We start from the raw sequence: 121006 nt of genomic DNA, 5'->3' as shown, positions 1-121006 counted from the left end.
TTTCAGCCCCCACCTGCCCCTCAGCACAAACTGTCCAATCCCCGAGGTCTCACCTCCCAGGTCCCCGGAGGCTGAGGGACATTTTGAGATCTCAAAAAGGAAGTATCCTTTGGGTGACAGATGGGACTGTTTGCTTTACTCTGGAGCAAGGAGTCAGGAGTTGCTGTGCTACTGCAGGCAAGTCCCTTTCCCTCTCTGAGCCTCCGTTTTTTTCAAAATGGGAGGAGTTATCCAACGTTCTAATGAATTTCCCTGGGCTTCATCCTAAATGGTCTAAAAGGGGCCATCTAGGGGAGAAGGATAAATTGGAAGATTGGGACTGACATATACACACTACTATATATAAAACAGATAACTAACAAGGACCTACTGTATAGCACAGGGAACCCTACTCAATACTCTGTCATGGCCTATATGGGAAAAGAATCTAAAAAAGAGTGGATATATGTATATGTATAACTGAATCACTTTCCTGTACACCTGAAACTAACACAGCGTTGTAAATCAACTATACTCCAGTAAAAATTAAAAAAAAAAGGGGGGGTCACTTAAGCCAGAACCTAAGGGAACCAAGAGATAAAGAGAAAGAGGTTGTTCAGACTAATGATTAAGAGTGTAAATCCCAGCACTGCCCCTCGCTAGCTGTGTGTCTCTGGGCAAATAACCTCACCTCTCTGTGCATCAGTGACCTCACTGATCAAATGGGAATGAGGAACTTGCCTACCTCGAGGAGGTGCTGTGGGAGCTAAATGAGTCCGTGCGTCTGAATGGTCAGCACTGTGCCTGGCATGTGTAAGGCTCCACGGCACCAGCTATGAGTGCCCCCAACTACCCCCGGCTCTAAGGGACCCTATGGGGGAAGCAGGCCAGGCACCTGCAGGGACAGACACACTGGATGTCTAGACCTGCTGAGCCAGACCTGGGTGGTTGGACAGGCTGTGGGCAGGTGACCAGGGCTGAAGTCCAGGTCACACTCAGCTCACCCGGGCTCAGTGGTGTGAGGTTGCTTCCACGGTCAGCCCATCACACTTAGCGCCCCGGCATGGCATCTGCCCAAAGCAGAGACCCTTTCTAATGTGTTCAGAGGCCACCAGCCCCCTGCCTGCTGAGCCCTCCTGAGAGGTATCCCTCGATACCTGTGGGATCTGGGTCACCTGCCCAAACTCCCGGAGAGCAACATCCTCTTCGGAGATACCGTTGGTCCAGGCCTGTCCTACCCGAGGCCCTGCTGGACCCGGCGCTTCCTGTCACCACTGACGGCCAAGACTATCTCTCCCCAAGCTCTTGGTCATTTCCAGCCAGCTGTCCCCACGCATCCAGGACTCTGGTCTGTGTCATTTTCTGCTCTATGTCTTGCGCCCAGAAGACCGCCTGAAGAAGTGCAAGAGGTGTTCATTGAATGAGGGGTGAGTAGGCCTCTATAGGCCCTGGATCTGCAGTGCTGGGCCCCCTGTCCCTGGGGCACCATCTTTCACCTTGCCTTGTGACAGGTCCTCTGGGGCCAGTGCAAGGCCACCTGGAGCTGCCGCCCAGGTGGACACACGTGCCAGGGCCAGCCGGGCGCTCAGCCCTGAGGCTCCAAGGTGGGTAGCTGCCCAGCATCCTCAAAGCGCCTTTGCCTCCCAGCATTCTGTTCACCTCTCCAGGCCCAGCTCTCAACGTCGCTGCCTCCAGGAAGGAGTCCCTGATCTCAGGCTGGTCAGCTGTCCCTCTGGGCCCCCGTGGACGCACGGCACTCTGCCCCTGATCAATCAGGTTTGCAGAGACTTGAATAAAGAAGAAAAATAAAACCACATAACACATGCTTCTCTTCCTGCCTGACCCAGGGCCGGGGCCTGCTACAGAACTGCAGAATGAAAATGGGAGTTGGGGGTAGGTGAGGGGGGCAGGTGCTCATTGTTCAACAAGCAAGAAAAATGTGTCCTTAAAGGTACTAAAATATAAAACTTTCCCTTTCTTCCGCAGTATCTCTTTCGACTTATCATGGTGTTTTGAAAAATTTGCTACTTTTTTTTAGAATTTATTTATTTATCTTTAAAATTAATTAATTAATTTATTTATTTTTGCTGTGTTGGGTCTTCTTGCTGCGTGTGGGCTTTCTCTAGTTGCAGCGAGCTACTCTTCGTTGTGGTGCGTGGGCTTCTCATCACAGTAGCTTCTCTTGTTGCGGAGCACAGGCTCTAGGCACGTGGGCTTCAGTAGTTATGGCACGCAGGCTCAGTAGTTGTGGCTCACAGGCTCTAGAGTGCAGGCTCAGTAGTTGTGGCGCACGGGCTTAGTTGCTCCGCGGCATGTGGGATCTTCCTGGACCAGGGCTTGAACCTGTGTCCCCTGCATTGGCAGGCGGATTCTTAACCACTGTGCTACCAGGGAAGCCCCAAAATTTACTATTTAATGTCATTCTAAGTAAAGAAAAATTCAAATGTAAAGTGATTAGCATTGTGCCATTTCATCTTCACCATTCATCTTTATATTCTTCAGGGCCAGTTTTTTTTTTTTTTTTTTGCGGTATGCGGGCCTCTCACTGCTGTGGCCTCTCCCGTTGCGGAGCACAGGCTCCAGACGCGCAGGCTCAGCGGCCATGGCTCACGGGCCCAGCCGCTCCGCGGCACGTGGGATCTTCCCGGCCCGGGGCACAAACCCGTGTCCCCTGCATCAGCAGGCGGACTCTCAACCACTGCGCCACCAGGGAAGCCCAGGGCCAGTTTTAAATGCAGCTATAAGAGCATTTAACTCATATGTGGAACCCCCGAGTTTACGCAGTTTATATCATGCCTTGTACACGCCTGTGTATGTCATTCTTACTCCAACAGGTGGAAACACGGCACAAAACTAACTCAACTGTTTTAATTTCACTTTACCATACACATGCGTTCAACCAACTCCCTCTACCTCTGGCTTATGATGTGTACGAAAGGACCAAAAGGAAAAGAAACTCTGAGTTGCCCTACTTATTCTTTTCCTTCTGCGTCATCATTTTCGGCAAGGGTGGTTGGCTAATGCAGGGAAGTAACGGATAAGGAAGTGTATGGTGGGGTCCTTGGTCCTTTGTGATTCTTAGAAGTCATTGCCTTCTTTTCTGCACTCGAAGCAAGTCGTGGTTTGAACAGAGAGCAGGGCTTCTCGAGGTTGTCAGCAGCCCCCTGGTATGACACACTCACCTTGTACTTGCTTCGAGTCTCCTGCTCTGGACGGGTCCACTGGAATTTCACGCCTGACGGGCATCGCCTCCACTGTGGACCATGGTGGCACAGAGCACGGATACGAACCGGGTACCTCCTCTGTTCCCACGCATGTTCATCATCCTGTTGGAATTCGCTTACAAAACACACATTCAGTGACAGAATTATTAAGAATTTTGAGATGGCCACAGCAGAGCTTTTAACTGAGCGTGGAGCCCTTCTGAGCGCAGGGCCCTGTGTGGCCCAGGAGGTGGGCCCTGTCAAGGGAGCACGGTTTGCTCATCTGCCTGTTTATACGTCATCAGTGCACACCTGCAGCGCTCGTTCTTTTTGGTGACAAAGGGCGTGCGCAGCCCTAGGGGCTTTCCTGGGGCCCCACCCTAAGGCCAGTCAAAGGCATCAACCCCCGCCTGGTCCTCCTCAGGGGCCCAGACTTTTGTTTCAGGAGCCCATTTCCCAGCTTGTCTTCCTTCCCAGAAACCAGAGACCTGTCTCCCGACCTCTGCTGCCCGTGAGCTGTGCAGCGTTGGCTAGGGTACCTCTCCTCTCTGGGTCTCATCTTCCCTGGGGTGAGAGCCATGGTGCTGCGGCTGCCTGACCAGCTTTGTGAACTTGCCATCAGCCAGGCCGGCAGGAGGGAGGTGTCCTTCTCTCTTGCCCACCTCTATGTCACGCTCGGGTATGGTATAAGGAACTGTCGGTGTTCACGGTCACGCAGGCTGGCCGCCTTTCTGGGGTGGGGGTGGGGGGTGTTCATCCCCAAGTGCATTGGTTTCCTACCAGTTGGAGTTTCTGCTGACACAGCCGTATTTTCAGTGCTGGCATTGTGCTTGTATTTAGGTCAGGCCTATTTTAATTCCACTGGGATGAGTGCTGGGCTGAGACCGCCTTCTGGGGCTGACACAGAGGAGTACTGGGTTGGTTCAGACGGGCTAGGTTCCTGAGGCTTCTGGGAGGTGGCAGAGGGAGGAGGTGGGGAGGTGGGGAGGGTGGTGGGACAGGGCAGGTGGCCTTGGCCCCAAACCCTGGCCCACCTGAGGCCCCTCCACCCTATTCCTTCTTGGTGGGAACCCCCAACACGCATACTTAACTGCTGAGGAGGAGAGAGACCCCTGGACTGAGCACCCAGGGACATGGTTTCCATGCCACCAACGTGCAGTATGATTTGGGCAAGTGACGCCCTCTCCTGCCTCAGTTTCCCCACCTGTGCGATGACCGCCTGCTTGATGGTGCTAGCCAGCACGTCTAGGTCCTCGTGTCCCTGTGGTGAAGACCCAGACTGGTGTCCTCGTGCAGCCACTTGCTAGCTGTGTGACCTTGTCAAGTTACAAAACCTCTCTGTGCCCAAATGGCCCCATCTGAAAAATGGAGATAAAAATAGGACCAATCTCATGAGGCTGTAGGGAGTGAGAAGACAGAAGGCACAGAAAAGCGGTCACGTGGGCCTGCCTGGGACTGGGGAGCTGCTCTGCAGGAGGCAACTGGCGGTGGTGTTATTTCATTACCGACGTCAACCCAAGGTGCCCCTCAGCTCCCAGCCCCTCCTAGGCCCAGGCCCGAGCCACAGAGGCTGCACGCTCATTGGCATTCTGACCACCAGCATCCTTACCCGGCCTGAGTAAACCTACCCCGCGTCTATCACCAGATCTGGTAATTAATACCCTTGACGGTTTTTATTGGAATGAGGCAGGACCTGCACATGACTTGCTTTTTAATTAATAACCAGCCTCCCTCCTCACTCCCCTCCCTTCCCCCTGATGTCCTTGAGGACAGGTCGGGGTGGGGGACCCAAAGTCGCCCAGGCCAGTTCGGCCATCTCTGGAGGGAGGGGTACATGGCGGGGCCCAGAGAGGCAGCCCTGTGATTATTTCTGACACTCCCCCCTCAACGTGCTCTGTGCAGAAGGGCTGGCTCTGGGGGTGGGGGTGGGCAGGCCCAGGGGAGGTCCCCAATGTGGCCCCCGACCTTGGGGTGCATGTAGCCCAGGATGGCTAGACCCACAGACACATCAATTCTAAGAGCAGGCGCTACAAGAGAAGTTTGTGGAAGAGCAGAGACAGAGATAACCAGCCTGGCCTGGAGGCTCCAGGAAGGTGCCTTTGAGCTGCTGATGCTTGAAGGATGACGTAGCTGTCCTGGTGGGAAAGAGGAGACACTGCTGTCGCAGGATGCAGGAGTGGCCTGTGCAACGGCTTCGCGTGAGGGTGAGGCCAGGTGATCAGACAGGGTGCTCCCTTGGCTGGAGTGCCGGGTAGCCCTGAGGACATGGTGGGAGATGAGGCTGAGGGACCAGACAGGACAGGCCTTGAGCACAGAGCTGAGGTTTTATCCTCAGGGCAACGGACAGCCTCAGCAGGTTATATACAGAAGAGTGACGGGGTCAGATCTGATTTTTAGAACCACTGCTTGGGTGTCCAGTGTGCTAAAGGGACTCGTGGGAGCCTGACTACAGTGGGGACCCCGGGCTGTCAGAGCTGTGGACCACACTCAGGCTCTGAGACCTGGACGCCCCACCAGGGGCCCAACAGTCTGGACCCTCCCAGGTCACAGGGTCGGCTGCCTCCCTCCAAGCCCAAAGCCACCTCCTCCTCCTGGATTTTTTTTTTTTTTTTTTGGCGGTACGCGGGCCTCTCACGGTTGTGGCCTCTCCCGTTGCGGAGCACAGGCTCCGGACGCGCAGGCTCAGCGGCCATGGCTCACGGGCCCAGCCTCTCCGCGGCATGTGGGATGTGGGATCTTCCCAGACCGGGGCATGAACCTGTGTCCCCTGCATCGGCAGGTGGACTCTCAACCACTGCGCCACCAGGGAAGCCCCTCCTGCTATTTTTAATATAGAACCTTGTTGGGATTCAAATGAGCATCTCCAATCTGGGCTTCTTTACATAATGTCCCTCAATTAACATTTCTAAGGTGCCAAAGAAGAAGACAACACACACACCCCAAGTGGGGACCCCCTTGCTCTGGGAGGAAATCCACTTTGCCGGTGAGGAGTACATTGCCATCGTCCTGGAAGCTCAGTCCCAGATGGGGTCTCACTGAACCTGACTGAGGGCCCTCTGCCTCTCTGGGACTCAGTTTCCCCTTTGTGAAATGAGGCGGCTGGTGACGTGATTTCTAAGGAGCTTTGCCCCCTCCTGGCTCAGAAACTGCAAATCGTCTCTTTTCCTCCCTGCAAACTTGTAAGGGTGATAAAGGGGATGGACCCATTTAACAGATAAGGAAACTGAGACACAGAGAATGGGAGGGATTTGTCCAACATCACTCAGGGCTTCAATGTCCTTTCATCTCACCCCATAGGGGTGAGATGGGCCCCCAGGGAATTTGGGGAGACCAGGCCCTCACTGGAAAACAACAAAAGGAAAATTGAGGCAAGACAAGGCCATGGTCCCTCAGGGTTGGGGCAGCCAGGAAACACTTCCTTTTTGTTCTCCATGTCTCAGCCCCAACTCACCTCCTCCAAGAAGTCTTCCTGGATCTCTCACTTCTCTGAGCTACTTCACCCCTTACTGTCCATGTTGCCCACCAACACCTGACCCTCCAGGTGGTCCTCTTCTCCCAGGATGCTCTGGTCTCCTTGATGGACCATGGCTTCACTGAGGTCAAGGAGGAATCCCCTTGGCTCCTGGGCTTCCTGCCTCTGAGCCCCACACGTGGCTTTGCACGGACCTGAGCAAACAGGGCTGGCCATCCCCAATTACCTGCATTCCCAACACATGGCAGGACACTCCATGCGCGCTGGACATGTAAATGAGCGCCAGTCCCCGGGCGCTGATGTAGGTCACTCTTTCCACGGCTGGACTGGACACTCCCGGAGGGCAGGGACCAAGTCGTCTCCCCTTTTTTGACCAACACGTCCTAGCCCAGGATCTCCGTGTACGGGGCTGAGTTTACTGTTGGTGCTCAATAAGGCATTTGGGATGTAAGTCACTTTGCTTCTTGGGTCCGTGTCTCCATCTGCAAAATGAGAATTCTTGAGCGTTTTGTGGAGCATCTGGTACGAGCAGGTCCCAGTGATAGACCCTGGGACCCACAGAGGAAGCAGATCTGACCATTCCCTGTTCTCTAGGAGCCCAAGCCTAGCTGGAGAGAGAGGGCATCCAAGAATAAATACCAGGCAATTAGATGGATCCTCTGAGGAAGGCAACAGGCCGTGGGGATGAGAGAAAGAGAGAGATAAAGGGCAAAAGAAGGTGAGCGGAGAGACACACACTAGCTTCTAAGCTGGACCTCAGTGAGGGGAGAAGAGAAAGGACGGATCAGGACGAAGAAAGAGCCTGTGGACAAGCCAGGAGGCAGAGACAACACAGGAAGCGTCAGGAAAAACGAGTTGCCCAGCTTGACCCAAATGTGGGAGAGAAGATGGGAAGGAGAAACGGCAGATTTACTGCGGGGGGCCCTGCAGGAAGGGGTGGTGGTGGACCACAGTCATAATGTTGGGGTGACATGATGCTGTTTGTGACACTTTTGCTGTTGGTGTCCTCCCCATATACCCTTGACCCACCTGGCATTACCTGCAAACATCATCCCGTGACTCCGCCTAAGGGTGATGTCTGGCTCTAGATAAGGGGGGCTCCCTCAACCAGTGAAAGGCAGAAGCTGGAAACTGAGCACCCCAGCTGCCCCCGCTCCGTGGGACGATCCTGAGGCACGAAGCGAGCCGCAGATCTCAGAGGGTCCCGGGCCCCAGTTACCCCAAAGTCACCTGCTAACTAACACACCCTTTACTGGCTTTTCTCCCTGTCCCACCCCCTCCACAGTCATCCTGGGTCACCTCCAAATCACTTGCACTTAAATCCCTGGGGAATTCGAGCAAAGCCAGCCAGAATTTCCTATTTCTCTGGGATTGACTCCTATTTAAGAAGCAGCCCAGGAGTATGGGGCTGCAGAACCCCTGGGGAAGAGGGGGTGTCTGAAGCTATAAAGGCTGAGACACCCCAGAAGTAAGCATCTGTGGAAAAAGTCTGCATCTTTACTCTTTCATTTATTCAGTTATCTCGACGGTACCTCCTTTCAGAGAAAATTTAAAGCCACTTTCAACAACACATGTATAACACTCATGTCAGTTGGGTCATCCCGTGCCTTATGAACTGACATTGCCCCATTGCAGCAGCTTGGTCCCTAAGGCCACCGCTTCCGCCTCCCGCCGTGTACTCTGGGGTTCAGTGTTAACATTGCTGGTTTGTCTGGAACCCACCCTCCGCCCAGACACATCCTTTATGGTCTTTTTTAGGTGCATGAGAGTAAGTTTCATGTACTGGGTTTTAACCTTTTTCTTATTGATTTGCAGGAATTCCTTAGATACGATGGATCCCAATTCTTTGTGTAAAATTTTAAAACACTTAGCTATATGCACCGCAAATCTTTCCCCAAACTAAGAGTTAACACTCATTTGTTGTCAATATTTATTTATTAAAATAAGTTAAATATTTTACTTCTTAGAAGTTTTACATTTTAATTTAGTCACAGTGGCCAATATTTTCCTTTAACATTTGTGCTTTTTGCATCTTGTTTCAAAAAAATTACTATGGCTAATTCTGTTGGGGGCCTCCAACATCCATTCTACCTTTCTGCCTTAGTAACAGAATACCAGTGTTTAGCTGGACATATTGCCACTCAGCTAAAAGACTACATTTCCCAGTCCTCTTTCCAGCTGGGTGTGGCCATTAGACTGACATCTGGCCGATGATATATGAGTGAAAGTGTTTTGTGGGACTTCTGGGACATTTCCCTTCCTTACCTTCTTCATTCTGCCATCTAGAATGTAGATGTGATGGTTGGAGCTCCAGCAGTCATTTTGGACTTTGAGGCGACCTCAGAATGGAAGCAACATGCTGAATATGGCAGGGCCAAAGTTAGAAACCTAATTCTTGGTATCACCGTGAATCAGTCATAACAGTTTTTCTGGTTTTGTTTAGTTTTGTTTTGTTGCCTACTTCTAGAGTGATTATACCTGAGATAGAAATGATCTTAAATAAGAGAGAACTTACTTAAGCCACTATTGCTTTGGGTGTTTCCAGTTGAACACACTTCCCTATCCCACATTTTCTTTTAAAAGTTGAACAACTTTACTTTTCACAAGTAGTTCTTTAATTCATCTGCAGTTGATTTTTGCTTATGTAGGAGGTGGGAATCTAATTTTATTCTTTCTCCATTTGGACAGCTAATTGTCCTAGCATCATTTATTGAATAGTCCAAAACAAAGTATAAGGTATTTTGGAATACGTTTAATAAAAGTTACTCAAGACCTAATAGATAACATTGTAAAATTAACTTTGGGATGTAAATTTAAAAAACACTTAGATATGGGGAATTCCCTGGCAGTCCAGTGATTAGCATCCCTCGTTCCCACTGCAGGGGGCACGGGTTCGGTCCCTGGCCAGGGAACTAAGATCCCCGCATGGCACAGCCCCAAAACAAACAAACAAAACAAACACCTGGATAAATGGAAAGATATACCATGATTACAGATGGGAGGGTAATTCACGGATGGGAAGCTAATTCTCCCTTCAATTAATCTATAAATTCAATGCCACCCCAATCAAATCCTAATGTGGGTTTTTCAAGTTATATTTGTAAAGATAAACAAACACAGGTTAGGAAATTAGGGAAAATAACGGCAGGAAAAGAAGATAAAGCCAGAGGTGAGGGCTTGTGTAGTTGTCAGAGGTGGGCCACGATTTCCCTATGAAATTTTTGGTATCTGATATACAGAGGGAAACATGATCCGTTTTTATCTAAAAGGTAAAAGCAGGCCATTACCAGGTAAACACAGTTGTTCCTGGGAGTGGTGGAGAAATTGAGGGGGTAACAGCTAAGGGGCATGGGGTTTCTTTTTGGGGTGATGAAAATGTTCTAAAATTGATTGTGATGATGGTTACACAATTCCGTGACTATACCAAAAAAATAGCACTTTAAATGGGTGAGTTGGGGACTTTCCCGGTTGTCCAGAGGTTAAGACTCTGCTGGGGGCCAGTGCTGGGGGCCCAGGTTCGATCCCTGGTCAGGCAACTAGATCCTGCATGTCACAACTAGAGTCCGCATGTCACAACTAAGAGTCTGCATGCCACTACTAAAAATTCCCACATGCCGCAACTAAAAAATCCCTCATGCTGCAACTAAAGATCCCGTACGCCGCAATGAAGATCTAGTGTGCCGCAACTAAGACCCGGCGCAGCCAAATAAATAAATAAAATATTAAAATAAAAAAGGGTGAGCTGTATGGTATGTGAATCATATCTCAAGAAAGCTGTTAAAAAAATGAAAGGAGAGCAAAGAATAACACACAGTAAGGTGTCATAGATGTGTGGGTGTGAGTCTTGTGGTTCCTGGCTCTAAATCAGGCCCCAAACTCACTGGGGTGACTTGAAGAAATGGATCGTTACCTAAAAGTCTCTGAAAGCCTGGAGCATCTCCTAGAGTCGTGACCTGGGATGGTGGGTCTGAGCCCTCTTAGTGTGATAATCAGAGGGCAGGTCAGACCTGGTCCAGGCCCAGGGGAAGCTATATCCTCTGCCTGCAGGAGAACGCGTCTTTTTTTGCTTTTTAAAAAACTTTTTATTGAGGTATTGCATGCAGAAAAGGACACATGCCACAAGTGTACAGCATGTTGGATTCCATAAACTGAACACTTGCATGTAACCAGCATGTAGGTGAGGAAATAGAATCTTCCAGGCCCCCAGAAGTACCCCCATACTTCCTGCTACTCATACCCTGACAACCAACAGCATAGCTTACTGTTGCCTGTTTTACTTCATATACAAATGGGATTCTACAGTATGCACTGTTTTGCCTGGCACCTTTTGTTTTAAGATGTATTCCTTTTTTTTTTTTTTGGCCACGCCGTGCGGCATGCAGGATCCTAGTTCCCCACCAGGGTACCAGGAGTCGAACCCATGCACTGCCCCCCTTGGAAGTGTGGAGTCCCAACCACTGAACCACCAGGGAAGTCCTTTGTTGTTTTTTTTTAACTGTCTGCTACGCTTCTGTTCTTTATAGCTGGGGATGAAGTGTGGGAAGGAGGTGAGACAAGCCTAAGGGATGGACATTCTAGGGGATCCTGGTGACCTGTGGTGGTCCTGGCAGGAAAGAGCTGGGGGTGAGGAGGTAACCTAACTGGCTGGCCTGAGTCAGGAGCCCCTGTGTGACCCCAAAGATGATCTCTGTTTGGGATAAACTCTGTAAAAGCCAGCTGCTCCTTGACCCTCGGCCCGTCAGGAGGACCCTCACACAGCAGCCCTGCGCGGCGCTACGTGAATAGCATTCCCTGGAGTTGTGCAACATGGCGTCCTGGCTTTCACACAGCCTTTCGGAGAACAGGACTGGACCATCCAGGAAATGGATGTGTCGGGGCAGCCTGGTATAAAGCTGGGCCAGGTTCCTGGTGTAGACCCTCTCCTGTCCTCCATCACCAGCTACCAGGACCCCAGCATCAGTTCCCATTGGAGACCAGTGCACATGGGCAGGACCTCCTGCCCAGCATAGCCTCTAGGTTCGTGGCATCCTCCTGGCAGAATCTGCCCTGACTCCAATAGCTGTGGGTGTCAGAGACCACGGATTGTAAAACCTGCAGGTTCTTAGTGAAAGCCTGGGTGGCATGAGATTCTAGGCAACCATGTGCTTCAGTAAATCAAGGTGACCTTTGCACAGAGAGGCTAGTGAGCCTCTCTAGTTTCTTGGAATGAAGTTTTTGGAAAAAGCAGCAGTGAATGGGTGGGGAGATCTATGGGGCTACCTGAGGGGGCCTACAGGGACAGCCAGGGGAATGAGGCATGGGATCTCTGCAGAGGGGCAGGGGGGCTCCTGAGGTGAAGCGGTGGCAGGGGCCAGGAGAAGGGGAAGCAGAGAGTGAGAGCCTGGACTCAGCCACGTTGGGCTTGCCATCCCTCCTGCCATTCACCAGCGGTGTGATCTCCAGCAACTGTTTATCCTCCTTGGGTCTCATCTGCTCACCTTTCAAAAAGAGCTGATGGCAATCCTAGAACACCAGTTGCACAGGGTTTAGTGAAGCTTGAATGCCTGGAAGATGAAGAAGACGTAATCCCTGAGAAAAACAATGATTTTAAACTGAGAAAATCAAAAGCCAGCCAAAAAAACAAACAAACAAAAAAAGCCAGGGCTTCCCTGGTGGCGCAGTGGTTGAGAGTCCGCCTGCTGATGCAGGGGACACGGGTTCGTGCCCCGGTCCGGGAGGATCCCACATGCCACGGAGCGGCTAGGCCCGTGAGCCACGGCCGCGTCCAGAGCCTGTGCTCTGCAATGGGAGAGGCCCATGTACCGCCAAAAAAAAAAAAAAAAAAAAGCCAGCCAAGACTCATGGTAGAGAATTATTTGAAATAATGAAAAAAATTTAAGATGACAGAAATCAAAGACTAGGACCAATGAGATGACAACTTTAAAATGTAAATGTGTATATATAATACAAAGTTGTAATCAGCCAATGCAAAATGAAAATGAAAAACCAGGAAATCGGGCTTAAAATTACCCTGAATGAGAGATGAAAGTTAAGAGGTTTAAAATGATGATAAAATAAAGTGACAAAATGAATGTGATTTAAGATTGAAGATCAAAGCCTAAAGTCTGAGATTAAAAGATTAAACCTAGGAAAGGTAAAGATGTAAGAGTTTAAGAAGATGCAGACAACCACCCAGGAGATAGAGATTTTCAAGAGGACGGGACCCTGGATGAAGAAGTGACTTCGAGAACGAAGATGGTGCTGTTTACCTTCTAAACCAGAAGTAAACTTGAAAGAGGACTAAGAGAAAAACCATTTTAAAGGAAACAAGAGCAAAAAAAACTTGGAGAAGTTTACAGATACAGAAAATAAACTCAGATCACAAGTAAATGAGGACAATTAAGAGACCCATAAAGGGCTATATTTTTTAGAATGGAGGGCAAACCTGGGAACGTTTGGAGTTCAAGGAAGATGGCCAAGTGGAGAGCAAGGCTGAAGATTTAGGTGTGTGTGTCGGGTGGGGATAGATCCGTCTGACAACCGTTTATTGAGCATCTACTCTGTGTCAGGCACTGCGCTAATTGTGAGGGGTATGGAGTGAGCCCCACACGGTGCTTGCCCCTGGAAGAGACAGGTGGTACACAAGTTCAGACTGTGGTCTGTGCCATGAGGGGGTGGGGAGCGTGCAGGGCGAGAAAAACGTGGGTTATGTGTGTGTGTGTCTTGCCACTTGGAGTGGTTTCTCTGAGGCTATGGGGTTTGAGCCAGGATCTGAGGGCTGAGTTGTGAGAAAGGGGACGGGGTACCTGGGGGAGGTCCACGCAGGACTGAGAAATGAAGGATAGAAAGTGACAAACGTAATGATGTCCAGAGATGCGCACTTAGCTAGGGGCATAATGAAGAGGTTCCTGGTAAATTTCAGGCTCAAGGCTTCTGGGAAATTAGAGGCAAAGTTGTCTGTGTGGGTCAGAGGGGAGGGTGGTCACTGTGACTGGGAGAAGGAGGCTGTAAGGGGCATCTAGATGGGCGTTGGGGCAGCCCTGGAGGCAGCAGGTCCTTCCCTCTGCTGGGACACCCGAGCGAAAGAGCAGAAAACTTTGCCCAAGTTTCCAGAGAAGACTCTAGAACTCGGTCTCCTGGTTATTTGCTCTATCCCATATTGTCTCCTAAATTTACACTGGGCCCCACACTTCTGTCTTAAGACATTTTTCAGCCACTCCTGGGGTGTAGGAGGGGGACCAGAAAAAGTACCCAGAGTTGGGGTTGGCAAGGGGGACATGAAGAAAACGTTTAGGACAGAGATTCTAGGTCTAGGAGGCATCTCCATGGAGGGGGTAGAGCCTAGAGTTAGGAGGGGGTACATCAAGACCCGAGGTCCTGGGCTTCCCTGGTGGCGCAGTGGTTGAGAGTCCGCCTGCCGATTCAAGGGACACGGGTTCGTGCCCCGGTCCGGGAAGATCCCACATGCCGCGGAGCGGCTGGGCCCGTGAGCCATGGCCGCTGAGCCTGCGCGTCCGGAGCCTCTGCTCCGCAACGGGAGAGGCCACAACAGTGAGAGGCCCGTGTACCGCAAAAACAAAAACAAGACCCGAGGTCCTGCAGGGTGGGGAGGCCACCGTGATGGGAGGAGGGAGATGGGTCAGGTCCTGGTCTGCAGGGTCCTGGTGATGGAATGAATATCCATCCCCAGCTGGCCTCGGTCCCAGATAGATACTCACATAGAGCCCGGAAGCAAGACTCGGAGCCCACAGGGGTGGAGAGCTCTAGGGTCACGCACTGGGATATCTGGGTCCCCATCTGGTTCTGGCTTGTGAACGTGGCCATGTGCCTTCTGGGCCTCAGTCTCCCCTTCCGCATCCATCCACGGTGGATTGATACGCAGTGGTGAGGTGGCCGAGGGTGACACCTGCTGGTGAGTGGGAAGCATCACAGGCTTGGCTTGCCAGATGGGTTCCCGTGGATCCAGGGCTGTGTATTTCACCCACCCTCCAGCTTCACCCCCAGTTCCCTCAGGAGGAGATGGCCAAGACCTCCCAACTGACCTAGCTGGTCTGACTGATGTTTCCCCAGGAAGTCGGAGTAAAGAAGGGAAGTGGGACAAGAGAAATCCCGGTTCCTGAGACCAGCACCCCCCAGGAGACAGACCCTGTGTTGGGGGGAGGGGATGTCACAACAATCCCATAAGATGTATCCCACTATCCCTGCCATACTGGAGATGGAAAAACAGAGGCTCGGGGAGGTTTAGGAGTCTGGTGCAGGTCATAAACCTGGTAAGTGGCTGAGCTGGAATACAAGATCAGACTGTCCAGTTCTTAAGCCTGCTCAGGTTCTTGGCAATTTTTTTCTCTGAAATTAGCTGAACAAATAAAAAAGTTCACACATCACGGCTTAACAAAGATTACCAATACAGTCTGGTGTTAATATGAACAAGTCACACTCCTCCCACAATCTTACTGGTACACATGTGGAAACATGGCAATTATCATAATGTAAAATTCCTTTTCATTTTAAAAAGTAACTTACTGAGGTGAAAATTATATCACATAAAATTAATCATTTTAAATGATTAAATGATCACTTAGTGGCATTCAGTATTTTCATGACGTTATACAACCAACACTTTTTTAAAAATGTATTTATTTATTTATTTGGCCATGTTGGGTCTTAGCTGTGGCACGTAGGATCTTCGTTGCTGGCACGTGGGATCTTCGTTGGGGCATGCGGGAATCTTTTGCTGTGGCACGCGGGCTCTAGAGTGCGCGGGCTCAGTAGTTATGGACAAGTTTCCATAAAAGAAATGGACAAGCTTCCCCCTCACCAGACCCCACAGCATGTGCGCCAGGCCCTGCCCCCCAGGGTATGAGACCTTCCCCTTCTTTCTTTTTTCATTATATTTAACCTTGTCTTTTACTGTAAAGACTGTAAAAATTAATAGACTTTTTTTAAAAGATGTTGCTTTAAAAAAATATTTATTTGGCTGCGTCGGGTCTTAGTTGTGGCACGCGGGATCTTCACGGCAGCGCGTGGACTTCTCTCTAGTTGCAGCGCGAGGGCTCAGTAGTTGTGGCGTGTGGGCTTAGTTGCCCTGCAGCATGTGGGATCTTAGTTCCCCGACCAGGGATCAAACCCACGTCCCCTGCACTGGAAGGCAGATTCTTACACCCTGGACCACCAGGGAGGTCCAACAACCAGCACTTCTATTTAGTTTCAAAAAATTTCCATCACACCAAAGTCAAACCCTACCTCCCTTAAGCAGTTTCCTCCCCACTGCCTCTTCCCATCAGACCTTGGCAACCAGCAATCTGCTTTCCATCTCTATGAATTTATTCTGGACATTTCATTTAAATGGAATCATAGGGTATGTGACCTTTTATGACTGGCTTCTTTTACTTAGCATCATGATTTGGAGGTTTATCCACCTGGTAGCATGTATCAGTATTTCATTCTTTTTTTTGGTGGAAAAATATTCCATTATGTGGATCGACCACATTTTGTTTATCTAGTCATAAGCTGATGGGCATTTGCGCTGTTTTCGCTTTGGGGCTACTGTGAAGAATGCTGTTGTGAACATTTGTGCACAGGTTTTGGTGTGGACATTTAAAAATTTATCTTGGGTATATACCTAGGAGTAAAATTGCTGGGTCATATGGTAAGTCTATGGTTAACATTCTGAGGAACTGTCAAGCTATTTTCCCACGTGGCTGCACCATTTTACAGTCCCACCAGCAATGTATGAGAATTCCAATTTCTCCACAAGCTTGTCAGCACTTGTTACCGTCTGCCTTTTAACTGTAGCCCTCCTAGTGGGTGTGAAGTGGTATCTCACTGAAGTGGTTTTTTTGGGAGGGTGGGGGTTAGTGCCGCCCCGTTACAAGATCTTAGTTCCCTGAACAGGGGTTGAACCCAGGCCACGGCAGTGAGCACAGAGTCCTAACCACTGGACTGCAAGGGAATTCCCCTCTGATTGAAGTTTTATTTATTTATTGAAGTTTTATTTATTCATTTAATTATTTAATTTAATTTTGGTTGCATTGGGTCTTCATTGCTGCATGCAGGCTTTCTCTAGTTGCGGTGAGCGGGGGCTACTCTTCATTGCGGTGCGTGGGCTTCTCACTGTGGTGGCTTCTCTTGTTGCAGAGCATGGGCTGTAGGCTCGCGAGCTCAGCAGTTGTGGCTCGCGGGCTCTAGAGCTCAGGCTCAGTAGTTGTGGCACACGGGCTTAGTTGCTCCTCAGCATGTGGGATCTTCCCTGACCAGGGCTCGAACCCACGTCCCCTGCATTGGCAGGCGGATTCTTAACCACTGCGCACCAGGGAAGTCCCCCTATGCCTACTTTAAATTGAGGTATTTATCTTTTTATTGTTGAGTTGAAAGAGTTCCTTATATATATTCTGGATACTAGACCCTTAGCAGGTAAATGATTTGCAAACATTTTTTCTCACCTTTGGTGGATATCCTTTGAGGCAAAAAAAGGTCTAAATTTTGATGAAATTCAATTGATCTATTTTTCTCCCCTTTGGTTGCTTGTGTTTTACAATTCTTATCTCAGTGGCTGATTCCAGGGCTGAGGCAGGAAACATACAAAATGAGTTTGGAGCGCACTGCAGAGAGTATGGAAGTACTCAAAAGACAAAAGGATGAGGGCACACCAAAGGGACAGGGGATGGGACTTCCTCGGTGGTTAAATGGTTAAACCTCCACCTTCCAATGCAGGGGGCACGGGTTCGATCCCTGGTGGGGGAACTAAGATCCCACATGCTGCGAGGTGCAGGCCAAAAAAACCAAACCAAAACAAGAAGGGACAGGGGAGCCAACTGAAGGCACTCCCAATGGTCAGGGCTAGAACAACTTGAACAATAAAGTAAATAACAATCGTATTGGATAATGACCCAAAGTATGGAATAAATATCTATGAGTCCATAGCAAAATAAATACATAGATAAATAAATGGGGGAGAAGAAACAATTCTCTCTTACAGAACAATTCCAGTTAATAAATGGAGACAGAATGAGAGAACTAGAAAACCACTACTAGAATATCATAGTAATAATTACAGCAGGCAAGCTCCATGGACAGATGCAAAAATCAGTGGTGAAAGTTTAAGGAGAAATGGGACATTTGCATAATCTCAAAGTGTATCCTCCCAAATAGTTACGATTAGAAACGGAAAAAAAAGAGTAATTTGACAGTGGAGAATCCTCGTGAGACAGGCTGGGACCTGGGACCCTTGCTGCAGTGCTGCAATGCTTTGCACCTGGACACACCTCTCCTTGAGCAACAAAACACAAAGAAACTGTAAGGGACTAAAGAGTAAAAGCAGGGTACTGCACCTGGACCCTGCACACAGCATCAGCTAAGGCGTGGGCAAAACTCCTAAGCCAACCCTCCGGCCCGACCCCTGGACACACCCCTACTCCTACCCCATATAAGAAACACGCTTGCCCCCCTCAGGGAGCGAGCAAGGGAACCTGTTGTTTGTTCTCACTGCCCCCTGCTGCAGCAGGGGCCCCAGGAAAGCCTCGCCCACATTTCTTGTCTGGCCTCCAGTCAATTTCTACAGATTGGGGAAGGCCAAGAACCCTGGTCGGTGACACTAGCACACATCACCTTAACCAAGCGATCAAGGTTAACTAAGCATCATCAGTAATAACACAGATTGATTGAAATCAGGTACCCCCGATATGGTGCACTGAGAGGACACACCACCTCGGGGCTCCATCTAATCGTGAGAAAACACCAGACAAACCAAACTGGGGGACACTGTGCAACACAGCTGTTCCACGCTCTTCAAATGTGTCGAGGTCGTGAAACACCAGGCAAGTCCGCTAAACTACAGACTGGATGATGAATCCATGCCCTGTGGGATCTGGATGGGATCCCGGACCAGAAAAGGGATATTTAGAGGAAAAACTGGTGAAATCCAAATAAGGTCTGTACTTGGGTCCACAGCACCCCACCAGCGTCAGTGTTCCAATTTGGATCATCGTCCTGTGGTCGGACAAGAGGTTTACTCGAGAGGAAGCTGGTGAAGGGTGTGTAGGAATTCTATCCGCAGTTCTTCTGTATGGCTGACATTATCTCAACACTTAAAAGTTAGGAAAGTCAAGGGGACTTCCCTAGTGGTCCAGTGGTTACGTCTCTGCTCTTGCACTGCAGGGGGACCGGGTTCGATTCCCACTTGGGGAACTAAGGTCCTGCATGTGGCGTGGTGCAGCCCCCAAAAAACAAAAACTCGACCCGGGGTGGTGTCGAGACACCCTCTGCCCAGACTGGCAGGCTCCCGCCCCCTGCCACCCCTACCCCAGACCCGGCTCTGGGGGGAGCAAGCTTGCTGCCTCTAAACTGGACTGCCCAGGGGCCCACCAAGCTGGGGGTGAGGGCTCCCAGAGGCCTACAGATGAAGAAAGGACAACTTCCCTGCTAGGCTGGGAAAGTGAAGGAAACCAGCAGGTGTAGCCCATAAGCTAAGGGCTTCTCACGGTCTCATTTAGACCCCACGGTGCACAAGATCAGTTTCATTTTCTCCATTTTACAGATGAAGAAACTGAGGCTCAGGGAAGCGGAGAAATGGGCCTGGCCCACAGCCAGAGGGTGGCGGGCTGGGCTGGACCCCAAGGACGTCCAGTGCCTGAGCTCTTCCCAGGGTGTTGCTGTCAGAGATACCCCCCCAAGGGGTACAGCTCTGAAGGGCTCAAGGCCGCCCTCCAGGACTTTGACTTTGCACATACCTCCCTGAGTCCCCACCCCTGGGCTTCCCGCCCCCCAGGCTTTGAGGCCCTGTGAGCAGGACTCTGTGGCAGGCTGTCGTCACCACTTCACCCCTGGCGGACGGCCCCCTCACTCTCCTTCAGGTGTCCTCCTTTCATCCCGCACCTGCTGGATGCCAAGCCCCGGACAGATAAGGACTCAGGAAGCTCCTTCCATGAGATTCAAGCCCTCCTTCTCCATCTGGCCTCAGGTCGCATGCACCCTCAGTCCCTGTAAGGGCCAGAGACACCAGGCCCCTCGCCCTCCCCTTGACAGTCCCTGCCTGCCCACACTTCCTTCCTCCCCGCCCCCGCCCCCAGCAACCTCTTCTTCACCGCAGCTAACACAGGGTTACGTCAACTGCTGGCCTGGGAGCCATGAGCGGGTGGGGGGGTCTCTCTCTTTTCCGACCACGAGCCCCCAGCGTGGAGTTCCCACCGAAGGTTAAACTGGTCCCGGAAACGCTTTACCTCGGGGAGGGTGACCCACTTAGCATCATCGCCAGGTGGGTGACTGGGCTTTACCTCGGGGAGGGTGACCCACTTAGCATCATCGCCAGGTGGGTGACTGGGCTAACACGGTGCCTTGGGTGAAATGGAAAAAAAAACCCCAATAAGTCACAGCGGTGCTTGGTCAGTCTCAGAGGAAAGGATCTTCGCAGAAGCTCTCTGACTTTCAGAATACTGGGCTGATGAGTTCTGGAAAGAGAGAGACCATTTATATCGGAGGCGGCAGAAACCTAAGAATTGGCTGCTGTTTCAATCTATCCGAGATCTGCCCCGGATGGACACTGTGTTGACTGCTCTCCATCGGTCCCCACCTCCAGACCCACTGTGCACCCCCCCTCCATCCTGGCTGTGCCCCAGGAGCTGACCTCTACGGCCTCCAATAGGCTCCCCTGCCTTGGCTTCTGCTTGTGTTCAGCCAATGGGAGGGGCTGGCAAGAGCGGTGGGGGGTGGGGGGTAGTAGAGACCCTCATAGGTTTCCTTTGCCCTGTCCACACCTGTGCACACAGCCCCTCCTTAAACTCTTATTCCCCCTCGCATGGCCCCACTGCTTCCTCCAGGACTCTGCTGATACAGTGCCTGAGAAGGAGCACAAATCTGGGTACGTTCAGCTGTTAACCTCGAGAGCCTTGTTCGGTCTCCATGGGGGCGGGGGGGAGGACCCTCAACTGCACAGCCTGCAAAATGACCATAAAGCTTGCAAAACTTTGACCATCTGATCCATAGACATCTTGCTGCAGGAGACAGGATTATCTCACTGAAGTCTTAAGTGTTCTCCCCAAACGCATCAAACTTGTGTTAGCTGATCCATCACTATTTTGTACATACTATTTTGTATTTTCAATTGTTCCTTGTGGGCCCACTTATACCTCCAACAGATTCAAATCCAACCCCCCAGACCTCTCTGGCAACCTTGCCTGGCCTCCGCTGCTGCCCCCCATCTCTGGTTCTCTGCCTGTTCTTGCTGAGCTCCCTCTCCTTGGACATGGCAGCCACACCAGGCCCTCTGAGGCTCTTGTCAGCCATTCACACCTGAGTAAGAATTAGCTGGCAGTCCACCAGGAACAGGATCGAGACACACTCCTGGCACCAGGGTGCCAGTGAGCTGAGAGAGGATGGGGGAGCCCAGGGAACCCACAGAGAGAAGCAGAAACTGCAGGGGTCCTGGACCTCAGTCACAAGCTTTATTGTCTCGAGCACGGACTCGCCACACTTCAACAATTCCACTTTGGGGAAGGGAAGGGTGCGGGAGGACCTGGGGAGGGGGCGTGGCTGAGCGCACACTGGGCAGGCGCAGATGCTCACAGGGAAAGCACTTGCCACCCGCCAGCCCGCCCCGGGGGCTCAGCCCCTCCCGGTGTGGGCTTTTGGCTGTTAGTAGACTAATCTCCAGTGGGCAGGGCGGCTGCCTGACTGCTGGAAAGAGTAGAATTTGACTCTGGGTTAAGCCACTACAGCATTGCTCCTAGACCGTTGTTAATAAAACCGCATGCAAGAGCTACCGAAAGCCAACGGGGAGAGGGGAGGGGGCCGATGGGACTAACTGGCCATCCCCAGGATGGGCTGCTTTGGGGCAGGGACGTGAACACCACCCACCTGTACCCAGGAGCACTCAGAGGCTACCTGGGCTGCTCCCAGGGCACCAACTGCATACCTGTCCTGGTGCAATTCAGGAACACCGTGATGGGCCATCAGATCCCCCCCTCTAGCCCCTAGTGGGAGAGGCCCCTGTGAGCACTCTCCCTGAGCTGCGGGAGGAGGGGCAGGCCCTCCACAGAGACGCTGCAGGGTACAAGGCAGTCACCCATGGGCCCTCCAGCTCTAAGAGTGGGGGCTTTGGGCAGACGCTGTCTTTTCCCACCACGCATGAGGCTGGAGTAACTTGGCAGGGCTTGAGAGGAAGCGGGGGAGGCAGGGAGATTTTTCTTGTCCCAATCATCCTTGGGCTCTTTTCTTGGCTACAGAAGACAGGGCTTAGAAAGCCCAAGGCAGATGCCTTGTACCACCGAAAGGGGGCTGTTGGGTCTTGTGTTCCTGTGCATGTGTGGCCACGCCCCCCTGAAGGCTCACCCACGTGCACCTGGCTGTGTATGTGCACGGTGAGGTCGCAGGAGCATTTGCAATGTGTGTGGTCACGGCCCTGCCAGGCCTGGGGCTTGGGCCTGGAACCCGAGGGTGAGCGTCCACATGGTCTGAGTGTGGCTGACTGCAAAAGTCCCACCTACATGGCACGTGTGCACGCATGACCCCTCTGAGTGTGTGTGTGACAAGGGTCAGTGGGTGTATATGTCGGGGTCTGCGTGGGTGAGTCTGCAGGTGGCAGGCCCGGTTTCGGAACATCAAGTCAACCCAGGGGACAGCATATTACTGACCAATCAAAACATACCCAGAGCCCTAGTCCTGGGCCCCCCTGGGGCCGCCCTGCCCCAGCTCCAAGCCAGGTCACTGGGGGTAGGGGGTGCAGGAAGGAGAGGGGCTTCCAGACTTTCCTAATACCGTGGCTCCCGGCCTTGGTGACCACCCTCCGGCCAGCAGCTCGGAGCCGTGTGTGCGTTGGGGTCAGGGTGGGAACGAAGGGCCTTGCCCCCCAAGCACTTTGAACCTGGGGCCTCACTGGGCAGACGGGCTGAAGGGAGCTTGTACCACTGCATGAAAGAGGCTCAGTATGCGGGGACAAGAAGCCCTGGGGACTGCCTTGGCCTGGAAGCAGCTGCAGAAAAGGGGGTCCCCCACTGGCTCCTAAGGAAGGAGAAGCTGGAGCCCTCCTCTGGCCCCTTCCCGGAACCACGGCTCTGGGGTCTGAGAGGGACCCAGGAGAACGGGAAGAAAGGGAGGGCAGGGATGTGCCCAGAGGGCCACGATGGTCCTCAGGGCAGCTCCTTCTGGGCAGGGGGCCTGGCCGGATCACCTCGGCCTCCCCAAACCAACTCCAGAAACTGCCGGGGTGTCCAGGGTGTCCAGGGCGTCCAGGCTCAAGGTCCCGGGGGCCAAGCCGGGGCTGTACCGCCTTCTGTGGAAGGTCGTGCTTGAGGAAGCCTCCTGGTCCGGCAGGGGGGTCGGGGTAGGGGATTGTCCGCGGTGGTGGGTACGTTATTGTTACACTGTTCTCTTCTCCAAAGCGACAGTCCTGGCCCCTGCCTGGAGGTGGCGCCGCTGGGGCAGGCTGGAGGGGCTCTGGTGTGGACCGGGCAGCTCCACAGTGTCCCTCAGGGTCAGTGCTTGTCCTGGAGAGAGAATGGGCTTGGTCAGCAAGTGTCTCAGTGGGCACAGGGACAAGCGGCAGAGGGGGTGGGGTGGGGCTGGGGGAGGAGACCCACCTGGGCCAGGTAAAGGGAATAGCATGTGCAAAGGCCCTGAGGCAGGAGCAGTCTCTTCGCTGTGTGTCTGGTGAGACAGGAGGCCGGGTGGGAGCAGTTTATGAGAATTGAGGGGAAGAGGCGAGAGCAGGTGGGTTTTACAGACAGCTCTGAGGGCCTGCACGGAGGCTGGATCCGAGGAAAGGAAAACTGGTGCTGAGACCCCAAGCCTCAGTTTTCTCGTCTGTAAACCAGGATGACCCCCGTGTGCCTTGCAGGACAAAGCCGCACAAGGTCTGGACATCAACTCCCAGGGTGCCTGGTACAGGCAGCTCCTCTGCAGACACAACCCCACCACGTCCCACTACAGCTCCGTGCCTCCACCCTGCTCTCAGGTCCTGCGCAGGGTCCCCTCCTCCCCGCGCCCATCTCTCTCTCTGCTTCTCACTCACAGGGCCAGGCCCTCGGCAGATGCTGTGGCCAAGGTTCTCCTGTCTCTACGTGAGCGCCTGCGGCTGTGGTCCCACTGGCCAAGCTGGAAGGACTAAGCCTTCCTTCCTGTGCTCCAGCCTCACTGGCCCAAAGGTCACGCAGCGAGCCAGGGACAGAGCCTAATCGGGCTAGCACCTGGGCCCCAGGTGGGCTCTCTAACACTGTGGGTGAATGCCAGTGGCTAACTGTGGGGTGGAGGCCACCAGGCACCCTCTTAAAACACAACACAGCAAAGACATTCCCAGCAAGGGAGTCAGGTCCATGAAGTTTTAGGAAACAAATTTTCCACCCACAATTTTATAAAACATAGACTTTACGAAGACTGCTTAAGGAAGAGAGAAAATATTCAGTAAAAAAACAAGAGGTGAAATAGAATATAGAGCACACTACCTACTCCATTAAAATAATTTAGGGAATTCCCTGGCGGTCCAGTTGTTAGGACTCCACGCTTCCTCTGCAGGGGGCCCAGGTTTGATCCCTGGTGGAGGAACTAAGATCCCACAAGCTGTGCGGCGTGTCCAAAAAAATAATAATAATACAATACAGTGTAGTAGTTTATATGTTACTTTGCAACCATCACAGTAAAGACCGGCTCAGGCAAGATTCATGAATGGATGACGAATCCAGGGGACATCTGGGTGAGGAACAGAGGATTCACAAGGTCTTCCAGGGTCTCCACCGAATGCTCGTTAGGAAATAACCAGCAACTACACAGCGGAGGAGTCAGACAACACCTTGACCAGGTGATCAAGATTCACTCAGGAATGAAGGGAGATGGACATCACACACCGCAGTCGTGATGCCCGGAGGAGAACGTGGCACTGACTGTGTATTCCAGCCTCAGTTGTAGAACCTGGCTCTGAGCAGCAGGAGCCATGGGACAAACCCCAAAGGAGGAATCTTCTATTAAAAAAGGAGGGAGGACGGTATTTCAAAAACGTCAATGTCGGGACTTCCCTGGTGGCGCAGTGGTTAAGATTCCGCCTGTCAATGCAGGGGACACGGGTTTGAGCCCTGGTCTGGGAAGATCCCACATGCTGCGGAGCAACTAAGCCTGTGCACCACAACTACTGACGCTGCGCTCTAGAGCCCGCGAGCCACAACTACTGAGCCTGTGCACCTAGAGCCCGTGCTCCGCAACAAGAGAAGCCACCGCAGTGAGAAGCCCGTGCACCGCAACAAAGAGTAGCCCCCGTTCACTGCAACTAGAGAAGGTTTGCGTGCAGCAACGAAGACCCAACGCAGCCAATAAATAAATAAATAAATAAATAAATATCAATGTCATAAAAATCAAAGTGAAGCTGAGGAAATGTTCTAGATTCAAGCAGACTAAACAAGTAAACAAGAGACATAACAAGTAAATGCAATGAGCTGACTCAACCTTAGACTGGATCCTGTACTGAGGGGGAAAGAACTTTGAAGGCACTCCCGGGTCAAGTGAAGAAATTGGGTATGGAGAGTGATTGGATATAAATCTCGTATCAGCATTACATTTGCTGAGATTTTTTTTTTTTTAATTTTTAAAAAATATTTATTTATTTGGTTGCGCAGGGTCTTAGTTGTGGCAGGCGGGCTCCTTAGTTGTAGCTCTCAGCTCCTTAGTTGTGGCACGTGGGCTCCTTTTAGTTGCGGCAGGTGGGCTCCTTAGTTGTGGCACATGGACTCCTTCGTTGTGGCAGGCAGGCTCCTTAGTTGCGGCTCACCAGCTCCTTAGTTGTGGCATGCAAACTCTTAGTTGTGGCAGGCATGTGGGATCTAGTTCCCTGGCCAGAGATCAAACCCAGGCCCCCTGCATTGGGAGCGTGGAGTCTTAACCACTGCGCCACCAGGGAAGTCGCTGAGATTGTGAATTGTACTGTGTTTATGTAAAATCATGCCCTTTTTCTCAGGAATACGGACTGAAGTATTAAGGACCATGACTCATGCAATTATACTCAAATGGTTCAGAAGAATACTCCATGCATATAACACACACATCTACACATAGAGAACAAAAGATAAAGCAAATGGGGCAAAAGATTAACAACATGTTATGTTGGGGAAAAGGAGAGCTGATGCTCTAGGTGCTAATTTTATTCTTGCCACTTTTTTGTCAGCTTGAAATTATTTCCAAATAAAAAGTTAATGTCTAAGTGTCAACCATACTTCAATAAAGTTTTTTTTAAAAGTTAATGTGCACACACATCTGCAGACACATACATATACATATAACAATTATTTGCAGGAGTTCTGTTCTACAGAATCACACAGATGCGGAATCAGCAAATACCGAACCATTGCTCCCAGTGGAAATACAAAGTTCCTGCAAACCTCTGGTCTGACATTTTCGTTGATTGATCAATATGTAACCATGTTTCATGTGTGCTTCTGTTTAAAGACACCTCACTGAATATATATTGTTGACTCATTAATAATGAACTCAAGGACAGCAGCGCCGTAACTCATGCCTGAATGAAGCTTCTCTAAAGTACTTTCTGGAAGGCACATTGCAGCCTTCTCGCACTTAGGAACACTAGACAGCTCTTCAGCAAGACACTTGGGGACCATTTTAAACGGCGGAAATCACCAAGAAAAAAAGCATGAAAATGTGAAAAACATGTCACTAAATAGACCGTGAAAAGGACACTTGTTTGCAGAATGAGCTAAACAAGAAGGCAGCACGGTGTTTTGTATGAGCTCAGCTGGGAACATGCATGTCCGGTGATTAAATTTTTTCTCCACTCTGCACAGGTGTCCACGAATGACCAGGAAAGTGCTATGAGTATTGATTTTAGGGTTACAAATAAATGTTACCAAGTAGGTAAGTCTGCACATACGGAATAGTGAGGATTGACTGTACACCCATACACATACACACGTGTACATGCTTAGCAAAGTTCAGGAAGGATATCACTTAAAAATGCTAACCTTGGTCATCTCTGGGTAGAAGGGCTACTGGTAAGTAATTTTTTTTTTGGCTTCGCTGCGTGTCTTGTGGGATCTCAGTTCCCCAAGCAGGGATTAAACCCAGGCCCATGGCAGTGAAAGCATGGAGTCCTAACCACTGGACTGCCAGGGAATTCCCAGTATTTTCTTCTTTATATATTTTTAATTTTTTTCCCCAAAAGTTGCCCAGTAGGCATGTATTACTTTATAATAAAAGGTTTTCTTTCTTTTTTTTTTTGAAAGAGAAACAAGGTTAAAAGAGCAGGATGGTAATTGAATCAAGTTTGACTACATTCTGTGAGCGACCCCATTGTAAAGCCGCTTGCACGATGTATCTGTGTATTTTTGGTGGCTTTTCAAAGTTTTTTTCCAGAGAGGTCGGCCTGCACAGGAGGGCCGTGGGAGTGGCAGAGTAGCTCCCCGGGGCCAGGGTGCCCCTTACCTCTTGTTTGTGGGCCTTGTCTTGCTGATGGATGCCATTTGCAGAACCGGAATTGCCGGTGGCCTGTAAGAGTCGAGGGCAAGATGCTGAGCAAGGTTCACCAGGCAGCATTTCCTGGCTTGTCCACTAGATGGCGAGGTTTTCCCAACAGGACCATCTCAGGATCCAAACTCTGAGCAGAACCCATCAGAATAGGGGTCCCAGGACACACCCCAGGAAACACAGGCTCTCAGGGCATCTCCACGCTTAGTCTGAGCTCCTCGGGATAAAGCCATGTACCCCTTGGGCTGGGACTCCCGAGGCGCAGGGCGGAGTCTCTCCCCTCAGGACCTGGCTGAGACCCAGCTCACCTGGGACTTTTCGGGGCAGCCCCTCATCGCCTCCATGAGCCTCTCCACCTGCTGAGCCTGGTCCAGCGCGTCCCGCAGGGCATCCTCTGTGCTCATCAGCTGGTGCTGCAGCCGCAGGAGCTCCGGTGACGAGCACGAGGACGGCTCAATGAGGGAGTAGCGCCTCTGATCCGACAGGGACTTCTCTTTGTCCTGGAAGCAGTAGGAGAGAGGAAGAGCGTGTGCATGCGTGTACGTGTTGCAGGAGGGTGGTCTCTCCTTTAGGCCGGAAACTCATGTGTCCCGCCTCATCTCTGGGTCAGGCCTGAGAATCACCAAGATGCCCCTCAGGCCTCCCTCCCTCACCTAAGGGTCCTCTCTGAAGCATCTTCCTTGGCCCCCGCCCTGAATTCCCAGGCTCTGTCAGATGCTCCACATTCTTCAGGTCCCCAAACCCAGGACCCCTCCTCCCCCTCTTTCCTTCTTGCACCCCCCCGCCTCCCTCCACACTGTTTATGTGGGTCCCTCCTCTTCACCTCTAGACCTACAGCCTCATCCCCGAACCTCTCCTCAGAACCCTCCCCTGCCCCAACAGGACATGGCTTCCCCTCCCTTCCAAGTGCTCTGCAGCTGACCCCGCCCACCGTGGTACCTGGAGATGCACCTGCCTTGTGGGCAGACCAGCCTCCTCACTCCCACACGAAGCTTCCCTGCACTGCCCTCCCTGGGCCGGTGCTTCCAAGGTCCTTCTGCTCTGCTCTGACCCTCTACCCAAACCTCCCCCTCCACCCAAATCTTCCTCGTTCCGGAGGTTTTCTAACCACGAAGCCCGTGTGTAGTTCTCCCAGGGGGGCAGCTCCGTGGCACTGAGGACAGTGCAGGGGGACATGGGAGAGGCTCTCCTAGGGTAAGGGGCAGCCAGTCACGTGTAAATTTGACCAGCTTGTGGCCCACGGAGACAGTCAGCGTGGCTCTGCCCCCTCCACGCGGCCCTGGGAAAGCCTTGGAATCAGAGCTCCCAAATCCACACCAGCCTCGGGGCCTTGGCTTCTGAGTTACGCCCAGGCTCACAGCACCACGAGGACCACGTGTAACCAACCCCCGGCTGGTCAGACCTGCCAGGACTGAAAGGCCACAGGGCGGCTGGGCCCGGTGGTCCCCACACACACAGTTGGGTGCAGCCAGATTGATACCCTTCTCCCTTAACCCTGTAGGCCCAGGGCTGCTTCCATGGCTGCAGGACCCTCTTCTCCTTCCATCTCCTCCAGGGTGGCTGAGCCTGTGTGGCTGGGTGGGAGGGCAGCGAGGGGCTTTGGAGCAGCTTCCCCTGACAGCAATCCTGTCCTCCCAGACCCTATCTTGTCAACGTTCTGGAGTTGACCAGGCCCAGGAACCGGCCACAGGCTCGTCCTGAAGGTTGACCACAGGGGGATGGAGTGGGATGGTTCCGTCCTGTGCTACCAGCATCCCTCGCCTACCGCACCCCCACCTCTGGAGACTCTGCTCAGTCAGGCCCCTGTTCCCCTCTCCTTCCTGAGGTGGATACATGAATTGCCACTGTTGGACCCTGAACAAGGAGCTGGTTTCTGGTTGATTACTTCTCTGGATGGTGAGCTCACCACCTGCCGGTAGCCCATCCCACCTCTGGACTGGTGAGATTCTTAGGAAGTCTTCCTCTGCACTGCATCACCCAGACGGACACACAGCCAACCACAATATCTACAAAAGGGGCCGCCCACGGCCCTTCACCAGGTACCTCGCTGACCCTGCCTGTGGTTCTAGGGGATTTTGAACGCTCCCTGTGACTTGGCTATCCCTGGGGTGGCTCCAGGAGGTCACCAGTCTCCATGGCTGACAGCAGATAGCCCCAGCCCCTCCCTGGTGTCTGCCATCCCGAGGCCGCCCCCTTCCCCACGTACCAGCCCGGTCAGCTGTTCCCGCAGGCCCCGGATGTCATCCTTGAGTTTCTGCTCCTTGATCCGCCACTCGGCCTTGTGGACCTCGCGGCTCAGGTCCCTCTCAGGCCCTGGGGAGTGGCGATTGGCCTCCAGAAGCAACACACGCAGTTCGTTCAGGCTCCTGGAGGGGGCGGGGGGCGCACAGAACACCTGCACTCAGATGGGCCCCTCCCCTCCCGTGCTCCGCAATTTGCCAAGTGCCTGGAGACTGGCCACCCTGAAGGGGGACGCTGGCTACTAAGACAGCACCTGTGCCAGGAGGGGCCAGAGAGGAAATACAAGGCCCGAAACCATCCAACCACAACCCGAGAGGGGCCAGGATTCGGGGATGGTACGGTCAAGAGGACTTAGCCTTTCTTCGGATGATTTTGAAGTTTTTTTTAAAAAAGAGAATATTTGGAAGTTTGGGATTAGCAGATGCAAACTATTATATAGAGAATAGATAAACAACAAGGTCCTACTGTAGAGCACAGGGAACTATATTCAATATCCTGTGATAAACCATAATGGAAAAGAATATGAAAAAGAATGTATATGCATGTATAACTGAATCACTTTGCTGTACAGCAGAAACTAACACAACATTGTAAATCAACTATACTTCCATAAAATAAATTTTAAAAAGAGAATATAGTATTTGTTTAATTAAAAACTAAATAATAGAGAAGTAGAAATATAATGTACATATGAAACTTATATAATGTTATAAATCAATGTTATCTCAAATTAAAAAATAATAATAAAGTTAAATTAAAAAAAATTTATCCAAGAGAGCTAGCTCACGTGGCAAGACATTTTAAATGCCTGATGTCAAATAAGTTTTATTTCCTATGTCAACTTAATCAACTGGCAGTAGCTACCTGGAGTACTGTGGTGAGAATGATTCTGGGCTTTGCAGAAAAAGAGTGCAGTGATCAAGTAGCAATGTTTTCCATGGGCACAGCACGGGAGAAAAGGACACACACCTTCTAAGCTCTTTCCCTTGCTTGCATCTACTATAGAGGAGGGGAAAACTCCCTCTCTAGGTGGCCATGGGTAGTTGAGAACAAAATGGAAGTCTGCTGGCACTGACCCTTTCCCTTTCCTCCTTCTTCCTGCTAGGAATGATGGCTCCTGATGGCTGGAGCTTCAGCAGCCACCTTGCAACCACGAGGGAGAGTCTAGCAGAACCCAAGAGAACAAAGGTGTTGGCACTGATATCTTGAGCCACTGAACCAAATGCCGGCTACAGCTACCTCCAGATTTCTTGTTATGTGAGGAAAATAAATCTCTACTTGTTTAATCTGCTGATCTCCCACTCCCATCCTAAGTACCACAGAAGCATGGAGGAGCTCACAGTGGCCTACATCAACCAAGAAGAGCTTCAAGGAAGAGGTGGTGGGAATCCTCAATAATTTTTAAGAGTTTCAAGGTGTCCCTGGGCCCAGGATGCTTGGGAACCACTAAGCTTCCCTATAAGCTCTGCTTGGAGAACTGTGTTAAGAAGGATTCTGATGCTTCATCGGAGCTTAGCAGTGCACAGTATGGTGATCATCGGTGATGCCAGCCATCTGTCCACCGGGTCTATCCCTGCCCCGCCTCGGGAGAAGACTGGCTAATATTAACTGGGTGGAGTGAGGGTCAGGCAGGTCTGAACACACAGCCCACGGCTGACTCACCGCTCCTTCCTGAGCAGCTCCTGGCTGATGAGAACCAGCTGGCCCGAGGCATCATGGGTCTTCCGGGACACGGCCTCCAGCTCCACCTCCAAGCGCCGCTTCTCCTTCTGGAGGGCGTCCACCTTCTTCTCTCCCGACTTGCACTTGCTCTCCAGTGCTAAGGGCCAGCCGGCAGGGTAAGGAGGGAGAGCGCTGGGATCACCGTGGGAATCTATCCCACCTGGGGGCCAAGGCCCGGGCAGGGAGCAGGTTTCCCAGGGGTCACAGGGACACACTTCACTGAGTGGGCCTCTCTCGTCCTGTAGGGCCAGGCAGCGAGGGGCCGAGAAGAGCTACTACGAAAAGCAGACCAAAGCTCCCACACAGTAGCTGGGCCCTCTGGTGTCAGGAAAGCAGTCCACCCTTCCCGAGACAGGGCCTGGGTACGTACACTGTTGCCTGGACAAGGAAAAGCTAAAACTTCACCTTGGCCCCGGAGGAATCTGAGGTCAACTGACCTTTGTCGGGACCAATTATGCCACGTGAACGTGATGGGAACTGGATAGGAGTGGGGGTGGGAACCATTTCCCAGGATGGGGGCCGTCTCATGGACACCACCAATGGCATTCTGGCGGACAAGAAGCAGGGCCAGTTTGTCACCAGGTCACAAATTCCAGACCCCCCCCCCCCCGTCTCTCCCTAGTCTCCCCTCTGGCCTCATTCTCCCTGTGCCTTGCTTTCTGCTGTGGCCGAAGACCTTCTGCCTGATTCTGAAATCCTGGTATTTCTTCTAGGGGCTGGTGCACAAATACTGTATCAAAAGGTAGAGAGACTGAAACCCAAGGGTCTTCAAGCCCAGAAAGTGATAACTAGTGATGCAATTTCAGAACACAGAGAACACAGACCTGGCTCTGAGGAGAGAAGCTGGCTGGGGCCCCCAATTATATTATGGACCGAGTGTGGGCTACTGCTCCCCATTCACTGCTGTCCAGGTGGAAGCCCAGTGCATGGGAACTGGGCCAGGCCGCCTTCTCCTCAAGGCAGAGTGGGGGAGGGCACCCTGACGCAGTACCACCCACCCCCTGCTGGACTGGCACACGGCCCAAAGAAAGCTCCCCGCATCTGCCTTGAAGGAGGGAGACTTACCACTTACTTGGGCCCTGAGCGTCTCGGTCTGGGATGTTAAGGCTGTCACCTCTTTGTCCCTCTTGTTCAGCTTGTCCTGCAGGCCTGGGGTGAAGGGAGAGATGAGGGGCCATCAATACTCCAAGGCCAACACTGCGGTCCAGTGGGTGAGGGGGTGCCCCTTCCATCAAAACCCTAAAATGGGGCCACACTTGGCCTCAAGAGTCCAAGTTCTTCCTCATTCCAGTGGTCCCTCTGGGTAACCCACCCTGAAGAAGAGGCACCAATACTGTGTGGTCTTGGGCAACTTAACTCTCAAGGGTCTCAGCTTCCTCAAGTGAAGAATGGGGATAGTAATGGTGCCCAGGTCACTTGGCCATGTGCGTTCAATACTGGACAGCCTCAGAACAGTCATGAAAAAGATTCACGGAAAGTGCTAGAAAGGTATTAACTTTCTGTAAGTCAATTTATAAATTTGACATGATACCAATAAAAACACCATCAAGATTGTAATTTTTGTGGAACTAGATAAACTGATTCTAAAATCGCTTGGAAAAAATAAGCAAGGCTAGCCAAGAGAGTCTGGCAAAAAACTTCTTCAGAGAGTTAAACACACAATTACTATATGACTTAACAATTCTGCTCCTAAGTATATACCCCAAAGAGCTGAAAACAGGTACTCAACAAGTACCTGCGCATGCAGCACTATTCACAATAGCCAAAAGGTGGAAGCAACCCAAATGCCCAGCGACAGGTGAATGGATAAGCAAAATGTGGTGATGCGTACGATGCCAACATGACTCAGCTATAAACAGGAATGAAACACTGACATGTGCTATAGCACAGATGAATCTTGAATATATTATGCCTAGTGAAATAAACCAGACATAAAAGGCCACATATTGTATGGTTCTATCTATATGAAACATCAAGAATGGGCAAATCCACAGAGAAAGAAAGCAGATTAGCAGTTGTCAGCAACTGCAGCGAGGAGAAAATAGACAGTGACTGATAATGTACATGCGGCTTCCTTTTGGAGTGATGAAAATGTTTGGGAACTAGATAGAGGAGGTGGTTGCACAACATTGTGAATGTATTAACGCCCCTGAATTGTTTGCTTCAAAATGGTTAATTTTATTTTACGTTAATTTTGTCTCGATTAAAAAAAAAAAAAAAGAATGGCTGAGAGAATTTTGGAAAAGCAGAACAGGAAGACTAGCCCTGCCAGTAACTGAAATATAAACAAAGCTTCAAAACACTGTAGAAATGGCACATGAAGAGACAGACAAGTCATTGGAAAGGAATCGAAAGTATAGAAATAGAGCCAATTACCCGATGGAATTTAAAGATGGTAAATATGGTTAATTCAAATCAGTGGAGGCAGGAGATGAGGTTTTCAAAAATGGTACTAGCATAAGTGGGTACTCTTGGGAAAAAAAATAAAATGGATCCTTACCTCACACCTTATAGAAGAGAGAATTCTAGATGGATCAGAGATTTAAACATAGAAAATGGAACTTAAAAGGTACTAGAGGAAACCACGGAATACATTTTAAAAATAATAAACCCAGGATCCCAAAAAGAAAAGACCTATGTTTAAAAATCTGCACGGCAACCACCACCCAAAGAAGAGTCAAAAGACAAACCACAAACGGGGCGAAAATGTTTGCAAAGTCATATATAAGTAGTTTCTAAAAATCAACAAAAAGATCAATAACCCAACAGGGAAAAAAATGGGCAAAGGATGTAAGGAGAAATGGCAATAGAGTGTCACTCACAGTAAGGGAAAGGCAAGTTGAAGCTACAGCGGGTAACATCTTTTACAGCTGAGATAGGCAAAGATCACAGAGTTTGATGAAATATTTTGTTGGTGAAGCTCGTGGGGAAACATACTTTCAACCAGAGCCGGTGGGAGTTAAAATGGGTTGAGCGCTTCCCTGGTGGCACAGTGGTTGACAGTCCGCCTGCCGATGCAGGGGACACGGGTTCGTGCCCTGGTCCAGGAAGATCCCACATGCCGCGGAGCGGCTGGGCCCGTAAGCCATGGCCGCTGAGCCTGCGTGTCCGGAGCCTGTGCTCCGCAACGGGAGAGGCCACAACAGTGAGAGGCCCGCATACCGCAAAAAAAAAAAAAAAAATGAGTTGAGCCTTGGGAATTCCCTGGCAGTCCAGTGGTTAGGACTCTGCGCTTTCACTGCTGATGGCCCGGGTTGAGCCTGATGGAGGGCAAGGTAATTTCCTGCAGCAGGGTTTGTAACGGACAAAAACTGGAAACAACCCGTGATCCATCAGCGAAGTACACGATGGTAGCTCCACACGATGGAATATTCTACACCACACAAAGGAATGTGGAGACAGGGAGCAGTCTCCAAGATACAATATTAAATGGGCAAAAAGAAGTAAGGGGCCCGAAGGAGTTCCCTCGTGGGCTAGTGGTTAGGACTCCACACTTTCACTGCCGTGGCCCGGGTTCAATCCCTGGTCAGGGAAGTGAGATCCCGCAAACCGCACGGCGTGGCCAAAAAAAAGAGTAAGGGGCCCGAATAGTGTGGGAAGTGTGGCACCATCTGTGTCTGTGCTTGTATGTGCATAAAACATCTCTGGAAGAGAGACATGAGTTGGCCAACGTTGTGCCTTTACGGAGGGAACTAGGTAGGGGATAGAGGATGCTTCACCATATGCCCTGTGAACAATCTGAAGTTTATACCTATTTTAAAAATAACGAAACCAAACATACAATCAGGTTCTCAATAAACTGAGCCTCCGCCCTCCTCCCCTCGTGGGTGAGTGGCTGGTGCATGCAGTAGTGCTCTCACCAATCGGCAGATGATGCAAAGCAAAGCGGGACCCAGCTCAGAGGCGGGACCGCCCAGCCTTTCCCCATAGCCCCGCATCTCATCCGGCCCAGCGGCCACTCACCCTCCACAGTCTCCTTCATCCTCATCTTCTCCCCTGAAATGTCGTTGGACTCAATCATCTGAAAGGAGAGCCTGGTAAGGGGGACACTCGCCTCCCCCTCTCGGCCCTCAGCCCCAGCCAGCCCACCTCTCCCCAATTCAAGGAGACTTTCAGGGGCTCGAAGAAGCAGGGGGCACAGACGTCCTTGGGCTAGCTTCCCTGACAAGAGGACCCCCTCTGCTCCCAGGGCCCCGGAAGGCTGTTTACGTAGCTTCCACGTGATCACCTCCTAATCTTTCCTTCGTGCAAACGCCTATTATATTAAACAGATGTCTGCTTCCCTGGGATGCCTACAGAGATTGGTCCTGGGACTCTGTCTCCACCATCATCCAGAGGCAAGACTCCCGGCCTTGGTTCCCATCCATAAAGCAAGAATGGACCGCCATGGGGCAGCGTGTGCAGGGCACGCACCGGGGTCGGCTCCCGGAGGGACTTCAAGAAATGCTACTTCTTTTCTAACACATCTTTAAAAAAAAATAAATCCGGAAGCCAAAGAAGAAAAGATCAACCAAGGGAAAAAAAAAAATCTGCGTGGCAAACATCAGCACGCTCCTTGCTGCCTTTCGGTGGAAGTTTCTGGACTCCTGCCCAAGCTGGCTGTCCCCCGAGCCTGCAGTTTGCGATTCGACACTGCAAACCCGGGCAGCACAGAGCTGAGCAGGCAGTCACCTCCATCCACCTGCCCCTCATACTTCTGCTCATACATCCCAAGCCCTGCTTTAATCTCAGTTTGTTGCGATTAACTAAGCTTCCTAGATCTTTATTTACACACACTGCAGGGAAAATGAGGCACACACTAAAATTTTTCCAAATTCCTATACTTACTACACGAGACCCAAAAACTGAGTTGTCCCTGGACTTGAACCTTTGAATCTGGGAGGCATGTGGGTCCAGACCAAGTCCCCACGTGTGTGGAAATCAAGAGATGGGCATTCCTGAGATCACCACCCACTCCTTGGCTTGAGGTCTGTGACTGAGGGGCAGCAGGCCGTCCTGTGGAACCACAGCAGCCCCAAACCTCCCCTGCTAAGGAGTCCAGGTCCTGGGGTCCCAGGCCTGACCCTCCTTGCCTGAGCAGCCAATCAGGTCATGCGTACACAGCTAACCTGAGGATCTTCCTTTTCTCTCTGCCCAGCATCCTGGGAGAGCACTTGCTGGTCCCTCCCTGGGAGAAGGGGGCAGAAAGGCCGGTGCAGTGGGACCTCAAGGTGTGACACGGGCAGAGCTCCTTTTACAAAAAAGGCACCTCCTGTACGTGGAACTCCTGAATACTTGTGGCTCAATTGTTAAATGCTGGTTTAAGTGTACAAAGGGAACCAGAAGCTCAGGAACCCCCAAGGCTAATAAAAAGGCAACGATCTTGCTGCTAGCTGTCCTATCAGGTAAGATTTGACTTTGTCATCCCGGGCACCCTCTGCTGGCCCTTAGGCAGTGGGGCTGGACACAAGCTCTGCCACTGATGGACAAGAAAACCTGGGAAAGGTACTCTGCCTCGGAATCTCAGTTTGCTCATCTGTGAAACGAAGCCTATATGGACCTTGAAGGAGTCCAGGTGAGACAGGGCATCATAGGGCCTGCACCCGGTGTGCTGCCCAGAGCCACTCATAAGGCCCTTCCTGCCCCTGCTGGAGCACACGCCCAGGCTACCCGGGGTCTTGGCCTCCCCAGCATGCTCAGCTGGGACTTCTAGATTTGGAGCAAAGCTGATTCCAATGGCAGCAGCCTCTCCAGGGTCCCGCTCCAGGGACCAGCCCACTCTTGGGAAAGCGGCTGCTGAACTGTTTGCTCAGTCTCATCAGGACCAGCAGGTAGGGGGCCGCCCTCGGGTCCCCCAGGTCGGTGCTCGCCTCGGAGATGGGCAGGGTTTGCCCTCCACATGTCTGCCAGCCCAGTGCCAGAGCATCTGGTACTGGTGCCTTGGGGAGGCCCAGGAGCCTGCACAGGAGGACGTGTCTGGGGACTGGGAAGAAGGCTGTTCCCTGTGCCTAGATACACATCTCTCCAGGCCTGGCCTGTGGGGACCCAGCCAGGTCAGCTCAGACCGCCTTGGGGCCCCACAGTCACCCGGGCCTGCTGCCCTTCTAATGGAAGGACCTCCTCCTCTGAGCCAGGTGCCCTCCGACCTCGCACGGCGTGCTCCTGGGGGCAACGAGGACGCTTCCCTGGACTGGAAATAAACGGTCAGTAGACGCCTAGACCCTCCCCAGCCAGGCCCTCGAGCCCGGACCGCTGCCGTCCGTGGTCCCCGCACAGCCAGGCAGGAGGGGTGGCCGCCTACGTTGGTGTGCTGGGTCGAACACAGGGACTCGACAGCCTGGAGTCTGTTTTCAGTGACCAGAAGCTTCTCCCGCAGCCTGTCGGCCTCCTGCTTGCTCTGGGCCTCCGAGCGCTGCAGCAGCTCATAGTCTAGCATCTTCTTCTCGGCCAGGGAGATCTGCTCCTTGAGGAACGCAATGGCCTGCGCCTGGCCCCGGTACTCCACGTCCAGCTTCTCCAGCTCGCGCCCCCGCAGCTCGGCGTCGCGGCACCGGTCCTGGGCCTCCTGCAGCTCCAGCCGGTGCTGGCTGGCCTGCACCTCCAGCTGGGCCCGCCAGTGCTGTTGCAGCCCGGCCAGCTCCTCCTGGGCCTCTTGCAGCTTCTGCCGCAGGCCCTCTTTCTCCTTCACGTGCATGGCCGTCTCAATGTCGTGCTTGGCCCGCAAGTTGCCCAGCTCCAGCTGGTGCTCCATCTTGATGCCCTCCATCACGGCCTTCAGCTCCCCAATCTCCTTCTGCTGGGCACCCGGGCTCGAGTTCAGGGTGGCCTTGAGGTCCTCCAGGGACTTCTGGTGGTCCAAGGCCAGCGAGTCCAGCTTGGACTTCCAGTTGTCCATGAGCCCCATGTTCTCGCTGGTGGCCTGCTGGACCTTGGCCTTGAGGTCCACCACCTCCTGCGCATACTTCTCGTTGGCCGCCCGCAGCTTCTCCACCTCCGCCTGGTAGGCCCTCAGCGCCTTCTCGTACTTGTCCCTCAACAGGCCACTCTCCCTCTGGTGCTCCTGGCTGGCGGACAGCAGCCGCTCCCGCAGCCGCAGGGTCTCGGCGGCCTCGGGGTGGTCGGCGGGTGGCGGGCCGGAGTGTAGCAGGCACTGCTGCAGCTCCTGGATCTCCCCGCGCCGCAGGCTCAGCTCCTCCTCCAGCTGCAGCACCCGTGACTTCTCGGCCACCGTGGTCAGCTACCGGGAGAGAGGGAGACCGGGGTCAGCGGGCCGGCTGGAGGGCACGGGGGAAGGCCGTGAGAAGGGAAGGATGCCCCACTCCACCTGAGCGCCACCCTGCCCACCGCAGCTCCCAGGGAGGCTTCCCCAGCTTGTGTCCCAGTGACTCGGGGACTCCCTGGTCCCCGCTGCTCTAGGCGGTTTGGGAAAAATCGGTGGCGAAAGGAAGCCATCTATTTGAGGTTATGGCTTTCTTCAAGTTCATGTTATTTTTAAAGGGCAGACACAACAGAAGGAATTCCGTACTATCCTGCTCTAGAAAAGTTCCAGCCGGAACGAGCTGATTCACAGAGAGGCCTTTTGGAGGGGGTGGCCAAAGAAGGGTCCGGTTTAATGTTTAACGCAGAAGAAAAAAAAAAAAAAGAATGCTCCCAGACCCTCCTTCTGATGGAAAACTCTGAGATCAGAGGCTCCGCCCGCCAGAAACCTACTTCGACCGTGTCAGTGATCACAGGTTTGGGTGCAATGTATTTGAAAGTTTTAAATCTTTTACAAGCTTAAGAAATTTGTTTCTGAAGGTGACCTTTACTTCAATAAACCTGCTTTTGTTTTTCTAATCAGGTTGAACCCTAGAGGAAGATGCCTTGGTGTGGAGGACTCCAGCCTGTCAACCGTGACTGGGTCCGTTTCTTCAAGCAGACTCCGTGTCCATGCATGTGTACTGCACACGCAGTCACCTGGCAAAGGCCAGTGTGTGGACAGGGACCCGTGTGTGTCTCCAGATGCTCACGGGCACACACGTGCTCACTCGTGTACTGAGGCCGACCTGCGGAAGCCAACGGTCGCCCACCCCACACCCACAGCCTGTGTTCGGTGGTTTTCCCCAAGCTCTGCTCTGCGGCTGCTTAACTCCACGGCCGGGGGAACTGCAGCTGGGCTGCCCGCTGGGCTGACCAGCTGTTTGGATGTGTGCCTGCCTGGGGGCCCAGCCCCCGGGGCACGCATGATGGGCGTGGAGGGGCTCGCAGGGTCTGGAGACTGGACTCAGACCCATGCCCTGGGAATCAGGGGGGACTTCACTCCCACGCAGAGCTCTCCCTGGCCCAGGAACCACTCCCACCCTGGGGCTGACACCGAGTCTCATGCCCTGGGAACACCCCACTCCCTCGAAGGCCCACCACTGCCCCAGGTCCTTCAGGTTGGCCCCTCACGGCATTCTATTTAAGACCCTCCAGGCTAAAGAATCCACAGTTAAAGGACCCACAGTCTCCCAACCTCTGCCTTCCCCAGCCTGGGGAGAAGGGAGGCATGGATAGGTTGGCCACAGAAGGGGCAGAATGTTCCCAAAAGCCCCCGATTTCTGAAGATGACAAAGCACGGTCATGGCAATGCAGTGGTGGGGGGGCGGGGGGAGGCTCGCACAGAACGCTCCCAGCCAGTGGGTCCACGAGCTGGGGAGCAAAGTCTCAGAGAACCAAGACCCCCTCCTCTCAACAAGCACCACATGGCCACGGAGCATAGAAGCACGTTCCTAAACCTCCCTAGAAGGGGCGCAAAAGGAAAGAAAAAAAAAAAAAGTGAGGAGAGCGGCCAGAGAGAGAGAAAATAATAAAAACAGGGCAGCTGAAGGGGCGTCAGCAGGCGAAGGCGCTGGTGGCAGGAGGTGGCGGCGGTTACCCTGTTGTCGGCTAATTCTCGGAGCAGCCGCTCGGCCTGAGCCTTCTCCAGTAGCAGGTGTTTCTCCAGCTCGCCAATGCGCGCGTGCTCCAGCTGCGTCTGGGTCTGGTCCACCCGGGGCGGGTGGCGAGGTGGGGACAGGAGAGAGGGGCACAGGGACAGGAAGCCGGAGGAAGAGAGAAAAAGAGAGAGAGAGGCAGGTCATCTTCTGTGCACAAGGCAGGGGAGCAGGTGAAGGAAAGAGAGGAGGTCTGGGGAGGCGGGGCGGGGTGGGCCTGCTGCCCGCCCCTCACTGTGTCCCCGCTGGGTGTGTTTAAGGGCAGAGCACAGACTGCAGTAACCCTGCCCAAGCCGGCCCCTGGAAGGGGCAACAACGGGCACCTGGATCCCTTCTGTCACCCCCAGGTGGCCCTTCCCCTTGCAGCTCCGGGGCAGGAGCCAAAGCCTACTCCCCCCGCCCCATCGGGAAGCCTAGGGCTGTTTCTCATTTTAGGCACAGACTCCTGCACACAGGAAGCCCCCGTAAATGACCCCAGGATTCCTGGCCCCCAGGCCTGTCTTAAAGGTCAAAGAACCGACTGAACGGGAGGTTTTCAAATATACCCATACGGTCAGGATTCTCCCGGCCAGGCCTCCTTAGCGGAGGCTGGACTAGGCCTCCCACCGCCCTGCCCCAAACCCGGCCCCAGCACTGCCCACTCCCCAGGCCCTGCCGAGGACGCCCGGCCTCCCGAAAGCACAAGAGCACTTTTGTCCCTGCCTCACAACACCCGCTTCACACACTGACAAAGCCCGACATTCTCCGGGCATCCAGGCTGGCATTTGCATTTCCCCTAAGAGATCTGCGAGGGCAGCAGAAGGCTGAAGGCCCAGGGCATCCAGAGGGGTCTGGACACCAAGCTCTCCATAGGGAGAAGCCAGGGTGCTCTGTCTGCATCCTCCCACGCATCCCATCATCACCAAGGAGAGACGAGGTGAGAGCAAATCTGAGCGGCAGTTCAGGAGAGGCAGGGCTTAGCACCGTAGCCTGTTGTGTGAAAACCAAGAATACGCCCGACACGGGCAAGGGTAATGGTGACGGTGCAGACTCACAGTACCGTCCCAGAAATACTCGTGCAGTTCACCAAGAGCTACAGAGACCTTTATGTCCTCTGGCCCGTGATCGTATTCCTGTGAATTCTCCTAAAGGAACAAATGCCTCTTCTCGCTCTCCCCCCCAAGAGGGCAGCATGCCCCAGTGCTAAAATACAGCCCTGCTCAGTCTCTTCCAGAAAATTACAGGCTGAAGATGGTGCCTCAACCCCAGCCTTGCAGGGGCCGTGTCACCTTGCTCCTTCTCCTCTGATGACAGGCACAGCGACCCTGCCCGGGACCCGCACTTACACAGAGCCTGATCACAAACACCATACCTGTGGCCCCGAGGACAAGAAAAGCCTCCAGCTTCACAAGTTCATGGGCAACTTCATTTGGTAGCCCCTCCAAAAGGACCCTTCACTCTCACTTTCAGAACTCCCCGCCTCCTGGTCCATGGGGGCACAGGAGAACCCATAGGAGCTTGGGGCGGGGGGAGAGCCCCTGAAGCCTAGATTTTAGGTGAGATGGACGACCTGGGAGGATGTAATTTCTGTCTCACGTGCCAACTTTAGAACCCAAGCCCCGCCCCCTCGCACACACACACACGGGGTATCTCGGTTATCTCCCTATCTCACAGCGGCCACTCCAGGGGAACACCTCAGGCTCAGAATCATCCAGCAACTTGAGGCAGCAGGAGGCCTAAACCTCAGACTCCCAGGTTCTAGAGCCAGGGCCTCCCCACCCCCAAACCAGCCTGACTCCACAGAGCGGAGACACAGACTTCCAGCAGCAACACCGAGCAGTGACGGAAGCTCCTGAAATGGGGGACTCCCTGTGTCCCTGGCCCCGTCCAAATCCCAGAAGCTCGGTGAAGCCTGGCCTGAGCCCTTGACCTACAGCTTTCCCCCTTCTCCTTGCACGCACGGTGTCTACCCCACTCCAAAGCACGAAGTTACTGCCTTGGGACACCCCTCGGATAACAGAAAGCTGCTATTATTAATTGGGGAGGAGTCTCCCCAACTGCACCAGTGGCTCCTGAAGGCCAGAGGCACGTCGCCCCTCTTAATCTCCCTCCAGGCCTTGAGCTGCACAGCCAGTTCTCAACAAATAGCTGATTCTGAGTTCTGACTCTTCCCCTTACAATGGGCGTTCCCATGCCAAGGAAAAAAAAACACCGAGGCGCTATTTAATTCACAGAACAGTAACACAAATCCCCTGGATGATAAAACAACAGCAAAACCCCAGTATCTTCAAGTCTAAGGTAGCTGCCTGACGTCCCCACCAGGGGGGCAGCAGGGAGTGGCACACGTTTTCATGAGGCAACACGAGGCCACACCCATTCAAGAACCACAAAACATGTCCCCGGCCTGTTTTCCAGAAGCATCTCACCATGCTGTGCCCTGCTCTGGCATCAGGGACAGGAAGGAGCGCAAGACAGACAGGGACCCCCCAAGGGGCTTACATCTGGGGAGGGATGCAAACAATACGTGACCAGTGAGGACCATTTCAGACTGTGACTTGGCCTAGGAACAGAGCAAGGAGGATGACGCAAAATCAAGGAGGCAGAGAAGGGCCCTCTGAGAAATACAATTCAAGGGGAGACCTGCAGGAAAAACAGGAACCGGCTGACCAGGGCAGGGGTGGAGGAGAAACGAGGAACCAGCGCGTGCAGCAGCTCAGACAGAGCATGGGGTGTTCTAGCTCAGACAGGAGCCCCACATACCTGGAGCAGGGCTGGATCCCCAGGGTCGTCCCTGGGCTACAGAGCCCGGCTTTTATCTAGAGTTGCGCCACCAGATGTGTGAGCAGGGAAGGGGCAGGATCTGATTTATGTTTTCAAGAGATTTGGTCATAGGCTGTCTGCAGTTTGCTTCAGAATAACCTGAGACAGGGCTGCGGATGGCGGTGAAACAAGAGTGGCCAGGAGCTGATCATTGTTGAAGCTGGGCGATGGGTAAATGGAAGTGCATCACACCATCCTCTCTACTTATGTTAAAATTTTTTCCCACGTTAAAAAATTTTAAAGATTCTTTTTGAAGGCTATCTGGCTTCAGTGTGGAACAAGAGAGGAAACACAGGGGCCAAACAGAGGGGTAACTTGTCCCAGGTCACCCACTGTGACCTGGTCCAGGAAGGTGGCGGCGGGGATGAAGACAATTTTGGAGGCAAGGTCAAGTGGGTTTCTGATGGAAGGATGAGGGAAGGAGAAGGTTCAAGATGAATTTTAGCTGCGGGGCCTGAGCAACCGTGTGGACTGTGGGGCCAATTACTGAGATGGGAAGGATAAGGGGGGTGCGGGGTGAAGGGGAGGCAGGAACAAACGGAGAGATCTGTCTGGGGCACGTTACACGTGGGGGGTGCTGTCCTGGGCTGAAGAGCATCTCCCCAAATTTCATGTCCACCTGGAACCTCAGAATGTGACCTCGTTTTGAATAGGGTCTTTGCACATGGAAGTAGTTACGATGACGTCATACTGGGTTAAGGTGGGTCTGATGACTAGTGTCCTTATGAGAAGGTCACGGGAAGAGACACAGGAACACACAGGGAGGAAGGCCACGTGACGACAGAGGCAGTGATGCGGCGACAAGCCGAGGAACCCCAGTGGCTGCCAGCCATCCTACCAGAGCTGGGAGAGAGGCATGGGACTGGCCGTGTCCACACCTTGATTTCAGACTTGTGGCCTCCAGCACCGTGAGAGCATAAATGTGTGCTGTCTGAAGCCACTGAACTGTGGTAGTTTCTTCCTGAAGCCCCGGGAACTACTACAAGTAGCTGCCACTTGCTCTTCCTGGTGGGGATGTCCAGTGGCTATACTGGCGCGGAGCTCAGGGGAGGACCAAGGGAATCGTGGGCTTATAAAGGGCATTAATGCCACAGACTGGACGCTCTCAGGGAGAGTGTAGACTGAGACTGAGCCCCTGGACAGGCCAACATTCAAGGTCAGGAAGGAGGTGAGAGGTTGGAATGGGGCACCTTGCGTAGCTGGGGGAGTGAGGACAGGAGAAGGACAAGCAGAGAACTGGGGTGACATAGCTGGAGGGGGACCAGAAGCTCAAGGATGTATTCTGGGTTTTATTTTTGACTTTTAAGACAGGTGAGGATGAGAGGAACTTTTGCCTTCTGGTTACCATGAATATAGTCAAAATAAAAACAGCAGCAACGGGGCTCCACTGCCCTTGGACTGAATTAGCTGTCTGTCACTGTCTGTCCCACCCCCACGCCTCTCCCAGCCAAGGCTGATTGGATCTGGGCTGGACACCTGATCCAAAGCCAGCCAGCCCATTGGCTAGCCTGGGGCCAATCAGATTCTCCCAAGAGGACAGCTAGGAGATAGTGGGTGCTGAAGGCTGGGCGGATCCAGGAGGATGGGTGTCGGGGAGAAGGGAGCAGATGTGCCAGGAGACTTGCAGACACGGTGACAGACAGACTGACCATGAGTCATGAGAAGAGGGAGGCCCCTCAGTGGGGGAGAATAGGCTCCGTTTCTGATGCTGTTCCTCCTTCTGGTTCCCTGAACTGCCGGCCATTGGGGCTGTGAGACTTCCCTGCAGCCTTTCAGTAACCCCCGGATGACTGGACTTAGCAGGAGGGGTCTCTGTTCTTTGCAACCACAGGTGCTTTTCCCAGAAGCCCCCCCCCCCGCCCAGCCTCTGCAGAAGGGCAGCCGCCCAGCAGGAGAGCCTGCTACACATCACCACATGACCTGCCCCCTTGGCTAAGACGGAAACTTACACTGGAACACCCTGATACCAGGCTGGGGTCCCTACACCAGGCTGTGCCCCAGTATCCATCCTTTAGGCTCAAGCAGCAAAACCTGCCTCAACAGGGGCAGCTGTCCGTGACCCTAGATCACACATGTCTCTCCCTGAGCCGTGGTCATCCAGGGACAGGACAGCCATGTGCACAATTCTGCTGGACGTTGGAAGTCATAGGGGTCTTAACACGGCTTTGTCACAAAATCAGAAACCGTAATTTCCCCTTGGAGCTCAGACATGATCTAGTGCAGTGATTCCCAAAGCATGGTCCCCAGACCAGCATCACCTGGCAACTTGTTAGAAATGCAGATTCTCAGGGCCCACCCAGACCTACCGAACGGCCACTCAGGTCAGGGCCCAGCATTTCGTGTCTGAACACACCCTCTAGGTGATGAATTCTCAAGTCTGAGAATCACTGACCTAGTTCAACCTCCTCATTTTACAGAGGAGCCAACAGAGGCCCAGGGAAAGGAAGAGGCTGCCCAAGGCCAATTAGGGCCAGGACCAGAGTGTGGAGAGGGACTGAACTGACTGCCCCCTGCCCCATCTGACGGTTCTGGGAGTCCTTGTCTTTTGTCACCTCCCAGGGAGCAGGAAGGGTCTCAGTGGAAAGGCACTCCTGCCCACCCAACTGTGAGCAGGCCTAATGAGCCCCGTGGTCTCCAAATGATTTGGTGAGGGGGGCTAGTGTTTGTCTTGGGGGGCAGGGATCCTTAAGTGCTTTACTCATTGATGTGAGCATCCTTCATCCCTCAGCTCAGAAAGGGTGGGTTGGATTGCAGAGTGAGAGTGAAAGGTCCAGACCCCTCGTCCAGGTGCTATAACTGAGGAGGCGCTGTAACTAGCCATTCTTACGGGCTGGATGCAGGAGTCAGGAGTCCTGGGTCCTGGTCCCACTGGCTGCTGACTTGCTCCATGACTGGGAGGGTCCCTTTGCCTTTCTGAGCCTGTTTTCCCGTCTATAAATTCTGTGACTCAACCACAAGCTATTTCCAGCCAAAATTTTACGTGGAATTCAAGATGAACAAAGGGCCCAGGGAACACCTTTAGGGCTACTGCCCAAGAAAGAAGGGATGGGGGAGCCTGGCCACTATGTCCTCAGGCCCAGCTCTGTGGATGCCTTGGGTCCATTCCACCCAGCTGCTGACACAGGAAGCATGGTCCCTCTGGGGCTCCTGGAGCTGAGCCATTCCCACTTCTGACACCTGAGTCTCTCATGACCGCCACCCCCCAACCCCCCCGCCAGGGTATGATCTTTGACCCTTCCCCATTTCTTCCTTGCAATACCCCCGCCCCCTCCCAGGGGGCCCAGAGTTGCTGCCTAGACCTCATGGCCATTTGCCCTTCGAGCGCTGGGCTTGGGGTGCAAGCCTGGGGTGGGGGGGCCTTTGACCATTACCTCCAGGTCTCCCTTGGTGATGGACTCCTCCTCCACTCGGAACTGCAGGTCCTCCACCTTCCTGCAGGGGGAGAGGGGGCTGAGTGAGCATCACCCAGAGGGGTGGGCTTTGCCAAGTCAGCAATAGCAGAGAGAGCCAAGGCCACAGGTGGCCCAAAGTCCACACTCAGATTATGCAGAAGACACTGCCCAGAGCCCCAAGTTCCCGGAAACATCCAGCCCTCCCAATTTACTGATCCATGCTCTACACAGAGAACACTGGCTTCTCTAAAATAGACACTGCTTTGGGAAAGATCCTCAGTGTTCTCCTTACTTGCTGCAAGAAATAAATCCTTCCTTCTGCAAAAAAATAAAAAAAATAAAAAATAAATACACACACACACACACACACACACACACACACACATATAAAATAGGAATGTTTAATGCAGCATCCTTCCCCGCTAGGGTGGTTAAATAAAAAACAGAATGGATAGTAAATGGAGGCACTAACAGCTGTTTTCATCACAGCAGGGAACAGACATGTCGCATGGAACAGTCTGTGGGGAAGGAGGCCAGGTGGGCTTCTTCCCTTACTGACCCCATTCTCATTCCCTCCCCTCAAAATCAGGGCCCAGAGCCCCAGCCCCCACTGCTTGGGCTGCTCCCTGATGTGGAGGGCCCCCAACACCCTGCTGCAAGTGTGGGGCCCACCCTCAAGGAGACACCCACCCACCCCCGAGAGAGCACAGGGAAGAGACACAGGCACATTACAGCTCACAAAGCTGCTACTCCTGGGGCCTCGTGACAGCTCCCAGCAGAGGATGAAACTAAGGCCCAGAAAGGGCCAGTGACCTGCCCAAGGTCACACAGCAAGTGCAGGGCAATGCTGGGACTTGCACCCAGGCCTTCCTGAACACAACTCCCACGACGTCTCAAAGATCTGTTTTTGTTTGTTGGCGTCAGGCACGTTGCCATGGGAACCAGATGCGTGGGCCCCACTGACCCTCTCAGGCAGATATGAATAAGCCCTCCTGTCTCCAAGCCAGACAGTAACAACAGCTCGTGGAGCACATGCCTCAGCTGAAAGCCCAAAACCAGACCCAAGTCGGGGGGAGGTGGAGGGCTGGGTCTGGGAGGTGCTACTGTGCAGGGGAGCAGAGGAAGCTGCAGAAATCTGTGTGTCAGCAGGAGACAAAGAGAGGCTTCTGGGCTGAGGGAAACCCTTGTCAGGCCCTAGTCAGCTCTGAGTTCCACCAGGTGACCCAGGACCAAGTCAGGCCAGAGTCCCCACACGGAGGGAACACAACTCCCACTTGCCACTGGCAGGACAGCAAGAGCCAGTGGCACCACTAACAGGCTGGTGACCTCAGGCAAGTGCGTTCCCTGCTCTGAGCCTCAGTTTTCTTTTCTGTGACCTGGGGGGCAAAACCTGCCTCCTGGGCTAACTGTGAGCCAGAGAGAGACAGAGCAGGTAAAGCGCCCAGCCCCGGGGCTGAGCCCCAGGCGCAAGGTGTTTCCAGGAGCCTTTTCCTGCTGCTTCTCTGAGCCTCAGTTTCCTGACACATGAAATGGGAATGAAGCTTCAGGACACGGGCTGTGAGCTCCACGTGAGGGACCTGATGCAGAAGGGGTGTTCCCTGCGCTGAACTGGGTCACGGGGTGGGGACATCGGATGCACGTCTCCCTAGTGAGAGGTCCCCCCACCCGCCTGGGCGTTCTCATGATGCTGCATGAGCCGAGCTGGGCAGGAACGGTGAACCCCATGTCAGGAAGGAAGACAGTGACGTATGTAGTGTCTCCCATGTGCTCAGTGTCATGCTGGGTGCTTTACTGGAGTTATCTCGTAAGTCCTCCCAACAGCCTGCAGAGATGGGGATCATCACCCCACTTCGCAGATGAGACGACTAAGGCCCGCAGAGCTCATGTCACCAGCCCAGGTGACACAGCCAGTACGTGGTGGAGGCGGGGTTTGTGCCTGCTGGTCCCGAGCCTTGCTTTTCCCGGTCATCCTTAACAAGGATCTGGGAAAGTGTCCCGCCAGGACCAGGACAGGAGCGGCACCTACCTCCTCTCCTCCTCCAGCTGGTTGGACAGGTCCACCTTCTCTTTCCGCACGCTCTCCACCAGCAGCCGGGCCCGTTGCAGCTTCTCCTCTGCCTCTGCAACATACTGGGCCCCAAGCGAGGGCCAGGACAGGGTCAGCCTCCTCCTGGGGACTGGGAGCCAGGTGGCGGAGGGGCGGGTGTGGAGGGGGTGCAAGGAGCCAGGCCTGGAACCCAGCCACCCCTAAACTCCCCTGCCAGCCCTAGTCTGACCGGAACCGTGGACCTAGATGTGAGGGAAGAGGGCCGGCTGAGTGCCAGGGACGGGAACCTCAGGTCCACCTGCCCCCAGTCCCTGCCACCTCCCTCAGCCCTTGAGGGCCTAAGACCTATTGTCTTGTCAAGGCCCCTGTCACGGCACACACATGAGCTTGGCCTTAGTAATTCCAGAACCCGAGGGAAGAGTGAGCCTGGCTCCAAATGGGGACAGGGGCCTAGGAGGGAGCTCCCACGTGGGGAACAAGCAGCAGGGAAGGGTAGACACATGACAGCAGCAGAGCCAAGGCTATGGGCAAGGACTTCCTTCCCTGAAACCCAACCAGGAATCAACCTGCTCGAAAGCACGGTCTGAAATGTGGACAGAGGTACCCCAAAAATGTTTACATCAGGATTATTTAGAAAAAGTGAGGAATTGGAAAACAACCTAAACACCAGCAGGGGACAGGTCACGTCAGTAAGGACACGGCCCGCAACAGACGGCCACGCAGTCCTTCAAACGGGGAAGAATTTTCCATGACCTAGAAATCGTGCTCGCACTATAAGAAGTAGGAAAAAGCAGGACACGCAACTTTGTATCGAGGTTCTGGAGGTGGAATGTGGACCTACCACTGGAAGGAAATTCACCAGGAGGATGAGGGGTGTTGGTAACATGCGTCTCAGTTTTCTCTGCTCACTGAGCGTGACTGAGGGACAAGACTGGCCCGAGGAGACCGCTGGTGCCCTCCGGGTGCTCCGTGGCCCTGCCTGCCACCCACCTGCTCATGCTGTGCCTTGAGCAGGGCGATCTCCTTCTCCACCTCACAGATGTGGCTCGTGGCCTTGGCCACCTCAGCCCGCTCCAGGTCCCGTTCAGCCAGCAACTGCTCGATGTGCTGCTGTTTCTCCTTCAGCGCCTCTTGCAAGGCAGTCGTGCCCGAGATCTTGCGGGCATAGCGCGAAGAGGTCTCCGTGAGCTGCAGGAAGGCGTGGGTGCAGGCAGGACTCAGGGATGCGGAGCACCGTCCAGGCAACCCACCACTACCCAGCAAGTGGGGGGCCCAAGTGCCTCAACTCCTGGGGTTCGGGTCCTCCCCTCCCAGGGCCCTAGACACTCTGCCTAGTTATGTAGAGGGAATCATGATGTTTGCGATCCAGGGAACTTCCTCTCTCAGGAGAGTCACAGCCCCTGGGGGTCTGCCTCAAGGTGGGCTCTCTCACCTGGGCCACCTTCTCCTGGACTAGGAGGAACCTCCCGTGTAGACAGAGCTCTGCTGGAAGGGCAACCTCACCTTCCCTCCTCACCCAAGGTGGCTGTGCCAGCCTTTCTAAAGCACCTGCCCTGCACCTGTATCACCTGTGTGCACCTGTATTACCTGCCCTGCCTCTGTATGACCCTCTTTAACTCCCAGGGAAGGGCTTAAGCTACTGACAAATCGGTAATATAAAAATAACAATAAATGTAAATGGGTCAATTTCTCTGTTAAAAAATATATACTTTCATCTTTGTTCAAAAACTCCAAACTGACGGATGCCTGGAACCAGAGCAAGTCAGGGGACAACTGGGTCTCTCTGTCCCCGCCCCACTCCCATACACACACCAGGGTATCCCTCACCAGGCCACTGCGGCTGGGCCGGCCCCCCACGGAGGAGGCCACCGAGCTGACAGAGCTGATGGAGGAACTGCTGGGACTGTGGGTCAGTGCCGAGACTCCCATGGCCATGCGCTTGGTCTTCTTGGCCTTGGCTGGGCTGGTGGATGGGAAGCCGATGCGGATTACCTTGTGGATGGGCGCGAAGAGACCAAACTTGGGTGGGCACTGGAAGTACCTGGAGAGGTAGGAGAGACCATGCTGCTGTCACAACCCCACAGCCTGGAGCCTGGCCTGCCTCCCCTACCTCTTCAGAGCCCAGCAGAGAGAGGCTTCTCCTGGGGGACCCGTCACCCACACCCTAAGACCAATAGACAGGACTCCCAGAAAGGGAATAGAGGTGAGCAGGGCCTGATGTTCTGCATAGCCATGAACAGCGGTTGGGCATATTTCTAGGGGATGGGGGAATAACAATTACCGAGCACCTGCTCTATGCCAGTCCCTTTACAAAAATGCTCATTTCGATCCCCCAACCCCTCTATTGTTATCCATATTTCACAGATGAGATTTAGGCTCAGAGAGGTTAAGTAACCTGCCCACAGTCAGAGAGCTGGTTAAATGGCAAAGCTGAGACTGGACCCAGTGGACTCCAAAGCCCACTGTGCTTTGTCTCCCAAACATCAGTCAGAGGCCCCCAGCCATATCTGCAGCCCCACTCTCATGGCTGCCTCTGGACCACCCCCAGCCCCAAAGCTCTCTGTCCATGGAGCCCCGAATGGAGAAGCAGAAGCCTGAAGGAGGCACCTTAGGCGTGGGGTGAGGGATGCTGCCCAACCTGTCCCTGGATTCTGGAAGCAAGAGTAAATTGAGAGAAACATCCGTCTTGAAAACAGGAAGGCAAGTGTTGTCATGGAAGTCTGGATCATCTTCTCTCAAAACCTCTCTAGCCATGGATTCCACGTGGGACCAGGGACCTAGTTCTGTCCAGTTTCCCGCTCACCTTGAAACTGCCACCCCACCTGCCTCTTCCCACATTCAGGTCTTTGTGCAGCCTGACCCCCAGCCTAGCACACCTTCCTTCTCAGAGCTGTTGCAGCCTCACCTGGACGACAGAACCTAGCCCAGGGACAGCCAACACAGGCTCGCAGGCCACCGTGCCTTACCCCACACCCCCGACACTGCTCAGCCACAGCATCAACGCCCCCCCCAAAGGGCCCAGGCATGGCCTCAGACCTTCTCAACCCAGCATTCCTGGCAGTCAATTCCCTTTCATCAGAGATGCTGAGAAACCTGGGACCCAGCTGTGACCCTAACCTTGGCTGTAGAGCACCAAGCACTGTCTGATTATTTCCTGTGTCACCCAGGGCAACTCTCAGAAGGCAGGACCCCTGCCTCTCCTTTTCTGGTGCTCCCACCTCACTTAGTCATGGGTGGCAGGGGGAGGGGAACCCAGGGACAGATGACTCTCCTAGCGCTTGCTCGTGACTCTCTGTGTGACCTTGGGCAATGACCTCTCTGGCCTTGGTTCTCTGATCTGTAAAATGGGGGTGATAGTCCCACCACCTGCTTCCATGAGCTGCTATGACAGAAGGGAGGTGGTAGCATCTGTACATGGTATCTGGCACAGCCACCCAGATGCTTAACACTGGTATTCTCAGATGACCCAACCCCGACCCCTGCACCCACCCTAGGAGAAGAGGACTCCCTTCCTCCCTCCCCACCATACCTGGTGCCCGCCACTGCCCCATCATTCTTCCCAAGGGGCTCGTCCAGCTCCACGCCACACCACTCGCCCTTGGCAAAGTCTGTCTCCCCGACGTACCGTACCACACCAGTCTTCGTCCCACCAACCTATAGGCACACAGAGAGACTCAGGTCCAGAGGATGCAGTGGGAACTGCAGAGAGGGCACAGGCACCCAGGTGCCCGGGCTCATCCCACGCCTCCCTTCCAGTGTGCAAGGGCCAGGGGAGATGAGGAGGAGGCCCAAGGACAGCTGGGAGGGGTATAGGTATAAACAGTGCTTCCCAGGGCTGTCCCGAGCAAGAGCTCTGGAGTCAGGAAGACAGACCTGTGTTCAAACCCTGCCATTTACAAGCTGTATGAGCTTGGGCAAGTTACCTAACCTCTCTGAGCTCCAGCATCTTCATCTGTCAAAACGGCTTTTGTGAAGATTAAGTACTGAATGTGCAGTGTCTGGAGCATACTAGAGTCTCAATAAACGTTATCCTTAAAAATGGTTTAGGGGGTGGGAGGGATACGCAAGAGGGAGGAGATGGGGGATATATGTATATGTATAGATGATTCACTTTGTTATAAAGCAGAAACTAACACACCATTGTAAAGCAATTATACTCCAATAAAGATGTTTAAAAAAAAAAAAAAGGTTTAGGGAATTCCCTGGCAGTCCAGTGGTTGGGACTCCACGCTTTCACAGCCGAGGGCCCGGATTCAATCCCTGATCAGGGAACTGAGATCCCACAGACCGAGCTGTGCGGCCAAAAGGAAAAAAAAAATGGTTTGAATGGAGGTTGCCAGGAGCTGGGCAGGAAGGGAAATGGGGAGTTGTTTAATGGGAATACAGTTTCAGTTTCGCAAGATGAAAAAGACCTGTTGCACAACAATGTGAATATACTTAATACTACTGAATTGTACGCTCAAAAACGGTTAAGAAGGTAAATGTTACGTTACGCGTATTTTACCACAATTAAAATAACTCAGGACAGGCCAATAATCAGGAATACTACTGTAACAATGATTTAAAAAACTTTCAATTCAAGTTATATATATACATAAAGTTTTACATATATATATATACACATGTATGTGTGTATATATATATATATACATGTATGTATATATATATACACTTCCAAAGCCTTAAAAAACCTTATAAGTTTCTCCACCTCTCCCCAGAAGCACTTTCACTCTTTAAGATGAAGTTTTTGGTGTTGACCTCCATATTTCTAAATGACACGCTAATATTGCTACTTGTCAATTTTTCAATTTGGGGGTGACATCCATCTACGACTCATCAGGGAAGGGCAGGCGTTGCCTCCCCATCACCAGGCTGCACACACCCCTACTGGGTTTCTACCCCTGCCACGCAGTGATGGCTTCATTTTGATCAGACTCCATTAAATAAATTAATAAATTAAATTTATTAAACTTAATTTCCTTAAATGTATCTTCTAGTACTTCTATCTTAAATTTATCTTCTAGTACTTCTGTGGTGTTTCTTGTGTCTGCAATCAGATTTTTCATTATCCAGGCTTTTTTGTTCAATATCCGTATTTATATTCCGTGGCCTTCTGTTCAGATTTGACACGGGTATCACCTTCTCTTATTTCTCACAGGACCGGCCACCCTCCCCAGAGAAGCAGCTTCTGCGCCCTCTGGAGGGTGGAGGCTTGGCCGCCAGTGATCTAGGAGCTGAATGAGGGAGAAACCAGTGGGAAAAAGGGGCTCAGCTTTTAGGATAGACATGTTCATTTAATCCTCCCTTTTCAGTCCAACATGCCAGGGGTTCCCCCATCCAAAGACTCCTTCTCTGAACCTCTCACGAGACAACCACTCATCCCAGACGTCTGCTGGAGGGGCAGTCACCGCACAGAGGGGACCCTAGGCAGGGAGGTGGAGTCTGAAGATTTTTCAAACAACGTCAGCTCCATTTCCAGAGGCCACCATACGGCTGACTTCCCATCCTCAGGGGGCTTCTGAGGGAAACACTGACTGCTTCTCTGCTTTCCCCGCGGCTGCCTGTGCGCTGGGCTGCACTGGGTTTCCAGTGGTATTTCTGCTGTCTCCTCTCCTGTTCTCTTTGTCCTTGAGGGTTTAATACCTTTTTTTTTTTTTTTAAATCCCTTCACTGTTATTCTAGTGCAAATTCAGGAAAGGGTGAAAATAAATGTGTGTGTTTATCTGAAACAAAATAGGACTTTCTAAATGCTACCTTCTCTGACACCCTTAAGTATGCCTCAGGTGTGCCCGAAAGGAACCAGCTCCCTAATTAAAACTCACTCTATTCCCACCATTTCTTAAGGACTGGCTACGTGCCAGGCACACTGAAGACATGAATTCTAAACCTTGCAATTCAGGAGCTCCCTGGTGGCCTAACGGTTAGGATTCGGCGCTTTCACTGCCGTAGCCCGGGTTCAATCTCAGGTTGGGGCACTAAGTCCCGCATGCCGCGGCGCACAACAAAAGAACAAAACAAAACAAATCCCCAAAGCCATAAGGGAATACTACGAACAATTACATGCCAACAAATTCGACAACCTAGAAGAAATGGACAAGTTTCCCCCTCACCAGACCCCACTGCATGTGTGCCAGGTCCTGCCCTCCAAGGTATGAGACCTTTCCCTTCTTTCTTTTTTTATTATATTTAACCTGTCTTTACTGTACAAAATTAATAGACTTTTTTTAAGATGTTCCTTTTTAAAATTTATTTATTTGGCTGCATCAGGTCTTAGTTGTGGCACGTGGGATCTTCATTGCAGCGCGTGGACTTCCCTCTAGTTGCAGCGCCAGGGCTCAGTAGTTGTGGTGTGTAAGCTTAGCTGCCCCGCAGCATGTGGGATCTTAGTTCCCCAACCAGGGATTGAACCCGCACCCCCTGCATTGAAAGGCAGATTCTTAACCACTGGACCACCAAGGAAGTCCCTAATAGACTTTGTTTTATAGAGATATTTTAGGTTTCTGGAAAATTTGAGCAGAAAATACAGAGAATTTCCACATATCCCCTCACCTCTCGCCCCTACAGTTTCCCCTCTTATTAACACCCTGCATCAGTGGGGTGCCTTTATTACAATGGTGAGCCAACAAATTGTTATTAACTGAAGTCCACAGTTTACATTAGGGTTCACTCTCGGTGTTGTACATTCTATGGACTTTGAGATATATAATGACTCGTACCCACCATTATAGTATCACACAGAATAGTTTCACGGCCCTAAAAATGCTCTGTGTTCCACCCATTTATCCCTCCCTCCCCTACCCCCTGGTCACCAACGATCTTTTACTGTCCCCAAAGTTTTGTCTTTTCCAGAACGTCATACAGTTGGAATCATATAGTACGTGGCAGATTCCCACTGGCTTCAGTCACTTAATACGACGCATTTAAGGTTCCTGAGTGTCTTTTCATGGCTCGACAGCTCAGTTCCTTTTAGCCTTGAGTAACTCTCCACTGTCTGGACGCACCTTAGTTTATTTATCCATTCACCTACTGAAGAACATCTCGGTTGCTCCCAAGTTTTAGTAATTAGGAATAAAGTTGCTAGAAATATTTGTGTGCAGGTTCTCAGGCAGATATGTCAGCTCATTTGCGTAAGTGCCAAGGAGCAGGGCTGCTGAATCGCATGGTGAGAGTATGTTTAGTTTTGTAAGAAGTGGCCAAGCTGTCTCCCTAAGTGCCTGTGCATTTCGCATCCTGGCCCTCCCCTGCAATGCACCAGAGTCCCTGTAGCTCCACTAAGGGACTGTCCCTCCCCACACCCCCACTGGGGGACAGGCTGGGCCCCAGTCTCCAGAGGGATGAGCCCCACCCGCTCCTTTTCCAGCCCCTGAGGGTTATCTGTGAGGCTGGAATCCCCACTGGCCTGGGCCAAACAGCGACTACATCCCGGGTCTCATGAAACAAGGGAGGTGGGCAGATTGAATTTATCTGTTTCTCCGGGATTTTCCTGAGGAAGTTAAAACAGGTGACTCGTTTAAAATAAACCCATGCATCTCGCCCACAAGGACAGACAGCTCTGCCATCAGGAGGCTGGGGCAAGTCCCCCCGTCTCACAGGGCAGCCATGAGGGTCCAGTGAGGGGCTCATTTCCAAGGCCTGGGGCAGCACCTGCTGGGCCGCTGGGGCGGAAGAGCAGAGCAAGCGGGGAAGGAGGGGGTCCTGGTAGGAAAGAGGCTGCCCGGGAGAGACGGGCAGGTGAGTGGTGCCACTGGGCCACCTTCAGGGAGATGAGGGGACAGAGGTGAGCAGCCCCTCTCGGTGACCCTCCCTGACCATGTCCACGGTCGCTGACCTGAACAGCTAGTGAGGGGCATCTGGGGCTCAACTAGCTTTTGCGGCATCGACGTCATACACGAGGTACCTCACTCGCTCTCAGGACCACCTGGCAGGGCCGTGAGTCATTCACTGAGCAAAAGGTTTGAGCGCCTTCCTGGCACCAGGCTCTGTTGCAGGCACTGGGGGAGCAAACATGTGAGCAAAACGCCACAACCTTCCTCGTCAGGGCGGGAAGCAGACAGCCCAGCAGTAAGTGAGTAAATGCTGTCATTCCAGGTGGATGACAAGGGCTACGTGGAAGAGTGCCGGAGGGCCCCGTCTCCAAGAGGTGACATTGGCACAGAGGCCTAACGGAAGCGGGACAGTGAGCTGTGGGGAGCCCTGGGGTCAGAGTCCCAGGTGGAGGAGGTCAGCAGGGCACAGCAGAGGCACTGGCCTGGTACGGGAGCAAAGAGAAGGAGGCCAGGGCGGCCGAGTGCAGCCAGGACAGAGGGCGAAGTCAGATCATACGAGGGTGGGCGGGCAGACCACAAGGGTCTGGGGGCCATGGGAAGATGGGTGGGTTTTATCCTACATGAGACGGGGCCTCCTGGAGTGTTGGGCCCTGAGTGGGGGCAGGGAGACCAAGGAGGGGGCGGTTCCACTGCTGGAGAGAGAGGACCTGCCCACAGAGGTGGTGGTCTGGGGGCAGGGAGACCAAGAAGGGGGCGGCAGTTCCACTGCTGGAGAGAGAGGACCTGCCCATAGAGGCGGGGGGCTGGGGACCAACTGGGCTGTATTTTGGAGGCGGCACCAGAGGCCTGATTGTGAATCACGTGGTCAGGAGGAGAGAAAAACAGGACGTAAGGCCAACTGCCAAGTTCCTGGATTGGTCTGCTGGAGACACGTGTGCCATTTACTGAGATGGGGAGGGTGGGGGGAGGACGGTGGGGCGGGGGAGCAGGTCGGGGATGGGTGTTGGGTGTGTTATAGTTTGCACTGTGTTCCCCAAAAAGACATGCTGAAGCCCTGACTCCCACGACTATGAGAGTAACCTGATTAAAAAACAGGGTCTCATGGGAGTTCCCTGGCGGCCTAGTGCTTAGCATCCCGGGCTTTGACTGCCGTGGCCCGGGTTCAATCCCTGGTCGGGGAACTGAGATCCTGCAAGCTGTGCTGCACAGCCAATAAACAAACAAACAAATACATAAATAAAAATAGGGTCTTTTAGATGTGATCACATTAGGATGAGGTCATGAGGGCGGGCCCTAATCCAGTATGACTGGTGTCCTTGTAAGAGAAGAGACACAGAGGGAAGAAGGCCATGTAAAGACTGAGGCAGAGATTCAAGGAGTGCACCTACAAGCCAAGGAATGCCGAGGAGTGCAGGCAACACCAGAACCCAAGAGAAGGGCATGGAGCACATGCTTCCCTTCATCCTTCAGAGACAGCATGGCCCTGCCAACACCTGGGATTTCAAATGTCTAACTTCCAGAACTTGGAGAGCGTACATTTCTGTTTTAAGTCATCCAGTTTATGGTACTCGTTACAGCAGCCATAGGAAACTAATGCAGGTTAAGTGGAGATGTTGACTAAGGGCTTGACACACGAGACAGGGGATGGAACCCTGATGGAACCCAGCCAGAAGCCCCATGACACATAGAGGAAGCAGGAGGCAGCTCTAGTACCTCCTGGGCCCCCTGCCTTACCTGGCTCTGCCCCCCATTAGCAGAGCCTGAACACGGAGGCCCAGCAGCCCTGTGTGCTCGGTGGGCCACCGAGTCCCCTCCTGCTCACCCCTCCCCGCTCCCAACAGACACCAGCTCCCTCTGCCTGAGCACCCAGGACAGCAGCCCCCAGGATGCCCCCTGGCCAGTCCTCACAAACCTCTCCCGTCTACAGCCAGGCCTCACACTGGGCATCACAGCACTTGCCCCTCCGCTGTGAAGACTCCGGGGTGAAGAAACAACACCCAGAACAAGGAAAGAAAACCAGCCTTTCCCGAGGGCTCACTACATGCCGGGAGTCTTCCTTATTCTAATTATTTGTTTGTTTGTTTATTTATTTATGCCACGCCATGGCATGCGGGGTCTTAGTCCCCCGATCAGGGATGGTACCCACGCCCCCTGCAGTGGAAGCTCAGAGTCTTGACCACTGGACCGCCAGGGAAGTCCCTTCCTTATTCAATTTATACAAATCCTACGAAATGGGAATATCAGGCCCATTTTAAAGATGAGGAAACTGAGGCTCAGCACCCTGCCCTGGGACACTGCTGTGAAGGGCAGAGCTGAGCTCATGCCCAGGCCTGTACACCCCAGAGGCCACCTTGCAGCCTCTACACTACAGATGGCCCTGCTGGGTGTCAGTTCTCAGCAGAGTGGTGGGAACTTGACCGGGGCCTGAGGAGAGAGGGAGACACCTGCAGAGAGAAAACCTCATTCCTCATCTCTCAGGAGGCTGGTCCCACACTGCCCAGGCCAGCTGCCGAGGGGGCAGCAGGCAGGACACAGCCCTGCAGAGAACCTACCCACCCAGTGCAGAGGGGCCGGGCTGCTCAGACTGCCTCGCGGGCTGGTACACTCTGGGTTATCTGCAAGGCCAGGCTGGCACCGGCAGGGAGCTTTGGGATACGCCGGGAGAGGGTGTCAGCAGGAGAGGCGATTCCCTGGAAAGGTTTCTTGGTCCACCCTCCTCAGGATGCTTCTGTGGCCAGTACATGAAGGGACATAAAGGGGCAGAGACTTCAAGTACTTGGAGATGCTCCACTCAGATCCCGCTTCAAGGAAGCCCTTGCTGCCCTGCTGTGCGGAGCCCCTCGCCTGAGATGGGGCACTCACATGCGGTGACTGAGCGAGGCCGGGGCAGAAAGGCCCGGACACGCTGGCTCAGCATGGGACGCTGTGATGGGCAATCTCGCTCCAGAGCTGCCCCAGGTTGGCCGAGACTCTGTCTGGCCTGCAGAGCGGTCTGACTTCTCCCTCTGCCCAATCTTTCACAGAAGTTAAAAGCCCTAAGGAACACCCCAAACCCCACCTTGGTGCCTACGTTTGGAGAACCCAACCCTCCATAGCAACCTATGAGCCATCTGACATCTTTGGGGGTCAGAGCTCTCCCATTACCCCACTGACATCCATTCCTTGCGGCTTTGGCCCTGGGGCACCTCTTGGAGCCACAAGCAACCAGCCAGGCCTCTTCCTTCCTGAGACAGCCTCCTCTGGTCCTTGCTAATCATACCCCATGCTGGCAACTGTAGCTGACCAAGATACTTCCAGCCCTCCACCTGGACTGCTGGATCCACTCGGGGTGGGGGGGATACAGAGGACATTCCAGGACTGATAGATAGAAGCCCAGAGCTCCTGTTCCAGGCAAGCCCATGATGTGCTGTGTGACCCCAGGCAACCGCTCACCCTCTCTGGCCTTCACGGTCCTTCCCTGTACAATGAGTGATTAAGGCCCGGTGGTCTCTGCCCCAGCAGGCCTGTCTGAGTCTGGATCGGCCCCCGGGTGGGGCTGTCTTCCTACCCCTCTTCTGTGCCACCAGTTCTCAAGCTGCCTTTCTACATAGTCTCGGTTCCTGCTTCTCTGTTAATTCCCCTGGAACGTCTCTTCTCTTCCACGACCTAGATCCCAAACTAATGGCTGGCTCTAGAGTCTGCCGCACCAGCCCTGCTGCCTCTGGAGCGACATCCCTAAAACCACGCGGACAGACCCACTTCCTGGGATGGACCCTCGGGACCACACCTTGGGGAACACACACAGCAGCTATGTCTCCGGCCAGCTAGGCAGCTGAGTGCCCCCCCATAGGCTCCCCGGGCCTGGAAGGTGCCCAGGACCAAAGGGAGTGGTGGGTGTTCCCAGGCAGAAGGAAATAGAGAGGTGGCCTGGGATGCCAGGGTCCCACCAGCCTGGGCCAGTGGGCCTGGGTCCCGTCTCAGCTGTGCCAGGCATGTTCTAAAAGTCTGCGTGTCCTTGGACAAGTCATTGCATCTCTCTGCTCCCACCTCTGCCATGCGCCCCAACTCCAGACACCCAGGATCCTTGAGTACTACCCCAAACTCACCCAGTCCGAGCTACGGGAGCACTCGGGGAGGGAGGATTTCAGAAGAGGAAGTTGGAGCGGAATAGAATGATTCAATGCTGGAGGAATTTCAGGGATTAGCCAGAAAGGTTATCTGTGTGTGTGCGCGCGCGCGCGCGCGCGCGCGCGCGCGTGTGCACGTGTGAGTGCCTGTGTGTGTCCTGGGGCAGGGGAGGGGCCGAGGGCGGGAAGGACAAAGGCAGGACAGCCCAGCTCTGCCACTTCCACTCTGGGTGCTGTGGGAAACTCAGGCCTGATTCTCATCCTCAGCCTGTAAAACGGAACAATGCGCATGTGCGTCGTGGGCAGCTGGGATAGTAAGAGGTGAGTCCATGCAGCTGAGTGTGGAAACTCCAAACCACACCTGAAACTTCTGCCAGTTTCGCTCTGGCAGGCATGTGACAAGATGCCCAGTATTTAAGTGACACTATTCCAGGAAGGTCAGGCATGTTCCCCCTGTGTCACCCTCCCAGGGGTTCCTCCGGGGGCCAGGGCCCCTCAGGGTTGAAGAGGAAATGGATTCTGTGTGTAAAGTTCTTGGCACAAGGCTCCGCTCCCAGCGAGCACTCGGCCAGTGAAAGCCAAGGACATGCAGGCCGACGTGAGCCGCTGTGTGACCTCAGAGAGGCTCCCCGAGCTCAGTCCCTCCCTGTGCCCAGGACCCCATGGCCCAGGGAGAATGCCCACGCTTCATGGACTTTAATGCTGATACCAGCTAACACTTCACAGAGCTTACTTGGAGCCAGACCACCTTCTAAACACTACATATGCAGCAGGTGAACTTTTTTTTTTTTTTTTGGCCATGCTGTGCAGCTTATAGGATCTTAGTTCCCCAACCAGGGATCAAACCTGGGCCCCGGCAGTGAAAGCACAGAGTCCTAACCACTTGACTGCCAGGGAATTCCCAGCAGGTGAACTTTCATCCCCATCTTACAGGTGAAGAAACTGAGGCAGAGAGAGGATAAACATCTTGCCCACGACTATTTGGCGAGTACTCGGACCTCCTGGGGTAGTGTTGAGGCCCAAATGAAACCAGGACCCAGAGGTATCACTGAAGAGCAGCGTAACTTAATGGACATAAATTCTGTTATTTATGTTCAAAAATAACAAATATTGTTCATGCCTTTGACCCGGGTCAGAAGCAGGTTTGTGGCTGGTGAAGCTAACGTAGCTTAGGTAATCAGAGCCCCTCACATACACTAGCCTCTCTGGAGGCTCTGAGTGGGGAGGGCCCTGACAATACATTCATGGGATCACGTGATTTGTAAAATTTGCGAAAGCAATATTTTTTGTATTGTTGTTTCCTAAAAAGCCCCCATCCTCAAATTGTATAAGCTCAGGCCTCTACCTTCATTCATGTCCAGGATATAATTTGTTAAAGGGAGGGGTAGGGATAGCAAGATGCTGTGTCAGGTGTTTATAGAAGGCACAAGGGAGAAGTAGCAAGTCCCAGGGTCGGCCGAGCCAGCTGGATCCTGGCTGTACACAGCGGTCCAGGCTGGAGGACTAACCCAAGGGAAGCTGTGGACTAGGGTGGGGCATGTGGGGCTCCATCCTTGAGGTGAAAGTAAATCCCTCCTTCAAATTCCTCTCCCCAACCCACCAGAATCCAAGCATGTCCTGTTTCCAGGGCAGTCACAGTTGATGAGTGAATAAAGGAATGAATGGCCCAGCACCTCCTGGCTGAGTGGCCCTGGGCAGGTTGTTTTCCAGGGCTGAGCCCAGTTTCCTCATCTGTAAAATGGGGAGATAACACCCACTGCGTAAGGCAGCGGGGAGAACCAAAAGAGACAAGGTGCAGAAAGTGCTGGGCATGGATTCGCCCTGGAGAAAGCAGTGTTTCAAACCAAAGGATGCAACCCAGTCTCAGGCTGGGAAGTCACTGGGGCCCGTCTGCTGCTACTGCCAACCCTGCTGAAGGGCTGCAGTCTGGCGGAGATTTCCAGAGCAGGGCCTGCCTCGTGACAGCTTGAGTGCCCCCTGCTCAGTAGGTCCAGTTCTCACTCCCTGAGGCGGGAGCAGGTGCAAGAGGATTTCCAGGCAGGATCACACTGGGGTTAAACCTCTCTCCTCTCCCAACCTGAGGAGCATTCAGGGATGGTCAATACCCTAAGGGGCTCCACTTCCCACCCCACAGGGCACTCACATGACACTACCCAGGTCTTGCACAGCCAGAGTCCTTGGTAACTACGATGCACTTCCACGGCCAGCAGCTTCTCAATGATCCCAACGAAAGTATCACACGGGAGTTATCTATGCCCGTTTTGCTGAATGGACAGATGATGAATGAATGGGAATGAGGCCCAGTTAAGTGAATCACCCAGCATCACACGGCTGGGAAGTAGCAGCAAAGGCACGAACCTGGGCCTGATTTCCCTGCAGTGGCCATGGCCAGCAGGTGCCCTCAGATCCCAGGCACCCCCAAGGACAGCTCAGTGAGACTGTAAGCCGGCTTGCCTGACCACTCGGGGTTCTAGCTGATTAGATGTCTGAACCACCCGACCTTGGGCCAGGGGTCTTTTTTTTTTTTTTTTAATTGGAGTATAGGTGATTTACAATGTTGTGTTAGTTTCAGGCGTACAGCAAAGTGAATCAGTTATACATATACATATATCCAGTCTTTTTTGGATCCTTTTCCCATATTCGTCATTACAGAGTATTAAGAAGAGTTCCCTGTGCTATACAGTAGGTCCTTATTACTTATTTATTTTATATATAGTAGTGTGTATATGTCAATCTTCCAACTTATCCCCCCCTTTCCTCCCTGGTAACCATAAGTTTGTTTTCTATGTCTGTGACTGTATTTCTGTTTTGTAAATAAGTTCATTTGTACTATTTTTTAAAGATCTCACATATAAGCAATATCATATGATATTTGTCTTTCTCTGTCTGACTTACTTCACTCGGTATGACAATCTCTAGGGCCATCCACGTTGTTGCAAATGGCATTATTTCGTTCATTTTTATGGCTAATATTCCATTGTATGTATGTACCACATCTTTTTTATCTGCTCCTCTGTCAATGGACATTTAGGTTGCTTCCATGTCTTGGCTACTGTAAATAGTGCTGCAGTGAACCCTGGGGTGCATGTATCTTTTCAAATTATGTTTTTCTCTGGATATATGCCCAGGAGTGGGATTGCTGGATCATATGGTAGTTCTATATTTAGTTTTTTAAGGAACTTCCATACTGTTCTCCATAATGGTTGTACCAATTTACATTCCCACCAACAGTGTAGGAGGGTTCCCTTTTCTCCACACCCTCTCCAGCATTTACTGTTTGTAGACTTTTTGATGACGGCCATTCTGAGCCGTGTGAGATGATACCCCATTGTAGTTTTGATTCGTATTTCTCTAATAACATCTCAACATCTCTCAGTGATGTTGAGCATCTTTTCATGTGCTTTTTGGCCATCTGTATGTCTTCTTTGGAGAAACATCTATTTAGATCTTCTGCCCTTTTTTTGAATAGGTTGTTTGTTTTTTGATATTGACTCCATGAGCTGTTTGTATATTTTGGAGATTAATCCCTTGTCGGTTGCTTCGTTTGTAAATATTTTCTCCCATTCTGTGGGTTGTCTTTTCGTTTTGTTTATGGTTTCCTTTGCTGTGCAAAAGCTTTTACATTTAATTAGGTCCCATTTGTTTATTTTTGTTTTTATTTTCATTACTCTAGGAAGTGGAGGGCCAAGGGTCTTGAGCACTCTGGTCCCCAGCCTTTTCCGTATAATCCTGGCACATCCACGCTGGTGGGCTGGATCAACGGATAATATCAATGACAGCTAACACTTTGAGGGCACTAAGTTTCAGGCACTGTCTAAAGGCATTAACATGTATTCACACATTTCAACCCACAAGGCAGGTGCTATTAAAGTTCTCATTTTACAGATGGGAAGACCGAGGCCCAGGAAGGTTAAGACACTTATCCAGGGTCACACAGTGACAGTCTCCAGGGTACCCACTTTACCTGTCTCCCTGGTCACTCTGTGGTTCTGACCAGGAGCGGGTACCCCAGCCTGGACCCCATCCGAGCCCCGTGGGTCCCCCACCCTGCCCAGTCCCGGGGATCCAGCTCACTTACGTGGGGTGGAGTGCTTGGGTTGGGGGGACTCACCAGCACACGGTCTCCCAGGCGCAGGTCCTTGTCACCCCGCTTCACAGAGCCGCTGTCGGAGAGGTTGGAGCCCGACTCGTTGCCGGTCTTGACGGAGCTGTTGAGGACGCTCTCCCGCAGGGGGATGACGCGGCTGGTCAGCGGCGGCGTGGCCGTGCCCGAGTGCAGCGACAGGTTCTGGGTGGTCAGCGACTCAACCGAGTGCGCATCGCTGCCCGAGCCCTCGGCCGCAGGCTGCCGGGTCAGCTTGGAGGGCCGCGTGAAGATGCCCTGCAGGGCCGGGCACTCGAAGTAGCGCACGCCGCCCACGGCGCCGTCGTTCTTGCCCACCGGCTCGTCCAGCACCACGCCCGCCCACTGGCCCGGCGCGAACTGCGTCTCGCCCAGGTACTGCACCACGCCCGGCTTCACTCCATTCACCCACACGCGCTCGCCCACCACGAAGTCCCCCACGAACTCGTCGCCCACTTCGGCCGCCTTGGCGCCGGGCTTCTCGGGGGCGGCGGGGGCTGCGGCTGGGGGGCCCGAGGCCTGCTTGTGCAGGGGGGAGCCTGTGGAGGAGGAGAGAGGCGGCGGTTAGGGCTCGGGTGGGGGATGGACCCTCGGCCGTCCCAGGAGCGCATAGTCCAGCTGGCCGGGGGGAAACTGAGGCAGGTGGGGCTGGGAGTGGGGCCTGGGGCGGGTCTCATTCTTCCTGGGCCGTAGGCATCCCCGGGCGGCTCCCTACTCTGCCAACCCCTCTGGAAAGTTCTAGGGATGAAAAGCTCAGGACAGTGCCTCCTCTGAAGGCTTTCCACTGCTCAGGGTCACTCGAAATTGAGGGCAGAATGAACCCATGACCGAGGGTTACAAGCTGCTACTTCTGCATCCCGGTGGGCTCAGGCCCTCAGCTGTTACTTTGAGGCCGCCCATGGCCCCACGTGGGACTCAGGTCTTGTAGGGGGATCTCTGTGCCCCCCACCTTCTTCTCCAGCCAGTTCTGGGCCCCACGAAGGGCTCCTCACTGTTCCTTGGCAGCTGGCCACAGACATCTCGGGACAAGGAAGGAGCCAGAAAACCCTCTTATTCCACTCCTGAGTCTCCCTCTCCTCCCCGGTCCCCAAGCTGCAGGCCAAGCCTCAGGGCACACAGACCAGGAGAAGGGGGTGTGAGGAGGGTGGGAGGCGGAAGCAAGCACTTAACCTCATTGCTGGACTGAACTCCAGGCTCTCTGGCCTGAACTGGGTAGCCTAATCCAGCCCCTCTTTACAGAAAGAATGACCCTGAGACTCAGAGAGGCCAGGGCCTCGCCCAAGGCCACACAGCAGAAATGGGGACTCAAACCCTTGGAGGGGGCCTGCCTCCCAGGCCTGGGCTCTGATGTGCTCTAGACTCAGAAGAAGAAGGGAAGGGGGGCAACCTGCTCACAAAAGGACAAAGCAGAGCTCAAACCCACAATGCTTTGTGCGTGTCTGGCTCCTGGGCCCCACGCAGGGCCTCCTGTGCAAGCGGATGCCGGCAAGCCTGCCCATTTACACCTCAAGGTCTGGAGGCTGCCCCGCCTTCCTGCCAGACCAAGTATCAGGCAGGGAAGGACTCATCCTTTTCCTCCTCTACTCCAGAGGCTGACGGACTTGTCAAATACAGATGGGGACAGGAGGCAAGCAGACACTGCCATGCCCCTATCAGAGTTGCCTGTGTTTCTGGTCCTTTCCATGGGTAGCCAGTAGAGGGGCCACAGGGGCAGCGGCTCCACCAGCATCCTCTTTGTACCCAAGGCCAAGGAGCCTGGGGCCGCAGGCCTGGCTGCATGCTGTCTCAAGGCTGGAAGGACAGAGCTTCTGGGAGATGAGGAAGCCACACAACTCCAGGGCAGGGCTGACATACGAGCTCCAGCAGGCAGGTTCTCCCTCCGGGGCACTGGTAGTGGTGGGAAAGCATGTGATCACCCAGGGCCTGGGGAGCCAGGACGGGCGTCCTAACTGAGGGGCAAGGGGCTCCCTCTCAGCTGTGAGCCGGGCTCCTGGGAAATCAGTGAGCTTTGCTACTGAACTTGATTAACAACCAGAGTGATCACACCCACGAATTGATGCTCTGTGCTAAGAGGCAGACATACATACAGTAGCTCATTGGACCCTCAGTTAACCCTGTGAAGTGATTCCATGATCCCATTTTACAGATGAGGAAACTGAGGCCTGGAGATATCAGGTGCTTTATCTAGGCCCCCCAGGCAGGAGGCAGCAGCGCCAAGGTCCGGCCAACAGCCCCTGGCTCTTGGTGCAGGGCGCTTTCATTCGTCCAGGAAATGTGCACCAGGCACCCGCCATGCCAAGCCCTAAACTACAACCACCCCAATCTTGGACTCCTCTGCATGGACCCGTTTCCTAGACTCTGACCAAACCCTACAGTTCCCTTCGAGCAGGGAACAATCTCATCTTGTACTCCTTCCTGCAGAGGGATGTCTCCTTCTCCTTCTGTGGGACCCTGGGGGTGGGGGTGGGGGGTGTCCCCAAGGCTCTTCTCTTCCACCCCTGAGATCCCACAAGGTGGAGGCCACAGTGGCTGAGGGAGCAGACCCTGGAGCCCCGCCTCGGTCTCCTCACCTGCCCTCCGCCACGGGGCTGCTGTACAGTGATGGACACAAAGCCCTAGGGACGGTGCCTGGGCCACACAAGTGAACAAGTGCTGACCGTGCTTACTGGGATGAAAATGACTGATCCTCAAACTAAGGGATTAGAAAAAATTTAAAACCACAAAAGGATCAGGGGGCAGAAGAAGGGCTTCCAGCAAGTTCTGGTGACCTTGGACCCATGGCTCTGCCCCCACCACACACACCCCCCACCAGAGCAGCCGACCTCGTCCTGCTGTTCCCTGTGCCTGGGCTGAGCTCCGGGTCCCTGGTTCTCATCTAGGACAATCCTGTTACAAGGAGCTTCTGCTGGGATCACAGCAGTACGGGGCCTGGGAACCCCGCTAGGTCAGGTGGGCCCGTTCCTTAAAAAAAAAAAACCTGCTCCGAAAAGCAGCCATAGTGGGAGGAAGCCACAAGTTAGATGGTGTTCCAGGTCCCTCGTGACACTGCCCAAGCAGCCCGTGGGTCCTGCTAACAACGAGGGGTCAAGGTTATCATCATTAAGACAGCAGCTACCATTCATGAAGTGAGACTACGTGCCCTCAATGGACTGGGTACTTTTTTTTATATATATATAAATTTATTTATTTATTTTTTTAATTTTTGGCTGTGTTGGGTCTTCGTTGCTATGCACGGGCTTTCTCTAGTTGCGGCGAGCGGGGGCTACTCTTCGTTGCGGAGCACGGGCTTCTCATTGTCGTGGCTTCTTTTGTTGCGGAGCATGGGCTCTGGGCATGCAGGCTTCAGTAGTTGTGGCAGGTGGGCTCAGTAGTTGTGGCTTGCGGGCTCTAGAGCTCAGGTTCAGTAGTTGTGGTGCACGGGCTTAGCTGTTCCGCGGCAAGTGGGATCTTCCCGGGTCAGGGCTCAAACCCGTGTCCCTTGCATTGGCAGGCCGATTCTCAACCACTGTACCACCAGGGAAGCCCTGGACTGGGTACTTTTTCTATATTATATTCTTATCTTGCAGGTTAGGAAACAGAGGTTATAAAACTTGCCCAAAGTTACCCAGGCAGGAGCCAGGCCCACCTGGTCTGGCTCAGAGCCTCCCCGTAAGGCAGGCATAGGGTGTCTAGCAGGTGTCAGTGCCCTTCCCATATCCGTTTCCAGAACACTTCCTCGTGCTGAGGGGCTCTGTGATATCTGCTTAACGGAATGGCCGTGGCTCAGGTGAGACCCCGCCCTACCTGTTGTCTGTGCAGAGAGCATAGAGGAGGGTCCCAGGTCGAGGGGGACCCAGCGTGGCTATTCTTGGCAAGAAGCTGCCTACTCAGCTGTCCTCCCAGCTGTCCTGGCCCAGGCAGACCCCCAGGTAATCTCCTTTCTTCCCCACCCCTGCCCCTTCCAGAGGTCACAGGCCCCGGGGACCAGTTGTTTGAACAGCTGCTAAAATAAAATCCAGGTCACGAGCCTGGCGACCACACTTGGGCGTTCTGCTGCATTTTTCCTCTTTGATGCTCCAGTCTCACAGGCACAAACCTTCACCCACTCCCCCACTCACCCCGGGCAGCTTGCAGCCGCCTGAGCTGGGGAAAGGGTGGTAACCCCACTAGAGCCCCGTTCCCTCCAGGGAGCCGTCAGTAACACGCTGGCTGGGCCTGGCCGAGCCCCTTCCCATATCTGGGCCTCAGCTTCCCCATGGGGCAACGAAGGGCGAGGTCAGAAATTGCTAAGGTACTGGCCAGCACTGACATGCTACAAGCCCCACCTCTTCTCCCAGAGGAGGGGGCGTGTCATCAGAGCTATGAGACCCGGCTGATGGGCTGAGCCTCTGGGGTGGTTCTGGAGGCTCCCTGAGGGCAGGGCCTGGGCCTCCCCGCCCTCCTAGTTCCCAAATGGACCAGCAGCGGCTCGGCAAACCCCCAAGAAAGCAAAGGGCAGCAACAGACTTAAACCTCACGCCAGCAGCTGACCCTTCCCCAGACACCAGGCACAAGGGAACTGACTGCTGGTTTCAAGTTCAAAGTAGAACTTTGATAAAAAGGGCTAAAGGACATGGTGTGGAGTGACAGCAGCTGGTGGCCTGTTCCAACGTGAGCGGGGGGCGCTCGAGGCGGGGGTGGTGGGAGGTGCCCAGATGAGAGCGCATCCTCCCCTGCTTCTGCAAGGGCTTTGGTCCTGCCCTGCCTGGGAAGCGGAGACAGGCATTTCTCATACCTGCCGAAGCCCAGCCACCAGGGACCCCATTCGTTGAGCACCCAGTGTCAAAGTGGGCCCAGCAAAGGGGTGGGGGGAACACCGGGACCGCAGCTACAACTCAGCCAGCCTTCTGCCTGGCAGGAAGGCACCAAGGTCCACGGGGCCCTGGGGCTGGGGAGAGAGGGCTCACTGCAAACAGAGGTGGGAGCACCTCCCAGAACCTCTGCCCTGACAGTCACAGGGCTCGTTCCCTCACCTCCTCAGAGCAGCCTTCCCTGACTGCTTCACCTAAAAGCCCACCCACTTGCAGCACCCTCTACTCACTTCATTCTTCAAGAGATTTACCCCGTCTTCACCTGAGTATGTCTGCCTCCAGACTGAAATGGAAGCTCACACGGGCTGTTTCCTCTCCAGCACCCAGCCTGGTTCCCCGCAGCAGGCCCTCCATGCAAGCTGCACTGCACTGCTGGCTCAGAACGGGGGCCCACACCGGCTCTGTGCTGGGTGCACGGAACAGTCAACAATCCGAGCTGCAGAACGTCGCTCCCATTTCTTCAGTCAAGGAATCTGAGGCTCACTCCAGGCAGTTTCCGGTTCACCTGGTCTCCCTTCCGCCTTTGTACCTCCCTGAGCCCTTCCCATTTTCCCTGTGTTTCCAGAGGAAAGCTAAGAACCCTCTTCTCCTTTTAGAAGCAAACCTCCATCCCGCTTTGGTCTTCCCTGGGACCCGCCTCCCCGCCACCTCTCTCCTCTCCCCGCGATGGCCCTCCGACAGAGGTCAGAGCCCACGGGTGACATGAACACCGCCCTGGCCCACAAAACAGCTTCCCTCACCTCGCCCCCTCCTGCCGTCACCCATTCTCCTTCCCAGCAAACAAGCTTTTCTCTCTCTAAATGTTTCTTACATAGATCATTCATGTCCAGTGCAGAAAAAAATTTAAACATAGTTACTGATTAAAAAAATGAAAAGGACCTGGGCTTCCCTGGTGGCGCAGTGGTTGAGAGTCTGCCTGCCGATGCAGGGGACACGGGTTCGTGCCCCGGTCTGGGAGGATCCCACATGCTGTGGAGCGGCTGGGCCCGTGAGCCGTGGCCGCTGAGCCTGCGCGTCCAGAGCCTGTGCTCCGCGACGGGAGAGGCCACAACAGTGAGAGGCCCGCGTACTGCAAAAAAAAAAAAAAACCCACAAGAGGGGCCTTGGAGGGACCCACAGTGATGATATGACATGCACCAAGGAGCATGATGAAGTTGGCCCTTTGCCCCTGAAAGCCAGAGGGAAAAAAAGCATATCTATAAATGTTCCATAGAACATAGTTCAACAAGGCGTTAATAAGTATCATGAAAACAAAACCTTAATCTCCAAATTCAAACAACTTGAGGAACAGGGGCTTAAGCAAAGTTAAGGTTACTTTGCTGCAGGACTTGTCAGAGCCTTTAATGTGCAAATGAGCAGTGTGATGACTTAGGGAGGGCTATAAATAAGGTGCCTACATAATTTATAATCCAAAACTAGACACGGTGGAGAGAAAAGAGGTGCTATTAATATAGTATCATGCCAAGACCACAAGCATAAACTAGGGCTGCCACAGGCAGTACACAGTTACTCTGGCCTAAAATTATAGCATTTTTTTCTCTGTGTCGCCTAAGGAAACCCTGCCTGCCCATCAGGCCAGCTCCACCACCCCTCACTGGCACTGCCACCCCACGGAACTCCATTCTTCCCTGATTGGCACAGCCTGCCACCCAGGCTGCCAGGGTACACGTCTGCACCCCACCCAGAAGACAAGCCCTGGGAGGTGGGGTCCACACAGACCCCCTCTCCATCCCCGGGGCCCCAAAATGGGGCTGAAATATACCCTGGCCACGACCCTGACCTCCCCTCCTTGGTGCCTCTATGCAACATACATAAATGCCCCACAAACCCCAAAGCAGCTTTCTGCTCTAAGATCCCGGCTCTCCTGGCAGGGACTCAACACCGAGGTCCAAAGGAAGGGATGGGGTCTCTAGAGCATTCCTCAAGGGCGCCAGCTTTCCCACCGTGAGTCCCCCAGCCCGGTCCACCCTCCAGTCAGTCCCTTGACAGCGTCCCGCCCATATGGTCTCTGGAAAGACCCCTCCCAACCCACTCTGACCAAGGCAGGGCCCGCCCCCTGTGGCCACCACAGGCCCGGCATCTCCCCTGCTACGCCGGCTCCAGCCATCCATCCCTGCAGAAGGGACCCTCTACCAGGCCGTTCCGGGGCGGGCCCCAGTCCCAAGGATTGCTCAGCGTCCTTCCTGAGCCAAAGGGAACTCAGAAGCCCCCTTCTGTTCCCCTTACTCCCAAACCAGGGGGAAAGAGCCCCTACCCAGCAGACTCAGCTGAGGCGCCAGGGAGAAAAAGATGCGGGCGGCTTACCCTGGAAGGAGCAGAGCCAGCTTCCCATGGAGAAGCCCTGCTACAGCCACGCCAGCCAGGGCAGGCAGGCAGGCGGGCAGGCGCTGGCAGCTGGGCCCCTGCTCCCCCCCCCGCCCCCATTCCCGATCGATTCTGGGCCTCATCAGGAACATTAGGAGGCTGCCCTGCCCCCCGCCCATCCGCAGCCCAGCCACAGAAAAGCTCAGCTTGGCTTTCCCCATCCTGATGCCATTAAAAAGTTTAGGATGTGGTCAGGGGAGGAGAGCAGGAGAGCTGACCTTGAAGGGAGTGAGTGCCGCCTGGAGCCAGGGCTAGCTCCGCAGGAGCAAGAGCTGGCAGCTGGTCCGGTTCTGCCCAGGTTTGCGCAGCATCTGGGACAGGTCAGTTAAAATGGGGATGAAGCCACCTACCCTCGTAGGGAGCATGGGGATCAAGGTGAAAGACACGAACCTCCGCGGGTGGAGTGGAGTGGGGTCAGTGTCCAGGACTAGAGGCCAGCTGTGAAGCTCTGTGGGACACCCCACCCCGGGCACGTCAGGCTGGCTCCCATGTCTGGAGCACCCACAGGGTGTGGGAGCACCCGGGCCCCAGCTCAATAAGCCAGAACTTCAAAGCTCTGGGCCCCTTGGGGGAGATCAACATATAGGAAGTGGACCCTGCCCCAAGTGGCCCGCTGCTTTTCTGAGGGGGACGCCCATGCACACGCGTCCTCGACCTCCTGTGTCCTGGGTCCACATGTGCAAAGGCCACAGGCACACTGGGGGATAGCTGTGACCAACCTAACGAGAACAGATGGCTCCTCCAACCCCGCCCGTCTAGCCGGTGCCTGAGCAGAGCGTAGGAGTGGACTCGAGTCCAGCCACCGCAGCTGCCTCAATCCTGGGGGCAGGAGGTGCCAGCAGCCTGAACCAGCTTTAGACCAAGCCCAGCCCTGCTACCCTCTGGCCCTGTAACTCTGAGCAACTCAGCTGAGACCTCCAAGCCTCAGTTCTATCATCTTTCAAATGGACAGAAGAGCAGTTCTCTCACTCAGTTGTTAATGAGAAAGAAATGTGGTAAGACACCTGCTGCAGGGCCGGCTTGTGACACACAAGTGTCAAACGCTGTCCCTCCTAGATGGGAAATCTCTGGGGCTGGACCAGAGGGCAAGGGGTGGGAGAGGCCCTCCAAGGGTCCTCCTGCCCCAGTGGGGGGCAAGGGCAGAGGGACCTCACAGTGGCCTATGGTCTGTCCCTGTCCCTAGAGCCCTCCCCAGCGGCCAGCCCTTCTTGTCCCAAGAGGGACACCCACGGCCTAGCCTGGCCTGCCCCCACCTGAGGCTCAGAAGCAGACCCCGGGAAGGACTAAGGGCTCCTATGCACAGCCTGCCGTGGTCCTACGACTACCCAGCAGTGTTGGACCTGCCCGGCCAGCGCCGGCTGCTCCTGGCCCAAACGGAAGGCCTAACCCCAGCAGCATCTTGGGCCACCAGCCCGGAGACCTGAGCTCCCCCCACATCTTCCGCAGGCCCAGGATAGGCTCTCAACCCCCAGGCGGCCTGGGCCACAGCTCCCCAACTCCCTTCCGGTCGCCACGCCCGCCCCGGCCCATTCACACCCCTCCCCAGGCCTCTCGAGCCGCTCTGCCTCCATCCCCGTCCTTAGACGTCTCAAGACTCAGGACTTCTGTAGCCACCACTGCCTCTGCCTGGATGCCCTTTCCCTGACCTTGCGGGTTCCTGCTTGTCACTAAGATCTTCACGCCGGCGTCACCTCCTGAGCGAGGACCCCCACCCCCGCCCCGACTGCCTGATCTGAAGCAGTCTCCAGGGGGTCCATCCCATCTGGCTGGGCTGCCCCTGACCTAGAGGCCCCACCCAGGTTTTGGCCCACCGGTGGGTCCCAGACCGCCTTCCTGTGCACCTGCTTTGACCGCCTCTGGGCCACCTCCTGGTGTAAGAGACCCCCTCCCACGGCCCCTCTGGTCCTGCGGCTCTGGGAACCGACAAAGGCCGGGCGGGGCGGAGGCATCAGCCCAGGCCTGACCCTTGGCAGATCCTCTGCCCGGAGGCTGAGCTCATGCTTTGGGAGGCTGCCACTGCCCCGATTCCCAGAGCCACTGCCCCCCTCCAGCCACCACCAGGCTCCAGCCTCTGCCAGACCCTCTCTTGGTGCTCCAGCACCCACCTCCGGAGTCCCAGCCTCGCAGCCTCCCACGGGGGTGGGCACCTCCAGCACCTCGGAGAGCTGATGGCCAGTTCCATAGGGTGGGTGAGGGAGCCTGCGGGCCAGGAATGGGGCCACTGTCCTCCCCTGCTGCTGCCACACATCCTGCCTCTGCTGGGACTCTTGTTATGAGACCTGGAGCAGGGACGAAAGCAGCTCTGAGCCGCAGAAATCTCCCTTCCCCTGTCACAGGGCTCCACTGCCCTGGCCAACTGCTCCCGGCTCTCTGCTCCCTCCCCCAGCCCGGGGGTCTGTCTCTCTCTGACCTGCAAAGGCAGCAGGTGCCAGAGCGGGAAGGAGGGCGGCACCAACCGCAGCTGCAGCCTTTTGCCGCCACCATGTCCCTCGGCAGGGGGTGTGTCTCTGTGATCAATTGGGCATTCATGGAGCGGCACCTCCTCTCCCCGCACAGGAACAGCCCTGCAGGGTTGGGGTCCAGGCAGAGTCAGACCACCCAGGCCCCACCTTCAGCGGCCCCCAGACCACCGTGCGGTGTGACCAGGAGGCAATCAGCAGGCCACACAGTGTGGTCCATTCCCCTTCCCTCGAGAGACCAGGATGTAGCCATTCAAAATGATGGCAAAGAGGACACTGCCGTAGCACGGGGGCGGGGGGGTGCTTTGCATAGAACGCAATCAAATGTGAAGCAGTAGGATGCAAGTCTGGATACAACCCATGACTTAACTGCTTGAAACAACAACACGTGAACAGGAAAAAAGACCAGAAGGAACAGGTCACAGTGGTGGCTGTGATTAGGTTAAGTGGAGGGCTAATGGGAGTTCCTTCTTTTATCACTCAGATTTTTCTGTAATGAGATTATGGAGGGATGAAAGGAAAAGAAATGACTCTTTAATGAGTCTTGTGCCTGCAGGCACTTCTCATTTATTAACTCACTTGATTCCCTGAGAGAAATGACATTATCCCATTTGTGGCTCAGAGAGGTTAAGTAATGCTTCCAAGGTCACACAGGAGGGACATTAGAGCTGGATCAGAGCCAGAACTCAGGTCCCCTGGATCAGAGAGGAGGCAATGAGGAAAGAATCCAGAAGGTGCTAGGGGCTCTCTCCAGTGGAGAAGAGGGTCAGGGCCAAGCCTGGCTGGAGCCCTTCTCCAGCCAGTGGGATATACAACTCCCACCTGCTCTAGACCACTAGGCCCATTTGGTGCCTCTGCCCATGCTCTGTCTCCAGGACCCACATCGTCCTCCTCCTCCTCCACACTTACACTCCCTCCTTCCTTAAGGCTGAGCTCACTCACACTTCCTCCAGGAAGTCTTCCCTGCAGCCCACCCATGGTGGTCAGCCCCCTTCACCTCCCACAGCCCTGGAAGTGAGTACAAACATCTTTGCCCGGGTGACCACATGCCTCCTCACCAGTCTCCCCAGCCCCGCTCTTAACCCCCGCAACCCGCTCTCTGCCTGGTGGCCTGAGGAATGCCAACACCACAAGACGACCTTTGCTAACATCCTCCAACAGCTTCCATCACACTTAAAACAAACCCAGTCCCCCTGCCCTTCACCACCTGCCTCTGCTGCCCTCCCCAACCTCATTTCACACTCCTCTTTACCCAGACCTGTCTTCTTTCTCTTTTTTAACAAACAATCCATTCCTGCCTCGGGGTCCTTGTGTTACTTGTTCCCTCACCTGGAACAGCCTTTTCCCCTTGTTCTTTCCCCTGCCTATGGTCTTCTGAGGCTCAGAAATGAGGAAAGGAGGATTTGCCACCTTGAAAGGGGTTGTCTGGGCCTCCACAAGAGCCTGTACCAGGCAGGGCAGTCCACGGGCCACATGACACATCTTCCTCACCTTTCCATGCTAGCTGTCTGGCTTTCCCAGGGACCTGGCTCTGTCAACTGCCCGTAGCTTTGGCTCAAACTTCACTTGACCCTACCCAGGGCCCAGATTGCCCAGTCTGGCCTGTGACTGGTTTTGCCTCTCCAAACTTCTATGCCAATCAGATGAGATGGACCCCGTCTTACCCTGCTGGCTGGAGTGTCGTCAAAGTGGGAATTTGTGCCAAAGATGTTCATCACAGCATTATTTACCAAAGTGAAAAATAAGAGGGCCTCCCTGGTGACGCAGTGGTTAAGAATCCACCTGCCAGTGCAGGCGACACGGGTTCGAGCCCTGGTCCGGGAAGATCCCACATGCCGGGAAGCAACTAAGCCCGGCGCCACAACTACTGAGCCGGCGCTCTACAGCCCGTGAGCCACAACTACTGAGCCCACGTGCCACAACTACTGAAGCCCACGTACCTAGAGCCCAAGCTCTGCAACAAGAGAAGCCACTGCAATGAGAAGCCAGTGCACCGCAACCAAGAGTAGCCCCCGCTCGACGCAACCAGAGGGAAGCCCGCGTGCAGCAAAGAAGACCCAATGCAGCCAAAAATAAAATAAATAAATTTATAAAAAAATAAAAAAGCAGATTTTCAAGTTGTATATGCAGCATGATTGCAAAGATATATATTAAAAAAAAAAAGTGAAAGGATATAAACCAAAGTAGTAATAGTTACCTCTAGGGAAGATTATAGGCAATTTTACCCCTACATCAAACTTTCCAAATATTACAGAGTGGACTCTCTTACTTTTTATCACTAGAAAAAGTCGATAGCTAACAGCTGTCCTCAACCCATCTGCCTTCAGAGCTGGTGCATCCACCCCGAGCACCTGGCCTTACCCCTGCCCTGCCAGGAACCCTCTGCCCACCAGCAGGAGGACTAGAGGTTACACAAGTAAAGCTCAAAGGGCAGAGGTCTGGGTGGTAGACAAGAAAGCTGATGGGAAGATGGGGAGCATTTCAGACCCTGGAAGGGGAATGAGTGGGGGCAGGGAGGCTGGCAGAGGCTGGAGTTTGAATCGGGCTGTGTTTCCCAGGCTGAGTGATGTGGGCAAGTTGCCATGTCTCCCTGGGCCTCCATTTCCTCATCCCTAAGGGAAGCCAACAGTGGTACCGCCTCCCAAATTTGGAGGAGCGTGAAAAGGAACAATTGCACATAAAGCATGTGTCCCTGCTCGTTAATTTTCAAAGGGATGTGGTCAGACATCAAGAAGAACTTCTGGGAACTGCTGGCCTCCAGGCTGGTCAGGGAGCAGCCCAAGTTCCCTTGGCTCTTCCGGAAGAACCACTACCCACCCCCGCTCCACCCTTGGCCCCGCGCACCTTCCTTGGAGCCAGTGGCCGTCACAGTGGCAGAGGCCGAGGTTGATCCAGTGGACGTCCGGCCCATGGGGCTTGAGTGCTTCCCCCCGCGGCCGGGGGGCTTCAGGCCGCTGGGCTTCTGCATGGTGGTGCCACTCGGTGGGCAGAGAAGGGTCTGTGCAGGTCACGTGCTCTCCACCATCGTCACTCACCTGTGGGCAGAGAACAGGAGGGATCACATCACAACGTCACCAGATGGCAGAGCACCCCTGGCCCCGTGAGGCAGGGACCATGGTCATCCCCATTTTCTAGATAGGGAAACTGAGGTACAGAGAAGTGGCTGCGGGCGTGGGCCCAGCATGGCAGCGGCGCTGCCGGGACACGTGTTCCAGTCCGCCAGACTCTGGGTCGGGCACACACTCTCTCTTACATCCGGGACCCAGGAGGTGAAAATCGGGAGGAAGCCGGCTCAGGGGTCTGCAGCACAGGCTGTATTAACCCCAGCAGCCCCTTAGCAGGACCGTGCAGCTCAGCACGGCCACCAACAGCTGAATGCAGCTCTCACCACACAGCACTGGCCAGCAGATCCTGACATGCATGGGCAACCCAGTGGGTCACTCTCCAGTGGCCCCCAGACCCTCTAGGACCAGCCAACAGCTCACATCCCTCAATGCAGGCTGGACAAAGCAACATCTAGTTTAATCAACCAGCCTCACCACACAGGCCATACGCCAGCTTTGGGTTCACCATCCAGCACTCACCCACTCCACCCCAGGTGCGGGGACACACACACAGAGGAGCTTACACCCGCCTCAACCCCCTGCCGGGACGGACTTGCCGTGCCCTCAGCCTGCCCTCCCGCGATTACAGCTCCCTGCTTTCATGACTAAGCAGAGAAAGATGCGATGCATAGGGCCAATAGGGCACTAGTGTTTGACAAAGGGGATTCCTGAGAGGGGAAGCCCCCAATCTCCATGGTGATCAGCTCAGGGTACCAGGTGACAGAAAGATGGGACTGGCTGCAGGGGAGTTGGGGGAGAGGCAGAAAGGACAGGCCCACATCCCCTACTCCCCCACTGTCTTGTGTGCACACCCTCTCTTCTACTAGGTATTCATGTAGGGCTCACCATAGGCCAGGCCCTGTCCTGCCCCAGAGCCGCAGGCAGGATGCGTCCTCCACCTAGGGGAGCACACTGTCCAGTGGGGAGAGGGGATGCAGAGCACAGCGGACGGACAGCGGATTTGGGGAGAAAGCATCACCCCCTCAGGACCTCGGGAACAGGGGACATTAGTGCCTTCTGGACATTAAACTCATGCAGTAGGGGACGCCGCACCCTTCGCCCGTCCAGCCGTATCCTTATCCCACTCATGGTCACAGAATATTATTCCTTTTTAGAGAACCCTTTTCTCCATTCTTGAGCCATATGACTTACATGAGCTGACCCCCCAATCCCCACACCTAGAGTGGACACATGACCCAGGCCTGGCCAGAGCCCCATGGTTAGCTGAAGGAAGATCATGTGACCCAAGGAGCATCAGGGCCTGGACTCTGGCTGGAACCTTTAGGAAAAGGTGCTCTTCTTGTTCTGGGGCTGTCTAGGTGTGGGATGAAAGCCAGGAGCTGCAGGATTACTACATAGAAGAGACTGCCAGGGAACAACGCCAACACAGAGAAAGCAGAGCTAAGTCCCAGGATTTGGAGGGCCTGGATCCAGCTGAACCTGAAGCTGGTCACTTGAGCCCTTCACTTACATCAGCCAACAAATCCTGACACACACAGGCATTGTTATGTCTTTTTGCCTAATTCTCTTTGAGGGACACTGTCACTTGCAACCAAAGAAGTTCTGACTAATACAGAAGCCAACCCACAATGCTCACAGCAGGAATATGTGTCCCCGGAAAGGCTCCCAAGCCAGCAGCATGAGCCAACAACACTATTACCGTCCTGGCATAGCCATGGGAAGGATCAGCTCCTCACACAGGGTGGTTAGACATAAGAGCAAAGGAAAATGAGCTCCTGCAAGGCACAAAGTAGTGGCACCTACATGCCCAGGTGGGCTGATGGGAGTATGAGGCATGCCTGCCAGCCTTGGCCTGCCGCCCAGAGTCCGCCAAATCCAACATTCTAATCCCCTGACCAACTCCCTGACACCCCGGGAATTCTGGGGCCCAGGAGTCACTCGCTGTCAGGCTTGGGTCAAGCTACAAATCATATATCTAACAAAGGTCATTTATTCACCAACATATGAAGAACCCTTACAACTTACTAATAAGACCTAATAAAAAAATGAACAAAAGATTTGAATACCCATGTCACCAATGAAGATACGTAAACAGCAATAAGCATGTGAAAAGATGACCCACATCATTAGTCACAAGGGCAATGTGGATGAAAACCACAATGCGATACCACTTCACGCAGATCAGGATGGCTAAAATCAGAAAAACTGACAATATCAAGTGCTGACGAGGATGTCGAGTAATCAGGACAGATTGCTGGTAGAAATGAAAAACGGTGCAACCCCACTGGAAACCAGTTTGACAGTTGCTTAAAAAGTTAAATATAGGGGCTCCCCTGATGGCGCAGTGGTTGAGAATCTGCCTGCTAATGCAGGGGACACGGGTTCGAGCCCTGGTCTGGGAGGATCTCACATGCCACGGAGCAACTAGGCCCGTGAGCCACAACTACTGAGCCTGTGCGTCTGGAGTCTGTGCTCCGCAGCAAGAGAGGCCGCCATAGTGAGTGGCCCCTGCTTGCCACAACTAGAGGAAGCCCTTGCACAGAAACGAAGATGCAACACAGCAAAAATAAATTAATTAATTAATAAACTCCTACCCCCAACATCTTTAAAAAAAAAAAGTTAAATATATACCTACCATATGACCCAACCACCCAAGCGAAATAAAAGCATATAACCATACAATCATTTGTAAAAAAAAAAAAAAAAAAAATGTTCATAGTGACCTTATTCACAATAGCCAAAACATGGAAACAACCCAAATGTCCATCAACTGGTGAATATATAAACACAAAGTTCATCTAGACAATAGTACACAGTTGCCCCTCGGTATCCTTGGGGAATTGGTTCAGGACCCCTGAGGTTACCCAAATCCGAGGATGCCCAAGTCCCTCATATAAAATGGTACAGTGCAGTCAGCCCTCCACATCTGCAAATGCAGAACCCAACTGTTGACATTTGCAACAATATGGGTGAACCTCCAAAAACATTACACTAAGTGAAAGAAACCAGACCCAAAAGACTACATATAGTTTGATTCCACTTATTTGAAATTTCAAAACTATAGACACAGAAAGCAGATCAGCGGTTGCCAGGGGTTGAGAGCAGGGACTGACTTGAAACAGCCATGAGAGAACTTTCTGGGTGGTAGAAATGTTCTAACACTGGATTGTGGTGATGGCTACACACCTGTATGTTTATACTAAAAGTCATCACACTGTACACTTAAAATGGATAGATTTAATAATGTGTAAATTAGATCTCAACTTTAAAAAAAAATTCTATAAAAAATGAAATCCCTGGGGTTCCCTGGTGGCGCAGTGGTTAAGAATCCCCCTGCCAATGCAGGTCACACGGGTTTGAGCCCTGGTCTGGGAAGATCCCACATGCCGCGGAGCAACTAAACCTATGTGCCACAACTACTGAGCCTGCGCTCTAGAGCCCGCGTGCCACAACTACTGAAGCCCACGCTCCACAGCGAGAGAAGCCACCACAATGAGAAGCCCCCGCTCGCCGCAACTAGAGAAAGCCTGCGTGCAGCAATGAAGACCCAACGCAGCCAAAAAAAAAAAAAAAAAAGAAATCCCTGAAGGCTCCCCCTAGTAGTGCGATGGGCTTCAAGGCCCTCCTTACCACCTCCAAGGCTCTCCCTCACCCACTCCACTCCAGCCACACTAGCTCACACTAAGCACACTCCAGCCTCAGGGCCTTTGCACATGCTGTTCCCTCTGCCTGGAATGCTTTTCCTTCAAATATCCAGTGTGTTGCTCATCTCCTCCAATTATCTGCTCCAACGTCCCCTTCAAAGATTACAACCCCTCTCCAGCCCTCCCCAGCTTTGTTTTTCTCTACTGCACAAGGAAAAGACTTGAGTCTGTTTCCTGTGGTATCCTCAGCACTGATGGGATGCCTGGTGCCTATAGGTGCTCAGGAAAACACTTGAATGGATGAATGATGCTGGCTTATGGGGATGAGAGGCCCGGGAGGCCCCCGTCACCTCCTCAGGGCCCAGCCCTCAGGACTGAGTGGCTTGTAGTGAGCAGCCCAGCTGGCCGTCTGACACCACAGCTTTTCATGCAGCTGGTCTAGACTCCTCACTAGCCCACATGCCCTCTGAGACAGGGACCAGGCGTCATAACTGTGTCCGGCATTGGAGGCTCCCCAACCAGCCTTGCTGCCGATGACCCTGCATTTCCTTACCACTCGCCTGACCGTCTCCCACCTCCCAGACTCTGCCTGTGCCTTTTCTCCCACCTGCTTCACTTCACCTATTCCAACCACATATGGAACACTTAGCTCGATGCCTCCTCCTCCAGGAAGTCTCCCAGGATCTTTGACCCAGAGACCTCAGGATCACACACTGAGCCAAGGAGAGAAGATACCGTTCCCCTACCTTCATCATGCCTCCTGGGAGCCCACGGGTAACCCCAGGTGGGGCCACCGTCTCCTCTCTGAGAACCCAGCCCCAGCATGGCGCCCGGCACAGAGCTTGTGATTTGGAAACCCCGTATGAGAGCACACGTGCTATGGCCCAGAGGACAAAGGCCTTCAAGGCCACAAATCCCCAGGGACATTGTTCCCACGGGAGGCTTCTGGAGGCTCTCACAGTCACCCTCCTACCCTCCCAGACCCTGATGACCCAGCAGCGTCCAGCGTGAGGAACCTATTGTGTGCCAGGCCTTACGCCCTGATGAGGCGGTGGTCACCTTACAGGAGGAACATCCGATGCTCAACAAAGTGCGGGGTCGAGCCCAAAGTCACACATGGCTCAGCAGCTGGGCTGGAACCAGACCCAGGTCTAGCCCTCCGCCTCCCTACACTGCCTGGCCCAGGCCTGGAATAACATTTGTGAGACCCCTGGCCTCTGGGGAGAGCACCCACGTGCCTCACGGACAAAGGAGACCAGAGGAGCTGGCGGGAGAGAGAAGAACCAAGGCTGCATTACTTGGCCCACCCCAGTCCCACCCCTGCCCCCGTGCAGGCCTCCGGTGCTGGGGGAACACAGGGAAGGGGAGATGGAGAGAAGAATGGTGAACAGGAAGAGGGGGAGGAGGCCCCTTTATGACTCAGCCCTGCTTGTGGGACAGAGGAAGAGAGGGGTTTCTTGGGAAAAGCTGGGACGTGGGGATAAGTTGGCCTCTGGCCACACTGCAGCCGATGGGGGAGGCCTGGGAGGAAGTAGATTCCAGTCTCATGGAGTCCAAACCCTAGACCCACCACGAGTGGCTGTGGGACCCTGGCTCCGCACGAGCCTCAGTGCCATCACCTGTAAAATGGGGGGGAAGCACTGCTGCTGTGCGGGGAGCACAAATGAGCGAGTCCATGAGACAGCCCCACGAATGTCCCTCTGTGCCCGGCGCGCAGGCTGTGTGGAAAGGGCAGCAGCACTACGATCTGGTCTCTATTACGTTCTCCAAAGGCCCGGGATGCACACCCCGCCTCCCCCAGGGAGCCGGGGCCCCGACGAGGCGGGTGTGGGAGAGGCGAGCAAGGGCAGGTGGCGTTCAGACCAACAGGCCCCCTTTGTGCCGCCCTCAATTACCATTTACCAAAGACAAACCCGGGCTGCGTTTCAGGGTTTCCATTTCAGCTGCCCTGGGGGTGGCGGGCTGCAGCTTCGGGGGCGGGGGATGAGGCCCAGGAACTTTCCACCAATCAGCGGCCCAGGGTGCGGCCCCGACAGAAGGGGGAAAGATGCCAACTAGGGCAGTGGAAAGCCCATGTCCTTGTGCCAGCGTCGCCCAGAGGGCATGGGAGGCGGGCACCAGGAAGCAGGCTCCCAGGACCAGACCTCAGCTCAGAGACCTCGGCCAAGAGCCACACCCTGGGCTCTCTTGCTGCCCAGCAGACGCAGCTCTCTGGGGGGGGGGGGGGGGGGGGCGCTCCTCCTGCCCACCCCAGGGGTCCCAGCAGTCGGGGTGCCCATGCTCCCCCCACCTCCTGAGCCTGTGACCCATGTGCCGGGCCACATGGCAGCCAGAGATGGACTTAGTGTGGCCCCTGCCCCCTCACTGCAGGCCCAAAGCCTCCAGACCACAGCAGTGCCACGGGGCGAAGCGGGCGGTGGGAGGCGCACGGGGTGGGGGGCTGGGTCCAAGCTGGGGAAACTGCAGGGCACAGACTCCGCTCTGCCAGGTCAACCAAACAGCTAAGGATTTAGACTGCCTAAAATGTGCAGGGGGTGGGTATCCAGGCGGGGGGAGGGGGTCTTCCAATCCTGCCCAGGCATCAGGCTGAGGGGACGATGAGACATGGAGGGCATCAGCCAGAGGACCCGCAGATCAGACGAGCATCTCGGCAAAACCTCTGGGAGCTAATGAGGATGACGGGGTGCCGTGACAGACAGGGACTCCACGGAGGCAGGGGCTGGAGGGAACAGAGCGGGGACAGGTGCCGAGCAGGTGACAAGTACTGGTGGAGGAGGGCAGGTGGGAGGAGGTGGGGGGGAGGCAGGGCTGAGGACGGCAGAAGGCAGGAGAACCTCTCAACACCTGGAGGGACCTGGGAGCAGGAAGGGGCCAGGGTGGGGAGCTCATGTGGGGACAGGCTGGGTGCGAAGTGACTGAGGCCTGGGGCACCCACCTGGTGTGTAGTATACGGGGCTGGAGGCAGAGAAGAAAGGGAGCAGAGGGCACCGACCTGAGAGCACCCTGATGACAGCCGGGCCAGCTTTCGAGGAGAGGATGTTGTTAGGCTGGAGAGCAGCTGGGCCTCCCCAGTCAGCAGGGAAATGCAAATCCACGCTGCAAGGAGATCCCCTTTCCCACCCAATCAGATGGGCGAAAAGTCAAAAAGCCAGGTGACACCAAGTTGCTAGAAAGGCCTCCGGGAAAGGGCAGGTGGGCCAAGGGCTGGGCGAAGGGCAGGCACAGCCTGGGGGAACAGTGCAGGTGCAGTGGAGACTGGCCGGGGACCGTGGCCGAGGGTCCTGGGGGCGCCTACACGGCGCTTATCCACGGCATCCCACGTGACGGCCAAGAAATGCAGTTTGGGGGATGGGAACGGGGCCGGGGCTGGGCAACTGGGGCTTCGTTTCTATTTGTAAGATTTGCTTCTTCCTCCTCCTCTTCTTCTTCTTGTAGGCCATGCTGAATGGCAACGTGGGATCCTAGCTCCCCAACCAGGGAAGGGATCAAACCTGCACCCCCTGCACTGGAAGCACAGAGTCTCGACCGCTGGAGCGCCAGGGAACTCCCGAGATTTGCTCAAGCCCTGCAGGCTGTACGTGGGAGTTCACTGTGCCCTGTCTATTCTTTTTGAGTGCCTCAAATATTTCAGAACATTTTTTAAGTCAAAAAAATTTAAAGACAGACACCAGGGGACGGGGAGAGGAAACAGTTCCTCCCCTCCCCATGCACACCCACCAAGAGGAATGGGGGACAGGCCCCAAACAGAGTGAACCCCACGGGTGCTGACCGCCAGGCTCCCAAAGGCAGGCCCCTATGTGGGCGCGGCGTGGGCCCCCCCAGCTGCCCCACGGGGCATCCCAACACTCCCGCCTGCACTAGAAACCCAGTGCTAGCCCAACCCCCATGTCCAGCAGGGGCCCCAAGGGCGAGTGTGACCAACGTCCCCATGGGCCTCCGCCCAGGCGGCACCCACTGCTTGTCCCACCTGCTTGGAAAAGAGGCCCATCTTGTTCGCATGCGACTGAGGTCCAGGGAATTTCACCCAGTGGTGAAGCGAGAATCCCCACAGAGCAGAGCAGATCTGGGACAGCCCCCCCACCCCCGCCCCCCGCGAGTCCTGCCAGCTCACACCAGCTGCCCCTCAGGCCTGGGAGAGCGGAGGAGACGGCGCCCGTCTGCCCGCGCCCCAGCCCCCCACCCACCCCTGCTCTCCCCCGGTCAGTGAGGCCGCGGGGCGGGCTGTGTGAGCCCAACATTCACACAGGGGCCGGCCAGCAGCGGGAGATGGGACGGGAGACCCCAGGAAGAATGTGGTGGTGGTGGGCCCGGCTTGGGGCCCCGAGTCGCCCTGGGAGTACCCAGGGGCCTGGTGGCCATCCAGAACCAGCGTGGGTAAGGGACCCAGCCAAGCCTCACAGCAGGGCCGGGGCAGGAACCCACGCCACACCAGCTGATATGGCTTCAAGGACGGGGAGGGAGGATGACGCTGGGAAGACGGCAGGGCATGCGTGCCAGCAGCTCGGACATGGGGTGCAGGGGCACCCACGGGGCTGAGCGGGGAAGGACAGACCGACCTAAGAGCCTGTCGACTCCCCGCTTCCCTGGCACCTGCCGGGGGGAGACAAGCAGGGGCTGAGGCCGGAAGGCTGGCATCCAGTGCCACACACTCACCATCCTACCATCCTCACGGCCTCTGAGCTCAGGGCTGCGGTTCTTACTTTGTAAAGTCAGTTGGTATCTTCCGTGTCCTGCCCACCCCCAGGGTGACTGCAGAGCCCTGGGAAGGGCCATCCTGTCAGTCCTACCTGAGCTGGACACACTGGGGTGTGGCCATCCTCCCCTCGAGCTTGGAGTTCAGATCCTGTCTCCTGGCAAAGGGGATCAGGGCTGGGAATTGGTTAGGACTCCGCACTCTCACTGCAGAGGGCCAGGGTTCAATCCCTGGTCGGGGAACTAAAATCCCATAAGCCATGTGGGGCAGCCAAAAAAAAAGAAGAAAAAAAGGATCAGGGCTGTGTCAGGTCTAGGGAGGGGAAGGAACGTCAATATACTTCCCTGTCTTACACACACGCATGCACGCACAGTTGGCATGCTCAGAACCAGGGCACAGCCATGGCCCCAGAACCCACTCCTGGTTGTGTGGCCACCCACGGCCCCAGCAACTGGACATCTGTAGCCCTCCTGCTACTGGCCCAGGACACTGGGCAGGCATCACCCTGGCTCCGCTGGATGGGCTCCCCCATCAGGCCCAAAAAGAAGGGCTGGGGAACAACACACCTCAAGTTGCCCCCTGACCCACCTTTATTCCCACTTCACAGAATGGGAAAACTGAGGCCCAGGGCACAGGAGTGAAGCAAACAGGACAGTGAGCGTCAGCTGCCCAAATGAAGAAAACTTGTGCTGGCCAAGAAGGGCCCTAAGACCAGACAGAGTCAGAGGCCCAAGGTGGGGAGGGGCCTGCTGAGGTCGCCCAGCGATCAGGGGAACAGGAAGGAATGGGCTCTGGGATCCTGCCTTCCGGGCCAGGATGCTGACCCAGTCATCTTTCACTACTGCCTCCTTCGCTTCTGGTTTCCATGGCAGCCCCATCCAACACATCCAGGCCAGGGCAGCTGCAGGAAAGTCACCCCCATCTCCTGGGTTATCCTCCCCAACCCAGCCTGTCGGGGTGGAATTTGCACACGCAACTCAAAATTACCCCTGAGCAAAGGAGAGTCTTTACAATAAGTGGTGTTGGATCAAATGGACAGCCACGTGGGGAAAAAATCATGCTCCCTTCTGCGGCTGGCAGAGTAATGGCCCCATCCCCAGTACTTGTGAACATGTCAGTTTACGTGGCAAAAGGGAATTAAGGTTGCACAGAGAACGGTTGCTCATCAGCTGACCAGACAGAAGAAGATTATTCTGAATTATCCAGGCAGACTCAATGTAATCACAAGGGTCCTTATACGTGGAAGGGGGGAGGCAGGAGAGAGAGAAGCAACGAGATGGCAGCCTGCAAAGGACCCGGTCCAACATTGCTGGCTTTGAGGATGGAGGCAGGGGCCAACAGCCAAAGCATGCGGGAGGCCTCTAGAAGCTGGAAGAGGCTTCTAGAAACAGATTTTTCCTTAGAGCCTCTAGAAGGAACGCAGTCCTGCTGACATCCTGCTGTTAGCCTGGTGAGATCCATTTCAGACTTCTGACCTCCAGAAGTGTAAGATAATACATTTCTGTTGTTTTCAACCACTAAGTCTGTGGTCATTTGTTAGAGTAGTCACAGGAAACTAATACACTTACTTCACATCGCACACAACAATCAACTCCAGATGGATAGAAGATCTAAACGTGAAAGGTAAAACAATACAGTTTTTAGAAGTAGACATGAAAGAAGATCTGCCTTAACGCTGGAGCAGGCAAAGACTTCAACCCAGGAAGTGTTGAAAATAAGGGAAAAGATGGATAAACTGGACAATATTTAGAGCTTCCTTGCATCAAATGATACCAGTGGGGGTGGGTGGGGAGGGAGAGAAAGAATTTGTAATTCCTGTATTGTACAAAGGATTCCTATTCAGAATATGGAAATAACTCCAAAAATCGAGTTAGAAAAATCAGCAAAAGACTTGAACAGGCGCTTCACCAAAAAAAAAAAAGGGGAGGGGAGTGGGTAATCAAAAGACCAATAAACAGGTGAAAAGATGTTCACCTTCATTAGCCATCATGCCAACACTACATCCTCCGGAATGTATAAAATGAAACACGGACCACAGCAAGCGTTGGTGAGGATGTGGAATATCGAGAACACTCGTGCACTGCTAGTAGGAGTGGAAATTGGTGTAAGCAATGTGGAAGACAGTCTGGCATTACACACTTAAGCTGAGCATGACCAGCGATCCCACTCCTAGCTATGCCACCACAGAAAAGGGCACATACATGCACCAAAAGATATGGACTATTCCTAATACTCCCGAACTGAAAATAACCCAAATTACCCCTCCATCAGAATGCGTAAATACCTGGTGGCCTATTCACACAGTGGAATAAAGCACAGCAATGGGAATGCACAAAGTATCAGTACAGCCACGTGCGACAAGACGCATGAACCTCGTGACTCTTGAGTGAAAGAAGGCAGATGTAAAGGTGCTTAGAGTGCGACCTTATGCTTCCATTTAAAAGGAAGTTCAGGGCTTCCCTGGTGGCGCAGTGGTTGAGAGTCCGCCTGCCGATGCAGGGGACGCAGGTTCGTGCCCTGGTCCGGGAAGATCCCACATGCCGCGGAGCGGCTGGGCCCGTGAGCCGTGGCCGCTGAGCCTGCACATCCGGAGCCTGTGCTCCGCAATGGGAGAGGCCGCAGCAGTGAGAGGTTCGCATACCGCAAAAAAAAAAAAAAAAAAAATCTCAAAGCCAGGCAAAATGTATTAATGGTGCTAGAAATCAGGGAAGGGGGTCACGCTTGCGTGGCCTGGAGAAGGGATGAACCAGGCAGGGGCCCATGATTACCAGCAGGGCCAGCCAGGGCTGCTGGGGAAAGAAGGGGGGAGGAGGGGCAGAACTTGGTGGTCCCAGGGGTGAGGTCAGTCGCTAACAAGCTCTCAAAGTCAGTGTTTTCTTTTATTGCTTCCAGAAAGGCACTCCCCACCTCAATGCTCCCCAGCCACCAAATCCTGGCGGAGTGCCACCGCCACCCCATGCACTCTGTCACATCTCCAGGCCTTTGCACACGCTGTTCCCTCTGCTAGAACACCCTTCCTCTCACTCGCTGGCATAAGCCCTAGACTCTCTCACTGACAGCAGCTTTAAAGGGCAGGTTCTTTGCATATCTTGTTGGTTTCAGGACTCACGGTACCTAGGACAGCGCCCAGCACATAGAGAAGCTCAAAAGATGTCTAAGGAATACATGAATGAATTAAATACACTCCTCTGCCTCCATCATCCTTCCCATGTTGACTTGGAGGCCCACAATAGCTTGTCACAACCCATGGCCACACTCACCCGGTCGGCTTGGAGCTATCTTTGATAAGGACAGAGAGGATTAACTCACATTCTTCTGAATCCCAGCACTGAGCACACCCAGCACAGAGCCAGTGCTCACCAGTGGATCCAACAAGCAAAGAATCAGGTAGTGAGCTCCCTGTCTCTGGAGGGAATCAAGTAGAGACTGAGGCCTGCTCTCAGAGTGGGTTCCTGCTGCCCTGAGAGGCTCTCATGAGCTTGCACAGCAATTATTACTGTCAGTAAGGTTAACCAGAACCTGCTGAGCCCTGCCCCACGCCCCCAGGGCTGGTCCACTGCAGCAGTGCTCTTCACTGCACCTGACTCTGAACCTGTGCGGTGTGCTGGGTGTGGCAGTTCAGAGGGGATGAGGCGCTATCCCCTGCCAAGCTGTTTCAGCCCAAGGAATTCCCAGACCCGTAACATTTGTTCTGCTGCAGGCATGTCGGAGCCCTTTACAGATATTAACCTGTTCAGTCTTCACAGCAGCCCTGTGAAGAAGATACTGTTGGGAGCTCTACTAACAGGGAAACTGAGGCCCAGAGCCGGCAAGTCACTTGCCCGGGATGACACAACTGAGCAGCGGCAGGTGGGATTCGAACTCAGGCCCTCTGGCCATGGAGTTCACATTTTTTTTTAAATTAATTTACTAATTTATTTTTATTTTTGGCTGCGTTGGGTCTTCATTGCTGGGCACGGGCTATCTCTAGTTGTGGCGAGTGGGGGCTACTCTTAGTTGCGGTGTGCGGGCTTCTCATTGCGGTGGCTTCCCTTGTTGTGGAGCACGGGCTCTAGGCACGTGGGCTTCAGTAGCTGCGGTGCGCGGGCTCTAGGCATGCGGGCTTCAGTAGCTGTGGTGTGCGGGCTTAGTTGCTCCGCGGCATGTGGGATCTTCCCTGACCAGGGCTCGAACCTGTGTCTCCTGCATTGGCAGGCGGATTCTTAACCACTGCGCCACCAGGGAAGTCCTGGAGTTCATGCTCTTAACCACTGCTCTTTACTTCCTCAGAACTGAGACCAACGCTCCTCCAGGCACAGGGTTGCAGGAACAAGGGCACAGATTTAAGCAGGAGGTCATGAGGGTGCCCCACGGCCCTGGGTGCCAAGGCCATGGTCCACAGCACCTCTGCCATCTGGCCTGGCCCCCACTCGCCTCTGGCCTGTTTCCTGGGACCCCTCCCACCCAGCACCCTGATTCCAGCTTCCCTGAACTTCTCACTGCTCCTGAAGACACCCCAGCCCATTGCCTGCTCTGCTGGAATGTGTTCACCCCTCTTCTGCCCCTTAGCCAAGTCCTGGAGCCAAGTGGGTGTGTCCGGAGCTCTCTGCACACCCCTGTACCACAGTCCCTGAGGCCTCCTAGCAGGATGGGGATTCTCCAGCAGGGACCAGTCTGGCTCCTGGCTCAGGAGGTCTCACCCAGCCCTGGAGCCCACTAGGCTCTCATGGAGGGGGCTGGCTGTGAGCATCAGCCCCAGCTCCCACAGCTGCTTGTAAGGACCCTCCAGGAGGAGAATTAGAAAGATCAGAAGGTGGCTGCCTTCCTCCAACCCCCCCACCCCACCACCGCATTCTAGACGTTGGCTCACGGGGACCCTACCCCAGAACCAGGACCACACTGTCCAGCCCCTCCCTGGAGCTGCTGCCCCTCACTCAGGCTTTCATGTTATATATAGCAGCAGCTTACACGAGACAATGTGACAATGCGAAGACACTCCAAACTCCTTATCCCCCTCGATCCGGCTGCTGGAAAGCTCAGAGTCAAATTACCGCCGATAGAAGGTGCCGCAGCTCCTCCAGCTTCATCTGATGTTTGCTACCCAGGGTTTCTCCTCGCTCTGATTTTCTCACAACTTTTTCATCCCGTTATACTGCATTTATCTTTGTAAATCACCTCAAGTCCTTTCTGGAATCGGACAAAGAAGACACGAGACCCTTTCAGATGCCTTCCCTCCTCTGCTCCGAGTTCCCAGTGCCCAGCTGAATGGGAAAGAAGCTGAATGAGAGTTGACGGAGCGAACTTACAAGCAGATGACGTTAAGCAGGGCACAGTCTACGGTAGAAAAGGGAACGGCAGGAGCGGGGTCAGCGCACAAGGTAGCAAAAAAAAAAACAAATCGGGAAACACCAAACGTCATTCCTTCCTTCACCGCAGGGTCCGACAACCAGATGCCCGACTTCACAGTGGACTTGGAAGAATGGTGGGCTCCACGTTGAACCCCACCCCCGCCGGACACTCGACACCCTGCCGCCCAAACTTCTCCTTCCCTTTTCTCTCCCTGTGCCCATACGGAAGGCACTCCCTACCTACCCAAGTCCACCCACCCTTCGGGACACAGCCCAGTCCTTTTCCCCCAGTCTCCTCAGCCTTCCCACACACCCCGTGCCCTGCCCGAGCAACCCTCGCGAGACTTGAACCACTCCCGGGGCAATGACCCCACTGGGCAGGGAGGCTCTTCTGCTCTGGCCTTAAAATGTTCCTCAAAGATGCTGGTGTCGTTTACACTTTCAGGAAGGGGGCTGATGTCTTCCTAATTCAGCAAAAGCTTCTCAAAGGCAGGGTCCAAAACTAAGGTGTACTGTGCTCCCCCCACAGCGAGGGGCTGGCTTCCCCCCAGCCATCACCCTCGATGCTGCAGGTTGGAGGGCAGGACTGGGGCACCCCGGGGAGGAGATGGGTGCAAACAGGAGCAGATCAGCCCTGGACACCACAGGGTCACCTCCTTAGGGAGGAGAGATTAGAAAACCAGGCCCTCGGTGTGAGCTTCAAATTCCCCCCTCTCAGGGTGACAAAGGCACAGATGGAAGTGAATGAGGAGTGGGCGTCTCTCTCTGGGCTGCAGCTGGAGTCAAAGGTAGGTTCCAGGGATGGAGCCAGAGCTGCTCCGGGAAGACGGAAGCCGGTAAGTGCACGAGGCCCCAAATTTATGCCTTGTTAATAAAAACCACCTGATATGCTCTACTTTCTATTCAGAGGGGTAATGTTTCATTATCATTTTGAAGCGTTTCCTCTGAAAACTTGAGTTCTGTGTTACTGTTTCTGTGCGCCTGGCAGCACAGCCCAGAGGAAGGAGTGGTGGGACCGGGGGGGGGGGGGGGGGGGGGGGCCCTGCCAGCAATCACCACCCCCCCACACCAGTTCCCAGGCGCTGAAGGGAGAGCACATCCTCTGCCCCTGAGCCCGGGGCGGGGCAGGGGGGCGGGAGGCCTGAGGTGGGCTGCCAGGGACAGCGAGGCCACCACTCACTCCTTCTCCCCCAGCACACACCCCGCGTCATAACTGCAGCTGACACTGTACCAGCTGTGCCCAGCACTGTCTTCCACTCCCAGCCCCAGAGACCACGTGGCCTGCCCCGACCAGCGGAGGGGATGGGGTGGGCGCCCTCACCCAGGCTGGGCCCATCCGGCTCTTAGGCGCCCAGAGACTGAGGGGAGTGCCCTGGGTGGTCCTGGGGCCTCAAGCGGAAGCCACCATTCAGGGCGGCCAGGCCGGCGATCCAGAGAGAGCAGCCTACAGGGAGAGGAGAAGGGACAGAGGCACTGGGAGAGGATGAGAAAATGAAACCACAGTCCAGAGAGAGCAAAGTCGGAGGAGGGGCTGCCTGCCAGCTTCCCGGGTCCTGGGGGAGCCAGGCCGAGCCAGGCTGCCTGCAACTGTTTCCTGCAAAGTTCCTTTCCTCTCAACTCCCCTTTCACTTAACCTAATTGGAGGCGGTTCCTGTTCCCTGCGACAAAATCCTAAGACATGTGTCAGGGCCCTCCCCCGTCTTCCAGCTCAGGGCCAGGCCCGCCCATCAAGCCAGGGTCACTGGTCAGTTTATAAAAGGTGAGGCCTGTCTGGGTAGAGCCTTGCTGGGAAGGCAGGGCACAGCCAGCTGGGGGTGTCTGGACTTTGTACTTGAGCCAGTGAGGTGGAGGTGTTTGAGGAAGGCACCGCCAAAACCTCGCTTGCTTTCGGAAAATGAACCAGGTAGGCAGGTGGGTGGGGCGGGGGAAGGAAGCAGGTCTCCCAAGCACACAGTAGGTGTTTAACAAACGTGTGGAGAGCAAACAGGGAAACCTCTCCACATCTTGATTTCCTCATCCGTAAAATGGAGGCGATGGTACCAAGATATCCACAAACTAATACAGGCACTCAGATCTTCAAACAGTTCCTGGCAGAGTAAGCATTCAATACGCATTGGGTTTGTTTGGTTTTTTTTAACCTATACGAAGGCTGACATTCTCCCCAAGGGCCACCGGGCAGGTGCTTTGGTCTGAATGTGTCCCCCCTCACCCCGCTTCATAGGTTGAAATCCTAACCCCCCAGGGAGACAGTATTAGGAGGTGGGGCCTTTGGGGGGTGATTAGGTCATGAGGGTGCATCCCTCATGAATGGGATTAGTGCCCTTGTAAAAGAGACCCCCAGAGAGCTCCCGAGCCCCTTCCACCACGTGAGGATACAAAAATAAATGCGACTTGGAAGACAGTCCTCACTCAACCATGCTGGCATGCTGCTCTCAGACTTCCAGCCTCCAGAGCTGTGAGAAATAGATGTGTTGTTGATAAGCCCCCCAGTCCTAGTATTTTGTTAGGACAGCTCGGACTAAGATAGCAGGGAACCAGGAGGGGTGAAGAACGCAGCTTCTCTCCTCTGGGTGTTGAAGCAGAGGTAGGGTAGGCGGCATCAAGAGGGCAGGATCAATCTTTAGGGTGGCAAGGCCAGGGAGGAAAGGTCAAGAGAGAACTGTCCCCCACATCGTGGACCAGAGCAGAAGGAGCAAGGATGGCCAGGGTTGTGGGGATGGCGGCCTTCCCATCACCAAGGGAGGCTGGACCAGAGCAGAGAGAACAGCCCAAGGAGGAGGCTGCATTAAAGCAGAGAACAGCAGGGCCTTGGGCAGGGCTAAAGGCAGGACTACCTGACAGTGGACAAACAGCTGGGGAGGGGATGGGCCACTCGTGGGTGTGGATGGAGGCTGGAGGGCCACCTAGTACAGCGGCGACAACAAACACCAGGCATTCTCTCCATCACAGTACACAATTTGCACACATCCATCCATTCAATTCTCTCAATAACCCTAAAAGGTAGATACCTTAAGTACCCTCATTTTATAGATGGGGAAATTGAGGCAGAGAGAGGTGTAGTGACTTGTCTGAGGTAACACAGCAAGTAAGTGGCAGGGCTGGGCTTTGAACCCAGGCTGGCAGGCTCCAGCATCCAAACTCTTAATCGCCAGAGTGGACAGCAGATGCTGAAAAGGGACTAGTGCCTCTGTGGGTGGCACCCCTTGGCATTTCAGGCTCTGCATACAAATTCCAGGCACCTCCTTCCCAGCCTGCTGGCTGCACCTGGGGGCTTACGGGTACACAGTCCTGTGTGCTGAGGGTCCCCCCGGGTCTCCTCCGCCAGACTCTTCTGCCTTTGAAACTCCTCTCCGTCCCATCCCCCTCCACCTGTCCCAGAGCCTGTATCCCAACACCCCTCCCAGGCCAGGCACTGCAGATGCCAGTACATCCAGGGCTTATGGAGAAGGGCATCTAAGGAGCTCCACCTGGGAAAGTAGGAGGGACAGAACAATCCCTTCCAACAACAGAACCTCTCTTGCCTTAAACCTCATGCCCCAGTCACCCAAATCCTTTGCTGCTCCTCTCAGCCACCAGCCACCAGGCCTCCTGCCTCCTCTTCTGACTCCTATCCCCTGCCAATGCTCTTTCCCCTCCCTCAAGCCCCCTTTGGCATCCTGACAGCAAACTTCTACAGTGAGCTCTATCAAGCTCCCTGCTCCACCCCATCCTCCAGGTGTCCCTCCTCTGTGCTCCCAGCTCCCTCATCACTGCACTCGTCAAAGGCTGCTGGGCTGTGCTCCGTGGGAGCAGCGAGGCCCCCGTCCTGGGTACCTGTCGGCCCCTGGCAGTGCAGGGCCAGGTGACAGCAGCTTGATGAATGAAGAGCTCACTGTTTACATTACAACTGGTTGGGAGTCTCGCCCCACGTGGTATCCCTGCACCCTCCCCCTCCTCTGCCCACAACCCTAAGCCAGCAGCACCCCCACTATCCTCCCAGGGCATCTTACAGGATGGAGGGCAGCCCCCCCCCCAGTATTGGACTCCCACTTCTCACCCAGAAGGGAGAGGCGGCATCTCAGAGGTTGGGGGATTCGCAGCTGGGTGTGTGACTCCCCACAAGGTGCCCCCTCCTATCCAGGGTGGGGCTGGGACTTACATGGCAGTGCCCAGTGGGCACCCGCCCCGCCCAGGCCCTGCCTGAAGGACCCAAACGGGCGGGCCCTGGAGACCCAGCGAAGCATCCTCCGCGCGGCCACGGCCCCTCCCTGAAAATGTGCTGCCTCACCAGCCATGAGCGCCAGCTTGGAGGGGGGGCACCCCTGCGGAAAGCCGCCCCACCCCAGTCTCCCCTAACCCCCTCCGCCATGCACTTCAACGAAGTTGTGCAAAGGGCATTGGCCAGGCGACCCCGGCCAGCGGAGCGGGGGCTCCGTGTCCTCCCGGATCCTGGGGCTGCGTAGCCGCGCCCACCAGGCTCACCCCACCACCACCCTCACCCCACCCCCCTCCGCCGGGCCTGTGAGCCCAGAGCCCCGCGGCGCGTCCAGCCGCCCAGCGCTGCCCTTGGGAGGAGGAACGGGCGGCTCCCCAGTATATGTGCCGAAGCCCTGTTGGGGGCACCGAGGGTGCCGGTGATGCCTTCACCGAGAGGACCCGCAGCCCGGGAAGGGTCCGCCAACACCAGCAGCGCCCCCTCCTCGCCTACAGGCGACGGGGAAGTTGGGGGTGCACCCAGGACCAGCTCCCGCTCACGCCCACCCGCCAGCCCCCGGCCCTTAGACCTACCCCACGCCCCGAAAATGCCTGCGGGCCGGCCGCCCCGCTTCGGACCAGGCCGGGGCTACCGCGGCCTCCCGCCTCCCTCCGTCCTTTGTTGCCCATCGAGCCCCCTCCCTCGGGGTCCCTCCGGCTGCTCCTACCTTCGCCCTTCCAGCATCAGGTTGAGTGGCGGGTGGCCGGGCACCCGGCCCCCTCCTCTCCCGGCCCGGGCGCCGCGGGGACAGAGGATGCTGCAGCCCCTCCCCGCGCGCCGCTGCCCACCGGCTGCAGCCCCTCCTGGCGCCCGGGGCTCCGCGTTCGCGCTCCGGGCCCGGGCCTCGCGCCGCGCGTGCGGCCGGCCGGGCGGCGGCGGGAAGGCGGGAGGCTCTGACCCTGGCAGCCCCGGCCGCCGCCTGCGCTCCCGGTGGCCGAGCAGAGCGGAGCTGAGGAGGAGCGGAGCGAGCGGCCGGGCTCCAGGAGGGAACAAAAGGGGCCGGCGCTAGGGCGGGCGCGGGAGGGCGGGGCCTGGCGCGGCGGGGGTCAGGCGCGCGCTCGCGCGGCCTCGCGTTTCTCAGGCTGCGGCGCCGCGCCGCAAGGGGGCGGGCGGGCGGAAAACGGAGTGGAGCCTTGTCCACCGCTTCCAGCGGCAGTCAATCGTGGGGCGTCCGAGGCGCGCCATCCCCTACCTCAGCTCTGGGCACCTATTGGTGCTTCAGTCGTGTTTGGCGGAAGAGCATCCTTCAGCCTTGCTCTGCTCACAAGGATGTCCCAGAGCACTGCGAGAGATGGAAGCTCGGGAAGCTGCGGAGAAGGTTGGGGAGGTTCCTGGAGTTTCCGGGAAGGCTTCACAGGGGAGGTGACGTTTGAACTGGACAGGAAGGGATGAGGAGGAGACAGGGTAGCTGACGTGCGAACTCCAGGTCTTACTGAGCTGTCTTGAGGCCAAAACGGGTGGGGACAAATGGCACGGATGTCTTGGTGATTTTCTCCCAACACTAGTTTGGAAAAAGTGGTACCCAGGATACAGATTGAACCCTGCACCATCCTCCCCCGGCAGGAGCTGACTCCTACAATATCAGAGGATTGGGATAGCTACCCGCCTACCCCACATCCCCTACCATCCACCCCCTCCCAGGGAGGTCAAGGGCAGAGGCTAAGTGGCAGTCCAGGGATGAGAAGTAACTGAATCCCAACACCCAAGGTACCTGGCTGTGGTCGGCCTCTGTGCCTTTGTTCCCCCTTTTCCCCTTGATGAGCTAACCTCAGTTCCTTTGCCCTTGCTGGTTCCTCGCCACTTTCTCGGTTTGACAAATCCTATTTCCCCTTCAAAGCCCATCTCAAATTCACCTCCATCTCCCACCATGTGGGAATGTGGGTGTGTCGCGGGAGGTGTGGTCTGTACAGTGAGACTGGGGGGGGCAGGCACCAGGCCCAGTCTTATTTATGTGCCCTGTGAATAAGTGCACTGCCTGGCCAAGGGTCGACATTCAATGACACTGTTTGAATGGATGAATTTGCTAAGTTGCTACCAACCATCTCTCCACTGGTATCCATAGTCTCTGAGAAATGAATGAACCTCTTTTTTTTTGGCCGCGCTGCCTGGCATGCAGGATCTCAGTTCCCCGACCAGGGATGGAACCCGTGCCCCCTGCAGTGGAAGCGCGGAGTCTTAACCACTGGACCGCCAGGGAAGTCCTCTTCACCTCTTGAGCTGAGTTTCCCCACTGATAAACTGGAGATAGTGTTTCACTTCAGTTCAGCAAATGGGTCATGATATTGATGATGGAGTGTGGGCACTGGACCAGCCCTGAGGAGGTCTCCGCTGGTCAGGGGAGCCAGACCTGGAGACCAAGGTAGGAGGAGGGTGCAGAGTGAGCCCAGTGGAGAGCAGGCTTCTGGAGGAGGTGTCAACAGGGTGGGAAGGGAGGAGAGGGCTGAGCTCGGGGAACATGGAGTGAATTGTTCCATGTGGCTAGGATGGACGGTCTTGATACTGAGACATAAGACCTTAGGCAAAGTGCAGTGGTAAGAATCCAGCTCCGTCACCTGCCAGCTCATGGGCAATCCTCTCTGGGCCTCAGTTTCCCCCATCTATAAAATGGAGCTAGTGACACACTTACCTCCTAGGGCTGTTATCAAGGTTGAATACGTTAATCTAGGTGAAGTGCTAAGAACAAATAGTGCCTGCATTCGCGAAATGTGAACTTTGTTTCAAGTGGCTGCGTCAGCAAAGAACTTGAGTGCCTGTTAGGAGTTTGGATTTTCTCCTGTGGGCAATGAGTTCTAACAGGGACTTCTCTCACGGAGAGGAGGAAACACAAAGAGGAAAGGGGCAGGGCTTTTGCAGGTTACTCTCCTCTGAAGATTCTGCCTGGGAATTAGTGTGGGGTAGGAAGGGAGCCCAGGATGGCTACAAAGGCCAGGGGGGTCCTGATGACAGAAAGCAGGTAGGACTCAATCAGAAACTACTCAGAAAGTTCTGGGACTTCCCTGGTGCTCCAGTGGTTAAGACTCCGCACTTCCACTACAGGGGCGTGGGTTCAATCCCTGGCTGGGGAAGTTCCACACGCCTTGAGGTGTGGCCAAAAAAAATTATTAAAAAAAGGAAAGTTCTCCTAGCAGCCCGTGGGAGCAGGCTGAAGCCCTAAGAGACCAGCTGGGAGGCTGGGAGGCTCCAGGCTAGAGCTGGGGGTCTGGAATTCTGTTGGGGAGGGGAGACAGCACAGAAAACAAAGGGAGAGGCCGAGGCCAGGGGTTCTTATAAGTTTTTAGGGCCACACATGCCTTGGAAACTCTGAAATCCATGGGGACTCTCCCCAGACACATGCAATATGCTTACACACATACGCGCATGCACACATGTATGTGCACACGTGTGTGTGCGTGCACACACACACAGAGTTTTGCAGACAGCTTCAGGCAGTTCACAGATCCCTGAAGCCCACCTGGTCTGTACATCCAGGTTCTAGGGCAGGAGAGAGAGCTCAGAACAGACGGGGGGAAGTGGGGTGTAGCAGAAAGTGTGATTTGCCCGAACTGGGGCAGGGCCGGGGAGGGGGGTTGACCCAGATCAAATGGCACCTGGGCCCTGTGGGCACCTCTCCCTTCTTCAACACCTGAGGCTTCTGGAACCAGGAAACTGGATAAAGTTCCCAGGACACCAGCCCATCAGGGATGGACTAAGAAGCTTCCTTGTTGGAAACAAAACCACCATTTAGTACTGGCCCCTCCTTGTACAGGTGGGGAAACTGAGGTCTGAAGAGAGACAGGGATTTGCCCAGGTGCTGCTGTGACACACCTGAGCTCACCTGTGCCACCTGGCAGGTTCAGTCACCCCTCTCCTGCCCTCCTCCCACCCCGGCCCTCACTGGCCCCCCTCCCTCACTGACAGCCGTTCCCCGCCCCCCCCCAGTTATTCAGAGCAGCAGGGAACACCACAGAGTCCTAGCTTCCCCTCACCTGAACGGTGGGCGGAGCTGCAAAGGGGCAACTCACCTGAGAGGTTCTGCCCTTGCTACTGCCAGGCTTGTTCTACGTGAGAAAAGATCCGCTTCTACCTTGCTGAAGCTTCGATTGGGGTTTTCTGCTGTAGATGTGGAGGGTGGAACTGGGCACGACGCCCTGGGCATCAGGCCTGGGGATGGGGGGAGGGGGGAGGCCTGGGGGAGGGGGCTGTCCCCATAGACCTCTCACCCAGCTCTTTTGTCTCCACAGAAAGTGCTGATTTGGCCATCTTCTTGCTGACACTGGCCACGACTGGCAGCCCCACGGGAGGGGGAATTTCATGGGAAGAGCACGTTGGGAACGGGCGGGGGTGGGGGGGGGGCCGGGGCAGCGCTCTCGCGGGGGGCCTGCGGTGGGGCGAGAGGCCTGGCTGCCCTGCAGGTTGCTGCCTCCCTGGGATACTTTTTATTGTATAATTTTTTAGGACCAATAGCACATTCACATGATAGAATATTTTATAGCTTCTGAATTGCTGTTTACAAGGAATTTGTAATAAATAACATGGGAAACACTCCTGGATTTATGTCAAATGAAAAACAAAATGTACATAGGGTACAATCTCAGCCTTGTAAGCTGTCAAGGGGGAAAAATGTAACCGTGGTAGCCTTTGGGTAGGGGGAGCCAATGGGATTTTTCTCTTCCCTTTTCTGTGTTTTCCTACAGGCATGTGTTACTTTTAGAACTAACAAAAGAAATGTAAACCCAAACCCGTGTCTGTTCAAATGGTTGTTTGGATGTTGTGTCTCTGTTAAAAACACACAAAACATTGTTTGGATGTTGTTGTGGCCTTGAGCTGGGAGTGACATCACCATGGAGACAGGAGCTGAGGCCACATCACTCTGAAGGCCACACCCTTACTTTCGAACGCAAGGAAGATGCCTGAGCCCAGTTCTTCCTTCCTCAAGAGGAAGCCGTGCCTGCTCCCTCCGCTTGGTACAGGCTTGATACAAGCCCGTACCCAGGCTCGCTGAGTGACCCAAAGCTGGCATTTCTGACTACTTATTACAGAGTAGTTATATGGATTATGGAAATCCACGAAGCCCACCCAGCAGAGAACCAGCCAGGGCTGTTTATGCAGCGCTCGGTCTAGCGACGGAGTCAGATGCAACACTCGCATTTGGCAAAGACGCACAGGCCAGGAGTGGGAGGGCTTCAGAGAGGACCAGAGGGAAGGTTTGGATGTGGGGTTTGTTTTGTTTTTTTAATAAATTTATTTATTTATTTTTGGCTGTGTTGGGTCTTCGTTGCTGCACACGGGCTTTCTCTAGTTGTGGCGCGCGGGGGCTACTCTTTGTTGCAGTGTGCAGGCTTCTCATTGCGGTAGTTGTGCCTCGTGGGCTCTAGAGCACAGGCTCAGTAGTTGTGGCGCATGGTCTTACTTGCTCCGCGGCATGTGGGATCCTCCCGGATCAGGGCTCGAAACCGTGTCCCCTGCATTGGCAGGCGGACTCTCAACCACTGCGCCACCTGGGAGGTCCTTGGGTGTGTTTTGATTGGAGGCTGTTGGCTGGGGAGGCTGGAGGCTGGGTAACTAGAGAGGGATGAATATCACCTCTGTGACTGGTGAGGGGAGCGCATCTGGCTTTCGGGGATTGGCCCTAAGCTGGAAGTAGAGGCAAAAAACTCAGGAAGCCGGCAGTTCTTGATCGAACCTTGGCCATTCGGGGCCCATTGCTCCGGGGGTTACCATTTGCCTTCCTGGACTGGAGGTTTCAGACTGTGAGTCAGTTGTTTTTTATATACGGTCTGCCATTGTCCATTTGTCTATGCAGCCTGTCAGTATCAACTCCTGTGATCCTCACCAAATATTCTACAGCTGGTGGGATTACTATATCATTTTAGAGAAAAGGAAACCGGGTCACAGAGAGGTTAAGAGACGTGCCCAAGGTCACACAGCTTGTGAGTGCAAGGTTAGCCAGGCCCCCGGGGTTCAGAGCCAGGCTCCCTCCGGCCTGTAAGGAAAGAGCAGGGAGATAGATGCCACCTTAAACTCCAACCTGGGCTCTGTTTGCTCCCCGGCTTTATGACCCTGGGCCGGTAACACAGGAATCCTGCCTGCTCCACAGGGCTGCTCGCAAAGTGCCGGTTCCAGGCGTACACTTTGAGAGCCTATTATATATGCTGCATTGATGATTCGCTCCATGCCAGGCACCCTTCTAAGCACCTGAGATTCCGTAAGCTCACGTCATCCTCAGGACGCCCCAGAAACAGGGGCTGTACCCGTCCCATTTACAGGTGAGGTTCTGAATCTCGGCCAGGCTCACAGGCAGGTAGGGAGAGGCACCCTGTGGGATCCAGGCGGCCCAGGGCCAGAGTCCATGTTTTAATCCCTGCATTTCCGGCCTCTCAGATGAAGCAGAGGCTGTGAATACGCATGGGGGGGCACCTGTGACCCCGGGGTGGCGCAAGTCCCCCGCTGAGGCCTGATTGGCGGGGGAAGGCGCTTCTCCTTGGGCGACTCCTGAATGGGCTCCTTCAACGGGGGGCCTTGGAAATGGGGGACTGTGGAGGGAAGAAGCCATCCCCTGCGTGGATGGACAGCACCCACAGTCACTGAGAATCGGGTGACGTGCGGCTAAGGACTTTGCTGCTGCCGTGGTTCCCGCTGGGGTGGAAATCTGCCTCTGGGGGTAGAGGCCTTAGGTGCCTGTGCCTGCCACACCCCTGGGGTTACTTCCTCCCTGGGTCCCCAGCTGGGCCACAAGCACCCAGCCTCCTCTCGCCAAGGGAAGCCTCTAGAAGGTGCTACCTGCAGGGCCCCTCTGCAGTCCCTTGCTTTCCAACCGAGGGAAAGAGCCTTCCTTCCCAGCTGCTGTCCCTCATTCCTCTCTCCACGTCCCCAAGTTGGCACATCTGTGCATTGCATCATTCGGCCGAGGTGGTAACACGCCCTGGAATCATGTTTATTCCGTCTCTGTGAGCCTCTTGCCCGGGGAGACTGCCAGTGTCCTTCTCCCCAGGATGCCAGCTGCTGGCCCCTGCCCCCTCCTGGGCCGCCTGCCCCTCACAGGCTGCACCTTCTCCGCAGCCCCCGCCTAAGGGGTCATCTCTTTTGGTTTCGGTCTTTCGGGTCCTTCTGAGAAGTCGCCCCGATCACCAGTCACCCCACCCCACCAGAAACACAAAACTTGAAACTGACAGAAGGTCACCAGTTTGTGATTTGACCATAAAAAGACGCTGGAAAAAAAACAACTGGGCTACCACCGTCATGGCCTGCGAGAAAGGACATTTTAGCACCATAAAAAAGGTAAGAACGTCATTTTGGAATAAAAGACAGCCCTTTGAATGAAGTAAACCTGGCTTTCTGGAAAACGTCCATTCACTTTGCGGCAGATGGAGGTCAAGGTTGGCAGCTGTTCCTGGAATGTTTGGGAACCAGTGTCCTAAGGAGGTTCACGCTGGCCCAGGGCAGTGACGTTCCTCGTCCCACCCCTCCTGGGGCTCTCGGCCACCTTGGTTGCCTGACAGAATTGCGCTGCCTAATCTGGCTTTTCTTAGACCAACCCACACACCCTTCCATCCTCCCCACCCTACCTTCTGGCACGCTCTGAGCTTTGGTGTCATTCCACCCCCAGTGTCTGTGAGCCAGATGTTTGGGGAGAAGCTAGGAGGTCATTTGTCCAACCCCTGTTGCTTTTCAGCAGGAAAGATAAAGTGCGTTAGACAAAGCATCATTAGGAAAACCACCGGCAGCCTCCTTACGCTACAGCTCACCCCTGCAGCTTCATCATTCTTAAACATCCCACAGATGTGGTCCAGGTGTGCATAACATACAACAGTTAGAGCTCATATTCAAAATGTTAGTGTCCCAGCAACAAAACCCCTTTTACTGCTTTTAAATACTTTCACCACTTTTCTGCCCAGTGTGTGGCTACAAAATTGCTTTGAAAAGATGCAGACACGGTTTCTCAGTATAAAGTGATAAGAGCTCTGATGAAGTTGTGGGCAGAGTGATTTGGGCCACATCTAATTCTCAATGCAGCTTCCTGGAGGAGGTGACAGCCCCGATGTGTCTGGAAGGATAAGTGTGGTGCGCAGGCAGAGGGGGCAGCTCACAAGTGATGTTGGGAGGAAACTTGAAGAGCTCAGCCCGCAGAGCACCAGGGAACTGGGACTGAGGTGAGGGTGGAGGGGCAGCCTCAGTCTCCTTGTCCGCAAAATGGGAATGACAGGCTCCACCTCCACCTGCATGGACAGACAGACAGACAGAGTTCAAAGCCTAAGTGCTCTGATGGAGTCATGGTCAGGGTGCCTGGGGCCACGTCTCCCTCTCAGTTGCGGGGCTAAGAAGACAGGGAATTTAGGGCAGTGGGGCCGTGTCTGTAAAGCATTGCCACGCCTGTCTTTTCCTGTTGGTTGGGCAAGAAGAGGCAGAAGCAGCGATGTTGGCTCAGAGTGGGCAGCTCTGATCGAGATTTAGCAGGGAGGCGAGGAGGAGGGGACCAAAATGAACATTGTCCGTGTTTGGCAGGAGGGAGGGCGTCTGTGAATGTCATCAGCAAGCTGGCTCCTCTCCTCCGCCAGCCTGGAGAGCCAAAAGCGGCTCCTGCACAAACCCTCCCTGGGGCTCTGAGAAAGGCACCTAACAACTTCCTGCCTCAGTTTCCCCACCACACGCCGCTGCTGTTTCTTCTCACGGCCAAGCTCCCCCAGCCCTCACCACAAGGTCCCAGGGCTGGTGCCAGTGCAGGGAGGAGCCCAGGTCCTGCAGCCCCTCCGACGTGCTCCTTCTTCTCTCTGCAACTCCGTCCTCCTAGCCAGCGCCCCGAGCTGAAGTGTCCAGAGGCCCCAGGGCAAGTCAGAGGGGCTGTCAGAAATCAAGAGGGTATCATTGACCAAAGAATTATCCACCAAAGGGCCTCCATCTATCAAATCAGGGGGTGCCCGCCTGCCCACACCCAGCCTGCAGCTGCAGTCTCCCCAAGTTTCTTGTCCACAAGGATCTCTGTCTGAGGCCCGGCGTGTTGCTCGAGGCCACCCCTCCCCCTCTTGTGCCTGCCAGCTCCCCGCAGGTGAGGGTGCACTGGGGACAGATCACCCTCTAGCCCCTTTGCCCCGGGTTTGGGATCAGCACACTGACCCTGGTCTCCTCCCTGGAGCCTCGTGGAAACACCAAGATCAGAGTCACAGCAAGGCCCCTAGACTGGGGTGGGGGTGAGGGGTGGAGATGGGGCTGTCTCTAGATCAGGGTGGGAGTAGGGTGGAGGGTCTCTAGGTAAGCGTGGAGGTGGGGTGGGAGTGTCTCTATATCAGGGTGCAGATGGGCGGGTGGAAAACAATAGAAAAAATATATTGGTCTCTGTCCCCCAGCCCCTGGCACAGAGCTCCTAAAATTCTTGCAATTTCCTGAGTGAGAAGAGCACCAGGGGCATCTTTTGTGCTGTTCTTTGGTATTTGACCCCCGGTTCCTGACACAGGGCTCCTGAAACCCTTGGAGTTTCCTGGGTGACAAGAGCATCTTCTTCAGCTCTGGGTGGGCTCCTGGATGGGGGGACTGGTCACCGGAAAGAACAAACCATGATTAAAGGCTTATAACTTTCAGCCCCACCCCCGTAATCCTCCAAGAAGGGGAGAGAGGCTGGAAATGGAGTTAATGATCGATGGTGCCTACATGATGAAGCCTCCGTAAAAATCCCCAAAGTATGGGGTTCGGGGAGCTTCTGGGTGGGCGAACATATCCGCATCCCAGGAGGGTGATGCACCCCAGCTCCACGAGGACAGAAGATTCTGCACTTGGGACCCCTCTGGACCTCGGCTCTATGTATCTCTTCAACTGGCGGTTCATCTTTATCCTTTACCATATCCTCTATTATATAATAAACCAGTAAACGTAAGTGTTCCCCTGAGTTCTGTGAGCTGCTCCAGCACATGACTGAACCCAAGGAGGGGTCGTGGGAACGTCCAATTTACAGCCAGTTGATCAAAAGCACAGGTGACAACCTGGACTTGTGACTGGCATCTCGGGGGTGGGGGGGTGGGGGACAGTCTCATGGGACTCGGCCCTTAACTTATGGGCCAGATGTTTGGGGAGAAGCTAGGAGTGCTAACTCCAGGTAGAGAGCATCAGAATTGAGTTAAATCGTAGGACCCCCGGGAATTCCCTTGTGGTCCAGTGGTTAGGATTCTGCACTTTCACTGACGAGGGCCCCGGTTCAATCCCTGGTCAGGGAACTAAGATCCTGCAAGCCACGCGGTGTGGAGAAAAAAAAAAAATTTGCAGGACCCCAGCTGGTGTAGCAGAGAAAATTGCTTGGTGTGGGGATCCCACACATCTGGTATCAGGAGTGCAGTGAAGTATCGGGTGGGAATAAAGGAGACACATAGGGGGTTTTGCCTACAGTGGGGAGTGTGTAGGTCAGGGTGGGGCTGGGGGGGGGTCTTTAGATCAGGGTGGGGCTGTAATCTTGCGCTCTGCTCCCAACTCCCTGTGTGATTTGGGGGCAGAGTTCTTTTTTTTTTTTAATAAATTTATTTATTTTTGGCTGCATTGGGTCTTCATTGCTGCAAGCCAGCTTTCTCTAGTTGCGGCAAGCTGGGGCTACTCTTCTGTTGCGGTGCGCGGGCTTCTCATTGCGGTGGCTTCTCTTGTTGCCGAGCACAGGCTTTAGGCGCGCGGGCTACAGTAGTTGTGGCATACGGGCTCAGTAGTTGTGGCACACGGGCTCAGTAGTTGTGGCGCATGGGCTCAGTAGTTGCAGCTCACGGGCTCTAGAGCGCAGGTTCAGTAGTTGTGGCGCATGGGCTTAGTTGCTTCACGGCATGTGGGATCTTCCCAGACCAGGGCTCGAACCCATGTCCCCTGGATTGGCAGGCGGATTCTCAGGCACTGCACCACCAGGGAAGCCCGGGGTCAGATTTCTGCCCCTACCATCCTGGTCCTTGGTTCATAAGATGGGAATAGGGGTGGGGAGGTGGGTGGTAAATTGCTTTTGGTTTTGATCATAAAATATCATGCATATAAAGCACATTTGTAGACATGGCTTAAATATCATAAAAAGAACAGCGATGTTAGGAACCCCTGGCTTAAGAAAGTAACGTTCCCTGGACCTTTGAACCCCCTACACCCACCTCTCCAGCCCATCCCCTCCTCAAAGGTACGAGATGCAAAAAGCCCAGAGCAGGCCTCCAAAAGACGAAGAGCTTCCAGGAAGCAGGAGGGCAGGGGCAGTGAACGAAGCCTCTCCACCCAGACGGGCTTCTCAGACCTGAACGGCTGCATGTCGGGGTGTGGGGGGCGGTGAAACTGATCCCTGCCTTGCTGGCGGGTAGCGCCAGCTCAGCCTGGGACCTGGGCTCCAGCGCCCCTAGCAGGGAGGTGAGGGACCCTGCCAGCCCCAGACCCCCTGGTCTCCCCTTCCACCTGGGCCCTGTTCCAGCTGTCTGTTAAAATCTAAGTATGGCCATTCCTCCAGCTGAATGGTTCAGACCCCAGTGGTACTGAGGCAGGTGGGCTGGGGTGGAGAGGGCATCGCCCTGGTGCGGGGCCCGCTTTCTGGCCTGGAGGCCCTAACTCAAGGAGCCTGGAACTGGGAAAGAATCCATGGATCCTGTTTCCCCTCCCATGGCTGCAGCCCGTTCTCTGGTATATTCCTTCTTACCATCTAACCGGACTGAGGCCACAGACATCTGGGGCCCCTCATCCTGGCTCCCCGCTTTTTGCCTCAGAGAGGAGATCAGATGACACCTCGGACCCAGGTCCCTGGTACTTCCTGGGAAAGGGGACACAGAGGCGGTCCAAGGTGTCTAGACAGAGGCTGCGGGCAGAGGGGTAGGAGGGACGTCCGGGGAGCAACAGCCTCTCTTCAGATCCCGGTCCTGCCACTGACTGTGTGACCCTGGATGACGACCTTCACTGCTCCGTGCCTCAGTTTGCCCCTCTGGGAGAGCAAAATAAGACAGCATTTTCTCCAGGGCTCTGCACGCAGCGCCTGGCCCTGGCACCTCTGCAGGTCCTCTGGAGGGGGCAGTAATTATGCTCTCAAGGAGCAGGGGTGTCAGGGATTTGTACCACCGGCCCAGTGGGAAAGAATGACTCCAGTGCACTGCAAGGGCCCACCCAGCTCCAGCCAGGCAGGCTCTCCACACGCCCCCGAGGTTGATTCATCCCCCACCAGCCCTGGCGTCTGCCCCCCCCCCACTCCCTCCACACCTCCCCACGGCACTGCCTCCCCATCAGCTGCAGGACTTCCGGTGTCCTGTCCTTCCCGCTTCTCTCCCGCGCTTGGTGTTTCAGCTCAGATGTGGCCACCCCCCCCTTCAGCTCAGATGTGGCCACCCCCTCCCTGCCCTCGTGGGAGGGCAGATCCGGCCCAGGGCGGTTTGCAGACTCGAGTCCCTCTCCTCTCCTCCGAGCCCAGGGTGAAGCGCGCGCAGCCTGGCCTCCGGCAGGACTAATTCTAGTAGATTCCCAGATGGTCCATTTAAGCCAGGAATGCTTGACTTCCTGTTTTGTTTTTGGTCAGCAGTTCTAAACCAGAACTTTCTTTCCCACAAGTAGTATTTCCTCAGGTTACTAACATTGTCACCCCACTCTGAAAACGGGGGAAATTTGGGGGACTTTTTACTTGGATCCGAATTAAAATTAAGGCCGTCCAAGGAAGCAGTGTAGGTTTAAAGCCCAGGTCTGGACCTGGGACCTGGGTTCAAACCCCACCCCCGCCTTGGGGCACTTGCTGGCTGCCAGGCTGTGGGCTAACTGATCAGGGACTTGTTCAGTTCTCTCCTGTATAAAAATAGGAAGAAGGATTTCTCTGCTACAGACTTGTAGAGATTAAATAAAATGTGGGAAATAGCTTCTAGCACAGAGCCTGGCGTAGGAAAAACACTCCATGTCCAAAGAAACAAAACTTCTCCCCGACCCACTCCCAACTCAGGTTTTATAGAGAAGTCGGAACCGAGAAAAAGACCACGTGAGAGGCAATCCCGACGAGAAAGGCTGGCGAAGACATTTTTTTAAAGAGAAGGTATCTGAAAGGCAAGGGAGAAAAATTGCTGAGGCTCGAAGAAGCAAGTCCAGGCACCAACCTGAATCCGTCTCTCTAATTAAGGAAGAATTTTGCATCATTTTCCAGGAATTTCCACATCTTTGGAAGGAGCAAAGAATATGAAATATTCAATCAACCTATAAGATCTCTATTACTCATGAGGAAGTTTCTATGGGTATTAAAAATATATGTATATATACTGCATATTGCCAAGTGAAAGAGCCAGTCTGAAAAGGCTACATACTGTATGATTCCAAATATATGACATTCTGGAAAAGGCAAAACCACTGTAAAAGCAAAAATATTAGTGGTTGCCTGGGACTGGGAGGGAGAGGGAGGGAGGAGGATTGAATAGGTGAAGCACAGGTGATTTTTAGGTGCTGAAACTATTCTGTTAGAACTGTAATCGTGAATACATGCATGACATTATGCCTTTGTCAAAATCCATAAAACTGATGAACAGAAAGAGTGAACCTTGGGAATTCCCTGGCGGGTTCAGTGTTAGGACTTCATGCTTTCACCGCCGAGGGCCTGGGTTTGATCCCTGGTCAGGGAACTAAGATCCCACAAGCTGTGCAGCGCGGTCAAAAAAAGAAAAAAAAAATCAAAAACCAAAACCCAAACAAACAAAAAAGAGTGAACCTTAATGTAAACTGTGAGCTTTACATAATAATAATGTATCGATGTTGGTTCACTAATTATAAGTAATGCACCACATTAATGCAAGATGTTAATAATAGGGGAAGCTGTGTGCCAGGGAATAGGCTATAGGGGAACTTCTCTGTATTATCTACTTAACTTTCTGTAAAACTAAAACTGTTCTGAAGAATACTGTATTAATTGAAATTTTTTGTACTTGCCGGAAGTGTGATGCAGTGGAAAGAACATCGGACCAGGTGACAGGGAACCGCGGCAGATTATCACCGATTCGTTGAATGGCCCTGAGCAAGCTCCTTGCCCTCTGAGCCTGTTTCCTCATCTTTAAAATGAGGGCTTTGGGCTATATTATCTCTAAACACCCCCCTCTGGCTATAACATGCTCAGACTTTAGCATTTCTGAAGGATAAACAAGCAAAAGTCTTGAGTTTCTCAGGGAACAGCCTTATGAAAAGAGTTCCGGGTATGTGCACTGCAAATAGTTTAGTTCCAGGAACCCTCAGAGAGTATGGAAACTGCCGAATCTCCCGCCCCGGGTCACCTTGACCGGGGCCAATTCAAATTTCCTCCAAATACCACGCGGGAGGCGACAGCAACCGAAATGCTAAACTGCCTCTGGTCCCTACCAGCTGGCGGGGGTTTCTTCCCTCCATGGCTCGGCCTGGAAACTCATATTTTATTCATGAAAATTGAGGCCCTGGGAGGCCTCGGCATAAACAGGATGTAAATATTTGCGGGTGGTTGTGGAGAGGTGGTATTTGATCGGGGACTGTCCAAAGTGGGGACCTCCTGGACAATGCTTACTTGGGACCCGCCCACCTCCGTCTCCTCTATAGGTTAGGAGTGGGGGGCATGTACAGGCTCCACCCCCTGATTGGAGACCGGGTTTGGGACTCCAGTGCCCTCCAAGTGAGTCGGGATGCCACCTAACCTTACGGTGCATCCGGTTCCCCTAATCCCTTCATGGGTCCCTTCATCCCCTCTTCCTCGGTTTGAGACAAGATTGGCTTTCTGGCACTCGCAGAAGTGCCTGGCCTCCTCTCCAGCCCCTCACCTGCCCTTCCTGCAGCTGGGCATCCTTTGTCTCAGCTACTTAAGAGTGTCCCTAACAACCGCCCCCACCTCCCCCGTCATTCCCCAAACTGTACCTTCTCAGGGTGCTGTCCCTTTGTTTTTTCCAATTGCTCCACCCGGTGCGAACTCACCTCTGTGAGCTTCAACTGATCTCTAAGACACCCCCTCCGGATGTTTGCATGGACTACACCCTTTCCTGAAACCCAGGGCACCCCATCTCTTGGGCTCCCCCAGGAGGATAACTCCCTCTCAACTATCAGGTCCCGGCCTGGGTCCTGATGCTTCCCCTCCAAATCTGGGTTCGGAGTCCCCCTCCCTGCATCCATGGCCTGGGATTTCCCTTATGGTAGCACCTGCAATGCTGAGCTAAAGCAGTTCCTCATCCGTATCCCACACTCTAATAGGGCCCAGACTTTTTGTTCCTGGTTCACTAAATAAATACTTGCTGAATAAATGAATGGATGGATGGATGGATAGACGGATGGATGGCTGAAGAGAACTCAATTACCACCTGTGTCTGTGGCCATCTCTTCTTTTTTTAAAAAAATAAATTTATTTATTTATTATTTTGTCTGATTGGGCCTTTGTTGCTGCACGTGGCTTTCTCTAGTTGTGGCGAGTGGGGACGACTCTTCGTTGCGGTACGTGGGCTTCTCACTGTGGTGGCTTCTCTTGTTGCAGAGCTCGGGCTCTAGGCGTGCGGGCTTCATTAGTTGTGGCTCATGGGCTCTAGAGCGCAGGCTCAGTAGTTGTGACGCATGGGCTTAGTTGCTCCACGGCACGTGAGATCTTCCCGAACCAGGGCTCAAACCTGTGTCCCCTGCATTGGCAGGCGGATTCTTAACCACTGAGCCACCAGAGAAGCCCTGTGGCCATTTCTTCTTGCTACCACCCTCAGATGGAACCCTTCACTCCCGCGCATCTGCTCCATGGATGTCAGACCCTACTCTTTTAGGGCCTTACACACACTGTGCACCAGCCTTTCTTGCTGTGTCTCCTCACCGCCTCACCCTTCAGCCTGTGTACTACACATCCCTGTACCCAGGACACTTCCTGGAGCATAAGAAGTTATAGTCTTGGTGGAATCAGGGTACAGAGGACTTTCGCAGTTACACCCTGCAGCCAAGGGCCTCAGGTATGAAGAAAACATTTCCACCTGTGAGACACATCCTTCATGGAACTGATGCCCTCGGGGCTTCCCAAGGAATGTGGCGTGCTTGTGTGAGCATGAGTGGGCATGCTGGGACTAAGCTTTGTTTAAAATGTACATGATGTCTTCTTCAGATGAGACCCATGCTTGGCTATTTCTAGGATTAGGGGAAACATAAAATATACCCCCCAAATTGGAGCACCAGCCAGCTAGACTGGACCAACATGAACCATTCGCAGTGGATGTGGTATTGAAATGGTGGACATGACCTCAGATTGAGAAATAATGTCCTGGGGAGGCTGTTACTGAAAGAAATGTGAAACTGCTTAGATGAGGTTTTTTGAATGCAGTTAATCAACCCCTAATTGATCCTGTGAGGACACACAGTTTTCTTCAGTATAGGCCTTTTTTTTTTTCTTATTAAAAAAAATTTGGGGGGGGGCAGGTGGCTTGTGGGATCTTAGTTCCCTGACCAGGGATTGAACCTGAGCCCTAGGTAGTGAGAGCACAGAGTCCTAACCACTGGGTCACCAGGGAATTCCCAGGACTTCTTAAGTGGGCTTCCTGATCTGGCAGTCCAAATATCCCATGCCACAGAGTACCCAACAGGAAGCAAAAAATAAAAATATATACCCCACAGATCAGCCTAAAGAGCCTGCCCTGGCTCTCACGTTCCTGCTGGGAGAATCCCCCCACCCCTACTCACACTGCTTCCCCCTCATTTATTGACACCTTAGCAGAGGTTCAGCCCAGCTGCATGCCCAGGCCCCCAGACCTACTACATCAGAACCTCTGGGCCCTCTGCATTTGTGTAAAACTCTCTAGGTGATTCTCTGCAGCCAGGCTTGAGCAAAAACATGCTGTCTCATTAATCATCCTCATACGTTAAAATGTAGTAATTTTGACATTACTGATAGGGACAGAGTAAAGGGACAGAGTAGGTGATTAAATAGTTAATCCCACTAGGGGATTCTAAGTAAAGAAAAAATTATGGGCGGCCCTGTAAGTTAATGATCACTCAAGAAAGCAGGTTTGCTCAACCACAAAACCAAGCAGGCTTGCTTAGCAACAAAACCATGCAACAGAAGCATGAGACATGCCCCAAAACAATAAATGGTGGAATGAGACCCACATCCTGCCCAGTGAGCTCAGTAAGTTAATGATTTCTAGAACATGCTTCTCGGTGCCCAAGAAAAACAAAAATATAAGGAAAAGGTGACATTATACTGAAACCTGAGATGATTTACCATATTTTAGTATATGTTACTGCCTCTTGCCTCTTTTCCATTGCACCATGACAGTCCCGGCTTGACCACGTAGGGACAAAAAAACTCCCCCACCTGAGGTGGAGGCGGAGCTGATGATGGAAGCTTGACGTCTACTCAAGAATGAGGGAGAGGGCTTCCCTGGTGGCGCAGTAGTTGAGAGTCCACCTGCCGATGCAGGGGACGCGGGTTCGTGCCCCGGTCCGGGAGGATCCCACATGCCGCGGAGCGGCTGGGCCAGTGAGCCATAGCCGCTGAGCCTGCACATCTGGAGCCTGTGCTCCGCAACGGGAGAGGCCACAGCAGTGAGAGGCCCGCGTACCGCAAAAAAAAAAAAAAAAAAGAATGAGGGAGAAGGTGGTCTTCTCCCCCTCCCCACTTTTCCTTTGATTATAAAACTATAGCCCACTAAATTCTCAAGGTGGCACTCCCTTGCCCACCTGCTTGTATCTCTCACAAGTGTCTTATACTAATAAACTCTTTCCTTACTTGTCACTCTGCCTCTCGCTGAATTCTTTCTGCCCTGAGACGGAAGAACCTATGCTCTACTGAGCACTGAGACGCGTTCTGCCGGTTTCATTACTGGTGGAGAGATTCCTGAGAGCCTGCATTTCTAACCTGCTCTCAGCTGGTGCCCATGCTGCTGGACCCTGGACCACAGCTGATGTGGCAAGACTTTAGACAGAATAATTTTCATTTGGAATAAGATATTTCAGACACAAGTAGCTCACAGGTAACTCTTGTTGTAGAAGGTTACAACTAACAGAAGTCCATGAGAGAAAGAGTTCCTTCTCCAATTCACCAGCAATGCCTCCACACCACTGTCCTCCCCAGAGAGAAACACAGCTAACGTTGGTTGTTTCAGGCTGAGATATAGTTTCTTTTTAAATGCATTGGATTATGTTTCTCCTGTGAGTTTTTTTTTTCGGGGGGGGGCACACGGAGATCTTTCCATTTCAGTATACGTAAATGGCCTTCATTTTTAAGTGACTGTACAGCATGAATATACCATAATTTACCTACTCATTCAAACTACAGATGGACATTTCTATCATTTTCTGTTTGTTTCCATTCTAAACTGCTGCAATGAGGGAATTCCCCGGCGGTCCAGTGGTTAGGACTCCATGCTCTCACTGCCAATGGCCCGGGTTCGATCCCTGGTCAGAGAACGGAAATCCCATAAGCTGCTCAGTGTGTGTTCCCCAAAAACAAAACAAAACAAACAAAAACCCGCTGCAATGAATATCCTAGTGCATATATCTTTGTGAATATGTGTATTTCCTTCAGACAAGTTTCTAGAAGCAAATTCTGGGTCAAAAAAATGTATAGTTCTAAAGCATCAGGACTTCCCTCGTGGCGCAGTGGTTAAGAATCAGCCTACCAATGTAGGGGACACAGGTTGGATCCCTGGTCTGGGAAGATCCCACATGCCGCGGAGCCACTAAGCCTGTGAGCCACAACTACTGAGCCTGTGTGCCACAACTACTGAAGCCCACGTGCCTAGAGCCTGTGCTCTGCAACAAGAGAAGCCACCACAATGAGAAGCCCACGCACCACAACGAAGAGTAGTCCCCGCTCGCCGCAACTAGAGAAAGCCTGTGTGCAGCAACGAAGACCCAACGCAGCCAAAATAATAATAATAATAATAATAATAATAGAAATAAAAAACAAACCATCCCTAGAAACTGACACATTGCTCTCCAAAAGGGCCTTATAATTTGTACAGGACAGAAAAATGGACAGACAAGTCACAGAAGAGGAAATGTCAAAGGTCAACACACATATTAAAAGGAGCTTATCAAGGAAAAAACTAGGGAGTTTTCTTGCAGTCCAGTGGTTAGGACTCCACGCTTCCACTGCGGGGGCTGGGGGCACGGGTTGGATCCCTGGTGGGGGTATCCTGCATGCCTAGCAGCGTGGCCAAAAAAAAAAGAAACTGAAAATTAAAACAGTAATTATACATACACATATGTTATCATTTATAGATAATATGTATATTACATGTAATATACGTGTGTGTGTGTGTGTGTGTGTATATATATATATATATATATACATACACACCAGATTGGCAAAAAAACAAAAGTACTCTCTCTCATCTCTCATTTGCATAATGTTAAAATGTAGTAATTTTAACATTATTGGTGGAGGGATAGCCGGGACATAACTGAACGAACTTCATGTTCTGGTCTCCCATCCACTAGCGGATTGAGAGGTAGCTACACGCAGGCCAGGGCAGACAGACTGAGAGCAGGAAGAAGGGAGAGCTTGGATGAATAAACAAACAGAACAAAATGAGAAGTAAAAAGGAAAAAATCTAAAGAGACTAACGATCCGGGCTGTCAAGGGTGAGGACAAGTGGTCCAGCACTTGCACTTAAACCCCCCAGCCCTGGGGTCAACCCCCCATCATAGCACACAAGTCACGCAGCCTCTGTAGTGAAAGCCCTAAGGCGCCAGGAAACGTGCATCCGCTTTTATTTTAAGATGGCAAGGAAGTATGTAAAGCAGTTTTCAAAATTTCCCGATTGCTAAAATGTAACGAAACGGTTAAAGTGAAAAATTTACATACAGAAGGCACTGAACTGGAACCGCATTTTTGTAGACTAGCTGGTACTCTGGGAGGGTTTTTAAAGGACTGTTACTGGGGATTTGCCTAAAGCAGGGTGGGCTCTCTGAAATCCCCAGTCCCACCCCTTCTAAAATGCCATTTTTCCTTGTGAGGAAAAATGAAGGTCTTTTAAAAGGTGCATCTTAGGGTCCTGTGTAGGCATCTTCCCCCTGCCCCTCAAAATGGAGGTGTCTGGGGGCCCAGGACCCAAGATTTTCCTCTGAGAGGTGTAGACGTTTCAAAATCAGGCTTCCTCTGGACACTCTTGCTCAGGAGCATCGATTTAAACTTGAGCTGTGCTTCCTTTGAAGGCTGAGCTCACAGATCATCTCCCCGGGGGCCTGGGCCACTCCAGCCGCAAGTGCTCTCCAGGTGCGAGGACATTCCAATCACGAACTTCTCGTCGGGCTTATTTTTGCATCTCCCACTGTGGTCAGAACAGTGCTCCCAGAACAGAGCTCACACAGGGCCGGTCCTTTGTGGACTGACAGTGTGAGACTCACATCCTGGCTCAATAGCTAGGACTGTCCTGGAAAGATGGGCTGCCTTCTCTGGGGCGCCTCTGGAGAGAGCTGGCTGGAGGTCACTCTGTGACCTCATTATCCGGAATGACAGGAGCAGCTCGCAAATTCAGAGACACCAGATTCAGGGAGAGACTCCAGGAGAGACAGAGACAGGCACGGAGGGAGGGACTTTCAGGTGGCCAGTGCACCTTCTCTGCGGGTAGATTGACCTTAACCCCAGGCCATCAAGGTCCCCAGGATGCCACGATGTCCTCAGAGAGGCAGACTGAATCTCAGTCTCAGTGACCCTTGTGGTTGTCTCATCTGTACTAACAATAGTACTCAAGCATTGATTAGCACTTAACAAAACTTACCTCCTGGTACTGCGGTAGGAGCTATGCTGGTACACACTGCAGGATACAGTGACAACACCCAGGGGAAATGGGGATTTTCTGGTGGGCCCTGAGACAACTTCTGTGCACTGAAATTTTATTTGCAAAGTTACTTAAGTTTTTTTTTTTTTTTTAATTTTTGGCTGCGTTGGGTCTTCGTTGCTGCGAGTGGGCTTTCTCTAGTTGCAGAGAGCGGGGGCTACTCTTCATTGCAGTGTGTGGGCTTTTCATTGCTGTGGCTTGTCTTTGTTGCAGAGCGCAGGCTCTAGGAGTGCAGGCTTCAGTACTTGCGGCTCGCCGGCGCTAGAGCTCAGGCTCAGGAGTTGTAGTGCACGGGCTTTGTTGCTCTGTGGCATGTGGGACCTTCCCGGACCAGGGCTCGAACCTGTGTCCCCTGCAATGGCAGGCCGATTCTTAACCTCTGCACTACCAGGGAAATCCCCCTTAAGATTTTCCTGACTTGTGAAAATTACGCATTTGAAAAACCTTGTCCTTCCTTAAGTTTTCAAGTTCACTTTACAAATCTTATTTTTCTTTTTATCACTCTAGCTAATTTTTTGGGTTTTTTTGGCCTCACCGTGTGGCTTGCGGGATCTTAGTTTCTTGACATGGGATCAAACCTGGGCCCCTGGCAGTGGAAATGCAGAGTTCTAACCACTGGACCGCCAGGGAATTCCCAATTCTAGCTCTTATTTATTTATTTATGGCTGCATTGGGTCTTTGTTTCTGTGCACGGGCTTTCTCTGGTTGTGGCGAGCGGGGGCTACTCTTCGTTGTGGTGCGCGGGCTTCTAATTGCGGTGGCTTCTCTTGTGGCGGAGCACAGGCTCTAGGCACACGGGCTTCAGTAGTTGCAGCACGCAGGCTCAGCAGTTGTGGCTCACAGGCTTAGTTGCTTCGTGGCATGTGGGATCTTCCCAGACCGGGGCACGAACCCGTGTCCCCTGCATCGGCAGGCGGACTCTCAACCACTGTGCCACCAGGGAAGCCCTCCCTCTAGCTCTTTTTGACAGTGACTTTTAAAGGTCTTTATAGATACAATACATTTTATCTGTCAAACATTTGGAACTACATTTATAAATTCAACATATTTGATTCCCTTCTTAAGTATCTCAGTTATCTGACAAACCTTCCAAGTATTTAAATATATCTCATAAATCTAACAATTTAAACGTCTGTACTTCCGAAACTCCCTGGGATTATTCATTCATTGGAAACAAAGTGCCAACGTCTGCCAAGCACCACTGGAGGCACTGGCAACAGCAGTGACTGAGATGAAGAGAAATCCTTGCCATCATTAAACATTCTAATGGGGGGAGGGGGGTTGCACACACAATACATACATAATACCTATTTATCAGCTAGAGTTAGGTTATAGAGAAAAAAGAAAAGCAGGGTAGGGAGGAAAGGAATTGGTGGGAGGAGGGGAGCAGGGAAGCCTTGGTGAGTAGATGACACAGAGCAGAGATCAGAAGGAACCAAGGAAGCAAGTGGACATTGGAGGCAACAGCAAGTGCAAAGGTCCTGAGGTGGATGTGCTTGGCCCTTTTCATCAAGAACTAGGAGGCCCATGTGTCTGGAATCGAGTGTATGAGGGAAGAGTGGTAGAAAGGGAAGTCAGAGAAATGGCTGCATGGAGGTAAGACATATGGGGCCCTACGGGGCTTGGGTTTTTACTCTAAATATGCTGTGAGGTTTTATCTGGAGACCTTCTCCAGAAAGTCATTCTAATGACTCTTGTTAAATTAAAGATGCCCTTACCCGGGGCACAGTAGTTCCATTTCTAGGTATCCACCCTAGAGAAACTGTCTCAGAATGGAATACTCTGCGACAGAAAACAAATTAATTCATTCAGCAAGTTTTCCTGAGCACCTACTTTGTTCCAGGCAATGAAAAAAAAGAGACAACAATTCCACTCTCGGGGAGTTTACATCCTAGAAAAGGAAACAGACCTATCTAGATAAAGCTCAGAAACATAACGCTGAGTGAGAAAAACAAATTGCAAAGTTATACACAGCATGATTCGATTTATGGAAAATTTTAAACCCCCCCAAACAATAGTACATCATGTTAACAGAGAATCTATGCCTTAACCAAGTTCAAAAGCATATAAACATCCAGGCCCTGGGCTCAGACCACCTAGTCTATAGTCTAGATCCAGACTCTACCCCTTCCTCATGGAGAGACCTTGGGAACCACAGCTTGACCTCTCCGTGCCTCAGTTTCCTCTTCTGTAAAGTGAAGGTGGAAAAGGGAAGAGGAGAGAACAGGATGGAGTGCTTTGGCTGTAACCATAAAATTTTCTTTCTTTTTTTTTTTATTTATTTTTGGCTGTGTTGGATCCTCGTTTCTGTGTGAGGGCTTTCTCTAGTTGTGGCAAGCGGGGGCCAGTCTTCATCGCGGTGCACGGGCCTCTCACTATCGCGGCCTCTCTTGTTGTGGAGCACAGGCCCCAGAGGCGCAGGCTCAGTAGTTGTGGCTCATGGGCCTAGGTGCTCTGCAGCATGTGGGATCTTCCCAGACCAGGGCTCGAACCCGTGTCCCCTGCATTAGCAGGCAGATTCTCAACCACTGCGCCACCAGGGAAGCCCTCTTTCTTTTTTTTTAAAAGAAGGCAAAAAAAAATTTTTTTATACAAGATCATTTTATTTTATTTATTTATTTTTAATAAATTTATTTGTTTGTTTTTATTTTGGGCGGTGTTGGGTCTTTGTTGCTGTGCATGGCTTTCTGTAGTTGCAGTGAGCAGGGGCTGCTCTTCATTGCGGTGCGCCGGCTTCTCATTGCAGTGGCTTCTCTTGTTGCGGAGCATGGGCTCTAGGCTTGCAGGCTTCAGTAGTTGTGGCACACGGGCTCAGTAGTTGTGGCACACGGGCTTAGTAGCTCCGCAGCATGTGGGATCTTCCCGGACCAGGGATCGAACCCGTGTCCCCTGCATTGGCAGGCAGATTCTTAACCACTGCGCCACCAGGGAAGCCCAAGGCAAAATGTTAACATCTGTCTTGGTGGCGAGTACATGAATGTGGATATTATTTTCAGTCTATTTGAAATGTTTTACAGTTTAAAATTTAGAAATTGGGACTTCCCTGGCGGCCCAGTGGCTAAGACTCCACGCTTCCACTGCAGGGGGTGCGGGTTCGATCCCTGGTCAGGGAACTAAGATCCTGCAAGCTGCTCAGTGCGGCCAAAAATAAAAAAGTATCATCATTAGAAATTAAAAGATCAGTTTGCCATGGCCACTGAGGCTGCGCGTCCGGAGCCTGTGCTCCGCAACGGGAGAGGCCACAGCAATGAGGGGCCCGTGTGCCGCAAAAAAAAAAAAAAAAAAAAGATTTAAGCTCTGTCTGGGCCCAAGTCCAACAAATCACAGAAGGCTCAGACTAGAAAAAACAAAAAAATGTCCTGATGGTGCAGTTCTGCCTCAAAGGTCATCTCCTTCTGATTCTCCTGGTATTCCAATCACATCAATGAACGCGGGGTCCTGGGAGCACCAACTAAGCCCCTCTAGAGTGGGGTTTTTGGAGAACCAAGAAAGAGGAAAGAATTATACACCACTTTCTGCATTTACTGAAAATGTTTAGTTTCTAAACTGTGTATGTGGTGGGACATGTGTGTGTGAGTGACAGCTGACTCTCAGGAAAATATGAATATTACCACATGGGAACAATTCCAAGGGAAAACCACAAAGAGACATTTCAAAAAACGTTTATATTTCAAGAAAACTTGTATTTTCTCCTCCAGAGAAATAAAGGACCTGTGAATAGTGACTCTAAAAATACACAGGATGGCTCTGTTAGTTTAAAGGGGAACGGATGAGATATAGCCAACTTCAAGTATTTTTTTCCCAAATCATATAAAAGGGGAGAAGAAAAACACTGAGTTAGTTTTGAACCTGGAGACTTAAATAATTACCATCATTAAAACAAACTGCTTCAGAATCTGAGTCATTTGAGGTTCCTGCCCAACTGGCAATAGCTTGAAAAGAATGCGGAAGCACATGTTTTCTTCCCAGCTCATAGAACACAATTGTAAATTGTGCCCACTGTCTTGAGCTTGCTAGCCTGGCTGCATAACTGGAAGAAGCAACTGGCAGACATCAATTCCATGCCGCTTATATACAAAGGAAGAAAATAGGAATCGAGGGGCAGGTCCCATGTCCTCAAGGAGCTAAATAAACACTCAGGTTGGAAAGATGAAGCACAGAGTTTACACATGAAAAATGAATAGAACAGCAATACTGTCTTCCCCAATAAATTTCCATAATGGGCTGGGTTTCTTGAGGGAAAGAAAATTGAAAAATAAGGATAAAAAGAGAAAACAAACAATTACTTGCAGTATATATTCTGGAGCACATATTTATTTGAAAGACCAATCAACTGCCTAGAAGAGAAGTCTTCTCCCTGTAATATATACATATTTTAACTGATGATGAAAGGAAAACATTCATGGGGCTTTCGTCAGTTCTCCGATGAAAGCAACCCAGTTCCTCACAGCTGACCCAAGCTGGTCTGGAAACATGGATCCCTACTGTTCATTAAAGATACTCATATTGAACACTTACAGAGCACCAGGCCTTGTGCTAAGCAACAGGGTAGAGATGAAGAGGTCCCAATCCTTGCCTTCAATTCAGACTTTTTTTTTTTTGGCAGCTTGCAAGATCTTAGTTCCCTGACCAGGGATTGAACCTGGGTCCTCGGCAGTGAAATCACAGAATCCTAACCATTAAAGTCAGATTTCATCCCGAAATTATGATGCGATACGGTATGTGCAATAAAACAGAATTTTATATGAACTGTTTTGGCAACATGGTGGGTTGGCTCCACCACTTACAACCCAAATGACACTGGACAAATTAGTCATTCTCAAGCCTGTTTCTTCATCTGTAAAACGAGGGTAATGTGAGTATCCACCTCGGGTCTAGTGCATAGTAGAGCATAGTAAATATAGTCACCATTCGTTATTTTTATTAGTTGTTATTATTATGTTATCTAGGCAATGGGAGGAAAGATTAGTTCAACAGGTAGAAAACCAGCCCAAAAGAATACTCAAAGCACTTGTGAATATGCAGTATCTATTTTTCTGGAATGAAACTGATTCATATTTTACAGAGGGGCAGTTCCTCCTCTGCAAAATGAGAGTAATTCCCATTTTGTAGCATTATGAGAATTTCCTGATAATAAACGTCAAATTCCAGGGTGCAGGAGCCCGCCCAATGGGAGCTAGTGTTCCGCATGGGGACATTCTGAGCAATCGAGAAAAGTGGGCAAGGGCAGGTCCCAGACGTCGGCTCCGGCCGTCCGCCGTCCAGGACCGCTGGACATCAGTCCCTGTCTGTGTCCACCGTCAGGTCCTGCGTTTGGGCGGAATGTCCACAGGCTCCGGCTTCTCCCTGCACCGGGCAGGATGCTCCTACCCTGCCAGGCCTGTCGGCGTACGGCCCCACCTCCGTGCAGCGGTTCCCCACGGGCCGCACAGAGAGGGCCTCCCCGACAAATCTCACAAAGACGAAAACCAACGAACGTCTCTTATTGGAG

General features: G+C 53.6%; 1 protein-coding gene across 4 annotated transcripts; it reads right to left on the bottom strand.

Moving 5' to 3' along the window:
• Positions 1–21049: 21049 nt before the first annotated feature.
• Positions 21050–96198, bottom strand: CLIP2 (CAP-Gly domain containing linker protein 2). 4 transcript variants are annotated; one of them, XM_067705930.1, is made up of 17 exons: positions 96021–96197; positions 76710–76900; positions 64202–64752; positions 51748–51872; positions 50046–50259; positions 49209–49406; positions 48198–48301; positions 46151–46211; positions 39923–40027; positions 37328–38263; positions 35011–35068; positions 32113–32196; positions 30988–31144; positions 29291–29450; positions 27393–27584; positions 27043–27105; positions 21050–23111 (listed from the first exon to the last, which is right to left on the bottom strand). In XM_067705930.1, exons 2-17 carry the CDS (start codon positions 76831–76833, stop codon positions 23100–23102), a joined length of 3144 nt encoding a protein of 1047 aa, XP_067562031.1. In that variant the 5' UTR covers positions 76834–76900; positions 96021–96197; the 3' UTR covers positions 21050–23099. The 4 variants fall into 4 exon arrangements, with proteins under 4 accessions (XP_067562031.1, XP_067562032.1, XP_067562033.1 ...); XM_067705931.1 differs by lacking the exon at positions 96021–96197 and adding an exon at positions 95496–95793; XM_067705932.1 differs by lacking the exon at positions 27043–27105 and having other exon boundaries at positions 96021–96198.
• Between the last annotated feature and the right edge of the window lie 24808 nt (positions 96199–121006).

Source organism: Pseudorca crassidens, chromosome 15, assembly GCF_039906515.1.
Source record: "Pseudorca crassidens isolate mPseCra1 chromosome 15, mPseCra1.hap1, whole genome shotgun sequence".
Lineage (NCBI taxonomy): Eukaryota > Metazoa > Chordata > Mammalia > Artiodactyla > Delphinidae > Pseudorca > Pseudorca crassidens.
Note: the sequence above shows the minus strand (reverse complement) of the source record. Positions and strands in the feature narration are given on the sequence as shown.

Bases quoted from the DNA above. Each gene is read 5' to 3' on its own strand.
- CLIP2 (XM_067705930.1), bottom strand. From the start codon at position 76,833: ATGCAGAAGCCCAGCGGCCTGAAGCCCCCCGGCCGCGGGGGGAAGCAC. The intron at 49,407-50,045 runs GTGAGGGATACC...GCCTTCCTGCAG, and splicing joins GGCCCAGCCGCAGTGGCCTG to CTCACGGAGACCTCTTCGCG. The intron at 29,451-30,987 runs GTGAGTCAGCCG...CGCCCCCTCCAG, and splicing joins GAGCTGCTCAGGAAGGAGCG to GAGCCTGAACGAACTGCGTG.